At 43.2% G+C, this 140,367-nt stretch overlaps 7 protein-coding genes and 3 pseudogenes across 8 annotated transcripts; 3 read left to right on the plus strand and 7 right to left on the minus strand.

Moving 5' to 3' along the window:
* The first annotated feature begins 10,186 nt into the window (after positions 1-10,186).
* Positions 10,187-11,237, plus strand: LOC120064723 (annotated as a pseudogene).
* Positions 11,238-16,029: 4,792 nt separating this feature from the next.
* LOC120065729 (microfibrillar-associated protein 2-like) lies at positions 16,030-22,229 on the minus strand. The gene is made up of 9 exons (XM_039016818.1): positions 22,168-22,229; positions 20,326-20,386; positions 20,087-20,137; positions 17,956-17,982; positions 17,729-17,812; positions 17,551-17,586; positions 17,315-17,402; positions 17,145-17,218; positions 16,030-16,974 (listed from the first exon to the last, which is right to left on the minus strand). The coding sequence occupies exons 2-9, from the start codon at positions 20,354-20,356 to the stop codon at positions 16,871-16,873; spliced, it is 495 nt and encodes a 164-aa protein (XP_038872746.1). The 5' UTR covers positions 20,357-20,386; positions 22,168-22,229; the 3' UTR covers positions 16,030-16,870.
* Positions 22,230-24,561: 2,332 nt separating this feature from the next.
* On the minus strand, positions 24,562-35,377 carry LOC120065159 (succinate dehydrogenase [ubiquinone] iron-sulfur subunit, mitochondrial-like). The gene is made up of 8 exons (XM_039015934.1): positions 35,262-35,377; positions 27,675-27,808; positions 26,413-26,498; positions 25,896-26,032; positions 25,671-25,787; positions 25,436-25,537; positions 25,171-25,293; positions 24,562-25,055 (listed from the first exon to the last, which is right to left on the minus strand). The coding sequence occupies exons 1-8, from the start codon at positions 35,331-35,333 to the stop codon at positions 24,975-24,977; spliced, it is 852 nt and encodes a 283-aa protein (XP_038871862.1). The 5' UTR covers positions 35,334-35,377; the 3' UTR covers positions 24,562-24,974.
* A 2,817-nt stretch (positions 35,378-38,194) lies between these two features.
* On the plus strand, positions 38,195-44,367 carry LOC120065160 (annotated as a pseudogene).
* LOC120064724 (transmembrane protein 240-like) lies at positions 44,051-59,398 on the minus strand. Its single transcript, XM_039015345.1, has 4 exons — positions 59,389-59,398; positions 58,542-58,668; positions 45,761-45,969; positions 44,051-44,908 (listed from the first exon to the last, which is right to left on the minus strand). Exons 1-4 carry the CDS (start codon positions 59,396-59,398, stop codon positions 44,763-44,765), a joined length of 492 nt encoding a protein of 163 aa, XP_038871273.1. The 3' UTR covers positions 44,051-44,762.
* Positions 59,399-60,923: 1,525 nt separating this feature from the next.
* On the minus strand, positions 60,924-65,657 carry LOC120065162 (RNA polymerase II subunit A C-terminal domain phosphatase SSU72). Of its 2 annotated transcripts, none has more exons than XM_039015935.1 (5): positions 65,369-65,657; positions 64,194-64,337; positions 62,460-62,599; positions 62,177-62,295; positions 60,924-61,834 (listed from the first exon to the last, which is right to left on the minus strand). In XM_039015935.1, the coding sequence occupies exons 1-5, from the start codon at positions 65,446-65,448 to the stop codon at positions 61,733-61,735; spliced, it is 585 nt and encodes a 194-aa protein (XP_038871863.1). In that variant the 5' UTR covers positions 65,449-65,657; the 3' UTR covers positions 60,924-61,732. The 2 variants fall into 2 exon arrangements, with proteins under 2 accessions (XP_038871863.1, XP_038871864.1); XM_039015936.1 differs by lacking the exon at positions 65,369-65,657 and adding an exon at positions 64,866-65,355.
* A 1,995-nt stretch (positions 65,658-67,652) lies between these two features.
* fndc10 (fibronectin type III domain containing 10) lies at positions 67,653-68,561 on the minus strand. Its single transcript, XM_039015346.1, has 2 exons — positions 68,245-68,561; positions 67,653-68,091 (listed from the first exon to the last, which is right to left on the minus strand). The coding sequence occupies exons 1-2, from the start codon at positions 68,559-68,561 to the stop codon at positions 67,653-67,655; spliced, it is 756 nt and encodes a 251-aa protein (XP_038871274.1).
* Positions 68,562-72,716: 4,155 nt separating this feature from the next.
* Positions 72,717-73,723, plus strand: LOC120064726 (annotated as a pseudogene).
* A 1,305-nt stretch (positions 73,724-75,028) lies between these two features.
* LOC120064727 (olfactory receptor class A-like protein 4) lies at positions 75,029-76,711 on the minus strand. Its single transcript, XM_039015347.1, has 4 exons — positions 76,436-76,711; positions 75,808-76,071; positions 75,384-75,638; positions 75,029-75,241 (listed from the first exon to the last, which is right to left on the minus strand). The coding sequence occupies exons 1-4, from the start codon at positions 76,709-76,711 to the stop codon at positions 75,029-75,031; spliced, it is 1,008 nt and encodes a 335-aa protein (XP_038871275.1).
* Positions 76,712-102,200: 25,489 nt separating this feature from the next.
* On the minus strand, positions 102,201-104,563 carry LOC120065730 (olfactory receptor class A-like protein 4). Its single transcript, XM_039016819.1, has 4 exons — positions 104,333-104,563; positions 103,703-103,966; positions 102,722-102,976; positions 102,201-102,413 (listed from the first exon to the last, which is right to left on the minus strand). Exons 1-4 carry the CDS (start codon positions 104,561-104,563, stop codon positions 102,201-102,203), a joined length of 963 nt encoding a protein of 320 aa, XP_038872747.1.
* Between the last annotated feature and the right edge of the window lie 35,804 nt (positions 104,564-140,367).

Genomic DNA, 140,367 nt, shown 5'->3' on the forward strand with positions numbered 1-140,367 from the left:
CACAATACCCAATAATCATTTTTGCAAATGTATTAAAAATAGAAAACTGAAATATCACATTTACTTAAGTATTCAGACCCTTGAATCTGTACTTTGTTGAAGCACCTTTGGCAGCGATTACAGCCTTGAGTCTTCTTGGGTATGATGCTACAAGGTTGGCATAGGACACAATAGACTGGGGCGAAGGTTCACCTTCCGACAGGACACGACCCTAAGCACACAAACAAGACAACGCAGGATTGGCTTCGGGACAAGTCTCTGAATGTCCTTGAGTGGCCCAGCCAGAGCCCGGACTTGAACCCGATTGAACATCTTTGGAGAGACCTGAAAACAGCAGCAACGCTACGCATCCAACCAAAGGCACTGTACGTACAGTACCAGTCAAAAGTTTGGACACACCTACTCATTCAAGGATATTTCTTTATTATTACTATTTCTACATGAGAATAATAGTGAACACATAAAACTATGAAATAACACATATGGAATCATGTAGTAACCAAAAAAGTGTTAAGCAAATCAAAATATACTTTATATTTGAGAATTCTTCAAAGTAGTAACCCTTTGCCTTGATGACAGCTTTGCACACTCTTGGCATTCTCTCAACCAGCTTCACCTGGAATGCTTTTCCAACAGTCTTGAAGGAGTTCCCACATATGCTGAGCACTTGTTGGCTTTTCTTTCACTCTGTGGTCCAACTCGTCCCAAACCACTCGGGCTAAAACAGCGATGGAGGTCGCTTTTGACGAGAAATGGACATTCAATTCTCTGTCAACAGCACTGTGGACATTCATGCAGTCAGTTCGACATTTGCACGCTCCCTCAAAACTTGGTCTCCTCTCTATTTATCCAATTTGAGAAATGTACTTTTATAGGACTGCATAAGTTGCTATATCTTTATACTGACTGTCCAAGATCCTTTTCCTTAAGGTTTATCAATATTTACTGAAACTCTATAGTGCTGTGTTGAATCGTAAGAACGTATAAGTATGATGGTCTAAGAGCAATCATGTCTTCTGTGTGTTAAAACCAAACCATTCCCCTGATCCCTATTCATGTACAGTATGTTACACCAAAACCATCCCTCCAATCTGAATTCATGTCCCTGTGGGTTACATCCAAACCCTCTCTCCTTCTCACCTGTTTCAAATGTAATCAATCACATTTTTTATAAAGACCTTTTTACATCAGTAGATGACAAAGTGCTGTACAGAAACCCAGCCTAAGAGCAAGTAATGTAGATGTCTTTTATGAGGATGGCAGGATGGTTGACAATTTGACCCCCCATGGCTCTTCTTCGTGGCGTAGCGTCTTGATAAACAGTTTGAGGGCTGTCTTAGAGGCTCCATACGCTGCTAGGCAGGGGAAGACATGTAGATAAGATGTGAGATAACTACACTAACTACTTCCCACACCAACTGATTGCCTTTTTGAAAATTATTATGTACATGGTTCTGTTTATGATTATCCTGATAGGGTTGGGCCGATGTATGATAACTAGACAGCAACCAAGATATTGTTTCAACATATATCGTCCACCAATAACCGATATTCAATAAATAGGATGAAAATGGGGAAACTATGCTGATCTGACCACGTGCGGTCATTCTCACGACTGGGGGCGGGGTCACATTGATATTTAAATTCTTATGGGGCCCCTGATTAGTTTATCAATACCGTTCAATACCGTTCTTCCAATCACATGCTTGCTTTTCTAATGGTATGAGTCTATAAAAGCATTGGATGAACAGTTGAATCAGTTTGGGAGAAGACTGTGTGGTTGGTACCTTTACAGTAATTTTTACATTGAAGTAGCTAATGCTAACACTTTTTTTATTCAACAATGGGCATAAAATGCAAATGGTGTAGCTAATGGTGTAATTACCTTGACATGCTTTTCAGATAGTGACTAGACAGAGCCACTGAGTCTTCTTTATTCTAAATGGAAAAGTAAATAAATACAAACTAACCAAACTAATTTATAAGGTAAAAACCGGTTGCTAGCCAGTCCGCAGAACACACTGTTGCTTCAGCATAGGCAGCTATCTATTGCTACTTTTTGTTTCAGCACCTTTCCCGATCTGTCTCCCCTTTTCCCGGGAACAGCTAGCACGCATATGTTAGTCGTAGCAACAGTAACTATGGGGTGGAGAGTTGTGTAAGAAAAGCATCGAATAAGCATCCAAAACGTTTGTTTGTGAAGCAGATCTGCGCGACATTCGGTAGGCAGTCAGATCTGGCACTAACACCAACAGACAGACAGACAGACAGACAGACACGGAGAGGGATAGAGGGAGGTAGCGTTAGGTATCTCTGCCCAACAATACATCTAATTGATTGATTGTTGTTATTTAGAAGTCTTAAAAGCAGGGGCACAACTATCACTGAGGACAGACATGTCCGCCACATTCTAAAATTGCCTTTTTTGTCCCCACCAGTTTTATAATGTGGAATGTGACACAAAACAAGGAAAGGTGTGCTTTAGGACCATACTGACGCCTCCGAGTAATCGGGTAGGCAGTCGCGTCCCACATTTAAAACCAAAGTTTCGCCCCAGCTTAAAAGTATGCCTACTAGCCTGAGAATGATTATTTGGAGCGATAGAGATAGATAGATGGCTGGCTGGCTGCTACTGCTTGAGCAGAGGTGAGACGATGATTTAGACTCATAAAATAAAATAAATGTATATACACACTGAAATATTTTATTCAGTAAAGTAATCTGAATAAAGGATGGTTTATTAATAAGTGATATGCAGTAATGGGCAGTCACTACCATCATTGGGGTTTTATTAATGAAATAATAGTCATTATCATATATATGATACTAAAAACAAATATGTAATATACACAACCAAAATATAAAGTCATGTGAATAAATTAAGGTTAGAGCCTATAAGTGCTAGTAATAAAAATAGTAATTATTACTAGCACTGGGCAATCACTAACATCAATTTTTGTTTCTTCTTGATGTTACATCATTAACCCACATAATACATTTACTGTAAAAAATAATAATAATCAAAATCGAAACTGAAAACTGTGATTTTTTTTTTAAACGAACCAAAACCGACCTCAAATGGCACCCTACCAGCCAGCATCGCCATGACATCGCCTGCAAGCGTGATTGGGGATTTCTATTGGAGAAGCAGTCTGCCTATCTTCATACTGTACTGTCCTTGATGTCACTTTTAATTGACTAATAGGTAGATTGATTGATTAATACACCTTGCCTTCCCCACACATGGGTATATCAACCTACCACAACCATGGGCATGTGATATGTGTGATCGGTTGATGTATTGATGGAGTGATTGACATACAGTCATACTTTCCCTTCTCCCATTTAGCTGTAGACTGACGGGTTGTCGTGGAGAGTTCCCATAGCAACAGCCCATCTCCTTGACGATGGACAAGGGGGCATCTTCGCTGTCGTATTGGTTATGCAGCCTATAATATTTTTCTAAGAGTCGGGAGCTGAGCCAGAGAGAGAGGACACATTCCTGGACTAATACAGCCACACTCTGGGTGTCTTCACCAGGAGACAAACTAGATCCTCAACTGCTCTCTAGCATCAGTTTACCCTCCGCAAATCCTAATCTCAACCATCAGAGGGAAAAATGTCTAACTGGCCATAGATCAGTGTGTAGGAAAATTCATCCTACTCTGTCATCCTTTTCCTTACGATCTACAAGGACATTTACATCTAGGTCATATTATTGACATACAGTACTCTCTTATCCAGAGCAACTTATAACATGTACACTACAAGAAGGAAGGAATATTGTTCATTGTAACAATTACAGCTTTAGAATAAAGAGTACGATTTAAAACACTACCCTCTCCTCTCCCCTTTCCCCCCACACTTCACCCCAGCCATCTCAGCTGTCCTGCAATGTGATGCTGCTTGTCATTGAGGAAAGTGGAACACTGTTGGCAATAACCAGACCACACACACACATGCACACAAACACACACACTTAACATATTTTACTGGGATATTCAAAGTGAAGAGGTCTGTTTTGACAACAGTGACAATGCCTGTCAAAATGTCCAACCAGGATATGATGAATACTCAGACTACTCATCAGTCAAACAGAGCTGTGACTGAGTCTCAGGGCTTGTGTGCTGAATTCCAAAGATAAACTAATATAGAACAACTGCAGAACAGAAGTAAATATTTTGGACCCCCTGGTGACTGTACCTCACTGTTCCCCTTCACTTCTAAATGCAGAGAGGGGACTTTTCCCCAACCTGGGGGGGTTGGGGGAGTATACGGCTGGCACACACAAGTTCTCAGGTTCTGCTGAAAATGAGGTGGGGAGGTGTGTGAGTGTGTATGTGTAGGACAGATTTGGGGAGGGGGGGGGGGGTTATGAGTGACTCTAACACACTGCTGCCCCCCTCTTACTGAGACCCACACAGGCATCTTTGTACTCCTTCCACCATCAGTGACCATCCATCACTGGCTAACCTGACAGCCCCCCCCCCCCAACACACACACAAGCCTGCACTCAACTGTAGTAAAATGACCCTCTACCCTGTCCCAGACCACTACCCAAACTAACCCTGTCCAAGACCACCACTACCCAACCTAGCCCTGTCCCAGACCACTACCCAAACTAACCCTGTCCAAGACCACCACTACCCAACCTAGCCCTGCCCAGATCACTACCAACCTAGCCCTGTCCCAGATCACTACCCAACCTAGGCCTGTCCAACCACTACACAACCTAGCCCTGCCCCAGACCATTACCCAACCTAGCCCTGCCCCAGACCATTACCCAAACGATCCCTGTCCAAGACCACCATTACCCAACCTAGCCCTGTCCCAGACCACTACCCAACTAGCCCTGCCCAAGACCATACCCAACCTAGCCCTGCCCCAGACCATTACCCATCCTAGCCTGTCCCAGACCATTACCCAACCTAGCCCTGTCCCAGACCACTACCCACACCTAGCCTGCCCCAGACCATTACCCAACCTAGCCCTGCCCCAGACCATTACCCAAACGATCCCTGTCCAAGACCACCATTACCCAACCTAGCCTTGTCCAGACCACTACCCAACCTAGCCCTTCCCCAGACCATTACCCAACCTAGCCCTGCCCCAGACCATTACCCAAATGTCGCTGTCCAAGACCACCATTACCCAACCTAGCCTGTCCCAGACCACTACCCAGCCTAGCCCTGTCCCAGACCACTACCCAGCCTAGCCCTGCCCCAGACCACTACCCAGCCTAGCCCTGTCCCAGACCACTACCCAGACTAGCCCTGCCCCAGACCACTACCCAAATGATCGCTGTCCAAGACCACCACTACCCAGCCTAGCCCTGCCCAGACCACAACCCAGCCTAGCCCTGCTTAGACCACTACCCAGCCTAGTCCTGCCCAGACCACTACCAACCTAGCCCGTCCCAGACCACTACCCAACTATCCCTGCTCCAGACCACTACCCAACCTAGCCCTGCCCCAGACCATTACCCAACCTAGCCCGCCCCAGACATACCCAACCTAGCCCTGTCCCAGACCACTACCCAACCTAGCGCTGTCCCAGACCACTACCCAACCTAGCCCTGCCCCAGACCATTACCCAACCTAGCCCTGCCCCAGACCATTACCCAAACGATCCCTGTCCAAGACCACCATTACCCAACCTAGCCCTGTCCCAGACCACTACCCAACCTAGCCCTGCCCCAGAACATTACCCAACCTAGCCCTGCCCCAAGCCATTACCCAACCTAGCCCTGTCCAAGACCACTACCCAACCTAGCCCTGCCCCAGACCATTACCAACAGCCCTGCCCAGACCATTACCCAACCTAGCCCTGCCCCAGACCATTACCCAACCTAGCCTTGTCCCAGACCACTACCCAACCTAGCCCTGCCCCAGACCTCACCCAACCTAGCCCTGCCCCAGACCTTTACCCAACCTAGCCCTGCCCCAGACCATTACCCAACCAGCCTTGCCCCAGACCATTACCCAAACGATCCCTGTCCAAGACCACCATTACCCAACCTAGCCCTGTCCCAGACCATACCCAAACTAGCCCTGTCCCAGACCTCTACCAACCTAGCCCTGCCCCAGACCATTACCCAACCTAGCCCTGCCCCAGACCATTACCCAACCTAGCCCTGCCCCAGACCATTACCCAACCTAGCCCTGTCCCAGACCTCTACCCAACCTAGCCTGCCCAAGACCACTACCCAACCTAGCCCTGCCCCAGACCATTACCCAACCTAGCCCTGCCCCAGACCATTACCCAACCTAGCCCTGCCCCAGACCATTACCAACTAGCCCTGTTCCGGACCACTACCCAACCTAGCCCTGTCCCAGACCACTACCCAACATAGTCCTGTCCCAGACCATTACCCAACCCAGCCCTGTCCCAGACCATTACCCAACCTAGCCCTGCCAGACCATTACCCAAACCTAGCCCTGCCCCAGACCATTACCCAACCTAGCGCTGTCCCAGACCACTACCCAACCTAGCCCTGCCCCAGACCATTACCAACCTAGCCCTGCCCCAGACCATTACCAAACGATCCCTGTCCCAGACCACCATTACCCAACCTAGCCCTGTCCAGACCACTACCCAACCTAGCCCTGTCCCAGACCTCTACCCAACCTAGCCCTGCCCCAGACCATCCCAACCTAGCCCTGCCCAGACCATTACCCAACCTAGCCCTGCCCCGACCATTACCCAACCTAGCCCTGTTCCGGACCACTACCCAACCCAGCCCTGTCCCAGACCACTACCCAACCTAGCCCTGTCCCAGACCACTACCCAACATAGTCCTGTCCCAGACCATTACCCAACCCAGCCCTGTCCCAGACCATTACCCAACCTAGCCCTGCCCCAGACCATTACCCAACCTAGCCCTGCCCCAGACCATTACCCAACCTAGCCCTGCCCCAGACCATTACCCAACTAGCCTGCCCCAGACCATTACCCAACCTAGCCCTGTCCCAGCCTCTAGCCAACCTAGCCCTGTCCCAGACCTCTAGCCAACCTAGCCCTGCCCCAGACCATTACCCAACCTAGCCCTGTCCCAGACCTCTAGCCAACCTAGCCCTGTCCCAGACCTCTAGCCAACCTAGCCCTGCCCAGACCATTACCCCCACCTAGCCCTGTCCCAGACCCCTAGCCAACCTAGCCCTGCCCAGACCTTAGCAACCTAGCCCTGCCCCAGACCATTACCCAACATAGTCCTGTCCAGACCATACCCAACCCAGCCTGTCCCAGACCATTACCAACCTAGCCCTGTCCCAGACCTCTAGCCAACCTAGCCCTGTCCCAGACTCTCAACCTAGCCCTGTCCCAGACCTCTACCCAACCTAGCCCTGTCCCAGACCTCTACCAACCTAGCCTGTCCCGACTCTGCCAACCTAGCCCTGTCCCAGACCTCTAGCCAACCTAGCCCTAGTGAACCCTACGCTGAACTATAGCACTACCAACCTTGACCACTACCCCACACAACTCTGCCTCACCCAACAACACATTCTGCAGGCATCGGAACAAATTTTACAGCATGTCAGTGATCTATGAAAAAATTGGATAGGTGCCTAATTCCATGAGAGACAGACACTACAGGGTCTTAAGACCTGTCTGTGGTCAATGAGAGGACAGACAGAGAAACAGACAGGGCTATGATAGGGACAGACAGGGCTATGAGAGGGACAGACAGAGAAACAGACAGGGCTATGAGAGAGACAGACAGGGCTATGATAGGGACAGACAGGGCTATGAGAGACAGACAGGTCTACGAGAAGGACAGACAGAGAGACAGACAGGACTATGAGAGAGACAGACAGGACTATGAGAGAGACAGACAGGACTATGAGAGAGACAGACAGGACTATGAGAGAGACAGACAGGACTATGAGAGAGACAGACAGAGAGACAGACAGGACTATGAGAGAGACAGACAGGAAACAGACAGATCTATGAGAGAGACAGAAGGGATATGAGAGAGACAGACAGGGCTATGAGAGAGACAGACAGAGAAACAGACAGGGCTATGAGAGAGACAGACAGAGAAACAGACAGGGCTATGATAGGGACAGACAGGGCTATGAGAGAGACAGACAGAGAAACAGACAGGGCTATGAGAGAGACAGACAAAGAAACAGACAGATCTATGAGAGAGACAGACAGGGATATGAGAGAGACAAGACAGGGCTATGAGAGGGACAGACAGAGAGACAGACAGGACTAGGAGCGAGACAGACAGGACTAGGAGAGAGACAGACAGGACAGTGACAGACAGAGAGACAGACAGGACTATGAGAGAGACAGACAGGACTATGAGAGAGACAGACAGGACTATGAGAGAGACAGACAGGACTATGAGAAGGACAGACAGAGAGACAGACAGGACTATGAGAGAGACAGACAGGACTATGAGAGAGACAGACAGGGCTATGAGAGAGACAGACAGGACTATGAGAAGGACAGACAGGCCTATGCGAGGACAGACAGAGAAACAGACAGGGCTATGAGAGGGACAGACAGAGAAACAGACAGGGCTATTAGAGAGACAGACAGGGAATGAGAGAGACAGACAGGGCTATGATAGGGACAGACAGGGCTATGAGAGGGACAGACAGGGCTAGAGAGGGACAGACAGAGAAACAGACAGGGCTATGAGAGAGACAGACATGGCTATGATAGGGACAGACAGGGCTATGAGAGAGACAGACAGAGAAACAGACAGGGCTATGAGAGAGACAGACAGGGATATGAAGAGACAGACAGGGCTATGAGAGAGACAGACAGAGAAACAGACAGGGCTATGAGAGAGACAGACAGGGATATGAGAGAGACAGACAGGGCTATGAGAGGGACAGACAGAGAAACAGACGGCATGAGAGAGACAGACATGGCTATGATAGGGAGGACAGGGCTATGAGAGAGACAAACAGGGCTATGAGGGAATAGACAGGACTGTGACAGAAAGGTTTAATGGCCACCTAAAAGTATTGGAAGTGTCCCCATGCCAGGTTGCCTGGACAACCACTGCAGTGTCAGGACCAGTAGATAAGCTGTGTAGTTGATGGTGATCCGAACGGAAGGAAGCCTGTCAGAATTAGCCTGTGAGCTATGAGGTGAGACGAGTCTTGAGGGATTAGCGACAGGCAGCTAGGCTAACACTCTGTCCAGGGTCAGGACAACCAAGGCCATCACAAATATCTTACCTGATGTGACTCTCACTGTTAAGACAACATACCAGGCAATGTACAGACTGTACAGACTATACCAGACAGTGGAGAATAGGCCCACAGTCACTTAGGGGTGTCCAGTATGTTGTCTCCATCCATTCTCTTGGCGTTAAAGCCAAATAATAAGGACACTCTCTTGGATGTGGAAAACATGTGGAGATTTAACTCCATGTCCCCATGAACTTCATGAGATAAAACATCAGTCAAACATATCCATACTGAAAATCTTATACCTTATTTTCAGAATTAATCAAAATAACTTTCTTTCAATTAATAACTTCAAAAGCTGCTGTGATACTTTCTGTCATCAAGTATGGGGATTTGAGAGTGGAGGTGACAGCTGTGTGTAGACTGTATGGTAGGGGACTTCAGGTATGATGTCGTGGAGGGGGACGTGAGGCAGGGATTAGCTCACTAAGGCAGCCATCTTTGATCCCATGGTCAGATCTGAGGTAATTAGACCAATTTCCATGGCAACCAGATACATTCCATTATTATACTACGCCATTGGCCGACGCTATACCTTGCACACATGCACACACCACACACACACACACACGCGAGTGAGCACATAGACATAGCTTCCTATGCACACATATACACACAAACACACGTACATACACACATACAGACGGTCCTGAAGCCCTGGAGAGCAGGGCCAACAGAGATGTGAAGTTTAGATGTGCAGCAACAGCTAAACGCCGTGTCAGGTTTCTCTGGGCTCGTGCTAAATTTAACCCTCTGATCCTGCAGCAGTCAGAGGGTTTAAATGCCAACCTGCAGTTGCTGCTCCACACCAGTTGTTCTCCACACATCTTCCTCTCTCCACTAACCCAGGCCAGAAGTTGGAGAGGCTCACTCACACACTCCCTCCAACAACTCAGACCCAACACCCCTATAGAACACACACAGTAGAGCCCAGAGGAACCAAACCAGAGTCTTAGTCCCTCAACTTCAGCGTCGCCAGTATGGAGCTTTTCGAGACCAACCCCTACTTCTTCCCCGACCAACGTTCTACGAAGGGGGGGACAACTTCTACCAGTCCCGGCTGCCGGGTGGGTATGACCAGGGGGGCTACCAGGAGCGCGGGGGTTCCATGATGGGGCTTTGTGGGGGTCTATCCGGGGGGGTTGGGGTAGGGTTGGGTGGAGGTATGGAGGACAAGGCAACCCCCTCTGGTCTCTCCCCCCACCCGGAGCCCCACTGCCCCGGCCAGTGCCTACCTGGGCCTGCAAGCTGTGCAAACGCAAGACTGTGACCATGGACCGACGAGAAGACGGCCACCATGCGGGAGAAGAGGAGGCTGAAGAAGGTGAATGAGGCGTTCGAGGCCCTGAAGAGGAGCACCCTGATGAACCCCAACCAGAGGCTGCCCAAGGTGGAGATCCTGAGGAGGGCCATCTAGTACATTGAGAGGCTGCAGGCACTTGTCTCCTCCCTCAACCAGCAGGACAACGACCAGGGAACACAGGGCTTACACTACCACACCGGATCAGCCCAACCCAGGGTGAGTAGGAGACAGGAATGGGGGAGGAAGAGATGGACGGGTGAGAGGGATGAAAGAACACACAAACACTACAGTAGAGGACTGGGAGAAAGAGCAAGGTAGAAGGGAAGGAGAGGAGGGAGGAGGGAGGTTAACAGAGATAAATGAGGATGGGAGTGGTTGAGGTAGAAGAGAAAGAATATGAGGAAAAGGCTAAATGAGAGAAAAGTGTGAATAAAGTGAGAGAGGGAATGACAGTAGAAGAGAGAGGCGTCAAAGAGGGAGAGGCAGACTGGAGAGGGATGAAGGGAAGGAGGAGTGAAGAAAGAGGGACCAGAGAGACTTGGAAACGGATGCAAATGACATGGATGGGGATAATCGCCCCCAACATTTAGGAAATAATGTTATTTAGTACATGTAGGCCTACAGGTATTAACAGTGTTTTAGGTAAGGCAGGTGTGGCGGTTGGGTGTGTTGGTGTAAAGCTTTTATATGTCTGTGGTTGCTAGTGTGAGTTGGTAGGAGGGTAGGCTCATGTCTGTGTGTGCTATCTGGTAGGAGGGTAGGTCTATGTCTGGTGAGTAAACTCTGATATATGGTGTTCGCCTCTGTAGAATACAAGGTTTCAACAGAACAGTTCAGAACAGAGCTTTACATTCATTGACAGTTGTCATAGACAAGTACCGCGGACAGAGCCCTCATCAAACCATCCACTAACAACACAGACAGAACAGCACTTAGAGGTATATTGAAACATTTCACCCTGACGTGCGTGAATTCCTTGGGAGTGCTGCTAGCGCTATTGTTTTAAGAGACATGCTACATACATTATTTTTATCCCTCATAAGTACTTCAACACACAGCGTCACCTAATCTTGATTTAGTTTCATCTTAACTACAGCTTTCAGAAACAGTTGAAATGGAATGTGTTATGACACAGTAGTACAATCAATTATTTATAAAGTAATTGATGAAGTGTGTGTGTAGTGAGTGGAGTTGTGGGTAGCGTAGTGTGTTTGTTCACTTGGTAGAGCATGGCGCTTGCAATTGCCAGGGTTGTGGGTTCGATTCCCACGGGGGACCAGTACGAAAGAATATGAAAATGTATGCCTCCACATACTGTAGGTCTGCTTATAGACGTCTGTAACACTGGGCCTTTACTAGTCCTGTATTAGTGGACCTATATAGACGTCTGTAACACTGGGCCTTTACTAGTCCTGTATTAGTGGACCTGTATAGATGTCTGTAACACTGGGCCTTTACTAGTCCCTTATTAGTGGACCTATATAAACGTCTGTAACACTTGGCCTTTACTAGTCTTGTATTAGTGGACCTATATAGGCGTCTGTAACACTGGGCCTTTACTAGTCCTTTATTAGTGGACCTAGATAGATGTCTGTAACACTGGACCTTTACTAGACCTGTATTAGTGGACCTATATAGACGTCTGTAACACTGGGCCTTTTCTAGTCCTGTATTAGTGGACATATGTAGACGTCTGTAACACTGGGCCTTTACTAGTCCTGTATTAGTGGACCTAGATAGACGTCTGTAACACTGGACCTTTACTAGTCCTGTATTAGTGGACCTATATAGACGTCTGTAACACTGGACCTTTACCTGTCCTGTATTAACGGACCTATATAGACATCTGTAACACTGGGCCTTTACTAGTCCTGTATTAAAAGACCTATATAGACATCTGTAACACTGGGCCTTTACTAGTCCTGTATTACCGGACCTATATAGACGTCTGTAACACTGGGCCTTTACTAGTCCTGTATTAGAAGATCCAATATAGATGTCTGTAACACTGGACCTTTACAAGTCCTGTATTAACGGACCTATATAGACGTCTGTAACACTGGATCTTTACCTGTCCTGTATTAACGGACCTATATAGACGTCTGTAACACTGGGCCTTTACTAGTCCTGTATTAGTGGACCTATATAGACATATGTTACACTGGGCCTTTACTATTCCTGTATTAAAAGGCCTATTTAGACATCTGTAACACTGGGCCTTTACTAGTCCTGTATTACCGGACCTAGATAGACGTCTGTAACACTGGGCCTTTACTAGTCCTGTATTAGTGGACATATATAGACGTCTGTAACACTGGGCCTTTACTAGTCCTGTATTAGTGGACCTATATAGACGTCTGTAACACTGGGCCTTTACTAGTCCTGTATTAGTGGACCTATATAGACGTCTGTAACACTGGGCCTTTACTCGTCCTGTATTAGTGGACCTGTATAGATGTCTGTAACACTGGGCCTTTACTAGTCCTGTATTAGTGGACCTATATAGACGTCTGTAACACTGGGCCTTTACTAGTCCTGTATTAGCTGACCTATATAGACGTCTGTAACACTGGGTCTTTACTAGTCCTGTATTAGTGGACCTATATAGACGTCTGTAACACAGGGCCTTTACTAGTCCTGTATTAGGGGACCTATATAGATGTCTGTTACACTGGGCCTTTACTAGTCCTGTATTAGCGGACGTATATAGACGTCTGTAACACTTGGGCCTTTACTAGTCCTGTATTAGCGAACCTATATAGACGTCTGTAACACTTGGGCCTTTACTAGTCTTGTATTAGTGAACCTATATAGACGTCTGTAACACTGGGCCTTTACTAGTCCTGTATTAGTGGACCTATTTAGACGTCTGTAACACTGGGCCTTTACTAGTCCTGTATTAGTGGACCTATATCGACGTCTGTAACACTGGGCCTTTACTAGTCCTGTATTAGTGGACCTATATAGACGTCTGTAACACTGGGCCTTTACTAGTCCTGTATTAGCTGAGCTATATAGACGTCTGTAACACTGGGCCTTTACTAGTCCTGTATTAGTGGACCTATATAGACGTCCGTAACACAGGGCCTTTACTAGTCCTGTATTAACGGACCTATATAGATGTCCGTTACACTGGGCCTTTGCTAGTCCTGTATTAGCGGACCTATATAGACGTCTGTAACACTTGGGCCTTTACTAGTCCTGTATTAGTGAACCTATATAGACGTCTGTAACACTTGGGCCTTTAGTAGTCCTGTATTAGTGAACCTATATAGACGTCTGTAACACTGGGCCTTTACTAGTCCTGTATTAGTGGACCTATATAGACGTCTGTAACACTGGGCCTTTACTAGTCCTGTATTAGTGGACCTATATAGACGTCTGTAACACTGGGCCTTTACTAGTCCTGTATTAGTGGACCTATATAGACGTCTGTAACACTGGGCCTTTACTGGTCCGATAGACAGCTACTAGTCAACGATAGACACCTACCTCTGATTGAGATCCACACCCGGCCAAACACACAGAAATAGAAAACATAGAACACAAAACATAGAATGCCCACCCCAACCCACGCCCTGACCAAACCAAAATAGAGACATAAAAGGATCTCTAAGGTCAGGGCGTGACACTGACTTGGTGTTTCTGTGGCTCAGTGATTAACACTCCTCTCTATCTGTGTCTATGTCTCTCTCTGTATCCAGGCCCAGCTGGCTGAGATGGAGCAGTCCCACAGTGAGAGTGAGAGCTCTGTCCTCCAGCGTGACGAGGTGCTGCGTGAGGCGGAGAAGCTGAGGGTCGCCCAGAGGGAGTCAGAAAGGATTCTGGCTGCCCGGGACAGAGCCCACCGCCACCGGGTCAAAGGCCTGGAGGAGCAGGTATGTACAGCCTCAAGGTCAGAGGTTAAAGGGCTGTGTCTGTGTGTCCGTCCCTGACCCTCTCTGTCCGTCCCACAGGTGTCCACTCTGAAGGAGCAGCTACAGCAGGAGATGAGTCGTAGACAGCCCTCTCTACCCACCCTCATATCTGGGGGGAACTGAGCACGGAGCAGCGCTCCCTGTGTCCCTCCATGGGTACTACAGCCCACTTACAGCTCCGGAACCAGCATCACATCATCCGCTCCTCTGTGTTGACACACGCCTCTCCTCCTACTCAGGGAGAAAGTCAGCGACACCACGGGAGGAGACTGTGGGGGATAGAAGTGTCATCCAGTACAACAGGAATGAGATCTTAATCTCTGCCAGTATATACAGTTGACCAGGGTTCCCTTCCACACACACACCAGCATACAAAGGGAGAACAGTCTGAGTCACTGTTTGAGCACTAGGCAACAAATTGATCAGTCTTATGAAGAAACTACTGTGCCGTCCATCTTGCTACTATTTGGTTGAGATTGACCCAACTAGTTTGCCTGGACCAATAGATGGACACTATTATATGTAGAGCACATGATGGGACCACATGAGATGAAGTATTTATGCACTATATGTGTGTACTGTTTGTGATTTTAGATGTGTGTGTACTGAACAAAAATATTCATGCAACAATTTCAAAGATTTTATTGGGTAACAGTTCATAGAAGGAAATCAGTCAATTGTACTAAATTCATTGGGTCTTAATCTATGGATTTCACATGACTGGGCAGGTGCACAGGCCAAGCCCAGCCAATCAGAATGAGTTTTCCCCACAAAAAAGCTTTATTACAGACAGAAATAATCCTCAGCACCCCCCATCCCCCTCCTCAGACAATCCCGCAGGTGAAGAAGCTAGATGTGGAGGTCCTGGGTTGCACGTGGTCTGCAGTTGTGAGGCCAGTTGGATGTACTGCCAAATTCTCTAAAAGAATGTTGGAGGCAGATTATGGTATAGAAATTAACATTGAATTATTTGGCAACAGCTCTGTTTTTTTCAGTCAGCATGCCAATTGCACACTCCCTCAGAACTTGAGACATCTGTGGCATTGTGTTGTGTGATAAACTCTACATTTTAGTGGCCTTTTATTGTCCCCAGCACAAGGTGCACCTGTGTAATGATCATGCTGTTTAATCAGATCCTTGATATGCCACAACTGTCAGGTGGATGGATTATCTTGGCAAAGGGGAAATGCTCAGTAACAGGGATGTAAACAAATGTGTGCCCAATTTTAGAGAAATAAGCTTTTTGTGCGTATGGAACATTTCTGGGATCTTTTATTTCAGCTCATGGGACCAACACTTTACATGTTGTGTTTTATTTTTGTTCAGTATACTTGTAACAAACTAGAAATAGCACATATCGAAGTGCATTATTGATAACTATTAGGATTATGTATAGGGTTGAATGCACATGCATCAATCATGTGGATTTGAAAATGAGGGAACAGTTGTGTATCTGGAAGAAATGAATGTTGATAAAGGATCTTTGACGACAATGCCTGTTTGTTTGAGTCCATGACAACCAGCTCAACAGGGCAGATTGATCCGTATAAAGTGCCAACAAACAAACTCATCACAATAAAATCACTCCAAGCTGAAGTTGTAGTAAAAAAAACATTTATTTTCTTCTCCATTATAGTGAAAGGGTTTTACAAAGCAGTAGTACAGTAACAATTTATGAGCCGCCACTTCTTGCCACTGATATGTGAAACTATGCACTCACTGCAAGGTCACCAGCCACCGTAGCTCTAGTCACATGGCCGACCGTGTTACACAAAAACACTTTCAGGAGAGATCAGGCGTCAGGTCAGAATCCGTCTCTTCAAGTCTGATTGTGGATGTTCGCCACCCAGGAAGTGCAGAGGCAGTGGGATGATGATTGAGTGCTGATAATGCCTCTGTTGTTGAGGTCAGTGCACAGTGGCTGCCACTCTTGCTGTTCCCTCACTACTATGACTGATTTCAACAAAGGTACAGTAAACAACAACAAACACCACACAATGATGTAGAATATAGGATACAGTAAGGCAAAAAAACAAGATCAAGATTGTTTTATGTGCATCTCTTGAGTGCTGATTTCAATTCCTTAGCACCATTATGTTAGTGATTTTATAGCACCAGTTATGTTACGTTATACAGTCATCAATGTTCTGTTGAATATGAAATAATATGTTTAGACATACACACGTTCTACTGATCCCACTTTGCATTCTGTATAATTCTGAAAGAGAGATGAAAAAAGGGAATGACAGGGAAAGTCACTAGAGAAGTAGAGAAAATAAACAAATAGGAGTTTTTTGGAACCAAAGATTATGTGGAATACAGTTGAAGATTAAACAGGAAAAGAGATGGGACAGAGGAAGAGAAGGGTGTAGGGGGTGGGATGTGGACCCTAGAGATGTGGCAGTATTTGGGCTGGGGTTCTCTCTGATGTGTCCATGTTCTCAACAGCCTCCACAGCTCTTCCCACAGCTGCTCCCCAGTGACCCACACTGGCCACTCACCGCCGCTACACCACAACGAGAGAACTGGTCACGGCACATGTCAGCTACAGAGAGAGAGAGAGAAGGGTTACAAGTTTGCTCCTGTACTGTCCGCGTCCACGTCTGAGTGTGTCCGTCTGCGTGTGGGTGTATGTGTGTGTGCTTTTGTTTATTAGGGACAGTGGGTTGTGCACCATGAACCAGACAATGAGGCACAAGTGTAGGCTGACCTCACCTCTTAGCAGCTCTTCATGCGCACACACGGTTCTGACACACACCTCCTTGTTGATCACATACACCCGTCGCAAGCTGAGGAGAGAGGAACGGGGTTACAGTGTGATATTGAACACTATATAAATCCACTGTCAATACCCTCATGGTAAAAACTAAGGTGCAGTAGCATACCTGTAGAAACAGAGGCTATTCAGACACTGTTTGCATGGCTTGTGAATAGAGTAGAGTCTGGTGCAGGGGTACTGCTCCTCTCGGCAATCTACACAACACAAAACAAGTGAGCCATGCAAGAAAATACATACAACCCTATAGATATCACAATAATACTTCAACACAAAGCCAATCATTCATCAATCACTTTACACACGGGCCCTCCCTTCCCCTCTCTCTTTCCTTATGTTTCTTACCTAGGGGGCCAGGTTCTGTAGGCTCTGTCTCTGGCTCTGGAAAACAAAACAGAAACTCAACTCCCATTGAAATGGAATACTTCTGTTAATGTGACAAAAGAACATGACGGTGGGTGTAGATGTTGAACTGTAGATAATACATGTTGAAGAGTAGATAATGAGAGGTGGGCGTACGTACCAGATGGACCAGGGCGTTCTGGCTCAGGGAATGGTCGAGGACCATGTAACAAGACCTGCTGCTGGACATCCGTGTCAGGATTCTCTGACAGGGAGAGAAAGAGAGTTTTCACTACATCATCAAAGGGCAGAGAAGCTTTCTACATCAGTTTATCAAAACTACGTTTTTATCAAAACTGATGATACTACCAGAGTAATATAGGTAACAAGCTCACACAAGTATCTTACCAGGAAAATAATCAGGGCCATAGTCCTCTGTGAAGCAAAATGAACAACAGTACAGTATGAGATATGCTTTTGTTACATTGACTGGTAACATATTGTGAAAAACTTAGACAGACAGACAGACAGACAGACAGACAGACAGACAGACAGACAGACAGACAGACAGACAGACAGACAGACAGACAGACAGACAGACAGACAGACAGACAGACAGACAGACAGACAAACAGACAGACCTTCATGACAGATGACTAACAGAGATCTACTCAAGCACAGTGGGGATTTCACATAAAACGTTGCAAGTGTTGTGAGCGTATAACATTGACCACCTGCTTTCAAAATTGAGAGGAAATGTATAGGAGATTGTCTTTATGCATTACTTCATATTCAAGATGTTAGCAAATGATGAAATAGTAAGCGGTATTTACAAAAGGCTAGTGACATTATTTACACTACATGACCATTATTTACACTACATTTACACTACATGGCCTGCTTGTCGAACATCTCATTCCAAAATCATGGGCATTAATATAGAGTTGGTCCCCCCTTTGATGCTATAACAGCCTCCACTCTTCTGGGAAGGCTTTCCACTAGATGTTGGAACATTGCTGCGGGGACTTGCCTCCATTCAGCTACAAGAGCATTAGCGAGGTCGGGCACTGATGCTGGCTCGCAGTCGGCGTTCCAATTCATCCCAAAGGCTTTCGATGGGGTTGAGGTCAGAGCTCTGTGCAGGCCAGTCAAGTTCTTCCATACCGGTCTCGACAAACCATTTCTGTATGGACCTCGCTTTGTGCACGGGGGCATTGACATGCTGAAACATGAAAGAGCCTTCCCCAAACTGTTGCCACAAAGTTGGAAGCACAGAATCGTCTACAATGTCAATGTATGCTGTAGCGTTAAGATTTCCCTTCAATGGAACTAAGGGGCCTAGCCTGAACCATTATTCCTTCTCCACCAAACTTTACAGTTGGCACTATGCATTGGTGCAGGTAGCGTTCTACTGGCATCCACAAAACCCAGATTTATCCGTCGGACTGTCAGATGGTGAAGCGTGATTCATCACTCCAGAGAACGCGTTTCCACTGCTCCAGAGTCCAATGGCGGCGAGCTTTACACCGCTCTAGCCGATGCTTAGCATTGCGCATAGTGATCTTAGGCTTGTGTGCGGCTGCTTGGCCATGAAAACCCATTTCATGAAGCTCCTGATGAACTGTTCTTGTGCTGACGTTGCTTCCAGAGGCAGTTTGGAACTCGGTAGTGAGTGTTGCAACCAAGGACAGACCATTTTCACGAGCTATACACTTCATCAGTCGTTGGCCCTGTTCTGTGAGCTTGTGTGGCCTACCACTTTGCGACTGAGCCTAGACGTTTCCACTACACAAAAACAGCACTTACAGTTCACCAGGGCAGCTCTAGCGGGGCAGAAATTTTACAAACTGACTTGTTGGAAAGGTGGCATCCGATGACGCTGCAACATTGAAAGTCACTGAGCTCTTCAGTAAGGCCATTCTACTGCCAATGTTTGTCTATGGAGATTGCATGGCTGTATGCTCAAATGTATACACCTGTTAGCAACAGGTGTTGCTGAACCCACTAATTTGAATGGGTTTCCAAATACTTTTGTATATATAGTGTATTTATTTGTATTTGACTTATTTTATCCTCATTTTACCAGGTAAGTTGACTGAGAACACATTCTCATTTACAGCAACAACCTGGGTAATAGTTACAGAGGAGAGATGGGGGATGAATGAGCCAATTGGAAATGTATAAGGTTTTCTCTCTCCTCCTCACTGTCAGTCTACCTCCACACAGAACCCGTAGGCCATCATTGTAAATAAGAATTTGTTCTTAACTGACTTGCCTAATTAAATAAAGGTTACATTTTAAAATGTAATTTAAAATAGGGAGCAAACATGAGAGTCTTCCTACTGCTCTCCATACCACACACAGGACATGAAATGTTTCAATCTACCTGGTCAAATTGAACATTTGACATGGTATACCCTCAGGGCAGGTAGACAGAAGATGTGGGGGCAAAAATGACCAAATGTGGTGAGACAGTACTGAGTCACGGTGTGTTTGTACATATGGACAGATAGTGTAATAATGACATGGATGAACTCACCCAGGAAAGGAAAGGGTTCTTGGTAGAGTGGGGGCTGGGCTAGCAGAAGGACTGTTGAGGCAAAGTTAGCTAAATGTTTAGGCAAAGGTGCTGGACAAGTGTTTTGTGGTGGTGCTAAGCACAATGTGAAAAACAGTATTGTATAGAATGAGTATTAGGTTGGTCTATTGTTGTGTGTACACTACAGTAGAGTTGTGTATGTTGTGTATATTATGTAGTGTGCAGTGTGCTAGACTCACCTGGCATGGAGAGCAGTAGGAAGAGTCTCATGGTCGCTTTCTGTGTGGAGGTAGACTGACACTGAGGAAGAGAGAGAAGACCTTATACATTGTCAAATGAGTTACTGATTCCAAGTGATATAGAGAGATCTGTCACATAGTGTTTACGTGTCATAGATGTATTTCTATGTCACTTTTCAGAATCTTTACCCATGGGCCTCTTGTCTTTTCCCTTCCATCTCTCCTGTCTTGCATTCTAGCCTCACCTCTTCCCTTTCCCTGGACTCATCTCTCCTCCACCTCCTCCACTCTCTCCTTCATTCTGCCCTCCCCTGGCCCCATAAAGTCAGGGGGAAAAAGGAAAACTTGGACAGAAAGAATGTGGCACGTCTGTCTTTCTTAACAATCCCTCTGTTTTTCTCCTTTTCTCTGTTCCACTGCGAAATGCTCTAAAGCAGACAGACCAGTGGCTAAATTCCAGGAAAATAACCACTGAGCCCCTCCACCCCACCCTCCCCCATCTTCCATATCCCTCTCTCCACGTCTCTCATTTTCCCTCTGTCACCCTCTGTCATTTCCCTTAACTACTCCCCCCCACCTCTCTCTCTCTCTCTCTTTCTCAAGCAGAGAGCACTTTTCTTGTAGAATGAGCAAATACTCCTCTGCTTCTGCTTAACTGTACTGCACACAATCAGACAGTCCAGCTTATGTGGGTTTTGTGCACTTATCGTGTGATCATCAGTGTGTGTATGTGTGAGTGTCATCACATATAATGTTTCATATTATGAGGTGTGGAGGTGTGTGGCATACATGTGCATATGATTGGCTGTAATGTGTGAGTGTATATGTATGTATGAAGGTATATGTCACCAAAAGTGTGTGTGTGTTCAGACATTCCTCTTGTGCATCACAGTGGCTATTGGAAACCATATGCTTTCACAGCACACATCTGGGAGCTATTACACCCCCCTCCTCAACCCCATTTCATTTCTCTCCCCCCCCCCCCCCCCAGCCCTCCCTGACCCCCTCCCCCAAAGCATAAGGACTTGGGAACAATGCCACCATGAAAGGGGAGAGCCCTGTCTCTCCGTATCCTTCCTCTCATTCCTACTAAACACAGTTTGTTTGTTTTGAAGCGCTATGTAAAAAGAAAAGTGCATATAATTTCCCTCCATCTTTCCCCCTGGCTCTAATCCCCTCCCCTCTCCCTCTAATACTCTTTAATAGCCCTCATTCATTTTCTCCTTTTCCTCTGTTTTATTTATGTTGGCCAGCCCCTCTCCATTGTATTGTCATGGCCCCCAGCAATAACCCCACCCCTGGAGTGTAGATAGCCCCATCCAGTATAAACAGACGACCAATAAACAACCTCAAGTCAGTTTAGAACAATCTTCAAATAAAGTACTATTCTGAATAAATTAAATTATTAAAATACTTGTCAAATAACTACATTCCATTAGACCCAACCATGTCGTGAATTGCAAGGAAAATACCAGTTTATAGAGTTGACAGGTCACCACTGCTTGAATTGACCATACTATTGTTGAACTTGGAGAGTTTGCGTGATTTGATAAAAGTTGTAGAGGTAGGCTATAACTTCCAGTACTGATGATGGATACATACTGTATATGCATATTTCAAATAATTGATAAGTGATTCATATCGCACACCACAATGACAAATGGTTAAAAACTCCACAACTCTGTAGCCTACCTACTACTCCCTTGACCTTTGAAGTCAAATATTAAAATTAATACAAAAATAAGCACACATGATTACAAATACATTTATGCTATGTTTTTGCAATTATTTAATATTTGGACATATTCATTTTAACAACTTGTATCAACGTGTAGCTCTTACCTCTCGTTATTTCTCTTTTCTCCGGCGATCCGCAAGTCTCATGCGTCCGTCTTCAGCACTGTCTGACCGAGCGCCACATTGTAACGCCCCGCCTTCAAGCCCCCTCTCCCCGCCTCTGTCTGTCCCATCGCCCACTCCCGCCAATCACAGTCAGGAGACCATGGCACTGACTGACTGCACATAAACCCCCTAACCTTCAGGATGGATAAATAGGTTTGAAAGCAGTAGACATGATTGATTCTAGTGGCCCATTTTGTTCTCCCTTTTCACTACGAGTGTGCATGTCGCTCTACTCCAGGATTAGTCTGTGAAAGGCTGACACCTAGAGGACATGGATTGAAATTCCACATACGTGTATGACACAGTGCACAAGCCTAGTTGTTCAATTTCTGCAACAACTAAAAGCGATGAAGCACGAGTGCTCCACTGTTTTGGTTCCCTGGTTACCACGCTGTATACAGCGTAAATCGAACCCGTGCACATGTGCAGTACTGTGTGACAGCAAAGTGTTGCATCTCGCTCATCTCAATATCTCTGGTGCTGCCCATGGCAACGTAATTTTGCAGAGATCACCTTTAAAAAGCTAAATACAAACTGCAGGACTGACAACCAGATCATGCAAAGTTTAATAAGCAAAGCAGGGCTTTATTGTTGTGTTGAGCTGATCTTAAAACCCATCAACATTTTAATGCTATACATGATTCTTCAGCACTCCACAATTAATGTGATGTTAAAAATTACTTTTAACAAAATAGTATAGGACAGACAGCACGTTTGATCACAAGCAGGCATAATAACCAGGGATACAACGACAGGCATTAAAGCATTATATTTATTACACATTAAAACAAAGACTCCCGTTATGTATATATACACACAGTTGAAGTCGGAAGTTTATATACACTTAGGTTGGAGTCAATTAAACTCGTTTTTCAACCACTCCACAAATGTCTTGTTAACAAACTATAGTTAAAGCAAGTCAGTTCGGACATCTACTTTGTGCATGACAAGTAATTTTTCCAACAATTGTTTACAGATTATTTCACTTAAATCACAATTCTAGTGGGTCAGTCATACACTAAATTGACACTAAGTTGACTGTGCCTTTAAACAGCTTGGAAAATTATGTCATGGCTTTAGAAGCTTCTGATTGGCTAATTGACATCATTTGAGTCAATTGGAGGTGTACCTGTGGATGTATTTCAAGGCCTACCTTCAAACTCAGTGGCTCTTTGCTTGACATCATGGGAAAATCAAAAGAAACGAGCCAAGAATTTTTTATTTATTTATTGTAGACCTCCACAAGTCTGGAACATCCTTGGGAGCAATTTCCAAATGCCTGAAGTCACCACGTTCATCTGTACAAACAGTAGTACGGAAGTATAAACACCATGGGACCACGCAGCCGTCATACCGCTCAGGAAGGAGACGTGTTCTGTTTCCTAGAGATGAACGTACTTTGGTTCGAAAAGTGCAAATCAATCCCAGAACAACAGCAAATGACCTTGTGAAGATGCTGGAGGAAACAGGTACAAAAGTATCTATATCCACAGTAACACGTCCTATATCGACATAACCTCAAAGGCCGCACAGCAAGGAAGAAGCCACTGCTCCAAAACCGCCATAAAAAAAAGCCAGACTACGGTTTGCAACTGCACATGGGAACAAAGATCGTACTTTTTGGACAAATGTCCTCAGGTCTGATGAAACAAAAATAGAACTGTTTGGCCATAATGACCATCGTTATGTTTGGAGGAAAAAGGGGGAGGCTTGCAAGCCGGAGAACACCATCCCAAACGTGAAGCACGGGGGTGGCAGCATCATGTTGTGGGGGTGCTTTGCTGCAGGAGGGACTGGTGCACTTCACAAAATAGATGGCATCATGAGGTAGGAAAGTTGTGTGGATATATTTAAGCAACATCTCAAGACATCAGTCAAGAAGTTAAAGCTTGGTCGCAAATGGGTCTTCCAAATGGACAATGACCCCAAGCATACTTCCAAAGTTGTGGTAAAATGGCTTAAGGACAACAAAGTCAAGGTATTGTAGTGGCCATCACAAAGCCCTGACCTCAATCCTATAGAAAATTTGTGGGCAGAACTGAAAAAGTGTGTGCGAGCAAGGCCTACAAACCTGACTCAGTTACACCAGCTCTGTCAGGAGGAATGGGCCAAAATTCACCCAATGTATTGTGGGAAGCTTGATGAAGGCTACCTGAAATGTTTGACCCAAATTAAACAATTTAAAGGCAATGCTACCAAATACTAATTGAGTGTATGTAAACTTCTGACCCACTGGGAATGTGATGAAAGACATAAAAGCTGAAATAAATCACTACTATTATTCTAACATTTCACATTCTTAAAATAAAGTGGTGATCCTAACTGACCTAAGACAGGGAATTTTTACTAGGATTAAATGTCAGGAATTGTGAAAAACTGAGTTTAAATGTATTTGACTAAGGTGTATGTTAACTTCCGACTTCAACTGTATATAGTTATGATGGACGAGCAAGGGATCACATACATATTTCTTGTGTGTGAATCCATCACCCTCTGAACTCAAACCCACCCACACCAGACCAAACAATGGGAATGAACCAAGGAAAGCACCATCATTCTAGTGAAGTTAGCAGGTCATGTCTCACATCTCTCCCTCCCAACCGTTCCCTTGGAGTCCAATGTAGTGCTGGAGTGTGGAGTTGGTGTAGTTCACAGGTGTGCAAGCCCAGAAGACCTCACTGGTAGGGCATCTTAATTGTAGATTAATTTAAGGGGGGGGGGGGGGTCAAAGGTCATGACCCCAGAGTTCAAGCAACAGCTGATTTCTTCTCCTTGTAAGTGGCCATCATCTTCTTAATCTCTGCAATCGCCTTCCCTGGGTTCAGGCCCTGTAAGAGTAGGAGGTGATGAATTTGACAACAATGAGAAAGTAGAAGTGAGTGCTAGTGAGCAGTGAAGTTTACCCTTAGAAGGGAGGAGTAATGTTTATTAGACCGAGGTTACCTTGGGGCAGGTCTTAGTGCAGTTCATGATGGTGTGACAGCGGTAGAGAGAAAAAGGATCCTGCAGCTTGGAGAGACGCTCCTCTGTGAACTCGTCTCTCGAGTCGATCATCCAACGGTAGGCCTGGAGAAGGACAGACATGTGAGCTCACAAACAGTCCAAGGTGCATACGCACATTCACTCATCAGTGTCCCGTTGATCAAAATATAACAACTCTGAATCAAACTAGTCAGACGAGTCTAAACTCATACACAAAAGCACAGGCCTGCATAAGGACAGCAGGTCCCAGGTACTTGTCTCCATTCCACCAGTAGCTGGGGCAGCTGGTGCTGCAGCACGCACACAGGATACATTCATACAGCCCGTCCTGACAGGGAGAGACAGGACAGTAAGAAAGAGAGCACAGAAGACATTTTGACAAAATGGACACAGTTGCAGCACTCTGTTCAACCATCTAAATTCTGCTCATTGTCAATGAATCAGAAGTAATTTGGGAGTACCAGTTTTTGTCTGTCCTCCACAGTCTGATGGTACTGTTCCTTTCCCTCATTTGTCTCATCCTTCTTCTTCAGGTAGGGCTCGATCGACTTGTACTGAGCATAGAAATTACTCATGTCCTGCAACCAAAAGAACGCCATCAAACTCACTCAAATTTTAATGTGGGATTGACAATTAAAATAATACAGCCAGTGTGTGACAAGCTTGTATGGAATGATGATACTCACAGGGACCAGATCTTTGACCACATACATGTGTGGCAGAGGGTAGATCTTGGTAGCCTTGCTGGTGTTGGTGTCAATCTTGTTCAGACAGGCCAGTGTGTTGCCTCCATTGATGTTCATTGCACAGGATCCACAGATACCTGCACCATAGCAAACGCATACAAACACTGCCTTACTCACATTATATGAAGTTGCAAAAGGAACGGATCCGTGTTATTTTTCCTTGACTGGGGCATATCCATTGGAGGATAGTGAGTCACTAGAATAAACCTAGCTGATCTGGTATCACCCCTGGACAACCTGTTCTAAGATAATTCCATCCTGGACACACTTTCCAACCTTGACGACATCTAAATCCCTAACGTAACAAAAACACAGTAAACCAACATTTAAGAACACTAATCCCAGCTCTTCTCTCACTCCCCAAAGAACATTAGTGATTCACCACTAGAATCATCTCAACCATTTCCTCTATTCATCACTATCCCCAAAATAACCCTACTTCCCTCCACACACTGACCCTCTCTGCAGGAGCGACGGAAGGTCAGAGTGCCGTCCATCTCATTCTTTATCTTGATGAGGGCGTCCAATACCATGGGGCCACAGCTGTGGAAAGGAGGGAAGCAGACAGTCCAATTATTGTTAAGAACCACATCTGTACACTGAAGATGTATGAGAACAGGATTGACACCTATATACTGAACAAAAATAGACCCACCCACTTGGGAGCAAGCCCCAGCCAACCAGAATTTGTTTTTCCCCACAAAAGGCCTTTATTACAGACAGAAATACAGCTAAGCACCCCCTCAGACGATCCCACAGGTGAAGAAGTCGGAAGTGGAGGTCGTGGTTATACGTCGTCTGCGGTTGTGAGGCCGTTTGGACGTACTGCCAAATTCTCTAAAACGACGTTGGAGGTGGCTTATGGTATAGACATGAAGATTCAATTATCTGGTAACAGCTCTTGTGGAAATCCCTCCAGATGGCATGCCAATTGCACACTCACTCAAAACTTGAGATATCTGTGGTATTGTGTTGTGTGACAAAACTGCACATTTTAGAGTGGCCTTTTATTGTCCCCAGCACAAGGTGCACCTGTGTAATGATCATGCTGTTTAATCAGCTTCTTGATATGCCACACCTGATTATCTTGGCAAATGCTCACTATCAGGGATGTAAACAAATTAGTGCAAAAACATTTAGAGAAATAAGCTTTTTGTGCATATGGACAATTTCTTGGATCTTTTATTTCAGCTTATGAAACATGGGACAAAGACTTAACATGTTGCGTTTATATTTTTTGTTCAGTATACTATACAAATCCATACTATGATCGTACTCCAGGGTATTTTTGTCACAATCCCTCATTGCCAGAACTGAGCCAACAGGATTGGACAGATGGAGAAAGAACAGGAAGGGAACCTGGGAACCTGTCCAAAGTATCAGGGTTATCCTCCTTAATTCCATATGAAGGGTGCTCATGATTACCTCTCGAACAAATCCAATTTTATTTGTCACATGCGCCGAATACAACAGGTGTATACTTTACTTTGAAATGCTTACTTACAAGCCCTTCCCCAATCACACTGAGTAAAAAAAAATGTATAAAAGGAAATAGCACAGTAAAATAACAATAACGAGTCTATATACAAGGAGTACTCCATCACCACCAAACACAAGGGGAGGTCTGTACTAACAAGATCTGAAACTGTGATAAATTACAAAGTGCCTGTTCCAATAACCAAATGGAAGTGTTCAACTGATAAGGCGGGCTGTACTCACGTGTTGAGATCAATCTCAAAGGTCTGCATGCGGGGCTTGTCCCCCACCGTGTCTGGGTCCCAGCGGTACACTTGGAACTTCTTGACTCTGGGCTGGGGTGCTGTGGCCGCCGCTGTCTGGGCGTACCGAACCGCCTGAAGTAACAGAGGAGAGAGAATGTGGACAGCTTAGCCTGTCTGTCATGAACCACATTACAAGCTGTGGGATAGAACAACTTCTTCATGAATGACGACTCAATGCTCCTCGTAGAAGAATGTGTATTGGCAGTGTCGAGTGTATACACAACATTAAGAACACCTGCTCGACCAGGAGAAAGCTATGATCCTTTATTGATGTCACTTGTTAAATCCACTTCAATCACTGTAGATGAAGGGGAGGAAACAGGTTCAAGAAGGATTTTTAAGCCTTGAGACATGTGTATATGTGCCATTCAGAGGATGAATGGGCAAGACAAAAAAGTTAAATGCCTTTGAACAGGGTATGGTAGTAGGCGCCAGGCGCACCAGTTTGTGTCAAGAACTGCAACCTGCTGGGCTTTTAATGCTCAACAAATCCTTCTTTAACCTCTCTCCTCCCCTTCATCTACACTGATTGAAGTGGCTCTAACAGATTATCCCTTATTGATGTCACAACTTTCACCTGGTCTGTCTGTCATGGAAAGAGCAGGTGTTCTTAATGTTTTCTATACTCTGATCATATACAAATGTAAACAGGGTTTGAAATTATTATGTTTAGTTAAATATATCTGTTTGGGCTTTTTGCAGTCTACAAATTATTTGTAATTATGTTCCGTCCCCCTGATTATATGCTAAAGAAAAGATCTTCAGCCCATGGCTAAATCTAGTTGATGAGCCCTGGTATATAACCTATACTGGGGTATTTTGAAATACCCATGGTTTGTTTCTCAATACCGTTTATATATATTTTTTAATTGCTTCATGACGATCCACTCGAGCAGCACAAGAGGTGATCAAGTTACACTTGAAGTTCACTACTGTTTGCCAGCTAAATATCTTATCACTATAAATGTCACTCTGTGGTGACCCATCATTCAGGGCATTTTTAGTGGGGGGCTTGCCTGTTTTGCATGTTATTTTAGCATTAATACATGTCACATAACAGTTTGCAAACAATGTAATTATAGCTAAAACATAGCGGTGCTCATCGGCCACAAACATTACACAACAAGTTGGAAATCGCAAATTCAATAATGAGTGGTTTGGAAGGAATCAGTGACAGTGGCTAACTGCAAGCGTTGCAAAGCAATCACTAGCCTGCTATTCAGTGGAGTGGTTGTGTGGTCCCAAATCTGGGATTAAGGGGCTCTTTTCCAAATTTAAAATTATAAACATTCAACATTGGCCATGCTGTTAATGAAGCATGATTTGTGCCGCGCTCAAAACAACTTAACTCGGAACTGCAAAAACTTGACTTCAGTGAGTTAAAGACAACTGGGAAGTCAGGAATAAACGAGCTCCAACTGGGAAAATACGTTTTGAACTGTCATCCAACGCGGAATTGTAAATCCATCCTCTTTCTAGAGCAACGATCTGAAGATCAATGACGTCATCATGATTCAACCTTGTTTTTTCGTCCCGAGTTCCCAGTTGTTTTGAAAGCACCATAAATCCAGAGAATGCCAAACTTTCATGACAAAATTTGCCCACGAAGGACCACCGCGCCCCTTTCCTGTTCAAGTGAGCACAGGACAACAAAGGTGAGTCCAAAAATGTATTGCATGCTGCAGCACAAATGATGTAATATGCTATGGAAATATTTATACTGTAGGTAAGAAATAATATTAAGTGTATAAGATGTAGTAAGATGTTAGTAGCCCATGTGCCTCACCCTAATAATTTGGTCTATTAACCCCTCTTAATTTCGCCTACTGTACTGACTTGGTGGTGCACATGTAGCCTACAGTATAACCTGTTTTAGAGAAATGTAATAATCGAATATTGTGAGAGCTTTCATTGTCTGCTTATATGCCCCCTTTAATTTATCCTACGGTTCTAACTTGATGTACAGGGAGAACACTAAGAACGGCCTATGTTCTGAATTCTGTCGCTGTTCATTTCAAAAGTGCTAAACAAATAGTTATATTGACTACATCCGTCCTAGCTCGCTCGTCTTAATCGAAATTACAGATGGCCTCTTATTTGCTCGTCGTCCCCTTATGCCATAGTTTGTACATCTCAATTGTCATTAGAAACCACATTTGTTTAAGCAAGTCAGCCAGTAAAGGCAGTAATTGAGGCTGAATGAACTGTTTCGCTGCCAGACAAGGCTCCGCTGATAGCCAGGTGTAGCAGTGGTAAGGTGTTGGGACTGTTGTTGGGACAGCTTTATGTAGGCCCTAACAGTTTGTGGGCACCGTTTGTCACCGTTATAGGGAAATTAATGTATTGTGTTTTGTAGTGGCTTTGCTGGCATGCATCCCACTTTTTATTTTTTTTGCCCCACCAAGATTTAAATGCTAAAATCACCACTAGTTTCACTAAGGTCAAATAATTTCGCTCAAGCACAGGGCTCCAGCTATGCATTTGGTTTGCTAACTTGCTCACTAAGTGTCTAGCTTGCAAGATCAAGCTTCTTGGTTACAGCAGAAACAATCAATCCCCTCCCGAGTCATAGATCAAGATCCCTGCTCTCTAATACTTGTTTTGTGCGTGCAGCAAACTGCGACCTCTGCCAAGTGAGGCGTTGTTTGATAAACGGAGAAGGAGCAACCCTGTCATAGCACGGGACATTTTTTTCATTTTGGCAGGGGAAACAGAGTGAATTTTTAAAATAAAATCTATAGATTCCAACTCTATAACAAATCAGGACAAGCACAGGTACACAGTAAGCGTTAAATAATTGACATTTATAGAAGTATCTAGTGGTAGTGCATGTTTGAAGTCACTAATTTCATACACCATTGGAAAACAGTGGATTACGTTGCGCAATTTGGCAGAGGTCACATAGAATTAAATTTTTATAAAAAACGACAGATTGCAGCACCAAAAGAAAACACCTTTACAGAGGACAAACATAGGTACAATGTGGTGCACATTAAAGAAGGGATATTTTTTGAAGTATCGACTACCACTGACTCGATATAGTCGGAGGCACAATACTCCGCCAAACCTCATCACCACTGAAGGTGGTGGAGTTGAGAATTCCCAGCTAGACAGGGGAAGGATAAGCTGATCCTAGATCAGAAGAAATATACCTGGTGGAGCAAGGTCTGTAACCCCATTCAGACCTACATTACATGACCAAAAGTATGTGGAAAAACTTCAAATTTGTCTATTTGGCCATTTCAACCAAACCCATTGCTGAGAGGTGTATAAAAATTGATAGCACATAACCATGCAATCTCCATAGACAAACATTGGCAGTAGAATGGGCTGTACTGAAGAGCTCAATGACTTTCAACATTGCACCTTTCCAACAAGTCAGTTCGTAACATGTCTGCCCTGCTAGAGCTGCCCTGGTCAACTAAGTGTGGTTATTGTGTAGTGGAAACCTCTAGGAGCAACAACGGCTCAGCCGCGACGTTGTAGGCCACACAAGCTCACAAAACAGACCAGCGAGTGCTGAAGCGCATAAAAACTATTTAAATTAAAACGCCTGTCCTCGGTTGCAACACTCACTACCAAGCTCCAAACTTCCTCCGGAAGCAACATCAGCACAAGAACTGTTCATCTGGAACTTCATGAAATTAGTTTCCATGGCCAAGCAGCCACACACAAGCCTAAGATCACCATGTGCAATGCTAAGCGTAGTGTAAAGCTCACCACCATTGGACTCTGGAGCAGTGTAAACACGTTCTCTGGAGTGATGAATCCCACTTCAACATCTGGCAGTCTGACGGATTAATCTGGGTTTGGCGGATGCCAGGAGAACACTACCTGCCTGAATGCATAGTGCCAACTGTAACGTTTGGTGGAGGAGGAATAATGGTCTGGGGCTGTTTTTCATGTTTCGTGCTAGGCCCCTTAGTTCCATACAGTAATGGTTTGTCAAGATCGGTGTGGAAGAACTTGACTGGCCTACACAGGGCCCTGACCTCAAACCCATCGAACACCTTTGCGATGAATTAGAACACAGACTGCGAGCCAGGACTAATCGCCCAACATCAGTACCCAACCTCACTAATGCTCTTGTTGCTGAATGGAAGCAAGTCCTCGCAGGAATGTTCCAACATCTAGTGGAAAGCCATCCCAGAAGACTGGAGGCTAGACGTTTCCACTTCAAAATAACAGCACTTACAGTTGACCAGGGCAGCTCTAACAGGGCAGAAATTAGTTGGAAAGGTGGCATAGTGTATTTTGTGGCATTGCCATGCCATGGCCATTTCAACCAAACCCGTTGCTGAGAGCTGTATAAAAATTGATAGCACATAACCATGCAATCTCCATAGACAAACATTGGCAGTAGAATGGGCTGTACTGAAGAGCTCAAAGGTCACATTACCTTACACTACTTATCCAGCCCATATTTACTTAATTTTAAACTTGTGAACAAAACCTCCATATGAAGTATTGACAAGCAGATTAATCAAGATCAAACAACATTCTAACACATTACACTGAAACTGTCCAGTGTGTGTGACAATAAGTATTTGTATTTTTTACTCTATTGTTTACTTTACTAGCTAGGTAATGTAATATAAGCTAACAACTACTAAGTAATGTGCCTAGATACACTGATGAAAGGTAGCTAATTAAATACTCAAATGACAGCACTGACAACGAACATTAGTACCTAGGGAGGACAGGTGTAGCTTTTAGTGTTCCTGAGTTTACGGTGGCAGTGACAAAAAGAGCAATGGATAATTTATATGTTTACACAATGGAGTTACTGGCCATACTTTTGGCTGCAGAGTGGGTGGAGGATTTGAGGATAAACAGGGTAGTCATCTTCTCTGAATCCAGTGCAGCACTGATGAGCTTAAATTAATTTGTGTCTCGGAGCAGACTGTATCATATGAGGTTTTGTCGTGCTTGACTAGGGTGAGAAAGATGGAGTTACTTGTGATGTTCCTCTGGGTACCAGCTCATGTGGGAGTAGAGGGGAAAGAGGAGGTGGATGTGTGGCTCAGTTGGTAGAGCATGGCGCTTGCAACGCCAGGGTTGTGGGTTCGATTCCCACGGGGGGCCAGTACAAAAAAAAAAAAAAATGACTTAAATGTAAATGTAAAAACACCAAGCAGGCTCTTAAACATCATAATGTTGAGATGGAATTGTCAATCAGTAAAGCAGAACTCAAGGAGTTGATAAAAAAAGTGGTTAAAGACAAATGGAAAGATTTGTGGAACAGGGAGTGAAAGGGAAGACACCAGCATAAGATGCAGGGAGGTCCTCAGGTCGAGGTGAGAAGGGAGGAAAGGGTAATCACAAGGCTCAAAAGTACATTGAAATTGGTAGGAAAACATCTGACTGGGAAGTGTGATCATTGTCAGGAAGAGATGTAGACAGTGGAACACATATTTCAGTGCCAGCAATATGGGAGGGAAAGAGATTGTTATTCGATTTAAGGAGTAATGGGGTTGAAGAGCCAATATTAAGTTAAATGCTGGGGTTCATCTTCAGGGGATGTAGTATTTAATTATGCATTTTATTTCCTTAGACCTAGAGAATAATGGGTAGGATTCAGACCTTCCCTCAGTTCCGTCTCTGGTTCACACTCCAGTCCAGTTGGAGGCGGTAATGCACCTTAAAGTTGGTTGCCAACCGCCATATAAATTCCACAGAAGAAGCCAAAACAGCCAAATACTCAATTTAAATGTGAATCGATTCTCATTTGCTGTAATATTACAGTTCTAGAAACATAAATCCCTCTACTTTAATATCACAAATAAGTTAACAAATTGAAAATATACAAGTACTGTACACTAACAGTTGCAACCATAGTATTTTTCAGTGACAACACGATTATGGCGTACCTTCCATTTACACATAAGTGTTAGGAGACACAAATAGCTAACGTAAACTCGTACATCGCCTTGGTCCGTACAATTGCCCTTATTTTAGCGCCCCAAAAACGTAATACTTCCAGATCAACTGTAATGTCAATACCACTGTAAAGCACAATTTCTCCCCTTTCCAACAGAATCAATTTACATGACAAAAACGCTGCCCGTTTCTGCATAATTCAAGCAGGCAATGAGCCCCGTCAGGTCTTTTTAAAAATGGCGGATGGGGAAGCGAAACTAATGAGTGATAGTGAGAAGGAGAGATGTGTGGGGAAAATTGCTTTTTTTCACTCAATCTGTCCAACTTATCGCCTCTAAAATGTAAATAAAACACTATAAAGAGTTTATATAATGTGTCATTACATACCTATTTGAAGGTTTGTGTCGAATTTGAATCGAGTTTTTAGGGCGGTGCTAAAGTGATCTTAGAAGTAAACAGCTGCTTTGAGAATGATGATCGCATGCAATGATGATGCAAAAAAATGACTAGGTATCCCCCCCTTAGCCCGTCACTGTCCATTTCTTGTTTTTAAACGATGAGAGAAGTGCTACACCCGTGGAGAGAGATTGTAAGGTAGAAATAGTTGCTTTATGCTTGCTGTACTTACGACATGACAAGTCACGATGTAACGGAGGGTCCGTTTTTTCAACTTTTCTCCAATACTATAGAGGCATTACCATGTCGATCAACGCTTGAATAGAAACCTAGTTCACACCCCCGATTTTGAAGTCAACACAGTCCCATTAGTTTTCTTTGTAGCCTCGTCTGAATGTTGCGGTTGCGCACATTTGTACGGAATGGGGTGAGTTTATGTTAATTAACACAGGTAGTCCGTCTTCCGTCTGTTTTCCGTAAACAAGCGCTGTAACATGGAAATATGGCCTTGTGGGAACCCTAACCCTATAAAAAGGTGTGCAGTAATTGAAAAAAAAAAATCCCTCGCCGATATGAAAGATACATTCCTTATAATTCCAAAAACATACGGAAAGCGATGGATGTTCATGTTTAGAGTAAGCGTCAGGGCTCTTAACAAAATATCCAAGATCAGAAGATATTATCGTCAAAAGAGACACAGATGTGCCAGATATTTTACCGGATGTATACATGTAAAGCATCCGGTTGGCGTTCACACTCACTACCAATATGGTGATGAGGGGAAATTAAATGGGATAAATGGAGTGAGATGGATTTTGGCCAACATTCTGCTGATCTACACACTTTTCTGCTTCCAAAACTGTAATCTGTAACAAACAGTGTTCTGCATTTTGTAGACTAACCTTTGCCAAAGTTTCACAAAATTGCGTTGTTTAGAAGGAGTGCAAGGGCGAATTGAGTTATTGCACACGGGCACATCATTCCCTAAATGAAATATGCTTGAACGCGCCAATAGGATTTCACTAGTTCGTGCTTGGCTCTGCACATCCCCTTGATTGTTCTGCCCACTATGATTAATTTGCTCCCATTGGAAACAACAGGCTCTGGTCGATCTTGGGTTAGTTATACAAATCTTTGCTAAAGCAATTAGTGTCTATGGGTATGCTAGCTGACAACCAAGCGCACGTCGTTCGAAACGATCAACCCGCATTTATTTATTAGGCAATCGTTCAAATGGACACAGCCTTACCACCATTCCACTGGAAGAACGGAATGCCACATTGCTACAGCGACCCAAAGACGATAGACAATGGACCGACATCTTTCGCAATCTGTGTTTCTCTGACCTCTCTGGTATCTGCTATCCCTGAATGCACTGCGGTATTTCCTTTAATAAAAACTGATCTGTGATCAGTGTTAAACGTCTGGTTTTACCAAACTATGCAGATTTGCACATACTATGCAGATGATATTCCACATGTACAGTTTATGCAAAACAGTTGTTAGTAAACTAACAGAGTTTTACTTGATGTTTTGCTCAATTAAATGTGGGACCACTACGCGCGTGCGTAGTCAATGACGTTTTCGGCAGATACTCTTTGAGAGCAACATTACAGCAGTCGTCTCCTGTCCTATATTGTTAAAATAATATAATCCAGTGAGGTTGGCAAAGGAAAAAAGGACAGGATTGTAGCAAAAATCGTTAAAGGTGGTGTTTTTGACTTTATCTTGTTGTATCCGCAATCGTGGGCCTGATAGATATTAGAATGTTCAAGAAGTTCTCAGTAATGCACGGGTAAATTAGCACTGTAGCCATTTAGCTAGCTATTCTATTTAATTGACATTACATTATTTACTTTGTATGCAACATTTACTCACCGTAGTGACAGTTTCACACTACAGGTAACTCATCAATTAATGTTATAGTTAGTTATGAAGCTTGACTACAAGAAGCCCAAACAGATATAATATTTTACTAAAACATAATTTCAAATCTAGTTTACATTTGTATATGATCACATATACACTAGTATGTGGACACCTGGTCATTAAAGATCTCATTTCAAAATCATGGGCATTCATATGGAGTTGGTCCCCCCTTTGCTGCTATGAAAACCTCCACTCTTCTGGGAAGGCTTTCCACTAGATGTTGGAAGATTGCTGCTGGGACTTGCTTCCTTTCAGCCACGAGCATTAGTGAGGTCAGGCACAGATGTTGGGCGATTAGGCCTGGCTCGCAGTCTGTGAGCTTGTGTGGCCTACTACTTGCTCCTAGACGTTTCCACTTCTCAATAACAGCACGAAAGGTGACATCCTAAGACGGTGCGACGTTGAAAGTTACTGAGCTCTTTAGTGCGGGCCATTCTACTGTCAATGTTTGTCTATGGAGATTGAATGGCTGTGTGCTTGATTTAATACACCTATCAGCAATGGGTGTGGCTGAAATAGCAGAATCCATTAATTTGAAGGGGTGGCCACATACTTTTGTCCAGTTAGTGCATCTCATGTATAGTTGTGCACGCATGGGAATACTTTGGAACAGATTTCAAAAATGTAAATCACTTGGAGCTGATTTGCTGGTGTTTTTACAGTCTTTCATGTCCAACTAAAACATTTAATAAAAGTTGGGGGACCAAATAAAATCTCCCACAGGCCACCAGTTGGAGAACCCTGGCCTACAATATGTCTTAACCTATTTACCACACTATCTCTCGGTTCCAGCTTGTGATATTTCAGTACAGCTCTGTAAGGCATTTTTGTTCCCAAGGTTTGATTTACAATGTTGCTCCAGCTCACAACCACATGTAATCAGAGCACAGAAGACACTTATCGTAGAACAGAAAAACCTTAGCTGGAGGGGATTCACTGAAAATTGTAAATATTATTAACAAATATGGATGAATGGTACAAAGTGAATGTTTATAAACGATTGTATATACTGAACTGTAAAAACCCTCTCATCCCATTCCTTAGTCCTTACTGTTGTTACTCAGATCCTCTCTCGCCCTTTCCTAGGTTCTCCTGAGATTTGTGTCCATCCCTCCACTTCTCTCCTCTTACAGAGTAGTGTTCTGAGCGACCTTGCCATCACCGAGCCTAAGTCATTCCTGTCTCTTGCAAAGCTGGTCAGGGCGAGGCAACAGGAGGGATTCTGTACAACGTTAGGCGATAGCAAAGAGCCTCCTGGTGTCGTCTCAAGCATCGTCACACTACAGTGATCTAGCCACCTCCTCCATAGGCAATTGCAATTGACTCCATACCACCTATTTGCTGATCTCAGCAAGGGCCCACACATCCAATAACCCAGTTTCCTTACTGGCAATACGACCAACACAGTGCTGCCCTGCCACTATTCTAGTCCCTTTCTGAATCATGGCTGCTGGAGAGATGCTGACGTAATCACTCAATATGATAGTATTCATAGGAGAGGTTTGACTGACGGGGGGGAATACTTGCCCTTCATTTGTAATGCCTTGTGTCTATGTACATATGTGTGATTGTGTGTTTGCCTGTAAAAAATGTGGAAAATCGTCTAGTAAATAAAACATTTGGCTACTTATTCAGTGTTCTGATGTTGTTGCTAATATTACAAATATTACCAAATAAATGATGCACTTTCTCCCCGAGAGATGACTCAATTTAGGGTTTTCAAGACGGACTACTAAAGGACTTCACCTAAGCAAGATCATTTTAAGTTACTGTCCCAAGTAATTGTGGTAATGTTACATAGACTGTTAATAAGTATTTAGTTCCTGTCAATGAATTTGTTCAAGGAGAACGTTTTGAAAAGATTCAGGTTTCCCTGAAATGCTACTGCAATGTATTACTTAAATCTAAACAGCTCTCAATGTAAGCTTATGAAAAATGCAATGAATTTAAAATGCGTTCTGTTGACCGAAGTACAAAAAAAACTCCGCAAATGATGCAACTATCACATTCATTGTCTCAAATGGCCTTCCAGTGTGGTTATTCAGGGTTATTATAAGACTTACGTTTTGGACCACTGCGGCTACCATAGCCTCTTATGGGTGGGCAATATGTTTGATCTCAAAAGGACAACCAATCAGAGGAGTAGTATTTTCCCAAACCAATCAGCATGGGCGAATTTTTTATTTTTATTGCGCTTGTTCAAAGACGGCAGCATGACACGCGTGTGGAGGAAGTGTGGTGATAGACTGCCAAGCTTGATCACTTCCACCTGCCTGGGCCAGCAGTTTATTTTCTGTTTTACTGGCTGTTCGTCCTGAATAAGGGACATCCAGAGGCGCCCTCGGAATTCCCAGTTCCACCGCCATCCCCTCCACGGGTTGGCAGCTCGGGTGGTGGTGGCGATAAACCCAAGGACAAATGGAGCAATTTCGACCCAACCGGGCTTGAGCGAGCGGCCCAGGCGGTAAAGGAGCTCGACAAGTCTCGTAAGTGTCTTGCATGATAACTAGATTATATAGGACTGCGTAACTAGCTAGAGACATATTGGTAATCATTAAAGAAAGAGCGATGCACCCGCAGCATGCTTTACAACCTCAGCAGTGATGCTGATGCAACACCGGCCGGTGTCTTTACATACCCGTGGAAACTAGCTAGGAGATTACGCTATCTAGTTAATTAGTCTTCATGGCAGCTATCAGTAGGACAACACTATAGTAAACGAGAATGACATGTATCACATTGAACGTTGTGCTGCACATTTTCATTCATGTTGGAAGTTGATCGAGAGTATTCCTTCATACAGTTCAATTTGCCAGATGGCTCTAGTTACATTACATTTAGTATAACTTAATTCAGCCAGGTTTTAAACCTTGTTTTACATTATTTTCCAGAACATTAAGTTGATTTTTCTGGTACTTCTAATTCGTTTGAATATAGTCTACTGTCATTAAATTAAATGTATGTCTCTTGAAGATGAATGTCCCTTTCCCTTGACGTTATTTCAGGTCATGCCAAAGAGGCCCTGGATCTGGCTCGCATGCAGGAGCAGTCTGTTCAGATGGAACACCAGACCAAAATCAAGGTACTGTTGCACTAAACAAGGCACATGCAGAGTAATGTGTAGGACACCAAATACATTATACGATTAATCCAATATCTGATCATGCTATTCGTGTTCCCTCTGTGTGTGATGGTGGCAGGAGTATGAGGCAGCAGTGGCGCAGCTGAAGGGGAATCAGCTGCGTATTCAAGGGGAGGAGAGAAGGAAAACTGTCTGCGAGGAGACCAAGCAGCATCAAACGGTGAGAGAGCTGGTACTGAGAGGGTTTAGTGATACTGCAGAAGGGGTGATTGTGCAGTAGTATTCATTGTACTGCAGAGTATGGGGTCAATGATGGGCTCATAGCATGGATCATAATGCAGAGGTATGGGTAAACTGTAGAAGCAAGCATTTGCTTTGTAGTTAGATGTCTTTGAGTTTGTAGAGTACAATTGTGTCGGTAAGTTTAGAGCTTGAAATTGTCTGCACAATTAGCTTTAATTCTGAAACAGGCTATAATGAGAGATGGAGAGGAGCTTACATATAGGGGTTACATATCTGTCCACCAGAGGGCGACTAACGTGTTACTATGGTTACAGTCTCCTCTTATCCCTTTAGAGAGCACAGTTCCAAGACAGACTTGCCAGACAGAGGTATGAGGATCAACTCAAGCAACAGGTAAGACCAACTGCCATTAGCTGCAATATCTACTCAGTCCTGTTTAGGCTAGAAAAAAGTTGAGTGAAAATGCTGTGTCCAGCTGACTGAGTGTCGACTCTCCTCTGTGTCCTCAACATTTGCAAACAGGAGGACTCTGTGCTTAAACAGGAGGCTATGAGGAAAGGTACTGACCCCGTATAATACAGTCACACAGCCTCCAGGAATATGGCAAGTAAATTAAGTTTGCTAAACACTTATGTCGAAGTGATGGTGAGGTGCATTTTCTTATTTTTCCTCTCTTATAGATTTCAAAGCGCCTGACAAGCAAACCTCAGGATGCCCTGGAGGGAGTAGTGCTCAGTGTGTACCAACACTCAGCACACACCTGAGCACCAGAGAGTCATACCTTATACAGTCTCAACACAACTATACCTGGGAGATATTATACCCAGCACATGTATTAAAGAGACATTAATAGAGAATGCTGTGTAGAGTGAATATATGTTTTTGCAGCCCTGCTTTGAATCAAAATGTTGCTCTCCCTGATATGAATTATTCCCTCCACTCACCACAGCCTAACTTAGAAGAGCGTGTACGTGACATCGCCATAGCAACTAGGAACACACGGCAGAACAATGGGCTCTACATGAACATCCTCATGTACGGCCCCCCAGGTACTGGAAAGACCCTCTTCGCAAAGGTAGGCCCCTTACAGAATCACCTTGACTTTGACAAGAGGTGTTATGTTGGTAACTGTATCTCTGTGGTTGGAGTAGAAGCTAGCCGTGCACTCTGGGATGGACTATGCCATCATGACGGGTGGAGATGTGGCGCCCCTGGGCCGTGAGGGCGTCACCGCCATGCACAAAGTCTTTGACTCTGCCAACACCAGTCGCCGTGGGTATGCTACCCTCACTTGCAGTACTATCATACTAATGATAGAACTTAATGTAAACATGATATAACCCTGTAACTTAAGTATCTACATAATATACATTTTAACTTGCCATAAATAGACATGCACTTGAAATGATATACAGAGAATGAATTAAGACCAGTGCAGCTCTGCTAATGCCACCTGTGTCCTGTCTGACACAGCCTGTTGCTGTTTGTTGATGAAGCCGATTGCATTCCTTCGCAAGAGATCTACTGTAAGTGTGTTGTGTACAACCTGGGATTAAATACATATGTATTTGAGTATCTGGTATTTTAAAATACCTTTTTCTGTGTGTTTGAGTATTTTATAATACACAGGCCAAAACAATAACTTTTATTAGAGTATTTGAATGCTTATTTGTAAAAAAAAAAAAAAAAAAAACACAATTTGGTAGAGTATTATATTTGAGTATTTTCAAATACTTTCCAGGTGTATTTCCAAATAAAGTAAAATATTCAACTACTTGCCTTTTCAAATATATAAGATATCTGAGTACTTACTTCGAATGTATGTGAAAGTAATTGAGATATTTCAAATACTATTTGAACCCAGGTATTTGTACCTTCCTGTATTGAAATGATAGCAAAAACAACTATCTTGTCGAAATATTGGAAAATAAAATTCAATGTTTGTCTTTTTGCAGGAGAAGATCAGTGAAGAGCTCAGAGCAACTTTGAACACATTCCTGTACCGCACTGGTGAGCAGAGCAACAAGTCAGTCCTCATTCACTCTAAATTCACCATATCTATGCCCAACACCCTGAATTCTGATGTACAAACTTCCTCAAATACCACAGCATTCTAACCCTAATAGCCCACTGGTGTGTTGTCTTCCTCCAGGTTCATGATGGTGCTGGCTAGTATCCAGCCGAAGCAGTTTGACTGGGCCATCAACGACCGCATTGATAGTCAACTTTGTCCTGATGAGAGGCTAGTGCGCCTGTACTTTGACAGGTACGTGCTTGAGCCTGCCACAGAGGGGAGACAGTGAGTCATACAGTGTTACGCCCGCACAGCAGCACAGGTTTAAATGGGGCACTCTCACAAGCACACACACACACACTGGGATGTATAATGGAACAAGTTCTAATGCCAAGTAATTAGCTACTCCCAGACATACTTGGAGTCATCTGCATTCCGTGACACACACACCTACCCACGCACACATGTGGACAGGAATTAACTCTTGAGTGCCTGGGTGGAGGGAGGCCCCTCTCTGTATTGTTCCATCAAAATAAGCTCTGGCTGTGGAGTGTGTCAGGGGCAGGTCTTTAAGAGCAGGTGTCCCAGCAGTAAGCAGCAGCCAGGCTGAGTCACTAATTACAGTGGGGCTTTGAGGGCCTGGAGCCTGAGGGGCAGGGGGTGATTTACACAGGGCACAGGAAGCTGGACCAGGCTCAACAACACTCAGACAACCGAGCCAGCTGGTGGAGGGAGCTTGGCCACTTAAGTAGTGGCTCCCCAGATAAGAGTCAGACAAGACCTCATAACGCAGACCTGTTTCCATTCTGCCGGACAGGATGTCATTCAGACCTGTGTCTGTCTGTAATCCCTCTGTCTCCATGTTCCTCTGTCTCTGTTTGTCCCTGCAGGAGAATGAAGCTGGCTCAATTTGCCTATGGTCAGAAGTGCTCGGACATCGCTCAGAGGGCATGTCGGGCAGAGAGATCTCTAAACTGGGTGTGGCCTGGCAGGTATGTGATGCGTTTCCCCTGTTGTGCATAGGTCAATGCTTTCTGCTGAGCTTTTTGAAAAGATAACAACCAGAATTATCCAATTATGCCAATTTGACAAATTATTTGTTGGATGGAGATCATGTGTAGAGGGTCATAGATGGATGGCCACAGAGGGGAGTTGGGGAGTTGCAGGGAAGGTGATTTGGTTACCAAGGAAGTCCAGACCCATTTATTCTCCAACTATTAATAGAAGCAGAGCTGGGAAGTGGATCACTATGTATGTCACTGTTCCTCCCTATCTGCTGTGTCATGTTCATCTCTCCTGTGAGACTCATTCTGTGGACAAGAACTGTAATGATATATTTTATTTAGATTAAATGTAATGTAATAATCCATGTATTCTATGTCCTCCTGTAGGTGGCAGCATACTCCTCAGAGGATGGTGTTCTAACGGAGGCCATGATTGATGCTCGGGTGGATGACGCTGTGCGGCAGCACCTCCAGAAGATGGACTGGCTGCACGGGGAGGCTGGGGCCAAGAGCACAGCCTCTCCCAGCACTGGACCAGTAGACAGCAGCAATATATGTTCTACTTCTATGGGAGCCACCACAGCCTCATGAGTACTCAACCCGGTCCTGGAGATGGACAGCAGACCGGAGACCCCTGTCAATTGGGAGGAGCTGAAATTGGAGGTGCCTCTACCTGCAGAATCAGCCCCACCTTCCTCAGACAGAACCACCCTGCCTGCGGAGGAGGGGACTTTCCCGGCCAAAGGGGAGAGTGTCAAAGCAGTGGTAACACCTCAGGGGGAGGGGTAGAGTGTGTAGCCCAAACTGATGCAGCCCCTAGCCGTGAGGGTGGGACAGAAACTCCTCCCAAGGATGGGACTCCAGTTTGACATTTGGGGGGGAAGGAAGGGGGCTGCTTTTTGGGATTAATGGGTTTACAGGAGGACGCCTCCTGTTCCTCCTGACTGTCTGTATACGTCTGTCTGACTGAAAGAGATGGGGGACGGGATGGAGGCACTAACAGATCATGAAGCAATCCTGGAGAGGTTGGAGAGCTGTGATAATATATTATTTGTATAAAAAGTGTACTTTATATGGAAACACTGTCTAATAATATTAATGTTGATGTGGACTGTAAGAGATGATACGCTATTATTCAGATGGTGTGGATGAAAATAATCCAGGTTTCTTACAATGGCTGCACTTATGATATGATTTGTAATGGGATGGTTTCATAGACTTAAACAATGTGACCAACAGATGGTGATTAACTATATCTTCAACCTGTGTAATGACACACCAGGACTCTGTCACTGTTAACCTCCAGTGGTCCGTTTTAATGAAACAAACATTTAATTTTTACAACACCGATGTCTGCACAGAGAGACGGGGGTGGTCTAGGGAAGATGGGGAGTTGAAGTGAAAGGGTGCTACATCCCACTCCCTAGAGACTAATTCATAAGGGAGGAACACTCAGGATCCCAATGGGTCACAGTCCTCATACAGTATCACTCTTCAATGCCATAACAAGAGCATTTTGCACCTGTATGAGTTAATACACCACAGGCAGTCCCTTTCACAGCTACTATTATGGAGGCACTCTACATCTGGCTGTTCAGTGTGAAGTATTTTGTCAACTATAAAGAGTTCCTGAGTTTAACCCTCTTTGGAATTTCATCTCCAGGTTTCCATGGTGATGACCCTCTGGACCAAATATCAAATAAAACCTTTAACCCCTTAACACACACATACAACATTGCCATAACTAATGGTTCTTTAATGTTGGCACACTGCATATACTGTACACACCACACAGTTAGATGAGCAGGCAGCATTTATGTTCTCGTTCCCACCCCAAATAATGTGTAATTATTGACATCAATAACCAAGAAAGAAATGACAACCACCCATGTAAAATACATTCCCTAGGCCCCTTTCAGTACAGCTTTCACATGCCAAGTTTTTAAAATAGACAAAGTACTACCAATACACAAATCCCTCTCAAAATTTGACCACCCTCAAGCAAAATAAATATTTTTATTTTATAACGGGCATATTCAGGCAAAATAAACAAACTGTTTTACAAACAGACAAACCCCAAGCAAAATATACACCCTATCCCCACTTCTAGCAAAATTGACATTCTAAACCAAATATATATATACTATTTTGAAAAACTGACACGCTTTTATCAAATTGCTTACCCCACTACTAACTGGACCCTACATTACCTACATCCTTTTACATGAAATCATTTCCAGTCAAGACAGATATGGACGGTGAGGAGTTTTGCACTGTGTGTGAAGGCCATTGGGCCAGTTAAAGTGCTCTATCCAGTGGCAATAAGAAACAGTATGGTTTGAAGGGTATATCTTGGATAGTCTTTGTTTAGCTGCCCTTGTGTCTGGTTGGTCAGTTGTCAGCAGGTCTCAATCTATGGTCTCAGCCAGTCTAATGCTCTCAGGTGGTGTGGGCTGGGGTGTCCGTTGTCCATGGCTTTCAGAGGTGGCGTGGGCTGGGGTGTCCGTTGTGGTACATCTTCTGCTTAATGTGCACCATGTTTCCACTTGAGTCCTCTAGCTTTCTCATGTGCACCCTTCTCCCCAGGTTACAGAAGCGGGGAACCCATGACCAGGAGAACGCATCTGGACACAGTAAAGAAAAAAAGATGGGGGTTGGTGAAGATGTACGACATTGATTTAAAGATTAAGAATGTGTCCTCCATTTAGTTTGTGTGCAAGTGGGGCATGCATTTTTTCACTTGCTGGCTCTGGGATTCAAGTTAGCCACCTTTCGGTTACTGGTGGGAGGGGGAGATTGAGAGAGGAGGAGACCACTCCACCAAACTACTAAAGCCCACAGACTTTTCACAGGATAGACAGAATTAAATAACATTAATTTAATTGGTGAGATGGGAGGGAGAGATAAATACTGAATTTTAAGCAAGGGAGAGGGATTACAAATCTGTACAGAGAGAGGAGAAAGAGAAATCACAAGACACTGAAACTTTGCAGTAATTCAACTCTGAACTCCCACTGTCATATATAAGCCTGAAAAACACTGATCCAAAATGAATTTTAGGAAATCAAAGAGAAACAGCAGCAAGCTGGGGAATATTGTGATAAAATGGGTCGATGGCTGAGTCACACTTATAAAAGTCATTGAACTGTAGACAGGTTTACACACTGTACTGTAGTCTCCGGAACGGAAGCTGCCCACGATACTGCAGTTTTCATCAAACAAGGCAAATTCAAAGTTGAGACATCACACCTCTGCACCTTTAGACATTTGTTCTCCTGTACATTCCCTCACTCATCCAAAGAACATCCTATTTTTACCCCCACCCCATGAGCAAAAAGCTGTATTCCTTACCAACTTTCTACTGCTGCTATTTTTAAAACTCAGAGCTGTATCAGGCTTTTGAGACCAGCTCCCCATACATTGTCTCTCTGCCTCTCAGAGCCTGCCTGTGGGGTTGTGGCCCCCTGCTGACTCACCATGGTGCTGTTTGGCCCTCCAACGTCTGAGGGTAGCGTGCAGCACCCCGTCCAGGCACAGCAGCAGCCAGCTGAGGAGGAAACCCAGCAGCAGCCCCAGCATCAGGTCCAGCTCCTGCTTGGTCACACTGTCACTCACAAAGTAGTTATCTGCAGAGTCCACCAGAGACTGGTCCCCATCATACGGGATCACATAGTGTACATGGTGCCTGAAGCCCAGAGGGAGGCGACAGATGGAGAGGGGGTGAGGTGAGGAGACAAGGAGAAGAGAGAAGGGAGCAGGACACGTGGAGCGGGGAGGGAGGAAAAGGGGAGGGAGTAGAGCGAGAGAAGAGAGGAGGACGGGGGGGGGGGGGGTAAAAAGTGCATTGAGGAAGATACAATGACATAAGGGAGTAATTAAATCTACCATACAAAGACTGTATATGGTTAGGCTATGTGTGGTTCTATATACTTTGCTGTAGCGCTGTGTGGGTGAGTGGGATGACTGGATGGATAGATGAGGTTGGGTGGGCGTGCTGCTGTCAGCCCCATCATTGAGCGGTGAACAGCTGCAGCTGGAGGGCAGCACAGTCGACGCATCACTAACAGCTGGCCTCGCTGCCCCATGGGAGGTGGTGCATGTGGACCACCCCCCTCTACCACTGGGCTGCAGGAATCACTCCCAGTAGAGAGAAACCATAGCAACAAGAAGAGTGTTGACGTGGGCAACCACTGGAGAAAAACCTGTTGGATCAATGTGGTTTCCACATAATTTCAACCACAACTACAATGTGATGACGTTGAATCAACGTGGAAAACTGATTGGATTTTCAAAAAGTAATCAACGTAAGGGAATTTAGTCTTTTTTTCACCCAACTTTTAACCTAAATCCAATGATGTGAATGTTGAATTCTCGTTATTTGACAACTCAACCAAAAACTAGACATTAAAACGGCGTCTGTCCCCAGTGGACAGAGAGTTGCAAGGGAGAAAGGTACTGTATGTGCCAACAAAAAAAGGAGGATGTGGAGAGCACAAACAAGTCAATCAATATAGTATAATATCAATTAATCAATCAATGTGCATGAGAAAGCAGAGACATTAAAACAAGCTATTCTTAAGTGACATGTCACACTGTGGGAATGTAGACCCAGTCATTTCCATCATGTACAAGAGCATAGTTCAACATAGTTCAACAGCTGTTTCATACATCGTTGATGTACAGACTGTAATGAGATGATAAAAGTGATAGGAGATGATGTAGGCTACATGCAGGTAATGCATTATTGCAGATGCTTTACATCACTAGTTCACCAGTGATCTCTGAGGTGAGTCGACCTAAACAGAACTGTCAACATTCTTTGTCTTATAAATAACAACAAAATATTGATGGACCATCCACCATAAACAGTGCACTATCACCTGCACACTGTAAAACCATGAAACGTGATAAGTTATTAACATAAAGGTCAGTGTTAAAAACTTAAGCATAAGTAATTTAGATTTTGTAATAAATACCATTTAAAATAACACAAGCATATTGCTATTACATTGTTATAACTAACTTCTTTCTAAGCAGGGTTTCTCACACACTTATAAACAGATACAGAGACAGACACACACACACCCAAGGACAGAGGGCTGACGTAAACCTTTCATAAACACTGATAAGGAAAGGCTTTGATCAAAAGAGTGCTTGGGTCCGCATTTCACGAAATAATGAGACACACACACATAACCAAGGACAGAGGGCTGACTACGCACACACAAAATCTCCTGCTTAGCTGAACATTTGATAACAAAGAACTTTTGCTATAAGACTCAGAAGGATGACGCCCAGCTCATCAGGACCAATCTGAGAAGACAACAACCTGTCCAGAACCAACCAAAGGACCAGAACTTCCAGACTCAACCTACTTTCTGTGTTGTATAAAATGTCTATGCATTTCTGTTATCTGGGCTTTTTCTGGAGGTTCTCTATGAGCCGAAGGAACGAGACCGTATACGCTTGTACCAGATATCTTCACTCTGAATAAAACTGTCACTTGTCATACAATTTACCACCTTGTCCGAATCGATCCTTGACCGGCTCACCCTTCTCAATATCCAATTATCAACAAAAACATGGTAAGCAGAGGATGGTTATCTAGATACCCGGTCCAGAGTGGTTGATGTGGATGTGAGGGGGCGAGTTGGTGGAAGGACGGTTCGCGGAGGACAGGTGAAATCTTTGGGGGGAGGTCAACAATTCTGCTCAGCTCGGGGAACTGATCTTCTGGTCGACCAATAAACAAGGTAAGCAAGACCTGTTAAATCAAACTTTGCATATTGTCGTATAGTCTATCCAAATTTTGATCAGTACTACCGAGTGTGAGTATGGATTCTTGAGTAAATTTACATATATAAATGACATGTGAACGACAGTGAAGTGAACATATGTGGGAATAATTTGTAAGTATTAAGATCTATTCATATAGTCCGGCTGTGACCGGTGAGGAATAGGCTTAATTTGTGTTAAAAGTGCTATTCATATAGTTCGGCTGTGACCGATGAGGAATAGGCTTAATTTGTGTTAAAAGTGCTATTCATATAGTTCGGCTGTGACCGATGAGGAATAGGCTTAATTTGTGTTAAAAGTGCTATTCATATAGTTCGGCTGTGACCGATGAGGAATAGGCTTAATTTGTGTTAAAAGTGCTATTCATATAGTTCGGCTGTGACCGATGAGGAATAGGCTTAATTTGTGTTAAAAGTGCTATTCATATAGTTCGGCTGTGACCGATGAGGAATAGGCTTAATTTGTGTTAAAAGTGCTATTCATATAGTTCGGCTGTGACCGATGAGGAATAGGCTTAATTTGTGATAAAAAGAACTATTCGTATAGTCCGGCTGTGTCCGGTGAGGAATATAGTAAGCACTATTCAATAGTCCGGCTATTCAGTCGGTGAAGGGTAGGCTTAAAATTGGGATAGGGATTATTCAATAGTCCGGCTATTCAGCCGGTGAAGGATAGGCTTGTTCCATCCCCATCCATATAGTCCGGCTGTGACCGGTGAGGAGTGGGGTAAAGTTTGTCAAGACCTATTCATATAGTCCGGCTGTGACCGGTGAGGAGTAGGCTAGACTTATTCAATAGTCCGGGCGATTGTCCGGTGAAGAATAGTCTATTTGTGTTTGTAGGCGCCAGGTTGAAAAATGTTCAATGTTTAAGTGTAATGTTTCCAATGTCTAAAGTCTAAGTGTTCAACGTCTAAAGGGTAATGTTCATAGTGGGAAAAATGTAAATGTTTAATGTATACATGTAAAAAATTATTGGTGTTGGTTTAAACTGAGAAAGAATATTATTAGGACTGAGAAATTTTGCACGTTCCACAACGCCTGATAAACAAACGATACATAGAAAAATTAAATTCCGAGTGTACGAGGGAGGAGCTCTGAGTTAAGGCAGAGTACTTGTCTCCAGGGATACATTGCTGGATTTTATCCAGTGACGGGCTAAGTACAGTCGGATAGTCAAACATATACACTGATATACGCACACACATTACCAAAACTATTCTGTAATAAATTCCACTGCATTAAAATAAAATATGACGACCCCAAATACTCCAAAGCTAAAATTTAACGATTTTCTAGATCAGAAAGTACAGGACAGGTCAGGGGGAAAAGAACAGTGGAAGTCGATAAGGAAGGTTTGGGAAGGGTTGAAGTTGAAGATAGACACAGGTAGGTTATCTAGGAGGGGGGCCGCCAAGCAGGGTCCAACTGAGTACGATGGAAGGCGGACTGAGAGAGGCAGTGCAGGAAGCTAGAGACAGGGAGGTAGAAAATAATAAAAGTCATTTGTTTAAGAAGAAAAGGACCACCAAGAGAGGGAGGTCATATGCCCGCTCTTGATGTACACCAGATAGGTATGACTGATTATGTAAGGAAACTGACGGAACTCTCTGTAGCACTCTCTACCCAGGTTCGCAAGGTCCGAGAGGGGAAGCTGCCAGGAGGCACGCCACCACGGAATGTAAAATGGTGACTGGGTGGGGTAAGAGTCCACAAGAGAAAGTGGCTGGAACCCAGGTGGACTGAACTGTACGAAGTGAAGGAGGTTACTTCACACTCAGTTCAGGTCAAAGGTAAATCAGGCGCACCTTGGCACCACCTCACACATTGCACTCTAGCTCCAATTCCTTACAGAAGTCAGAGCCGATTTGAGCGGCCTAAATTCGATTCCAAATTAAGACACTCCTGACTCAGGTGATGCGGCATCAAACTTCGCCTCCCCTGAAAAAGGAACCTCTCCCAGTTAGAGGGATATCTCCCTCCCTGGGCGAGATTAGGGATATCTGGCCCCTTATTTGTGATATTCCTCCACACACTCATAACTCTTAGAATAGTTGGGGGTGGAGAGCTGTACAGAGAATGGACAGAAGATGGCAGTATTGCAGCACTCAACGGTCTCCCAGCAAACGGGAGCCTGTTTGAGTGCTGGTGACAGAAAAAACTTAGAACCAATTCGGAGTAGAGAGAATACATTTAATAATTTATTTAGATTAAATTTACAGACTAATGATAGGGCATGGAAATAAAAGTGATAGAGAGCTTATTAGTAAAGAAAGGAATTTATATGGTTAGCATTTGTTTTGGCCATAAGAAGATAGAGATAGGTTTATTAAGGTTATGTAAGGACTTTAGAGATTGACACTATAAGACATGTTGTTAATTTTAAATCCATGATTTTAGATAAAGTCAAAACAGTGAGACACTTAGTTAATGTTTGGGACCAAGCTACAGACAGATAAGGGAAAGGGCAGACAGAGTGGCCCTCCCCGCACTGCTGAGACCTTGAAGGTTTGAGAGCAGAGAAGGGAGTTTTGGAAGGGGCGCCAGGACAGAGATAACAGAATGGGTAGATAACAGTTACTGAATGGAGACAAAAGGGAGAATTGGACATGTGGAAAATGAAAGGGGCGGTCTTACATAATAATGTAGAACATAAGAATATTTTACTAAGTCATTATTTAGAATAGGTAAGGTTGATACCTGGGCAGAGCCAGGTATCAAACGGGGGAGGGGTACATTGTGGTCTAGGATAGGATGGGGCCTATTGGATAATAAACTAATTTAAAAAAATTCTAGCTAAAAAATAGGCATAGAAGTTAAATATATAATCAGATAGAACAAATGACAAACTGTTTATTAACCAAACCTGTATGTCCAAGATTTTATGCATTACAGGTGAATTAAAGGAGAAGGTGATTCACCCGACCTGGGGGCATATCGCACTTGGAGGGTGAGACACACTGACACTGTCGAATGATCACAGAGTTAAGGAGAAGAACCGTTACTAATAGAGTTCGGGGATCAACTCCTTAATGAAGAATTCCCTGCCCCCGACCTTTCCTCACTGTGTTTGTTCATAGAAGTGAAAGTGTTGCTTGATCTCTGGCTGATGATGTGTTCTCTGGGAGAGGAGGGGGCTTTACAGGATTGCTTGTAGTCCTGAGTTGTCTGTTTAGGATACGATGGGGATGTTACCATCGCAGTGCTGCCAGAACCGCCACCAGTTCCGACAGACCAGGTTCAGCCGGCCTCCTCCACCACTTCAAGACCAAGTCCTACGCCATCACCTGAACTCTACAATCTGGTATAGGTAATAAATGTAAAAGACATCTCAGATAGTGACCAATTGGGGACTGAAACCGGTTATGAGAAAAGGGAGAATATGTGGTTGACCTACAAAACACTTAATAAAAAGGACTGTGTCGTATGTGGACATGCCAGACCTATTCTGGCTGCTCACCCATTTGCCCTAAGTAAGGGGGAAGGTTGGATGTGCATATTGGAAAGTTTAAGTCAAATTCAACCCTGTGTAAAACTCTGAGTCTTGTGTTCCCAGAAGTCCGTCCCCAGAAGACACCATGGGGGTTAAGGCATATGGGGGATATTACAGCTGTAACACTGGTACAGGTAGAGGTATGGACTATGGGAGGTTCCCTACTGCTGCCTGCATCACTAATGTCACTATTAACTAGAGGTGTTGCTGATGTATGGTGGATGTGTGGACCTGCCAGGCGGTTGACCCCATTTTGAAAGGAGATTATCAGGGAACATGTGTTTTGGCCAGTCTGATAAACACCATTGCCTATTATTGAGGTTACAGCTAACCAACTTTTGGGAGCTGCACATGACAGAGGCTTGGGACCAATCCAGGAGACGGCAGAATCGTGACGCTCCTTGGTCCGAGGGTACAGATAACATTCACACCAACCTGTTGGGGGTCCCAATAGGGGTCCCCCACGAATTCCAGACATTAAACAGGAAAGATGGCCTGTGGCATCTGATGCCCATCATTGGCCCAGCTATTGTTGATGCTAAACAAAATGCCTGGGTCAATTATATCTACTATAATTAATAATGATTTGTTAAATACACCCACACAGCACTTACAGGGATGGCTGAACAATTGGATGCTACCTCTCAAACCAGTAGACAAAATAGACTAGCACTGGACATGATTCTGGCCGACCAGGCAGGTGTATGTAACAATACTAGTCCGGATGGGAGCATTTCAAAAGCTCTGAGTGGGTTGGCAAGGTTATCAGTGGAGGTGGGGGGTCTTGCAGGTGTGGAGGAGAGTGGACTGGTCCCTTGGCTGGGTGGTTGGTTTGGTAAGTGCACTGCAGTGATGATTACTGGATTTCTGACACTAGTTGTTGTTTTTCATTTCTGTGCTGCCTGTATCATACCTTGTTTGAAGAAGTCTGTTACAGATGTGGCAAGGGCCTCTGGTATGATGCCGCTGCTTGATGCTCCAGTAGGAGAGGCTGATACGGAATCAAGCTTTCGCAGGAGAGTGGGCCTGACAGAGGAAGACCCTTGGTTCGCTGTAGTTGATGTTGTCGAATGAATAAAAAAGTGATGTTTGTCCTCCCTGTTGTGAAGGTTTGAAGTTCCCGGGTGGCGACGAGCCCACCTGGTACAGGTTGTATAGAGGGATGGACCTGAGGGTTTAACATATTCTCGTTTTTTGGTTACTAATGTGTGATTGGCCACTCCAGGTGTAGTTATTGGAGTGGTCTCCTTTTGGTCCTTGCTCATCCTTATTGGTGACTGAGGAGGCTGGAAAGGCCACCCACCAGAGCTGTGTGGTATGTATGGGGGCCCGTCCACTCCTTCGCATTGTACCGGCTACCCTACCTGACGTATGTCTTCTTCCTGTTATGAAACATGACAACCCAACTGCCAACTGCTCCGTAGGGGACAAGTTTTACCCTATTGTTAAAAGTACTAGAAAGGGCCCGATGTTTTCTTCTCGGGTTGCCAGGGCTAATTTTACTTGTATAAATATGTCCCTTGGCCCTCCAATGCTGGGAGCACTACCTTATGAATGGTGCAATAACACCTATAATCCTAATGCCCCTTTCCAACCTGTGTCTAGAGCTGATGTCTGGTGGTGGTGTGGAGGAAATCATCTATATGACCGCCTGCCAGGGAATGCCACTGGTCTTTGTGCTCTTGTCTCTCTGCTTCTTCCTGTTTCAGTGTATCCTATGGAAGTAAAGGACCTGATGGCCCGTGTAGAGAGGGACGGGGATTTATCCCGGTCCAAAAGATCAACAGGAGTGGATCCTGGAGACCCCACCTATATTGACGCCATAGGAGTCCCTAGGGGGGTGCCAGATAAGTATAAACTCGTAGACCAGGTTGCAGCGGGTTTTGAATCATCATTTTGCTGGTGGTGTACAGTTAATAAAAATGTGGACCGAATCAATTACATTAATTTTAATGTCCAGAAACTGGACAATTGGACTCAACAAGGCTTCGAGGCGGTCCATGGCCAATTGGAAGCTACTTCCCTGATGGCATTCCAAAATAGAATCGCGGTGGATATGTTGTTGGCTGAACGCGGAGGTGTTTGTGCCATGTTCGGAGAGCAATGTTGTACTTTCATTCCCAATAACACAGCAACTGATGGTAGTCTTACTGTTGCCTTAGAAGGTCTTCGTACACTTAATGAGAAGATGAAGCACCACTCCGGGGTTGACACCTCTATGTGGGACTCTTGGATGGATGCGTTTGGGAAATATAAGATGCTTGTTTCCTCCATACTGGTATCTATATCTGTCTTCACTGCGATACTGGTGCTTTGTGGATGCTGCTGCATTCCATGTATTCGAACGCTGACCACTAGGATCATAACTACTGCTATTGATCCCAACCAGGCAGAGAAGGGACAGATGTTTCCTATGCTTGCCCTGGAGGATGCTGAGCCAGGCTATTGGACTGATGACTAATTAAACGCCATTCATAGTTTATGTCACGTCTCTTTGGAGACGTGAAGAGAGGGAATTAAAACTTTCTCTCTGAGAAAGTTTCCCTGGTTGTTTACTTTTGCTTTTCTTACTCTTACCTAGTTTATGTCACGTCTCTTAGGAGACGTGAAGAGAGGGCATATGAAACTTTCTCTTCAAGAAAGTTTCTGCATATACTACTCCTGCTTGATCCCATGTTTATGTCACGTCTCTTAGGAGACGTGAAGAGAGGGAATCAAAACTTTTTCTTCTGGAAAAAGTTTCCCTTCTTGTGCCCGGATTCGTTTAAAGTTTATGTCACGTCTCTTGTGAGACGTGAAGAGAGGGAATCAAAACTTTATCTTCTGATAAAGTTTACTCTAATTTTGCCATTTATAGCTTTTGTCCTAGCTTTTGTCACGTCTCTTATGAGACGTGAAGAGGGGGATTTGTAATAAATACCATTTAAAATAACACAAGCATATTGCTATTACATTGTTATAACTAACTTCTTTCTAAGCAGGGTTTCTCACACACTTATAAACAGATACAGAGACAGACACACACACACCCAAGGACAGAGGGCTGACGTAAACCTTTCATAAACACTGATAAGGAAAGGCTTTGATCAAAAGAGTGCTTGGGTCCGCATTTCACGAAATAATGAGACACACACACATAACCAAGGACAGAGGGCTGACTACGCACACACAAAATCTCCTGCTTAGCTGAACATTTGATAACAAAGAACTTTTGCTATAAGACTCAGAAGGATGACGCCCAGCTCATCAGGACCAATCTGAGAAGACAACAACCTGTCCAGAACCAACCAAAGGACCAGAACTTCCAGACTCAACCTACTTTCTGTGTTGTATAAAATGTCTATGCATTTCTGTTATCTGGGCTTTTTCTGGAGGTTCTCTATGAGCCGAAGGAACGAGACCGTATACGCTTGTACCAGATATCTTCACTCTGAATAAAACTGTCACTTGTCATACAATTTACCACCTTGTCCGAATCGATCCTTGACCGGCTCACCCTTCTCAATATCCAATTATCAACAATTTGCCAATAAGTTTTCTCATCTAGAACATAGGTGTTAGAATGCAAGATTAAACGTGAGTCAGCTTTTTCCAGTTCGTTTCCAACCAGGAAAACACCTACAGTATATCTCCTAAGTGTTCAGATTTGAAACAGTAGTGATTACTTTCCCATTGTCCTGTTTAGAGTGCATTTAGTCATTAGAAATTGAAGTGACAGGACATTTGATTCAAGAAATCTTTACAATCGCGTGGTTTTTTGTTACTCAACTGGGTTGAGTTAATTTCTGTTTACTTTCTCAGATAGAAAAAAAGATGTGGGAGTGGCTTCATTATTATTATATTTCCCAGCATGCTTTGTTCCAGGTTGATTTTAAGAATAGTTTGTTTTAATATCTCTCTTTCCTCATGTACATTGATTGATTTTATACTATATTGATTGTATACTATACATACTATACACAGTGACTATAAGAACGTATCCAAACCAAAAACCATTGATTACAAGCAATATCCGCGCTGGGCTAAAGGCTAGGGACGGAAAACGGACACGGACGCATACAAGAAAACCTGCTACGACATCCGATGAGACCTCAAACATGAGAAAAAACAATATAGGAGGAAGGTGGAATCATATTACACCCGCTCAGACGCTCATCGTACGTGGCAGGGCTTGCAGACAATAACGGATTACAAAGGGAATCCCAGCCATGAGTTCCCCAGCGATGCAGGACTCCCAAACGAACTATATGGCTTTTGTTTTTCTGGGAAAAAAGTTCCTGTTTTTCCAGATGACTGTGTGACCTCGCTCTTCGTGGCTGATGTGAGCAAAATGTTTAAATGGTCTAACAATCACAAGGCCGCGGAGCCAGACGGAATACCAGGGCGTGTTCTCAAAGCATGCGCAGAACAGCTGGCAAGTGTCTTCACTGACATGTTCAATCTATCCTTGTCTGTAATCCCAACATGTTTCAAGCTGACCACCACTGTTCCCATGAGCTCCAATGTAACCTGCCTAAATGACTATCACCCTGTAGCACTCACATCTGTACTTATGAAGTGCTTTGAAAGGCTGGTCATGTCACACATCAATACCATCATCCCAGACACCCTAGACCCACTCCAATTTGTATACTGCCCCAACAGATCCAAAGATGACACAATCTCAATTGCACTTCACACCACCCTCTCCCACCTGGACAAGAGGGGAAATAACTATGTGAGAATGCTGTTCATAGACTACAGCTCAGCGTTGAACACCATAGTCCCCTCCAAGTTTATCACCAAGCTAGGGACCCTGGGACTGAACCCCTCCCTCTGCAACTGGATCCTGAACTTCCTGACGGGCCGGCCCCAGGTGATGAGGGTAGACAATAACACCCCCGCCACGCTGACCCTCAACACGGGGGCCCCTCAGGTGTGTGTGCTTAGTCCCCTCTTGTAATCCCTGTTCACCCATGACTGCGTGGCCACACACGACTCCAATACCATTAAGATTTTCTGACGAGACGATGGTGGTTGGCCTGATCACCGACGGCGATGAGTCAGCCTAAAGGGAGGAAGTCAGAGACTTAGCAGTGTGGTGCCAGGACAACAACCTGTCCCTCAACGTTAGTAAGACCAAGGAGCTGATTGTGGACTATAGGAGAAAGAGGGGACTGGGCTGTTGTGGAATGGGTCGAGAACTTCAAGTTCCTTGGCGTCCACATTACTAAGGACATAACATGGTCCACACACCCCCGCACAGTCATGAAGTCACAGCAGCGCCTCTTCCCCATCAAGAGGCTGAAAAGATTTGGCATAGGCCCTCAGATCCTCAAAAAGTTATACAGCAGCATATTGGCTGGCTGCATCACCACTTGGTATGGCAAATGCACCGCCATTGACCCCAAAGCGCTACAGAGGGTGGTGCGGATAGCCCAGTACATCACTGGGGCCGAGCTCCCTGCCATCTGGGACCTTTATATCAGGCGGTGTCAGAGGAAGGCCTGAGAAATTGCCAAAGACTCCAGCCATCCAAGCCATAGACTGTTCACTCTGCTACCGTCTGACAAACGGTACCGGAGCATCGGTACTCAGACCAACAGGCTCCGAGACAGCTTCTACCCCCAAGCCATAAGACTGCTAAATAGCCAGACTGCTAAATAGTTAGTGAATGGTACCCAAACTAGTTGTACTGATTCTATCTTGCACTGACCCTACGCACACTCACTAGACTATATACTGTATACAAACCATATACACACTCACTCACACACATTACATTGACACTCCCACACAAAACCCACACACATTCACATACACTGCAAACGCATACGCACACACACATAACACGCACATGCAGACCGACACAACACAAACACACATACATACACACACTTTTACACCCATAATTTGCTGCTGCTTCTCTGGTCTTTAGGTTACTCTTATTATTATCTATCACTTTACCTTGTCTTTATGTACATATCTACCTCAAATACCTCTGGTACTGATCCGGTACTGGTACTGCCTGTACATAGCTCCATTCCTGTGTATTTTATTTTATTCCTCTTGTGTTACTATTTTATTTGTTATCTTTAAACTCTGCATTGTTGGGAAGGGCTCCTAAGCAAGCATTTCACGATTAAGTCCAGATCAGTTGTATTCGGCACCTATGACAAAAAACGATTTGTTTTGAGATAAATAACTTACATTTTCTAAACTAATCCAATCTGTTACTTGGACTTATTGCACCCATTACTGAGATGGTTGTTCCAGTTTAGATATTTTAGGTAGTCGTGTTTGTTTAGTCCTTCACCATAGCAGTCATTCTGAGTGCAGGTTGTGTGTGATAAAATAGTACAATTCTTGGGTATCCTCCCTCTGGCTGGATTCCGATAGGAATTACTAATCACTTCACAAACCAGCATATTGTGACTTGCAGGTCTGATGTGGCCCATGAGCCAGGATTTTCAAACCACAATGTCAATAACTAGGTCATAACTAAAGGTCTAATGGGATTAAATGTATAATTTGTCTTCATAAAGGGTTTACTTTTCATTTTAACACATTCACATAGGCAGTCACTAGGTGAAGGCTTCAGGAATATAAGTTATTGAATGCAACAACCATGCCTCTGTCACTATCAAATACGGTTGGTTGTTGCATGGTTGTTGCATTGGTGGGTATCTCTCACATTCACTTGAAAGGCATGCTGGGAAGAATGCAAATATGACTTTACCCTACAGTGTTAAAATAACATCCCCAGTGTTTAGTGTTTAAAACCTAAACGCCCTGTGCTGAATAAACGTGTTCATGTGTTTAAAAGGGTTACAGTGAATGATGCGTTTAAAAAGTGTTACAGAAAAAGGGTTTAGTTATGTGCTCAGATCCTAAACACTTGGTTTTACAGTGTAGTTTTAAACAAACGGTTTCCGTATGCTCTTGTTTTGCATAACATTAAATCACATTATTTTGGAAAGTTTGTTTTACCTTCCACAGTTGCAATGGCAGACGTGGTCCTCCCCTCGTAAATGTGGTAAAATATAGTTGTGAAAGCGGTCCAGTAGCGCGTTCATGTCCGTTAGACACGCAACAGCCTGAAAAGAACCACTGAAGTCTACTGGGACAAAACAAGCCGCATTCCCATAACAGCATATGTTGCCCAACTTCTCAGGTAGATGACACACAAAAATGTAAATTCTAAAAATAATTAAGTGTCGTTACTCCAGATTTGTTTTTTCCCTTGGCAGTTTATTGATTGTTTCGCCTCATGTAGGCCACGTTGATGTCTAGGTCGTTTGAAATATCCATTTGACAGCTTTGAACAGATTAAATTGTTACACATAAGGGAGTGTGGGGAATGGGGATAACGGTGTTCTTCTTACCATCACAAATAAATCCCCCAAAATCATAAAGATCGTGGCGGTTGTGCACGTTTGAATCAAAACTTCCCAACAGCAGTTTTTTGCTCTCCCTCCAGAACTATCCTGTGATACCTGTGCCAAAAACAACACCCTGAAGTGAAGGCGCTCATGGATGCAGCATCAGTGTCCAACTACCCATCATTGCATCGTCTATCCGATGTCCCTTTCTCCGCGACATGAGGAGATGAAGACCAGTCTCATTTTCGCTCCCTTTTGAAAAGCACTCTGTGCACCAGCGACGATGGTTAATCGAGCTGCGTGCAACGGGGAGGCGTGGTGTGAAAGCTGTAGCGTATGTCAGAATTGTTAGGCTATTCCAGAGCACGGCAACACAGTTGATATCAGGACGAAGTCGCGATCCATGCGTTGTTGTGATGCCAGCCACTGCACAGTTCCTGGTGTAGCCTATTTACCTGGACGCATCCACTAGCATTAGGCAAGGAATCATCGATTCGTATTTTCTTCTCCAATCAGGTCGTTTTCCGTGTTAGCTCCCTCTAGCAGGTGTTTGTTCATTGTCAGGCTATCTATCATTTCTCATAGTCCGACAGGATAGGCTACTTTGGCGCAGCTGAAAGAGAATACGGAGCCTCCCACTGTGCATTCCAGTCGATAATAGCGGAGGCATTTTTAGACTCCTTCAGAGAAACAAATTATAGGCTGAATCAATTTCCACCCCAAATTTGCCCCCAAAAGCATAGTAGGCCCGCCTATTCATATGTCAAGGGTTTAGTGTATGAAAATGATGATAGCATGCTTCAACATAAATTAACAACGAATTAACATAACTGATATGCATACTCTCTCTCTCTCTCTCTCTCTCTCTCTCTCTCTCTCTCTCTCTCTCTCTCTCTCTCTCTCTCTATATCTCTCTCTCTCTCTCTCTGACAATCAGCAGTTCAAATATGTATTCTACACCATTCTGTTGGGCTGGGCTTCGTTTGTGACAACACATTCACTTTATTGCCGACGTCTATCAGGGAAAAGCAAACAAGCGGAAGATTAACTGGGCCAGAGTGGATTGGGGCCCCGGGAATAATAGATTAATAATGGTTAATAATAGAATGTCACATATTGAAAGGCTTTTTCTTAATGTTGTCCTGACTCTCTAACCTGCGTTGAACCAGTGTCTCCTTATAAGGTCGTACACATAAACAATGCAGCACCATGGACAGCGCCGCAAAGCGTGCCAGCTAACGATATAGCACCATGAACAGCACCATGACGAGCGTAGGTCTACACTAGTCACCTGAAATCTAAAATGTCACAGAATCAGGTTTTGCCTTATTATATTGCCATGACAAACCAAACCACCCTGGTCTTATAGGCCTATTGTAAGGCAAGGACAATGTCATTTATCCATTTATGTCACTAGAGATGACAGAGGGAGGTTAGGATATGGGAATGTCACTTCAACCCTAGTTCTGTCTCCGGTGATTTTCTTTTTGCATTACCCATAAATCAGTGACCTTGCAGCCCTCCCATCCTTTCCTCTTCTCTCCCAGTATGAACAAACTGCTGCATCAGTTAAATAATATTCTCTGACATTATTATAGTCCATGTGCAACTCAAGGTGAGCCAGGCTACTGTGTCCCTGCCACTCAATTGTTTCTGTGCACCGAATTTAACAACTGTATTGCTCATCATTAGTCAGTGAAATTGGAGTAAGCTCGTGACTGAACATTTTTATTGGGCATGCTGTTAACGCCATGGGTAACTGCATAAAAAGTCCTGGGATAAAACACATATTTGAAATGGTATACACAGTATCATGTTGCCATGGACATGAACATCAGAAGATGGAAGAGGACATTTTTTGCCATCTTTATGAATGCAGTCATTGGGCTATAGAACCTTTACAAGGTACATTTGTTGATTAAAATCTTCTATGCATGCAGAATACTGTATCCAGGATCTGTGCAATGTACTAAAAATAAGTCAATTCATCAAGTTTTTCTAGAGATGTTTATTCATTTAATGGATTCATATGTACATACAGAAATATTCAGGCACTCTGGACTGAACTCTCAGCTTGCAAATAATTACAATATTTTCATTCTTTTCAGTTTTCAAAAGAAAAAAAATATTACACCCTGAAAGGTAGCAGATCTTCTGAGTTTTTAAACATGAATCAAAACATAATGGAAACGAGGGCAAAAGAGAACCTCGTGGTCTCTATTTGGTTCATTATCCCCCTATTTTGATGAATTCCTAATTAACTACTGGTATACACTCACTCACACACTGAAACACATTCATGCCTAACCAGTCTCCACTCTATCCCATCCGTGTCAACAATACTACTCTCCACCATCAAGAGTAAATGTGACAAATCATACTTCATAAAAACAATATCTATTCATCATTCTTAAAAATGAATTAAATTAATTGTTGCTCAGCAATCAGCATCACTGTGCAAGACTTAGAAAAGCATCCTCCTTTAGAGGTAGAGGAGGACGTGTTTGACAAAAGGGGCATTTCTCTTTGTGGGAAGGCGGGTCAGTGGTTTCACTGTAGGATGGGGGAGGACCTTGGGCCCACCTTGGCCCTGAGGAGGAAAGGCAGAGCAGGAGGGATGAGCCTGCCTACTTGAGCGCAGAGAGCATTCATCCCTGTCCCCTCAGCCCTGACCAACAGCAGAGGGTGTGTGTGTGAAAGGTAATCAGTAAGTGTATATGGAAGTGTGCATGAGTTTGTGTATAAACGTGCATGTTTGGTCAGGGGGCGTATGATATTGCAGATTTGGTAGCATGGGCATCAGTAGAAGCAGACAGTGTGGAGGAAAGGTCTGTTGCTCTTGTCCTCAAACTCCTGCAGCAGCTCGTCCATCTCGTTTTCCATATCATCCGTGTGCTGGATCTGAGAGAGGGAAGGGAGGGTCAGACATACAACACCTGCTACATGGGTCAAGGCAAGACAGCCATACACTTTAGGGCTCAGAGTAATATAATTACAGTGACATACCACTTACTCATACAACATTACACATGTATTTATCGCCAATATAATTTGCACACCTACGTTCCAAATCATAATGGTCAGATACACCATGTATCTTGCAGAAACACATATCCCACTGTAGCAACAATGTGACACTATGTACCCATACTAGCATATATCCCTGATATTCATGCTATGACAATGTAACAGTTTAATCCTGTGATAATGGTTGCTGGTGGCCAGGCAGGCAGAGACACTCACACACTGACACAGCTCACAGATGAGGAAAGCCCCCAGTGTGGCCTCCTCGTGGTTGTCCTGGATGTCCACGTTGATGACATGAACCGGCGTGAAAGTCTCCTGCTCCCGAGAGCTCAGGTCTGAGTGAGAAATTGGGGAGAATAGTGATCGTTGATCAACATGAATCCAGTGACCTAGCCCGAGACTAACTTTATTTGAAGTGTATTCACAATTCCTAATTGATATTTCACAACTTGACATGAGAAGCCCACAACCCCCCCTTCTGTCCCAGGTCCCCTCTCACCCTCTAGCACTTGGTCGTAGACCCTCTCCTCACAGGTGATGACCAGGTCAAACTGGTCCTTACAGCTCTGGAAGCGTTCCGGTCGGGACTTGATCCGCTTGTTGCGGTCCAGCATGTGCAGGATTCCATTCTGTGTGTATCTGAGGTGCTCAGGGTCAAGGAACACAGCAAGACGAAGGACCAACACACAAGACCTCAAACATATGAAACTTAAGGTGTCAGTCAGTCACTGTGAATACTCAAGACACAATGCCCCCTAGAGGCCAAAACGCACTCAAAATGTATTTGATCTTTGGAAGCTTCTAATAAATGTAACTAATAACTCTTATTGTAACTGGCCTCAAATAACTTGAACTACCAGTGCAATATTCTAGGAAGTCACCTGCCTTATCTACTCAATTTAAATTAAAAAAAAATATATTTTTTAGAGCAAAGACCAAGATTAATAGTCAAGAAAATATTACAGAAATTATTTCCAATCCTTGTCTGCATTGTAAGGATAAGGTCCCACTCCTGTATACTCCCAAATAGGGACTTGGCCAGTGAAAGGAGTGCTATGGTGTTCCCACTAACATTTAATATTATACCCCTTCTTTTTACTAGCATGCAGATATCTCCTTGCACAAAAATAAACTTTTTTGTACATTTAAACATACCTCTTTAACCATACCCACCCCAAAACACTACTGAGCATGTCTTCCAACACTGAAATGTTTTAAATACGCTGAATCCTAAATGGATCGCTAGCTCCTACCCCACCATGTACTTCAGTAGATCTGAGAGGATTTAATAGGCATCTACAATATGGTAATAGCTCCACCTTTTCACCTTAGTGCTTAAACATATCACATTTTCTCAGATCTTAGGTGTAAAGGGAGTAGGAGTCCATTTAAGGTTGGTCCATGTGGGTTCCAGAGTTGTCGTATGAATGTATGCCTATTCAAAGAAGTTGGGTCCAACGGCTAATTTATTTTCTGAAGAGCATATGGTTGAGAGCCCTGTAATGGAGGGAGGGGCTCCAATTCTTTGAAAGCATATACTAACACAGCACATAAGGAAAGAATGTTCACATTCAAAAGTAGTGCCCTTGCCTAAACAATATGCAAGATTAAAAAACTACACTGACTACTAGTTGGGTCAAATACATATAGTGTTATACAAACCAGCCCTTCTCTTTTGTTTAAAGTCTACATCCAGGTCCTGATATGGAAAGACTGGGATATGTTCCCTAGAAGTGTTGGTTTCTTGGCACAGAATCAACCTACCTGGTTATAGAGGGTAAATGGCTACTTGTTTACATGTTGAAACCTGCTGAAAGTAAAATATTCCAAGCACACCACTATTGTTAAAAAAAAGCACTGTGACAGCATGTGAGAAATCTCAAAAATAGATGTAATGGACTAGCCTGAGTGGCAGTCTGTATGTGCTATCATGCCAGCTTCTCGTCATTCTGTCATGCCAATGTTTGGATTAACATGGGCAGCAATGGTGTTCGCAAGAGCACAAACAGATCTGAGATCAGGTTAGTGAAGGACATCCTTACCTACAAAATCACCCAACAATAAACACTATGAAATACTTCCCTGTTCAATCACCCTTAACAATTTCATACTTCTAACTCTGTATATTTTCCTGTGAAGATAAAGAGAATAACTCACTGGAGAAAATAAACATGAAGAGGTAGGGCTGTGTTTATGTTGTGTCTGTGTGTGAATGCAAGAGTGCAGGGGATACAGCTCCTTGTCCTTGCGGACCAGGTCGTTGTACATCTGTTCATAAGTGGTTTTGAAGTCATACACATTGGGCTTGTCCGGTGCGGGACCAGGTAGCTTCACATGGGACCCTGTCCCAAAAGAGCGAACGTCAAAGCCTCGCTTGCTGTATAAACAAAGAGAATGATGGGGGGGGAGAACGGTTACTTACAGACCAGCACATGCAAGACAAAAAGCATACAGACCACAGAAGGGGAAATTTGTGGATCAGTCATCATCAATAAAGTAATCTCATCTCAAGAGCCATATCACAGGCATCATTCCCCAATAGGCAGACTCTCCTTACCTTTCTCTCCACGCATGGAGATTTTCCAACTTTTATTTTTTATGCACTCAGTAGAATGACAAATTAGTCTAAGATACATTTGTTTAGTGTTAATGATAAATTAAACTAAACGCGAACAAGCATTGCTTCGCGTAGACGCGAGAAAAGACTGGTCGCGAACGACAACGCCGTCAAAAGCTTCATGCGTTACAAATTAGACAGCAAGTCTATTTCTCTCGCGTCTACGCAAAGCAACGCTCGATCGCGTTTGATTTGACCTTTACCCTACCTAAAAAGTTTCTAAATTTTGAATGTAGAGGCTGTTGAGTGACAACTACTTTATGACGCTTTCTTGGAATAATCCCGAACCTGAAAGTACGTTGTAGGTGATGCATGGCAGGTCTCCCTATTTAAAAAAAATATTTCACCATCTTTTTACAATTTCAGGTAGTTCACTGGTTGGTTGCCTAGTTCTAGCAAGAGTTTGATCTAGCTACCTCCAGTTAGTGACTGACGGAGGCTATGCGGATGGCCACTGCACTGAACAAAAAAATGCCCTACTTCCGGTAGTCGTAACACCGGCGAAGAAAAATAAATTAGCTTTATCTCCATGTGTGCCACTGGGAACTAGTTGAGCTTGATACAAAAATAAATAAGTATACGTCTCTGTCGTGTAAATATGGAAGTTAGCCATTGTGTATTGTAATAAAATGCGTCGTTTGCCGGAAACAGACTGCGGTCTACGTAGTGAGCCCATTGTTGTGTCGAGGAGGGTGAGCTCTCAGCCAGGTAAAAGACCCAGACCGATGAAAATCAAAGGTCCTTGCTTCTTGGCATGTCGTCGTTGTTTAGTTTTCTTCCAGTAATGTTACCTGAGGATGTTGTGCGCTTCCATGCTGCGGTTCTGGTTGCTCGAGCACACAACCGCCACGCGCAGCGGGTGGCTCGGCATTGCGAATGCTATTTTTCTGAAATAACTAGCAATCGAATGTTAAGTACAACACACAACTAGTTAAAATGTGGTAGAAATCTAACTATCACAAAAAGACTGCTGGGAAGGCCTTCGATCTAGCTAACTAAGCAAATACAACGGGGTATACACGTTTCAAGGCGATGTGACAATCTTCTTTCTGTGAGCCTGTTAAAATGGCGGCGGGGACTTTTAACCAAGGTTTTACAGTCGATGTCATAGGGGGCAGGGCTTCGTACCAAATCGATGTTTTCTCTCCTGTGCATGCATGACGTCATCCAAACAGAAACTTCTCAAGTGTCCTCAAGCCCTGATGATGCTGGAAAAGACTGCCACTTTTTATTTTACCTTTATTTAACTGGGCAAGTCAGTTAAGAACAAATACTTATTTACAATGACTGCCTACACCAGCCAAACCCAGACGACGCTGGGCCAATTGTGCACTGTACTAATGAACTCCCAATCATGGCTGGTTGTGATACAGCCTGGATTCGAACCAGGGTGTCTGTAGTGATGCCTCTAGCACTGAGATGCAGTGCCTTAGGTCACTGTGCCACTTGGGAGCCCCCACTGTGCCACATGTATCCTACATTAATTGTACAAAAAGCCTAGGCATAGCCATCTATATTTTATTTGTACGATGGATGGATAGATAGACAGATAGACACAAATAATATTTTTCTGTACCCATTTACACATACAAAAATCATATGCTCGCAGTGTTTTATTGATTCCACAGGGCCTCCTAAACTAGAGGTTGGGCACAGTATATTTGGCAGACTGCAGAGCAGACCAGCCTGTCGAAAGTCTACAACATATATTGAACAAAAATATAAACACAACATACAACAATTTCAAAGATTTTACTGAGTTACAGTTCATATAAGGAAATCAGTAAATTGAAATAAATTAATTAGGCCCTAATCTATGGATTTCACATGACTGGGCAGGGGCGCAGCCATGAGTGGACATGGAAGGACATAGGCCCACCCACTGGGGAGCCAGGCCCAGCCAATCAGAATTAGTTTTTCCTAACAAAGGGGTTTTATTACAGACAGAAATACTCCTCAGTTTCATCAGCTGTCTGGGTGGCTGGTCTCAGACAATCCCGCAGGTGAAGAAGTTGGATGAGGAGGTCCTGGGCTGGTGTGGTTACACGTGGTCTGTGGTTGTGAGGCCAGTTGGATGTTCTGGCAAATTCTCTAAAACAATGTTGGAGTTGGCTTATGGTAGAGAAATTAACATTCAATTCTCTGGCAACAACTCTGGTGGACATTTCTGCAGTCAGCATGTAAATTGCACGCTCCTTCAAAACTTGAGACATATGTGGCATTGTGTTGTGTGACAAAACTGCACATTTTAGAGTGGCCTTTTATTGCCCCCAGCACAAGGTGCACCTGTGTAATGATCATGCTGTTTAATCAGCTTCTTGATATGCCTCACCTGTCAGGTGGATGGATTAATGCTCACTAACAGGGATGTTCAGTATACATAGATCTCTACATCCAGGAGAAGGTAAGGCAAATAGGAATTATTCTTGGGTGCCTGAGGGTGCATTGTTGACAGTTATTAAATTAACCCTCTCTGAGGTGAAAAGTAAGAAATCATTAATTCAATTACCTACTGTGCTTGCACTTATTACTTACCACTGAACATATGTAATTACTGCAAATATAGAACTGGACTCCAAAAAAGAGGAATCGTGCTAAATACTGGTTCATAACATTGCTCAACTATAGAACATGTTTCACTCTTAGGTAGGCCTACTGACTAGCAGCTTACTATCTCTAATACAGAGCACTTTGATTACTAGCATAAAGGCTAGTAATGAGATAAATACACAAGAGGAAAATAAACACACAAATTAATGCTCACACAAAGAGGGAATTCTCTGAGCCCTATCATTTGAAAAGTATTTCATAGTATTTGAAAGTGTGGTGGTCTGTTGTGAGGCTTAGTTCATCATTCTTCCACAAGCTTACAGATCTAGTAGTGTGTAAGGTGCAATGCCCTGAATCCGAGTGAGATTTTTATTATGTGTGTGTGGGTGTTCAACCACAGTATGTTACATAATTGTGTTTTTAGTGTATTGATTTAGATGTGGGATTAAAATAAATGACTGCGATATTGCTGAATAAGGTTACGTGTGTGTGCACACACATGCGTGCATGTTTGTGTGAGTGACATTAGTGGTGGGAGTGGTATGTGGAGTGTGAGTGCTGTGTCGTGGGGCTCATGATGTTCTCAGTGATGTACGCCACCAGCAGGCAGATGATGACCAGCATCACACAGATGGTTCCTCCCACTGTTGTCATGGCAATCACAATGTCCTGCATGCCCAAGGGTGAGACAGTGAACTCCACACAGTCCCCCAGGTCCTCCCTCTGGCCTGCTCCTTCTGAGTGGAACGGTGGGGTCAGGGTGGAGGCAAGCGGATGCAGGCAGATGCGGTAAGGGACGCTCTCATGCAGCTCAGTCAGCAAGAAGTCCCTGCAACCAGAGCCAAGATGGGTGTTAGCGCACTCAAACTGGGTGTAGCTCCCGTTCCACCAGCAGCTTAGCCCAAACCCACCCCTTCTGACACGTCGTCCACCGAATACCCTCTTTGGTGGGGCAGTTACAAACCTGCTCTCTTCCCTAAGCCCTGTTCCAGGGGCCCCTTTCTGTCCCTCTACACTTGATCCTCTAGTCTCTGTCTCTTGTTTATCTAGGTCATGTCCAGCTGTGTTTCCTTTATTTGTCCTTTGAGCCTCTTCCCTCAGATCTTCATATGTCCACTGTAGTAGCACGCTGCCGTTGGTCAAAACGTTGGCCACCAGGGACCCTCCTGCAGATGGAACAGTCCGGCAGTCTCCACGATGACACCTGAACCCCAGCTGTGTGTGTCGAAAACACAGCCGCCCCCCGATTCCCTCCTCCATCACCCGGTAGGCACATATTGGTGCCACTCCTCCGTCCATGGCCCACCCTGTTCCACCTTGGACATGGTCTGGCCTGCCAAATATCATAGTGGTGCCTGTATTGCCTCTGCTGGTTTTGATGGAGGAAGTGCCATTCCTATGGCTGAAGTCCCCCTGCCGCCTTGGTGAGCCCATTGTTTCATTCTTACTGAAATAATCAACATTGTAGATATGTTGTTGGCCAGAGATTGGGGAGACACCCACGTCCTTCTCGCTTCCCTTGTCTGATGATGTGGATGATGTTTGCGCGTAGCGGCCGCCGCGCGTCCGGTTGGAGACGATTGTCGCGCGGCACAGACAGAACAGTACTGCCGAGAAGGCAACCAGCGATTTTCTTCTCATTTCTTCTCTTCTTACCAGTTCACTTTCACTGTATTTAGTGCAAATGCATAGTGGACAGCACCGTTACTGTCGGCGGAGATCCGAGGCGAGAAAGAGAGTTATGGGGGCAGGTGGCTTCCATAACACAGTCCTACACCACCATCAAAGCGCTGTATTCCCCCGATGGCCAGCACGAGAACAATCTGCGATAAAATCGGACAATAAAAATTATATACCATATTATATACCATGTCTGATTGATACAGACCACACTTTTAGAGAATGAGCCAGACTGATATCACTTACGAATGCTCTGTTTTAAGCCATACACCACATGTTGGTTACGCACGCAACTCAACAGACCAATAAATAGGTCACACCGCTTATTAGAATGGTTAATGTAAACGGCAATAAATGTAAGATGCAATTTGGCTATTGAGAAGAGAACTTACATTTCTAGGTTTTCGAGAACGAAGACGGCGGCAATTATCTTTTCGGGTACATTTGTCTCAGTCTTGTCCTGTCTGGCTGTCTGTGATGGTTGTCGCGAGGAAGAGTGTGTTTTTGTGTCTGTCAGAATGTTTGCAGCGTAGTCATCAGCAGTCAATTACATGAGTCATCATTTCAAGTCCCTACTCCAATCTTAATTTCCCTGCCACCCTTTCTGTTTTTTTGTGCCTTTCCATCCTTCCACCCAAGCGACCTTCCTCCAGTTAACTCCCACTCCTTACTCCCACATTGGGTGCTAGGCTGTAGTCTTCAATGCTGTTGTGTGTAGTCTTTTGTCCATACTATCAAGTCAGGCAGATTGTTGGAAATGCAATATAATGAGATTGTTTTGTGCCCCAAAAAATTGTTTCTTATTTTCAGGCATAATTGTCTTGTAATAGCCTAAGCATGATATATTCATACTTATTCAAAATTGTAGCAAAAACAACTCTGATAAGAGTTTATAACACATTCGTCATGCTATAGGTAGATGTTACCAATACTAACGAACATCTGGATATTGTCAGTAGTAGGCTATAATATAAAGCTGAAATCTAGGACTATAGTTTGTTTTGATGTGATGCGATTTCCAAACCTAGACTCTAAAAATCAGGGGTTCAACAAGGGTTCTTCGAAGACCCTTAGGGTTCTTGGTGTAACAGTATAACTTTAAACCGTCCCCTCGCCCCGATACGGGCGCGAACCAGGGACCTTCTGCACACATCAACAACGGTCGCCCACGAAGCATCGTTACTCATCGCTCCACAAAGGCCACGGCCCTTGCAGAGCAAGGGGCAACACTACTAATAGGTTTCAGAGCAAGTGACGTAACTGATTGAAACGCTACTAGCGCGTACCCGCTAACTAGCTAGCCATTTCACATCCGTTACACTGGCACTGAAAATTAATCAATGAACCTCCTTAGTTGGTGGGGGTTCTTGCAGGAACCTAACTGCCCAACTTGGATTTGAATTTGAAAGGACAGCAGGTGCAAGGGTTGTCCCTTGTATGATCTATATTCATATTGTTTTACGATTATACTCTCTATCTTTTCATATTTGTGGAAATCTTTCTAAAACAGAAAATGGACACAATTCGATGGATATCAATCAACAAAGAGTTAAGAATATTTAGGCTATAAGAATATGTTGAAGGCTAGCTGTATTGGGTGCAGATGACTGAACTGATCACCTATTACCTCATATTTAGATTTTTTATTCTGCATTGCCACTAAAATCATAATAAACACTGACAACTCAAATATTGTGTTATTGTTCTTGTTGTTATGCATATTATTATTATTATTAATAATAATAATAGTAGGGGAGTGGGGTAGTTAAAAAATTAACCCCAAAAGGTTATTCAAAGGGTTCTTCGAGGATCCATTAAAATGAGTTCTTTGAAGAACTTCTAGAGGTTCCCCCACAGTTTCAATTTGAAGAACCCCTAAAGGATACTCCAGGAACCTTTTCTTTTTAGAGTGTACAGTGACCTCAAGTGGTAATAATTGATAGTCGGTCTACAACATTCTACAACAAGCCTGGGTTTCTTTTGTACACATTCAAACACTTCTGAAGTTTTTGCTGAAACATTAATGTCTGGTTAGATAAACAACCTCCTGATAACTTCTTTAAAATAGTATTTCATCTTTGGAATAATTATGGAGAATTATAACAAGGATAATCAGCTGGATTACATCAATCTAAATACGTATTCATTGCTAATCATCATATAGGTAATACAACTCACAGTTTAACAACACCTACTGGCAGTTATAATGGTCACAAAAAGCTTCATATCTTTCTCTGACGATCTTTAATTTGAGAACATTTCATCTTTGATCAATTTTGACTCAGCAGTTCTATGTGGAGGTTATTGGAGGTAATGATTATATGTCCATTCCCAAAAGGAAAAAATTGGCAAGCCAGCAAGGTAGTAGTGCCAAGGGAGAGGACAGGAACAGTGTGCAGCATCAGTGGAGGGGATGATTTTAATAAGACCGCTGGGAAGCCCCCGGGGGATGCTGGGTAAATGAGTCTAATGATGACTCTCTACGATCCGCCCCTCTGAGCAATGGGAGATAACAATGTGCGGGATGATGACATAACACACAAACATCTAAACATACACGTATGGGCCAACAGATATCTGCCACAGTCACATACCCCTTTTAAAATGGGTCGATTTAGCCATGTTTTATTTGTTTGAATTGACAACTTACAGCCAGGTTTGTTAAAGGGCAACAAAGAAATACATGCCTGAACGCTCTCTCAAATGAGCTAAGATTGGCATGAAACCATTTGTATATCTTTATAGTATAGATGGTCTCAGGTGTTAGTCAGCCTCACATGTCTTGTTGATGTGACCTGTCTGTGTGGTATGAGTTGATACACTATATATACAAAAGTACGTGGACACCCCTGCAAATCAGTGGATTTAGCTATTAGCTGTATAGCTGTACTCGGTTCCAACACTCACTACCGAGTTTGACTGCCTCTGGAAGCAACTTCAGCACAATAACTATTCGTAGGAAGCTTCATGAAATGGGTTTCTATGGTCAAGCAGCCACATACAAGCCTAAGATCACCATGCGCCATGCCAAGCGTCGGCTGGAGTGGTGTAAAGCTCGCCGCCATTGGACTCCGGAATTTGGGTTTGGTAGATGCCAGGAGAACGCTACCTGCCACAATGCATAGTGCCAACTGTAACGTTTTGTGGAGGAGGAATAATGGTCTGGGGCTGTTTTTCATGGATTGGGCTAGGCCTCTTAGTTCCAGTGAAGGGAAATCTTAATCAATAAGGTTATAGATGATTCTGTGCTTCCAACTTTGTGGCAGCAGTTTGGGAATGGCCCTTTTCTGTTTCAGCATGACAATGCCCCCGTGCACAATGCGAGGACCATACAGAAATGATTTGTCGAGATCGGTGTGGAAAAACTTGACTGGCCTGCACAGAGCCCTGCCCTCAACCCCATCGAACACCTTTGGGATGAATTGGAACACCGACTGCGAGCCAGGTCTAATCGCCCAACATCAGTGCTCAACCACCCTAATGCTCTTGTGGCTGAATGGAAGCAAGTCTCCACAGCAATGTTCCAACATCTAGTGGAAAGCCTTCCCAGAAGAGTGGAGGCTGTTATAGCAGCAAAAGGGGAACCAGTGGTGTGTAAGTGGTGTGTGTTCGCTGCTGGCCAATGCAGTGACAAATCTGCATACCTAAGCAGCAGGGAAGGGCATGGAAGGCCTATCTAGGCGACAAATGATTGGAGTAAATTTACCCTGAGCCAGGTCAGCAACACTGAAGATGCTGAGTTTGTTTTTGGGATGGCTTTGTTTGTGCATGAGTGCGTGTAGATGTCTATATAAATAGTTCACAATTAACAGGATAGAGGCAGAGGTAGAATTGAGACCCTAGAATAGTAATAATACATGTAGGCAATGAATAACAAAGAAATTGTGGCGCCATGCTGAGGAGGATACGATGTCAAAGGTTCTCACTGTAGATGCTATTCTGTTTGGGTTGCTGGTCTTTTCTGGCATCCTGTGAAACATACTGATCATCCATGAGGTGAGGAGAAATAGAACCCTAACTGTCAATAGTCATGAAATATCTCCGCCTGAGATAACATCACATAATTAGTATAATAGTTCATTATACTCTTTCTCTCTCCCTCTCTCTCAGGTGTTCGTCGGCCATTAAAAGTCTGTCTTGTCGACTCCCTCCCTCTGACACAATCCTGGTGAACCTGTCGCTGGCCAACCTGCTGACGTCTCTGTTCCGCACGGTGCCCATCTTTGTGTCTGGAGTGTCCCTGGCCCTGGACTGGTGCCACCTCTTCTTGCTGCTGTGGGTGTGGTGGCGGGCCGTGGGCTGCTGAGTGACTCTGCAGCCCACGCCAGGAGCTGTGAGGTCCCTAGCACAGCAACGTGAAAGGAAGAGGGTGTCGGTGGGCCCGGAGCTGGTCTACAGGGTCAACCTGGCCTTCTCCCTGCTGGTGCTGGTCAACACCACCCAGGTACACGGCAACACCATGGTGGAGCTGATGGTCATTAGCTGCACCACTAGGCCCCTGCTGGGCTGTGTGTGGGATTTCCCCTCTGAGGAGCAGGGCTCAGCCTCCTCCTCCTCCTCCCTGGCCCTCAACAAGGTGACTCCACTGGTGCTGATGGTGGGCACCAACCTGGCTACACTGGCCAAGCACGATGGGCAAGGCAGGGGGAGGGATGCAGGGAGAGCTGGACAGTCATGTGGTCAGTGAACGCAAGGGTAGTCATGTGATCATGATGACGCTGTTTGTGGTGTGCTGGGCCCTGCAGGTTGCGATGGTGACGTACTACAACCATAACGGGGGGCACCATGCGGAGGGGCTGCTGACTGAGTCCCACTTCTCTACCTCTCTGTTGGTGGGCTTCAGCCCTATGGTGGTGGCTCTGGGAAATGACAAGCTGAGGAGGAGGATCACCGTGGATTATTGTTGGCTGTGCTGACAGGGTCAAATGTCAACAGGAGGAGATAGTGGAGGAATGCAAAGCTCCAGACACAATGGGAAAGAAGGTAAAATAAAAACTGTTTTCACTATTCAGTAGGAGAGAGGTAATCAAAGTACAGGAGAGAGTTGAAGCAAATATAAAATATATATTTTTTTTAAATGTGACTGAATAAATGAGTACGACTTTGTATGGAATAATTAAATTACCAGTGCTTGCCTTCCCCTCATTCTGTGTTTAAATGTCCACATATATATACAAACCCTGTTATAAGTAATAACCCATCCAATAAATACCTAAGAACATTTAAAGTAATGGAATGTTTAAGATCTGGAGTGTTGAAATATTGTGATAAGCTCTCACATTATGCAAAGACAGATCCTGTTGGACTGTTCACTCTCTCTCAATGAGCTTCATGTAGATGAGCCTCTGGCATCAACTGTCTCATAGGTTGAGAGATTGTCACGGCTCTTGTCGGAATGCATGGACCAAAACGTAGCGTGGTAAGTGTTCAGGATGTTTTATTAATCAAAAAACACTCAAACAAAATAACAAAGAGAAAAAAAAAAACCCAGTTCTGTCATGTGCAGGCACTAAACAGAAAATAACTACCCACAAAACCCAAACGAAAAAGGACAACTTATATATGATCCCCAATCAGAGACAACGATAGACAGCTGCCTCTGATTGGGAACCACACCAACATAGAAATAAAGAAACTAGAATGCCCACCCTAGTCACAACCCTGGCCCAACCAAAATAGAGAATAAAAACCTCTCTATGGCCAGGGCGTGACAGAGATGGTACAAATAAAGGCCTTTATTTTGACCCGTTTTTTAAAGAGCAAACAAGAACATGTAACAACAACTATCTATAGATAGGAGTGCCCTCTCACGTACAGTCTATACATCAAAAACATTCTGTCGCTCACAAAAGAGCAGGTTGACAGAAATAAATTGTGTTAACGTAGTCTCACTGACATGTACAGATGAACACATTTCATTCCAATGATGAACTCTACAACCTTTTCTATTAAACTCCTCTGAACAACTGACAGTGCTATTCCTCAGTACTGATGAATCAATAGAAATTGTGATAAAAAATAAATGAATGTCTCTCATAGGTGCCATGTTAAAACAGTCTGCCTCTGGAAGAGAATCAAATGGTTGCCAACGTATAGAGAGGAATGCCAACAACCATGTAATTCTAATGTATTGTTAGGCTATGTTAAGGCAAGTGTACTATTATTATTCCACTGACTACCCCATAATGTCAGTTGCAGTGTGATTCAGGGTGTGGGATCTGTCAGTGAGTAAGAAAAGACTTAATGACAGCACGCAGCCGCCGGTGACCCACTGCCAGCACGATGGGCGAAAAGGCGATGAAGATGGTGTTGGCAAAGCGAGCTATAACCAGGAGGAACCCGGCTGACAAACCTCGGTTGTAGTTGAAGTAGTTTATTGAAATTATGCTGGTTCCCCAAGACCCAATGAAGAGCACGATGAGGGCTAGAATCACCTGGAGAGAAAATTCCTAATTTTAACAACAATAACAATGTTACAGGTCCAAATCACGTGTTGTACTTCTTTCCATCCACAATAACCAGGCGGCAGGCCACACACAACAAGCCATCATTCTGAATCATTCCAGCCTCTCTCACCTTGGCAGCCCGTCTCTCAGCCGGTATCCTCTTGATGACGGGCGCGTCCTGGGTCATGTGTGCTGGGTTGTGGGTCCTGCCGTGGGTGTAGAGTGTGTAGAGGGAGCCCAGGTTGGTGATGGCCATCAGGATGATAGGCAGGATCTCATGGATCACCATGGAGGTGGTGGCGTATGCCAGGCCGTTGTAGCTGGAGGGGAAGTTCCACACACAGCCCAGCAGGGGGCGCGTGGTGCTGCTGACCAACATCAGGGTCTGGAAGGGAGGAGAGAGGAGGCGTGGAGGGAAGAGGAGACGAGGAGACGAGATGGGATGGGGAGGGAAGAGAAGGTAGAGAAGGGGTGTAAGACATTTTCCCACAATTCAAAGAGGAATACACATCACAATTGTCTATCTCTCTGTTTATATTGAATCAGGGTCCTACCTCTGTGCTGTTCTTATTCCCGTTGGTAGAGTAGATGTGTGCAGGTATAGCATAGATCAGGTTGAGGAACCAGATGAGGCCCAGGCTAATCAGGATGGTCTTGGGGGGCCTGCGGGGTCCGTGAACAGTCCCAGGGGGAGGGGCCACGCGCCTCAGTGTCTGGAAGTGGAAAGCACTGAGGAAGAGTGTTGACCACACGTTGACTGAGCGAAGCCACACCCACAACCCCATCAGGACGTGACACCCGTCTCTGGAAGAGTTCAGCTAGAGAGAGAGCTGAGTGTGAGGTTTTATGTGTGTGTACACTATAGTGCCGACCTGAACAGTGCTCTTATCAGTAAGTATGGCATGGTATATTGTCAGATTGCTTTCTTTTCACATGGCATATCTCTAGTTACAGCCACACCACCCTCCATAACCCTTGCATTTTAAACTACCATTACTCAAAGACTAACCCAAATCTCTCCCATATCTCAAGTATCACAACCATTTTACTTAGAGCCCAAACCACACACAATCAGCATACCTCTTTTCCCCTTGTCTCAAGCACCCACATACAGCCCTCATTCTTCATGGCATGCCCTACCACAGTGCCCGACTCCTGTCACATTCCCATCCAGCTCCTTACCTCCAGCCCCAGGTCAGAGATGACCAGCAGGATGTTCCTCAGCAGAGAAAGGAGAAGGTTGGAGAGGGCCATGTTCATCAGGATGATGTCTGAGTTACGTACTCCACTGGGGTCTTTGAACACGCTGTCCAAGATCACGCCAATCACCGTGGTGTTACCCACAATGCCCAGTAGGACCAAGATTATGTAGAATGCGGTCTGGGTGGGAGACGTGGTGACACGGAGCACCACACCCACTGGCTCCAACTCTCTCAACTCTGGCATTGGGCTCTCCATCTCAGCTACTGAGCTAGAGTCCTGGGTAGAATACTCTTCAGTTTCTCTGCATCTTAATCTGTTTTCCCAGTTTGTTATCAAAAGTTTCTTCTAAGAATAGCTATATTCCAGTAACTGTCTGTAGCCTCTAATCCACTGATATATGTTTTATTCCAAATATGAACACCCTGTTGGTCATAGATCATAAATACAAATGTGCAAAACACATATATTGATTGCTTCCCATCTATTATAGCTACACCTGTATAGACACTCCCTATTTCTGTAGCATTCAACACAAGCCCAACCTCCCACAGAACAACCAATGTAAAATCACCATGGACACCAGATAAATACAAAGTAGTTCCTGCCATACACATCCACCTAAAATCACAGCAAAGGGGTCTTTCCCTAGTTACACAACCAACCTGTGCTAGGTCAGGTGCACTGTACCCACCGGGCACAGACGTCAGTACATTGACAACAATGTTGTCAACTAACATGAACTCAACATGAAATCAACAGAAAATGTCACCATGTCATTGGATTTAGGTTAAACGTTTGGTGAAAAATGCCCTTATGTTGGTGACTTCTTGCAAATCCAATCAGTTTTTCAAGTTGATTTGACATCATCACATTGATTTTTGGGGTTGAAATTACATGGAAACAACATTGAATCAATCAGTTTTGCCCAGTGGGTATACCCATGGGAATGTCAGTGTTTCAACCTCAGAGTTTAGCTACCAAGCTGAGAGTGCATATAAATGGAACACAAGAGATTAATCAACTAGCCTAATTGAAACATGCTGCCTTAACAGCTATCTAGGTTCATTATAATGCCACACTAGCTCCCCCAGGGACGAATAGAGAGGTGTATTTGTTTGTGGTGCTCAATACGAAGTCCTCACTTGATGATTCCATTCATAAAACAAGACAAGACATCATCTAAAAAGCATTTCATATATTGTTTGAACAAAAATGTTGGACTATGATCTTTGGGGGGGAATTCAGACTTTTTTCTCTCCGCACGGATTTTAAGCATGGGGAAACGCATGTGCCAACCAGTTACGCTTTTGGGTTGGAGATCCCAATAACGGAGGTGTGGCAGAGGTGTGCAATATCATAGTGTTCTTAAATCTATGCATGGGTTCTGAAACGGACATGAATATGTATATGTTTTGATGGCTATCTTTCATTGATCTCCATATTCTGAAAGCATTCTCCATAGGCTATACTAGTGTTGTGCCAATCAAATTCTAATTAAAGGTACACAATATTTAAAGGGATTGCTTTAGATAAATTAACTGAAAAACGAACTGAATGAAAACTCCCTGATAGCCGGAAAAAGTGTCCCAACCAAATATGGTGGATAAATTAAACGTCCTACTCGGTCCATTTACGATTGAAATAAAATGTCACAGTTCCGGTTCTTCCATAGGCACCAATGAATTAGCAACTATGTCTGGTCTGATTTCTCGCTTCCTCTTCTGTCCCAACTGTCCCAAAAAAGGAGTGGAGTCAGAGACAGAAGAGGAAGCAAGACACTTTTTTTCTGGTTCAAAGAAAGTCAATGAACTAAGAAGACCAGGAGCAACATCTAGGAGCAACAACAGCTCAGCCACGAAGTGGTAGGCCACACGAGCTCACAGAACTAGACCGCAGAGTGCTGAAGCACGTGGCGCGTTAACATTGTCTGTCCTGAGTTGCAACACTCACTACCGAGTTCCTGCCTCTGGAAGCCACATGAGCACAAGAACTGTTCTTCTGGAGCTTCATTAGCAGCCACACACAAGTCTAAGATCCCCATGCGCAATGCCAAGCGTCAGCTGGAGTGGTGTAAAGTGATAAATCACACTTCACCATCTGGCAGTCCGATGGACGAACCTGGGTTTGGTGGAAAATCATGTTAGTTTATATCCTGAGTAAACTATCCATTTAAAGATGGTACAGTGTGTCTTTGAAACAAGAACACTTACCCTAAGATGGACAAAGAGGTTCAAAGTTGTTTTTGCTAAGCATGGCTATGAATTTGTCTGTAGTATTTTTAATATTTTACTATAATGAATTGCAGCTTTCGACCTTTTCAGTGGCATGTTGAAAGAGTCATACAGTAATTGAGCATTACAACTTATTAATACTTATCTGTACAAAATATATTTGGTTTAAAATTATTATCTACATCTGGGGCAATGGACATTCGGGAGAATGGGCATTTACAGAATGTTCAGCTAGAAATGTATTGTGTAGATCAAATATGATCTACTGTCAGATAGATTGGAATAGTATAGAAAATTGTGTGTGCATTCTTTTTGCAATTCCAGATACAGCCCTGCCATTAGTTGAAAGCAGCCAATCTAATAGTTTCTGAAAATAAGTAATCTCCTGAGATCTGTGTTCAAATGTATTTTTTTAAGTAGTTGCTTTTTCAGATCTGTTTTCAAATAGTTTTAAAAATGTAGTTACTTTCTGAGATCTGTATTAAAATAGTTAAAACAATTAGACATTTTTGGGGATCTGTATTGAAATAGTTGTAGTCAGCTCCAAAGTCACTATTTGTTGCCCCAAAAAATTGTTACTTTCGACAAAGCATATTTAAAGATGCACTGTGCAGAAATCGCTCCGCCATTTCCTGGTTGCTAAAATTCTAATAGTTCTCCTAATTTCAGTTCATATGACAAAACGTGCAAGTATAGTGTAGACAATCATTGTACAACCTAAACTGCTGTGAAATATATTTAATTAAACGACTATATTGTATTTTCAGCTGTTTGAAGCTGGTGTAGAAAACAAGAACAGGAAGCATAGAAACAGAGCACATAGAACAGATCTATTGCTTCTCAGACTTGTTTTCAATGACAATGACAGATCTGTAACTCACATTTCCATGTTTTTTATTTAACCTCTATTTAAACTAGGCATTTCAGTTAAGAACAAATTCTTATTTACAATGGCAGCCTAGGAACAGTGGGTTAACTGCCTTGTTCAGGGGTAGAAAGACAGATTATTTCCTTGTCAGCTCAGGATTTGATCTAACAACCTTTTGGTTACTGGCCCAATGCTCTAACAACTCTAACCACCTGCCGCCCCAGATGAATTTGGTAGGTCCAAAAAGTTACATATTGCAGCTAATTCTAGACTATATATTAAGATTCATATCTGATAGCCCACAACCATGTGCTAATGATCATACAGTGCCTAGTGAAAGTCTACACAACCCTTGCAGTCTTTTCAACTATTGTGGTGGCAGCATCATGTTTGGGTACATTTGTCATCAACAAACCCAAGTAAAAAGTGAGAAGAAAACATGCAGTAGTCTTCTGAAAATCTAACCCTGGGATAAGAGTTTTATTTTTCAGCGGGTCAATTACACAAATGTTTATCCCAAAGACACACCACAAATTCTTTCCAAGGGGTGGTGAGCAATGTTCCCTCTAAATTGCTGGCGTGCAGCTCCCCCCGGATTGCCACAGAAGAAATATCAGCGCTCACAGAGAAGCACGAGATTGAGTTTCTGTAACGGCGTTCCTCCTCCTCTTCATCCGAAGAGGAGGAGCAGGGATTAAACCAAAATGCAGCGTCTTGATATGACATGATTTATTTAAGTAAAGACGAAAACACGAACTTCACTTGAAACTAAACAAAACAACAAACGGAGTAGACGAACCTGAACATAAGAACTTACATAACACGAAGAACTCACGAACAGGAAAATGACTACACAAAACGACGAACGAAACAGTCCCATATGGTGCAAACAAACACAGGAGACAACCACCCACAACAAACAATGTGAAAACACCTACCTTAATATGACTCTCAATCAGAGGAAATGAAAACCACCTGCCTCTAATTGAGAGCCATATCAGGTCACCCTAAACAAACATAGAAACACATAACATAGACTACCCACCCAAACTCACGCCCTGACCGTCAAACACATACAAAATAACAGAAAACCGGTCAGGAACGTGACAGCTTCACTGAAATTTCTAGAGTTTTCCCCATTAGTTCCCCATTAGTTCACTATCAAAACACTCTATCAATGTTTCCCTCTACTGTGGGAATTGTGATCGAATCAACATTACATTAACCCATTTCGATGCAACATACCGAAACAAAACTAACTATAGGCTACAAGATATTTTATTGTAGGCAGAACGCATCCGAGTAGGATTGCATTGACAAACACGACTCGGGCACGCACTCTACACAGACCGACCCGTGCGGCATAATCTGTGCGGCTGCAGTAGGCCTATATGCAAATAGACCGTGGTGTAAAGTACTTAAGGAAAAATACTTTAAAGTACTACTTAAGTAGTTTTTCGTGGTACCTGTAGTTTACTTTCCTATTCATATTTTTGACTACTTTTACTTTTACTTCATACATTCCTAAAGAAAATAATGTACTTTTACTCCATACATTTTCCCTGACACTCAAAAGTACTCATTACATTTTGAATGTTTAGCAGGACAGGAAAATGGTCCAATTTACGCACTTATCGAGAAAACATCCCTGGTCATCCTACTGCCTCTGATCTGGCGGACTCACTAAACACACATGCTTAGTTTGTAAATTATGTCTGAGTGTTGGAGTGTGCCCCTGGCTATCCATACATTAAAATAACAAGAAAATGGTGCCGTCTGATTTGCTTAATATAAGGAATTTTAAATCATTTATACTTTTACTTTTGATACTTAACTATATTTTAGCAATAACATTTACTTTTGATACTTAAGTATATTTAAAACCAAATACTTTTAGACTTTTACTCAAGTAGTATTTTACTGGGTATCTTTCACTTTTACTTTAGTTATTTTTTATTAAGGTATCTTTACTTTTACTCAAGTATGACAATTGGGTACTTTTTCCACCACTGCAAATAGAACACTGCCATATATATATTCACTTTGAACTGGACTGTTTTTACAGAATGAGCTTGTCTTGAGATCAAAGCGAGAGCTACATGTAGCGCAGTGTACATATTCGTTCATATCCTTTGCTAGTGAGTTATTATCCCAGTTATAGATCATTTGTAGTCAGCAATGGGGGAGTGATTGCTTCCTACAAGAGCACAAAACGTGTGCATTTCTAGACGTCTTTGAAAAGCGAGTCAGTTAAAAATCTCTTAAGGATCGGATCCTTTCCCCCCCCATTTTCGCTTAAAATGTCATACCCAAATCTAACTAGGCGCAATTTAGATTTTGTCCACTATGAGAGAGAAAAACAGTAGTTGAACAGTTTTGAACATATTAATTTCTTCAAAAATGAAGGGGAAGCAAGAGAGAGCTAGCTACATTTAATTGACTTTAAAAATAAATATATATTTATCTGTTATTTTACCAGGTAAGTATCACGTTCCTGACCTTATTTCCCTTGTTTTGTCTTTATTTAGTATGGTCAGGGCGTGAGTTGGGGTGGGCAGTCTATGTTATTTGTTTCTATGTTTAGGTTTGTTCGTTTGGCCTAATATGGTTCTCAATCAGAGGCAGGTGTTTGTCATTGTCTCTGATTGGGAACCATATTAAGGTAGGCTGTTTTCACTGTTTGTTTGTGGGTGATTGTTGCCGTGTCTGTGTTTGTTCGCCACACGGTACTGTTTTCGTTCGTTTGTTCACGTCGTTTTGTATTTTGTCAAGTGTTTTTTCGTCTTCGTTGCTATAATTAAAATATGTATTCAAACCACGCTGCGCTTTGGTCCGATCCTTGCTCCTCCTCAGACGAGGAGAAAGACGAGCGTTACAGTAAGTTGACTGAGAACACATTCTCATTTACAGCAATGACCTGGGGAATATTTACAGGGGAGAGGAGGGGGATGAATGAGCCAATTGTAAACTGGGGATTATTAGGTGACTTTGAGGGCCAGATTGGGAATTTAGCCAGGACACTGGGGTTTCCACCCCTAGTCTCAGGATAAGTGCCATGGGATCTTCAATGACCTCAGAGTCAGGACACCTGTTTAACATCCCATCCGAAAGACAGCACCCTACACAGGGCAGTGTCCCCAATCACTGCCCTGTGACATTGGGATATTTTTTAGACCAGAGGAAAGAGTGCCTCCTACTGGCCCTCCACTTCCAGCAGCATCTGGTCTCCCATCCAGGGACTAACCAGGACCAACCATGCTTAGCTTCAGAAGCAAGCCAGCAGTGGTATGCAGGGTGGTATGCTGCTGGCTTGACTAAAGAGATGCCTTGTACACCTCTCACACTATGACGTACTACAATACTTTAAGTACTTGGAAAACACTTTATTTGTGTTAGCTTGGCTTCTGCTTATCCTCTTGACACATTCTCTACTCCTCTACACTGCAAACACGCTTATGACGAAGGAAAGCAAAGTGCTAACTGACGAATCTGAATCATCTATATCTATCGTCATTGATTTCACAGATAAGCCTTTTTGGAGGTCTAATAGATCTGCCAACTTTTGTTTTGGCTGAAGCAGGCTGAATGCAAACTACAGGCTCTGGTTTGTCAATGGATGCTTCTGAGTGGTCATTATCTTGGGCGGGCTCAGAGATGTGAAAGTTATTCACACTGTCCACAGAAGAGTGGGTAATGTCACTACTGGGGTCATCACTATCTTGGTAAATCACTACATCACTGAGGTGGCTTGCCATTTCTTCAACTGGATGAGGAGTATTCTCAACTGCATCAGTTAAGACATCAGGTAAGTCTTGTTCATCGCTTTCAGCGGTTTGCATGAGCCAGTTTACTGTCCGTGTATCACAGTCCTCTTCTTCATCAGGTATCTCAGGTACACTTCCACAGATGGCTTCATTGTCCTCAGTTTTCGTCAATTCCCCTGTCCAGTGGAAGGAACGTTACAGAGCGGAGGAGATTCCTGTGAGCAACTTTCTCTTTGGCTGTCTGTAGATCCTTGATCCTGTACACGTTGATGTCTGGTTTCACTGATGTCACTTCATATAGGGCTGTCCCATCTATCTGCAATCTTCCTTTTTCCTCTCTCACCCCTGTTGGCTAGTAGCACTCTGTCTCCTACCATCAATGTTGATTCCTTTTACCTTGCGGTTCTAGAGCTTTTCATGGCGTGTATGTTCATAAAGGCTGTGCTTCTGAGCTATTTGAGTTGCTTCATTCAGGTCTTTCTTCAAGTGTGATACAAACTCCAGATGGTTGATTACACTGTTGTCTGCGAGGACATTCTGAAACATAACATCAACAGGAAGTCGTGGGATCCTCCCAAACATGAGATAAATGGTGCGAAGCCAGTTGTCTCGTGCTCTGTACAGTTGTAGCAGAAGGTCAACATCTGTAGCATTTGGGGCCACTTGGCTTTAGACTTTGGAGGCAGAGCTCTGATCATACCACCAAGGGTTCTATTGAAGCGTTCTGTAATCCCATTCCCCATAGGATGGTAGGGAGTAGTGTGTGATTCCTCCACACCAGCTAACTCCAACACTTCTTTTATCAGCCTGCTTTCTAAATTGCCTCCCTGGTCAGAGTGAATACACCTCGGAAATCCATATATGCAGAAGAAGTCATTCCACAGGCGACGAGCTAATTGCTTTGCAGACTGTTTCTTGCATGGGAATGCATGGGCGGTTTTTGTGAAGTGGTCAGTTACAACTATTGTCTTGCAAGAGATAGTGTTCGAGAGCGCCCTTGGTGACCCGCTGTATCATGAAGGCCATGGAGAACTTGCTGCTTCAGTGAATCAGGTACAACATATTGGAAGAGCTTTTTGTTCATGTGATGGGGTATCTTCTCCTTGTACAGTATACCATTGTGAATGGTGAGCTTGTTCAGGTGCTTCAGTAGTTTGATCACGCTGCAGGGTTCAGATGCACGCTCACGCCTGTTGGGTCTTTGATGTCTCTGAACGTAGTATAGGACTCTACTCACAGTACCGTCTTGCTCCTGTAGGCTTAAGAGCTTACTCTGAGGGAGAGCAGCGGTGTGGTCTTTCTGTTGTAGCAGAGGAATGGCTGCCCCTTTTCCCAGTACTTGACTCAGGCTACCAGTGCAGTGAGCATCCAAGATAGCTGAGATTTCTTGAGCGATAATGGAACCATGTGTTGAAGGTGAAGGGACTTTATCAGTGTTCCCTTCAGGTGAGTCTCCGTCTGGTGGGCTCACCACTGCTTGGCAGTTGTTGATTGCTCTGAAGGTGTCTTGTACAGTCCTATTGGTCACTCCATTGACTCGATCTAGGAGAGACAGATATGGCTCTATCACAAGGCGGTGGCTCATACATGACTGGACGAATGGTTCTTTGCTCAAAGTGTCGGCTATTATGTTCTTAATTCCAGGAACATATTTCAGGTCAAAGCTGTACGACGCAAGCTTAGACACCCAACCTTGCTCACATGCGTTGAGTCTGGGTTTTGTCAGTATGTATGTTAGCGGGTTGGTGTCAGTCCAGGCTGTGAAGTGTCGTCCCTTTAGCCAGTAGCGAAACTAGTCACAGACTGCCCACTAGTTCATCTGAGAACGGGAGAGTGTTCTACTGGCAAAAGCCACGGGTTTGGCTATCTTTTCACCCTTGGGTGTTTGAGAAAGCACTCCTCCAATTCCATCAAATTAAGCATCAACAGCAAGAATGAACGGCTCATTGAAGTCTGGGTGAGCTTAGGTCACACTAGTCACCAGGTCAAGTTTCAAGGTCTCGAACACTTCTTGGCACTCTGTAGTCCAGTCAGAAGGTGAGAGCATGACATATGCTGTTTTCTGTTTAGGTTTTCATCCTCTTCTCGCTGTGTTATGTTTGGTTGGCTTGGCTTTGAGTTTGAAAAGCATCTTGGCCTTGGCTGAACAGGTCTCTATGAAGTGTCCATAGTAGAGAACCATTCCTAGGAACGAGCGGATCTTCTTTTGACACGGTGTTATTCCATCAGAGTCCATTAGTTCAGCTTTCTGGACGTTTTTGATGGCCTCAACTTTCTCTGGGTCTGTTTGCACACCATTTTCACAGATGATGTGACCAAGAAATCTGACAGATCTTCTTAAGAAGTGGCACTTCTTGGGAGACAGTTTCAGTTTGTGTTTTGACAGACGAGAAACACCATCTGGAGGCATTCAATTGCTAGCTGCTCAGTAGGTGCAAAGACCATTACGTCATCAAGATAGCACAGTAGGCTTGTGAAGTTCTCATCACCAAATATAAACATCATCATGCGCATGAACGTTGCTGGACTGTTTGATAGGCCCTGCGGTAACCTATTGTATTCATGGAGTCCAAACGAGAATGAAAACGCAGTATGCTTCTTGTCCTCTTTTTGTTTATTTATTTTCTTTCTTTTTATTTGTGGGTGGATCAGCTTTAATATTGCGGATAGATTGTTGCTTCCATCATTGTAATTGTCTGCATCATTTCAAATCCCCAAATGTTTTTTTGGTAAATATATTTATCCATATACATACATACACATACCCACATACATATATATATATATATATATATATATATGTATATGTATATGTAAGTTGAAGTCGGAAGTTCACAAACACTTAGGTTGGAGTCAATTAAACTCGTTTTTCAACCACTCCACAAATTTCTTGATAACAAACTATAGTTTTGGCAAGTCGGTTAGGACATCTACTTTGTGCATGACAAGTCATTTTTCCAACAATTGTTTACAGACAGATTCTTTTTTGGCTCTGAACGTGAAGGCTAGTTCTTTGCTTGGGCAGTTCCTGATGAACATGCGTGTGATGTCCGTGCTAAGATCCTCATTTGCCTTACCCTGTTCCTTCAGGCCTTCTGTAGCAGTGTCTGCTGCACTGTTCAGTCTTAGCCAGTTTTAATTTGGGTCCTCCTGTTCTTTGGGTAGAGTCATGTAGAAATCTTGGAGTGAGATATTTAAGTATTGACTGCAGCTGGAATGCTTCCTGAGGAGGTTATAGATGGCATCTGGGTTAGCTAGAATGTCAATGTCACTATTCCTGATTCTGATTTTGACTACATCTTTTGCTCTTCCCTTGAGATGGATGAGAATCTCTTCGGCCTGTTCCTCTATTTTCATGTGTCCCTTTTTAATAAAGTTTCTCCTGGCCTCTTCCCATTTATCAAAGGTAGTTGTGTCTGATCTCTCCCCGCTAAAGGAAGCTGGTTCTTTGACTTTTCTTTGGGTGACTACTTGGACTTGGGAGAAGTATAGAACTTGGCTAACTGGAGGGTCAGGTCTGTGTCTTGGTTCACTTTGGCTAGTGGCTGTAGCTCCTGTTGGACTACTAGAGCTGAAGTGCATGGTAATGCTATCAGCTAGCTGCTGTCCTATCTGTTGGACCTATGGTACCCATCTGGCCTATTAGCATTGCATCTTCATTGTGTTAGGAGTGGAGGTGCTAACAACCTGGGGCCTAGGTGAGTTGACTGCATGATGACCATGAGATGCTGCATTGTCCCCATGACTAAAGGAACTTCCCCTGCAATTTCCACTACCATTGACATCACCACACATGCTAGGACTACCAGTTGGGAAAGGAATAGGTAACCCCAACACACCCCTTCCCCTACCAACATTGACAGGTGTAAGCAGATCTGAACAACCAATACGGTTGAAACTCATTGTAGTAGCTCAAAATGAAAGTAAAAAAACAACGTATAGAATGACAGAAATAACTGAGACAGAGGACAGTGTTGCATCAACATTACAGCTTGTTACGTTTCTTCTCGTTGCCTGTAGACTCTGAGAAGATAGGACAGCTCCCAGTTTGATGAGGAACACCAATCTTGATTGATCCGGGTCATGGCACCAATGTGACCTTCCTGGTCCCGTCCCTCAAGTTAGTGAGTCAACACAGGAAGGAGCAATGGATGGAGAGTTAATTTATTTCCAAAGCTGCAATGATGGACACACACAGTATGGATGAATGGTCAGTAGTCGACGGGATATAAATAGCACTCCCACAGCAATTCTCCATAAATCTGCTATATATTATACTAACAAAAAAAACAATCAAAATGTCTATCAAAGTCATTGTGATCGTATAGTGGATTTAACTAATTTACTATAATAAAAATAAAAACATAGTTTCCATGTGTATTATATTTGGAAGGGGGTGGAGCACCACAAGTTTAAGACCATGCTTAGCCATTGTTCTCCCTCTTTATGTCTGGTCTTAACAAGAGAATGGTCACCGTTGTTAGATACTGTTTTCCTTGGTTTATTTGGCGTGGGCTACGGCCAAACAGTAGCCTGTGTTGAGTTAGGTTTATAAACCGGGAATTCGTGAACGCAATCCTCTGTCTGGACATTTGTGTGTATTAGCCAATGTAGACCCACTAATCTACCAGGAGGTGGCATAATAACCATTTTATGCAGGAATTTAACAATTTAATTACACCGTTACACTGAGAAGAGCGCGTAGATGCAAGAAGCAATTATACAACGATCCAGTGGTGGGCCGTCAGGGCCAGCAAGGCCTTCTCTGCTGGCCTAAACATCATCAGAATATAATTTTTTTTTAAATATATTTTCCCACAAATATGTATTAAATTATTCCCCAGAGTAAGAGTTATACTCTTCATTTCATAGCTTTCCTCTTGGTTGCACTGCTTCCAGCCCCAGGTTGAGATTTGGAGGGCTGGTCTTTATGTTAGATCTTTTATCCAATCATATTCAGCCATCATGTGTTGCCAGGGGTCTAAAATCTGCCCTCAGGCCTTCAGAATCAACAGTGCGGGCGCTTGTAGCTTATAGTGAATGGAAATGAAAATTTAGTGTCAACCAATCAGCTTTAGAGTTGGCTATTGTACGCCTGCTGGCTGGCTCCAGTGTTACACAGGAGCCAGCTAGCAGGCGTAGTGCGTGCACGTCTTTTGATTGGATTACCAATATTGAGAGGCAGGTCCTATGGGCAGGTCTATGCAGAACTTCAGAACTAGGAAACTGAATTTGATAAATGAATTAATTCGCGTACTACTAAGCTGTTTTTTCAACCCACAATGGCGGAAGGAGGAGAAGATATCGATTTGGTCGAGGATATAATTATAACGCCATTCTCAAGACGAACTTTTCAAGAAAAGTTAGACATTGTAAGGAGAGGTCGCCCGACGCCGACGCTACAAAGCCTGTCACAGGCGGGAAAGGGGTTCGTCCGCCACTTTCAAAGTTCCAACTACGAGCGCTATCAATGGCTCACAGGCTCCGAGAAGCACTGCAAACTGTACTGCTGGGAATGCCTATTATTTGCAAGTGATCGATTTGGTGTTTGGAGCCACACTGGCTTTGCAAACTTGAGTTGTCTAACCAATGCAGCAACGAGACATCCGAGTGGATCTACAGCTCAACGAACAAGCGCGCAGGGCAACGGAGCTGCACAATGAAAAGGTGAAGAAAAATAGGGAAATATTGAAAACTCATTGATTGTGTCATGTTTTTGGGTAAACACTGTTTACCCAAAAATGTCAATTTTTGTCAATTTCAAGGTGACGCAACGCCTGGTTATACTGCGTTTCTGTCTAAATGTATAGTGTCTAAAGCCATGGCATCATAATGATGGTAATAAGAGGTGGATTAATTCGGGTGGGACTGTGTAGGACCTCACTGAAGGCCCAGGCCCCAGGCCCACGGCACGCCACTGCAACGATCTAGCTGCTATGAAAATAAACTGTTCGCGTGTGGTTAGGCGTGTATTAATTCTGCCCATTCTGTTGAAAAACCTTTCTTAAACGGAAGCAAACTCAACGAAACTGGGATAAACATACCTGCGTTTGTGTAATAGAAACTCTCGTTTTCAACTGTTGGACTAATGATTGCACCCTCGATCAGCTAGATGCAGGCAAGATTGTGAAAGGTGGTATTGAATGGGTCATTGTCTGTCACCTTGATTACTCAAATTACTCTTGGCCTGTGCACCTACGTTGTAAACTTTCATTAATAGACTAGGTTGTAGCAACCTCATGATGGGTACAGGGGAAATTGGTGTATCGTGAAGTAGTCTAAACCTATCGATGTTACATTGAGCTGGGTGAATGGAATATGAATGACAGTCATCCAATATGCCGTAATAGAAATATGGCCATGCTAATACTGTTTTTTACGTCCTCTCTCATAAACGGCACCGACCGCCAAATAGGTCACCACTTATTGGAATCGTTCATCGTTAACAGCAATCAATGTAAGATCCATTTTGGCTATTGAGAAGACAATTTATGTGTCTGGGTGGTTATCTTTCCAATCACATTTGACCCAGTCTTGGCCTGCTGTCTGGCTGTATGGTTGTAGTGAGAAAGTGTTTGCGCTTGTGTGTTTGCTCTTTGTGTGTTTATGTGTCTGTCAGAATATCTGTATATTGTCAGTGGTGGGCTATAATTAAAAGCTGTAACCTAGGGCTATGTGATGCTATTTCCATACCTACAGCGACCTCAAGTGGTAATAATTGATAATAGTTCTACAACATTATACAACATTCGGGTAGTTCAACAATAGAGAACTTGAACAGATCTTAGGTTTCTTTTGCACACACTCAAACATTTCTGAAACATTCATTTCTGGTTAGTTATACAATCTATTTAGAAACTCTTTAATCCTTTAACCCTATTCTCAACCGGCTGGTAGAGCATGAGTTGACAGTGGATATGAACATAATCTTCACTTAACTTCATTGGTTAACTACCCCAGCCCTCCTGCATCAGTTTGGAAACCCTGGCCTATAAAATAATGTCTATAATAGTAATACAAAAACGGAACTTTGTCATTTATTTAAATGTAGTCTGAACATGTGGGAAAGATTGGAAGAACCTGGATCATTTGAAATGTAAGAACATTTGGAGTGATATTGCACTATACACCACCTGAAAACACATTAATTTCAATGTAATAGAATACAAATCTTTGGACATACAAAATTACCATAATTTGTTATAATTTTACATCAGTCCTTATTTAACAATGCTTACCTACCTATACCAGCCTTTGAATTATACCTGAAGTAATTTTTTAAATTGTTGAAATTAGTAGAAATGCTATGTAAATTGCCATTCTAATATGGCATTGCTGGTATGACCTTCTATTGACTTCTCAGCCACCTGGTAGAGGTCTGTTATTTCCTAAATAAACATCAAGTTGAGTTGTTAGTATTAGGAATTTAAGGTAAAATATTTTTTTCAACATGTTTTACAAGAAGAAATCATTAAAGGGTTCAAATAGTATCATCTTTGGAATGATCATGGAGAAATATAACTGGAGAACAATCTAAATACACTGTTTGCTTTAGTGATAAATAGCATGATTATCATATAGATAATAAAATTCACAGTGTAAAACCTAACACAACACATACTGGCAGTTGGTCACGACAAGCTATATATCTGTGAAGATATTTAATTTGATTATATGTCCATTCCCAAAAGTAAAAAAAAAATAGGCAAGCCAGTAAGCTTGAAATGCCAAGGGAGAGGACATGAACAGTGTGATTAATGAATACAGTTTTTTGCAATCACTTTGACAAATTCTTCACAACTCTTAAAACAAAAGTCAAAACTGATTGAGCATACATTGGAGTTGGAGTTGAACACATTGAACACATTGGAGTTGAACACATCTTTCGCTCATGGTCATTCATGGAAAATCTAAGTTTTTCGTGAACATTTTTCAAATCTGATCTTTTTGAAGCACTGAATAGAAGGAATAATTGTCACGACTTCCGCCGAGGTCGGTCCCTCTCCCTGTACGGGCGGCGTTCGGCGATCGACGTCACCGGTCTTCTAGCCATCGCTGATCCATCTTTCATTTTCCATTGGTTTTGTCTTTATTTTCTACACACCTGGTTTTCATTATCCAATTACATGTTCATGTATTTAACCCTCTGTTTCCCCCATGTTTGTTGTGCGTGATTATTTCTCTGTTCAGTTCGGTTCATGATGGCTAGTTTTTTGACGGGTGCTGTGTTCACCCGTGCGTTATATTTACCGTTGGTATTTTGGTCAAGTGTATTTGTTTACCTTGTGCCTTTATTTTGAGTAAAGTACGTTGCTCACTCATTTTGCTCTCCTGTGCCTGACATGCACCAGCTACACTCACCTTCTGACAATAATAGAGGGTAAAAACCATTTCCAATACAATATTTATCAGTATACCAGTATGTACAATCTTTAAAGTTTACTGCAAACCAATTTCTATAATCATTTGTTAGTGTCCAATGTAAAGTTTGGAGCATGTCGAGAAAATGTCATGCACAGTTACAGTATCCTTATACAGTACATATATAGAAGAAATCATCAGAAATAGGTTTTATTATGGCATGTATTGTAAAGCAGAAGCCTATATTAAAAAGGTATTGGTGTAGCCGGGTATATAAATCAATTTCTGTCCCATGCAACAAGATCAATATTTCTATATAGTGTATATAGAGTATCATCAGCTAAAATCCTCAGTTTACAGTGTATCAATGAAATTCAGATAATGTGTGGAATATACTGTAATTTAAAACCAAAATATTATAGCAGTGGATTGCACACTACACCATAATTTCAAATGGTAGCAAATGACTCTTTCCACTTTGCCATGGTGTATTGAAGAACATCGGCTGATTGAGAATGTGGTGTAAAGTACTTAAGTAGTAGTTTAAAGTATTTTTACTTAAGTAGTGTTTTGGGGTATCTGTACTTTACTACTTTTACTTTTCTACATTCTTAAAGAAAATGATGTACTTTTTACTCCACCCAAAGTACTCGTTACATTTTGAATGCTTAATAGGACAGGAAAATGGTCCAATTCTCACACTAATAAAGAGGACATCTCTGGTCATCCCTACTGCCTCTGATCTGGCAGACTCATTAAACACAAATGCTTTGTTTGTAAATTATGTTGGAGTGTGCCTCTGGCTATCGTAAATAAAAAATATATATAAGTAATTTGAAATTATTTATACTTTTACTTTTGATACTTAAGTACAGTACCAGACAAGTTTAATGAGTTTGAGCTAATCAGTTGTGTTGTGACAAGGTAGGGTTGGTATACAGAAAATAGCCCTATTTGGTAAAAGTCCAAGTCCATATTATGACAAGAACAGCTCAAATAGGCAAACAGAAAAGACAGACCATTACTTTAAGGTGAAGGTCAGTCAATTCCCGAAAAGTGTCAAGTGCAGTCGCAAAAACCATCAAGCGCTATGATGCCACAGGAAAGGAAGACAGTCACCTCTGCTGCAGAAGTTAAGTTCATTAGAGTTACCAGCCTCAGAAATTGCAACCCAAATAAATGGGGACTGCGTGAATCAGGCCTTCATGGTTGAATTGCTGCAAAGAAATCACTACTAAAGGCAACCAATAATAAGAGACTTGCTTGGGCCAAGAAACATAAGCAATGGACATTAGACCATTTTAGATTTTTCCAACCGCTGTGTCTTTGTGAGACGCAGAGTAGATGAACTGATAATCTCTGTATGTGTGGTTCCAACATGGAGGACATGTGATGGTGCTTTGCTGGTGACACTGTCTGTGATTTATTTAGAATTCAAGGCACACTTAACCAGCATGGCTACCACAGCATTCTGCACCGATACACCATCCCATCTGGTTTGTGCTTAGTGGGACATCATTTGTTTTTCAACAGGACAATGACCCAACACACCTCCAAGCTGTGTAAGGGCTATGTGACCAAGAAGGAGAGTGATGGAGTGCTGCATCAGATGACCTGGCCTCCACAATCACCCGACCTCAACCCAATTGAGATGGTTTGGGATGAGTTGGACCGCAGAGTGAAGGAAAAGCAGCCAACAAGTGCTCAGTATATGTGGGTACTCCTTCAAGACTGTTGGAAAAGCATTCCTCGTGAAGCTGGTTGAGCGAATGCAAAGCTGTCATCAAGGCAAAGGGTGGCTACTGTCGTGTCTTTGGCTATGCCAGATTAATTTCTATGACATACTATTCTATAAAATATTTTCTCCGTAATTAATATTACCTGATTGAACTAATCATGTAAAAGTAATTAACTAGAGAGGGACACCACGAAATAATATTTATAGAGCTGTTATCTTCCGAATAAACTCTTAAAGATTTAGTAATATTTTACATCCATAGCAGTCAACCTTAATCGTCATCTTATTCAGTCTCATCTGAAAGTTGTAAATCCTTGGTTATCTGCAAGAATCCTGGCTAACAAGTTGAATCAGCAATACAAAATTGGGTTTATTTATTTATTTACTAAATACCTAACTAATCACACAGAATCACACATACACAATTAAATCATAACTTGATTACAAATTGCCGTCATAAAGGAAAACGTCCCTAGCGGGCGGAATAGATATGACAGCTTGTTACACAAAGGAAAGGGGGCTGTGTTTTAGTGAAAGAGCGGGAGACTGGAACAGAGGCGAAGCTGTGCTATCGTAAATACAGTATCTTATGCATTCTAAATTACCGCCCATTTGGAAAAGGAAAATGCAATAAATATTTACTCTGAGCTGCGCTTCAGTAGGTTGGTGGTAGATGGAAGACCGGGTTGCCAAACCGAGTCCTCTTCCTTTGAAGAATGTCTCTGGTGGTCACTGTCGTAGTAACGTCATTGTGTAGTAGACGGGATACTCTGACTGTCCTTCCTAACCTGCGTTTGTAGCAGCTGTTGCTAACTCAACGGCTAGGAAGTATCACTTCTGTAGTGAATACGAGTTCAAAGTTCATACCATTCACAACCAAAGTTCATGCTGATGTTGGCTTCGTTCTGTAGTTATTATCTGAACCATTCTGACATCGGATCGTCATCCTAATGTACCCGGAACAGAAAGTTATATTTTTGTCAATGGCTTTATATAGTGGAGGGAGAGGGGTGTGTCTGAAAAGTTTATTACCCATGTCTCTTCACAGGGGCGGGCCACTGGTTGAGCAGAGGCCCAAACTTATGAAAACCCAAATCTCTCATTTGGAAGCTAAAATTACATTTCATCTCTTCACAAATAATTTCATATTCAAGCATTTCAATTAAACAACAATTCCATGTGAATCAGATACCTCTGATGTTTAGACTTTCCACAGTAGAGTTTGTCATTCTATCATTGATGAGAATGTTTCAGAGGGCAACCGAACTGACATAATATACCTTAAGTACCACCGCATATGTTCAGTTGGTCGGATTACCAGAATATAGTTCATTTCCCCCCAACTTCTGATGTTCCCAGAATCTCTATGTTAACCAAAGGGGCTTTCTTTTTTAAATTATTATTATTATTTTTTTTATATAAATTTTCTCCCCAATTTTCGTGGTATCCAATCGCTAGTAATTACTATCTTGTCTCATCGCTACAACTCCCGTACGGGCTCGGGAGAGACGAAGGTCGAAAGCCATGCGTCCTCCGAAGCACAACCCAACCAAGCCGCACTGCTTCTTAACACAGCGCGCCTCCAACCCGGAAGCCAGCCGCACCAATGTGTCGGAGGAAACACCGTGTACCTGGCCCCCTTGGTTAGCGCGCACTGCGCCCGGCCCGCCACAGGAGTCGCTGGAGCGCGATGAGACAAGGATATCCCTACCGGCCAAACCCTCCCTAACCCGGATGACGCTATGCCAATTGTGCGTCGCCCCACGGACCTCCCGGTCGCGGCCGGCTGCGACAGAGCCTGGGCGCGAACCCAGAGACTCTGGTGGCGCAGTTAGCACTGCGATGCAGTGCCCTAGACCACTGCAAAGGGGCTTTCTAATGTCACATCAGTAGGGAAGAGGAACGGGGGAGGGGGGAAAGAGGTATTTATGACTGTCATAAACCTACCCCCAGGCCAACGTCATGACACTACTTTGAAGAATCTAAAATCTAAAATATATTTTGATTTGTTTAACACTTTTCTGGTTACTACATGATTCCATATGCGTTATTTCATATTTTTCAATGTAGAAAATAGTAAAAATTAAGAAAAACCCTTGAATGAGTAGGTGTGTCCAAACTTTTGACTGGTACTGTATATTTTAACAGTTACATTTACTTTTTATACTTAAGTATATTTTAAACCAAATACTTTTAGACAAGTAGTATTTTACTGGATGACTGTTACTTTTAAGTTTCTATTAAGGTAACTTTACTTTTACTCAAGTGAGGATGATGTAGTATTTACAGCCACATCCATAGATGTATGTGATTTGGTTTACTTCCAACCTTAATAAATGTCAATTGACAAATTGCTACCATCCTCCTCTGGGTACATTGACTTCGATTGGAAAAACCTAGGAGGCTCATGGTTCTCACCCCCTTTCCATAGACTTACACAGTAATTATGACAACTTCCTCCAACCTATCAAAGCTCTTGTAACATGAACTGACATGTTGTCCACCCAATCAAAGGATCAGAGAATGAATCTGAAAGCATAATCTACAGCTAGCTAGCACTGCAGTGCATACAATGTGGTGAGTAGTTGACTCAAAGAGAAAGACAATAGCTGAATAGTTTTGAACAAATTAATTTCTTAAAAAATGAAGGAAAAGCAAGAGAGAGAGATTTCAGTTTCACTTACTTAGCTAGCAAATGCAGCTACCCAGTTTAGCCTACTAAGACAACCTGCTCAAACAGAGGGATGCTATGTTAGCTAGGCAGCTTTGAATATCCAACACAACACTGGAACTCTTCCAAGTCAAGGTAAGCTTTTGGTTTTACAAATTCATTACCACCGGAGGCTGCCGGTGTAAGTGCTAAATTGCTTACTGACTGTACACTGTAACGTTGCTGCCTGAGCACAGCCGAGAGCTGCCCAGTGGCACGAGCCTACAAGATGAGCTAAACTACTTCTATGCTCACTTCGAGGCAAATAACACTGAAACATGCATGAGAGCACCAGCTGTTCCAGACGACTGTATGATCACGCTCTCCGCGGTCAATGTGAGTAAGACCTTTAAACAGGTCAACATTCACAAGGCCACAGGGCCAGACAGATTACCAGGACGTGTACCTCGAGCATGCGCTGACCAACTGGCAAGTGTCTTCACTGACATTTTTTACCTCTTCCTGTCCGAGTCTGTAATACCAACATGTTTTAAGCAGACCACCATAGTGCCTGTGCCCAAGAACACTAACGTAACCTGCCTAAATGACTGCCGACCTGTAGCACTCACGTCTGTAGCCATGAAGTGCTTTGAAAGTCTGGTCATGGCTCACATCAACACCATCATCCCAGAAACCCTAGACCCACTCCAATTTGCATACCGCCCCAACAGATCCACAGATGATGCAATCTCTATTGCACTCCACACTGCCCTTTCCCACCTGGACAAAAGGAACACTTATGTGAGAATGCTATTCATTGACTACAGCTCAGCATTCAACACCATAGTGCCCTCAAAGCTCATCAGTAAGCTAAGGACCCTGGGACTAAACACCTCCCTCTGCAACTGGATCCTGGGCTTCCTGGCGGGCTGCCCCCAGGTGGTAATGGTAGGTAACAACACATCCGTCACGCTGATCCTCAACACAGGGCCCCTCAGTTGTGCATGCTCAGTCCCCTCTTGTACTCCCTGTTCAATCATGACTGCACAGCCAGGCACGACTCCAACACCATCATAACATTTGCCGATGACACAACAGTCACCGACAACGACGAGACAGCCTATAGGGAGAGGTCAGAGACCTGGCCGTGTGGTGTCAGGACAACAACCTCTCCCTCAACATGATGAAGACAAAGTAGATGATTGTGGACTACAGGAAAAAAAGAACCGAGCACGCCCCCATTCTCATCGACGGGGCTGTAGTGGAGCAGGTTGAGAGCTTCAAGTTCCTTGGTGTCCACATCACCAACAAACTAGAATGGTCCAAGCACACCAAGACAGTTGTGAAGAGGGCACGACAAAACCTATTCCCCCTCAGGAGACTGAAAAGATTTGGCATGGGTCCTGAGATCCTAAAAAGGTTTTACAGCTGCACCATCAAGAGAATCCTTGGGACGGCAGGTAGCCTAGTGGTTAGAGCATTGGGCCAGTAACCGAAAGGTTGTTATATCGAATCCCCGAGCTGACAAGGTAAAAATCAGTTGTTCTGCTCCTGAACAAGGCAGTTAACCCACTGTTCCTAGGCCATCATTGTAAAGAAGAATTTGTTCTTAACTGACTTGCCTAGTTAAATAAATATAAAAATACGACAACTGCTCGGCCTCTGACCGCAAGACACTACAGAAGGTAGTGCGAACGACCCACTACATCACTGGGGCCAAGCTTCCTGCCATCTAGGACCTCTATACCAGGCGGTGTCAGAGGAAGGCCCTAAAAATTGTCAAAGACCCCAGCCACCCTAGTCATAGACTGTTCTCTCTACTACCACACGGCAAGCGGTACCGGAGCACCAAGTCTAGGTCCAAGAGGCTTCTAAACAGCTTCTACCCCCAAGCCATAAGACTCCTGAACATCTAGTCAAATGGCTACCCAGACTATTTGCATTGCCCCCCTCTTTACACCACTGCTACTCTCTGTTGTCATCTATGTATAGTCACTTTAATAACTCTACATACATGTACATACTACCTCAATCTGCTGCTCTTTAGTTACTTGTTACTTTTATGTCCTTATTCTTATCCATTACTTTTTGAAACTGCATTGTTGGTTAGGAGCTTGTAAGTAAGCATTTCACTGTAAGGTCTACACCTGTTGTATTCGGCGCATGTGACTAATACAATTTGATTTGATTGTAGCAGGTTTACTAACGCATTAGTTAGAACGTTTAGCTATGCTGACTATGACATTACTTTAGCTAATATGGTGACAACGATGTAGGCTGTGTGTAGCGGTTATGATATGGTTTGGCTTGGAAAGGTTTTTTTGCCTGGTCACATACAGCTGATGAGTTGTGCATTGAAGTCCACAATCAAAGGTAATAGGAGGAGAGCGCATAGATGTGAGAAGGAATACAATATGGCTGTTATGAAAGTGAACTGCGTTTATGGGTGATCAGGGGTGTATTCATTCGGCCAATTCTGTTGAAACTTTACATAAACAGAAGCAAACGGAACGAAACGGGGATAAACATACCTGAATCTGTCCAATGGAAACTCTTGTTTGCAACTGTTGGACTAATGATTACACCATAGATCAGCTGGATGCAGGCAAGACAGTATATTGAATGTGTCAATGTCTTTCCGTGTGTCACTGTCTGTCGCCTAAATGTATATCGACCTGTGTGCACCTACGTTGTAGTAACCTCATGATGGATATGGAGAAAATAGTAGTATCATGTAGCCTTAACCTATTGCTGTTACATTGAACTGGGTGAATGGAATATGAATGACAGTCATCCAATATGCCGTAATTGAAATAAGGCCATGCTCATTAAAAAAAATCTTTATTAGGCAAACTATTCGAATTTTAGCAACCAGGAAATGGCGGTAGTACATGCATAGTGCATCTTTAAACTACATTTCCAAAGTGATAAAAAATTAAAATAATACTGCAGCATCAGTCAATAGTGTGCAACAGCAGTTTGAAATTCTGGGCGTTACAGCATGTGGGCATTCCTGCATCTCTTTGACCAATAGAAGTATAAAGAGGGGTTCCTGCAGATACAGGAATGGCCACATGAAGGAACGCCCCAAATTGCGCCGCGAAATTGCACCCTTCTCACATCAATGGATGGGATAGTTTTAATAAGAGCCCTTGGAAGCCCCTGGGGGATGCTGGGTAAATTAGTCTAATGATGGTCCTCTATGATTTGCCCCTCTGAACAACGGGAGCTAACAATGAGCGGGGAGAGAGACGTTGGACAGGGGAAAAACAGGTGGATCATAACATAACCAGGGGGACAACCTGAAAATAACGGAAACCACCCCTGAAAATAAATACACTACCGTTCAAAAGTTTGGGGTCACTTAGAAATGTCCTTGTTTTTGAAAGAAAAGCACATTGTTTGTCCATTAAAATAACATCAAATTGATCAGAATGTCACGACTTCCGCCGAAGCCGGTCCCTCTCCTTGTTCGGGCGGTGTTCGGCGATCGACGTCACCGACCTTCTAGCCATCACTGATCCATTTTTCATTTTCCATTGGTTTTGTCTTGTCTTCCTTCACACCTGGTTCCAATCCCATCAATTAGATGTTGTGAATTTAACCCTCTGTTTCCCCTCATGTCCTTGTCGGAGATTGTTTTATTGTATGTTATGTGCAAGTCGTGTCGGTGTGCGACGGGTTTTGTACCCAATTATATCATTTTTTTTGTATATTTTGGTTTTTGGGGTTTTATGAGCACTTATTAAACGACTCCGTTTACACCAAGTTCGTTTTCATGCGCCTGACTTCCCTGCCACCGACACGCACCCTTTACACAGAAATACAGTGTAGACATTTTTAATGTTGTAAATGACTATTATAGCTGGAAAAGGCAGATTTTTTTATGGAATATCTACATAGGTGTACAGAGGCCCATTATCAGCAACCATCACTCCTGTGTTCCAATGGCACTTTGTGTTAGCTAATCCAAGTTGATCATTTTAAAAGGCCAATTGATCATTAGAAAACCCTTTTGCAATTGTGTTTGCACAGCTGAAAACTGCTCTGATTAAAGAAGCAATAAAACTGGTCACCTTTAGACTAGTAGAGTATCTGGAGCATCAGCATTTGTGGGTTCGATTACAGGCTCAAAATGGCCAGAAACAAAGAACTTTCTTCTGAAACTCATCAGTCTATTTTTGTTCTGAGAAATTAAGGCTATTCTATGTGAGAAATTTCCAAGAAACTGAAGATCTCGTATAACGCTGTGTACTATTCCCTTCACAGAACAGCGCAAACTGTCTCTAACCAGAATAGAAAGAGGAGTGGGAGGCCCCGGTGCACAACTGAACAAGAGGACAAGTACATTAGAGTGTCTAGTTTGAGAAACAGACTCCTCACAAGTCCTCAACTGGCAGCTTCATTAAATAGTACCCGTGAAACACCAGTCTCAACGTCAACAGTAAAGAGGCGACTCCGCGATTCTGGCCTTCTAGGAAAGAAGGCAAAATAAACTGTTTTCACTATTCAGTAGTAGAGAGGTAATCAAAGTCGAGGAGAGAGTTTCAGCAAATATTTAAAAAATATGTAACTGAATGAATAAATGAGTACGACTTTGTATGGAATAATTAAATAACCAGTGCTTGCCTTCCCCTCATTCTGTGTTTAAATGTCCACATATATATATATATACAAACCCTGTTATAAGTAATAACCCATCCAATAAATACCTAAGAACATTTAAAGTAATGGAATGTTTAAGATCTGGAGTGTTGAAATATTGTGATAAGCTCTCACATTATGCAAAGACAGATCCTGTTGGACTGTTCACTCTCTCTCAATGAGCTTCATGTAGATGAGCCTCTGGCATCAACTGTCTCGGAGATTGAGAGATGGTACAAATAAAGGCCTTTAATTTGACTGTTTTTTAAAGAGCAAACAAGACTTACTTACTTACTTACTTACTTACTTTATTGTCCCCATGGGGAAATTTTGTTGCAGTGTCATGTACACATTTAAAGTGGCGTTAAATACAAAACAAGATTGACAATACAACTTTCAATAACAGTCACGCACCAATAAAAAAAAAATTATAGTAAGAAATAAGAAATTTAAAAAATAAAACATTTAAAACATTTAAAACATTTAAAACAAAGACTAGCCTGCTGGCCTTAAAGGTCAATGGGAACATTTGCCCAAGCTATTTAAGAGGGATATCACACCTGGCACAAATGATTGTCTCGTTCTATTTTTCCTGCTGAGGGGTGCCCTATACCTGCGCCCAGAGGGGAGTAATTCAAAGTCCAGGTACAGGGGGTGACTTGGGTCTAAAATGATTTTGTGAGCCTTACGGAGGGCCCTGACCTTAAAGATCTCATCCAGGCCTGTCTGTTTGACTCCAAGTACCTTACTTGCTGTGGTAATAATCCTTCTCAGCATGTTTCTCTGACTGACAGTGGCATTGCCAAACCAACAAACAATACAAAAAAAAAGAACATGTACATGTAACAACTATCTATAGATAGGAGTGCCCTCTCACGTACAGTCTATACATCAAAAACATTCTGTCGCTCACAAAAGGGCAGGTTGCCAGAAATAAATTGTGTTCATGTAAGCTCACTGACAAACAAACAGTGGTCTTCCTCTGATCAATACATTCTTAGAAATTGTGATAAATAATAAATGAATGGGTTTGACTCTCATAGTGCCATGTTAAAACAGTCTGCCCAAGAGGATCAAAATGGTTGCCAATGGTTAAACTGATGATGACCTGAGGCCGAAACGTTTGTGTTTTGTTTTCACTTTCATTTATGCACTTTCTTGCACTCTGATTTTTTTGGGCACCATGATATTTTAATAAACATTCAAGCCTCGGTTTTGGATGTTTAGTTTTTTTTCGACAGTGTGCGATCCTCCATCTCTTCCAGTATTCTTATTTTGACTCCTACACACCTGGAAAATATACTGCTCAGTAAGTAGTAAGTACCTTAAAAGAGCACAGATGGCCTCATCATTTTTGCCAATGGTTAGAGGAATGTCAACAAACATGTACGTCTACTTTATTATTAGGCTATGTGAAGGGAAGTATAATATTTTTCCACTGGCTTCCCCATAATGTCAGTTGCAGTGTGTGTCGGGGTGTGGGACCTGTCAGTGAGTAAGAAAGGACTTAACGACAGCACGCAGCCGCCGGTGACCCACTGCCAGCACGATGGGCGAAATGGCGATGAAGATGCTGTTGGCAAAGCGAGCTATTACCGGGAGAAACCTGTCTGAAGATCCTTTATTGTAGTTTAAGTAGTTGATAGAGATGATGCTAGTTCCCCAAGACACAATGAAGAGGATGGTGAGGGCTAGAATCACCTGGCGAGAGAGGGAAGGAAAGAAAATACTGTGAAACTATTTACCTGTTTTCGTCCTCTCTTAGCACGACGGTCATAAAAGATACACACACATTCTCTATAAAAACACTGTTTATTGAAAACACCAGGATCATAAACACCTTAGTAATCCAAAAGCTTTTTTTTTTTTTTTTCACATTCCTCATTTTTTATGACAATAACAATGTTACAGGTTCAAATCACGTGTTGTACTTATTTCCGTCCACAATAAGCAGGCGGCAGGCCACACACAACAAGCCATCATTCTGAATCCCCTCCAGTCTCTCTTACCTTGGCAGCCCGTCTCTCAGCCGGTATCCTCTTGATGATGGGCGCGTCCTGGGCCATGTGTGCTGGGTTGCGGGTCCTGCCGTGGGTGTAGAGTGTGTAGAGTGAGCCCAGGTTGGTGATGGCCATCAGGATGATAGGCAGGATCTCATGGATCACCATGGAGGTGGTGGCGTATGCCAGGGTATCGTAGCTGGAGGGGAAGTTCCACACACAGCCCAGCAGGGGGCGTGTGGTGCTGCTGACCAAAATCAGGGTCTGGAGGGGAAGAGAGAAGAGGGTAGAGGAGACAGAGGACAGCAGAGAGGAGAGGAAATGAGGGGAGATGGGGATGGAGATAACTACCTGGCATGATGACTCCTTGCTGTCCTCAGTCCACCTGGCCGTGCTGCTGCTCCAGTTTCAACTGTTCTGCCTGCGGCTATGGAACCCTGACCTGTTCACCGGACGTGCTACCTGTCCCAGACCTGCTGTTTTCAACTCTCTAGAGACTGCAGGAGCGGTAGAGATACTCTTGATGATCGGCTATGAAAAGCCAACTGACATTTACTCCTGAGGTGCTGACTTGCTGCACCCTAGACAACTACTGTGATTATTATTATTTGACCATGCTGGTAATTTATGAACATTTGAACATCTTGGCCATGTTCTCTTATAATCTCCACCTGGCACAGCCAGAAGAAGACTGGCCACCCCTCATAGCCTGGTTCCTTTCTAGGTTTCTTCCTAGGTTTTGGCCTTTCTAGGGAGTTTTTCCTAGCCACCGTGCTTCTACACCTGCATTGCTTGCTGTTTGGGGTTTTAGGCTGAGTTTCTGTACAGCACTTTGAGATATCAGCTGATGTAAGAAGAGCTATATAAATACATTTGATGTGATTTGATTTGAGATAAGACGGAGAAGGTTTTTTAGATAGTTTCCCACAACTTAGAAAATACACATCACCTATTGTCTACCTCTGTGCTTCTATTATATCAGGGTCCTACCTCTGTGCTGTTCTTGTTCCCCTTGGTAGAGTAGATGTGTGCAGGTATAGCGTAGATCAGGTTGAGATACCAGATGAGGCCCAGGCTAATCAGAAGGGTCTTGGAGGGTCTGCGGGGCCCGTGAACAGTCCGTGAGGGAGGGGCCACGCGCCTCAGTGTCTGGAAGTGGAAAGCACTGAGGAAAAGTGTTGACCACACGTTGACTGAGCGAAGCCACACCCACACCCCCATCAGGACGTGACACCCGTCTCTGGAAGAGTTCAGCTAGAGAGAGAGCTGAGTGTGAGGTTTTATGTGTGTGTACACTATAGTGCCGACCTGAACAATGCTCTTATTATAAGTATGGCATGGTATATTGTCTGATTGCTTTCTTTTCACATGGCATATCTCTAGTTAAAGCCACACCACCCTCCATAACCCTTGCATTTTAAACTACCATTCCTCAAAGACCAGCTCAAATCCCTCCAATATCTCAAATTCCAAATTACAACCCTGTTACTTTGAGCCCAAACCACACACTTTCCATACTTGCCTCCCCATCGTCTCAAGCACCCACATACAGCCCTCATTCTTCATGGCACCCCCTACCACAGTGCCCGACTCCTGTCACATTCCCATCCAGCTCCTTACCTCCAGCCCCAGGTCAGAGATGACCAGCAGGATGTTCCTCAGCAGAGAAAGGAGAAGGTTGGAGAGGGCCATGTTTATCAGGATGATGTCTGAGTTACGTCCTCCACTGGGGTCTCTGAATACGCTCTCACTAATTACGCCAACCACCGTGGCGTTACCCACAATACCCAGCAGGACCAAGATTATGTAGAGGGCGTTCTGGAAGGGATACCCGTTGACACCGAGACCCATCCCCACTGGCTCCTCATCTCTCAACTCCGGCATTGGGGTCTCCATCTCAGATACTGAATTAGAGTTAGAGTTCTGGGTAGAATACTCTTCAGTCTCTTTGCATCCTAATCCAGGGCCCAGTTTTCCCAGTTTCTTCTAAGAGTAGTTATATTTCAGTAAATGTCTGCAGCCTCTAATCCACTGCTAGATGTTTTATTCCAAATATGAACAACTCTTGTTCATAGATACAAATGCACAGCAAAATAGATATTGATTGCTGCCCATCTATTATAGGTACACTTTCATAAACACTCACTCTTTCTGTAGCATTGAACACAAGCCCAACCTCCCACAGAACTACCAATGTAAAATCACCATGGACACCAGACAAATACAAAGTAGTTCCTACCATACCCATCCACCTAAAATCACAGCAAAGGGCATTTCCCTAGTTACCCAACCAATCAATGCTAGACCAGGGGTACACTACACCCATGGGAATGTGGGTGTTTCAGAGTTTAGCTACCAGGAGCTGAGAGTGCATATACACGGAACAGGAGAGATTAATCAGCTAGTCTAATTGAAACATGCCACCTTAGCAGCTAGGTTAATTAGGATGCCACACTAGCTTCCCCAGGGAGGAGGGGGGAGGTGTGTTTGGTTGTGGTGCTGAATAGGAAGTAATCACTTGATGCCATTCATAAAACAAGGCAAGGTCATCCAAAAGCATTTTATTTCAAAAATATTGTTCAGACAATGATCTTAGAGCATAGTTTCCCAAATTATAATGTAATACAAGCAATGTACAAAATTGAAAACATTGGAAAGTAAGAATCTGGCTTGTATTTGGTTCATGATGTGCTGTTTTATAGGCCATTTACAGTAACTCTCATAGCTCTTCCTTGACAACAGCTATATTCAATGTGAGTATTCATCTCTCCTTCCTCTTACCCGCTCGTTCTCCCTCTCAAGGTCACTCCGACGCTCCCTCTCTTTTTCCCTTTCTTTCTCTCCCTCTATCCCTGCAACTTATTTTCTGGTGGTGGGTGAGAGAGATGGAGTATGAAGGAGAAGAGACACTGCGACTTCGTCTGCAACCAAGAGAGAAGTTAGTCTCAGAGCTGAGACTCAAAAATGTAGCCCGTATGGAACAGAGTACGACAGTGCTTCTTCCCTATCTTCTTCTGTCAGGAGAAATGGACTGAGTCACTCTCCTCATCACTACGACTCCCTCTTTTCTTCCTGAAAGAGGAAAAAAAGAGCAAAGGGAAAGAGTATATGTCATGAGGGAAAGCAGCTCCATACAATCAACAAACACACTCAGTACAGATATACCCATACTCCAGTAGAGGAAGAATCTCCATTAGTTTCCGGCAAGCATTTTTTAGGGCGACTTGATTCAGGGGAGACTCCCTGTTGGGCTGTGGTACAGCAGGCGACGCTAGGACAAAGAGAGATGAGCACAAGACACTTTGTTGGAGGAAATGGTTCCAAAGTCAGAGGACGCTAAAGAAAATGATGAGCACATGAGAAACATAATTTGAGAAGACAGAACAATAGAAAACAAATGAGATGCCAGGATGCCAAAATAAAGGACAGAAATAAAAAAAGCATGGGATAAGAGATTAGAATATCACATTACAGGGTTAACCTATGGATGAGTGGTCCCGCTTTAAATGAAGTGCAGCTTATAAAGGCTTCATAAGCACTAAATAAATGTGTCACAAATCACCTATGTATGTCATGCTCTATAAAGGGTTCATAAATGTGGCATAAGGAAGGTAGCCTAGTGTTTAGAGCGTTGGACTAGTAACCAAAAGGTTGCAAGATCGAATCCCCAAGCAGACATGGTAAAAATCTGTCGTTCTGCCCCTGAACAAGGCAGTTAACCCAGTGTTCCTAGGCCGTCATTGAAAATAAGAATTTGTTCTTAACCTCTTGACGCTAGCGGTCAGATTTTATTTTTATTTTTTTTAATAACGTTCCCAAGGTAAACAGACTATTTCACAGGTCCAGATCGTAGAATATGCATATAATTTACAGATTAGGATAGAAAACACTCCAAAGTTTCCAAAACTGTCAAAATATTGTCTGTGAGTATAACAAAACTGATTCTGCAGGCGAAAACCTGAGAAAATCTAACCCGGAAGTGATTTATTTTTTTATCTGTGTTTCCTGGCCCGTCTTTCTTCCATTTAAAGGGGTATCAACCAGATTCCTTTTCCAATGGCTTCCTCAGGCTGTGACCAGGCTTTAGACATAGTTTCAGGCTTTTATTTTGAAAAATTAGCGAGATTTTTCAAAAGTAGTCAGGTGTCCTCTGATTAGTTCCTGCGTGCGAGAGGGTAGCTCTCCATTTTCTTTTTCTCTCTTATTGAATAGGTTACGGTCCGGTTGAAATATTATCGATTATGTTTGTTAAAAACAACCTGAGGATTGATTATAAAAAACATTTGACATGTTTCTACGACCATTACGGATACTTTTTGGAATTTTCGTCGAACGGAACGAGGCTTTGGTTTTCTGAACATAACGCGCAACCCAAATGGCGTTTTTTTGTTATAAAAGTAATATTTATCGAACAAAAAGAACATTTGTTGTGTAACTGGGAGTCTCGTGAGTGCAAACATCCGAAGATTATCAAAGGTAAGCGATTCATTTTATTGCTTTTCTGACTTTCGTGACCAAGCTAACCAAGCTAATATAAGGCTAACTGTTCTAGCATTGATTGATACACTCACAAAAGCTTAGATTGCTTTCGTTGCAAAGCATATTTTCAAAATCTGACACGATAGGTGGATTAACAACAAGCTAAGCTGTGTTTTGGTATATTTCACTTGTGATTGCATGATTATAAATATTTTTAGTAATATTTTTGAATCTGATACGTTTGGGAATTTCTTCTGCCTTTCAGGACCGGAACGAGGCTATAGTTTTCTGAACATAACGCGCAACCCAAATGGCGTTTTTTTGTTATAAAAGTAATATTTATCGAACAAAAAGAACATTTATTGTGTAACTGGGAGACTCGTGAGTGCAAACATCCGAAGATTATCAAAGGTAAGCAATTCATTTGATTGCTTTTCTGAATTTCGTGACCATGCTAATTTGGGGCTAGCTGTTCTAGCATTGATTGATACACTCACAAAAGCTTGGATTTCTTTCTCTGTAAAGCATATTTTAAAAATCGGACACGATAGGTGGATTAACAACAAGCTAAGCTGTGTTTTGGTATATTTCACTTGTGATTGCATGATTATAAATATTTTTTGTAATATTTTGCGCACTGCAATTCAGCGGTTGTTTAGGAAAATTATCCCGTAAAAGGGATCCGTAGCGTAGAGAAGTTAACTGACTTGCCTAGTTAAATAAAGGTAAAATAAATAAAACATTTTAAAAAATAACTGTGACAAAACTACCAATGTCAAATGTGACATAACCCACTGTGTAAAATATGACACTTATACTTTATAAAGGGTGACATAAACACCACTTAATTAAGGCTTTATGAATCATATTGAATTGAGACTTCACAAAGCATCTAGTGGATAGTGGGTTCAATTCCTAGGACCACCCATACGTAAACATGCATGTGTAAACGTATTGCTCCTTCTCCTTGCTCGAACCTGGGCTCGAACCATGGAATCTCTGAACACAGTCACCCATGTAGCATCGTTACCTCTCTTTCCAGAAAAGCCACAGCCCTTACAACACAAGGGGAACCACTACTTCTGACTCAGAGCAAGTGACGTCGCCGGTTGATGGCCAACCTCTTTGCCTCGTGTACATAGCCAATACGGAACCTGATGTCACGCCCTGACCATAGAGAGCCCTTGGTTCTCTATGGTGTAGTAGGTCAGGGCGTGACTAGGGGGTGATCTAGTATATCTATTTCTATGTTGGTGCTAATATGGTTCCCAATTAGAGGCAGCTGTTTATCGTTGTCTCTGATTGGGGATCATATTTAGGTAGCTATTTCCCCACCTGTGTTTTGTGGGATATTGATTGTTAGTGTATTTGGGCACTACGTCCTCACGGTCTTTGTAAGTTTAGTTATTTTGTTTTGTTAGTTTCACTTAAATAAATATGTGGAATTATACTCACGCTGCGCCTTGGTCCGCTCATTTCCAAGATCGTGACAGAATATCCCACCAAACAAGGACCAAGCAGCGTGCAACGATGGGAAAAATAAGTTGGACCTGGGAAGAAATCATGGAAGGACAGGAGACCCTTCCTTGGCAGGAGTCGCAGAGGACGCAAGAAGGACGGCGACGACGCCGGGGACCGCGGCCACAGAAACCGCAAGAATTTTTTTTGGGGGGGGGGGGCACATGGAGCTGGCGGCTGAGCAGAGGGAAGAGCCAGAGACTATCTGGGAGGAGATAGAGAGGTGGTCGGTCGACCCAAGGAGAGTACCAGAGCCCGCCTGGGAGTCGATGGAACAGTGTGAGGAGGGATACCGGAGAATGGAGTTGGCTAGGAGTATGCGGCAACGCAGGCATTTGGAGGAGCGTGTCATCGGTCTGGTGAAACCTGGGCCGGCTCCACGCATCTGGACTCCAGTGCGCCTCCCCAGCCCGGTACGTCCTGTGCCTGCTTCCTGCACTCGCTTTGAAGTGCCAGAGACTGTCAGGGAGGCATTGGAGAAGTTAGGAGAGAGAGAGATGAGAGAGATATTGTGCAAGTGTGTTCTGCTCAACATCCGACCAGAGGATCCGGTTAGCAGTCTGGTGCAACCTGGGCTGGCTCCACGGCTGGCTCCCCTGCGACGGTCTGCGGTCCGGAGCATCCTGCGACGGTCTGCTGTCCGGAGCCTCCTGCGACGGTCTGCGGTCCGGAGCCTCCTAGGACGGTCTGCGGTCCGGAGCCTCCAGCGACGGTCTGCGGTCCGGAGCCTCCAGCGACGGTCTGCGGTCCGGAGCCTCCAGCGACGGTCTGCGGTCCGGAGCCTCCAGCGACGGTCTGCGGTCCGGAGCCTCCAGCGACGGTCTGCGGTCCGGAGCCTCCAGCGACGGTCTGCGGTCCGGAGCCTCCAGCGACGGTCTGTGGTCCAGAGCCTCCAGCGGGGGTTCCCAGTCCGGAGCCTCCTGCGAGGGTTCCCAGTCCGGAGCCTCCGGCGACAATCTACAGTCCGGAGTCCCCGGCAACAATCTACGGTCCGGTTCCTCTGGCAACGATCTACGGTCCGGTTCCTCCGGCAACGATCTACGGTCCGGTTCCTCCGGCGACGATCCACGGTCCGGAGCATCCGGCGATGATTCACGGTCCGGTTCCTCTGGCGACGACCCACGGTCCGGTTCTTCCGGCGATGAGCCACGGTCCGATTCCTCCGATGACGTGTCCACGAGCGGAATGGGTACTTCGCACCGGAGCCGCCCCCGACGTTAGATCCCCACCCGGACCCTCCCCTATTGAGTCAGGTTTTGCGGCCGGAGTCCGCACCTTTGCGGGGGGGGGGGGGGGGGTACTGTCACGCCCTGACCATAGAGAGCTTTTATTCTCTATGTCGGTTAGGTCGGGGTGTGATTTAGGGTGGGTCATCTAGGCGTTTTATATGTCGATTTTGGCCTGTTATGATCCCAATCATAGGCAGCAGTTTATCGTTGTCTCTGATTGGGGATCATATTTAGGCAGCCATTTCCCCTTTTTGCTTTGTGGGATCTTGTGTTTGTGTAGCTGCCTGTGAGTAAGTCCAAGACATCACGTTTCGTTTGTGCTTGTTTGTTTTGTTTGGTGAGTTTCTATTTCTTAAAATATGTGGAACTCTACGCACGCTGCACCTTGGTCCATTCCTTATGACGAACGTGACAGAGTAATAAGCTTTTTGTGCATATGGAACATTTCTGGAATCTTATATTTCAGCTCATTAACATGGGACCAACACGTTACATGTTGCGTTTATATTTTAGGTCAGTATAAATAGCACAATGGAGAAAGTGGGAGCTGTGGAGTTCATAGCGTTCTATATCTATCTAGTCTCTGTTGTGTGGCGCACATGAGGTGATGAAGTTACACTTGTATGCAATTCACTACTAAATGTTTGCCATCAGATATCTTATAATGGCCTTCTGCCAGAAGTCAAATAGCTCTGGATGAGTTATCTGTACAGTTGCCATTTTTTCCCTGTGCTTCCTACTAGCGGTTTTTTCTCCTCCGTTCTTCTCCCCTCTGCTCCATGTACACCATTGGAGGCTCCTCAGAGGGGGAAGGGGAGGATCATCCTCCTCAGTTATCATTTTTAGATAAAACTAGACAAAATATATTCAAGTAACAAATAATTGAATAAAACACTTTTTTGCAAGGAAGGTCTACAGTAGCCTCAACAGCACTCTGTAGGGTAGCACAGTGGTGTAGCCAGACGACAGCTAGCTTCCGTCCTCCTCTGGGTACATTGACTTCAATACAAAACCTAGGAGGCTTATGGTTCTCACCCCCTTCCTTCCATGGCTTAGAAAGTAATTATGACAACATCTGGAGGACGTCCTCCAACCTATCAGAGCTCTTGCAGCATGAACTGACATGTTGTCCACCCAGTCAAAGGATCAGAGAATGAATCTGAAAGCATAAGCTACAGCTAGCTAGCACTGCAATGCATACAATGTGGTGAGTAGTTGACTCAAAGAGAGAGAAAGACAATAGCTGAACAGTTTTGAACAAATTAATTTCTTCCAAAATGAAGGAGAAGCAAGAGAGAGATAGATAGAGAGAGAGATTTTGTCATTTTTCCCCTTTCAGTTTCACTTACTTAGCTAGCAAATGCAGCTACCCAGTTTAGCCTACTCAAACACTATGGAATGCTATGTTAGCTAGCTGGCTATGAATATCCAACACAACACTGGAACTCTTCCAAGTCAAAGTAAGCTTTTGGTTTACAAATTCATTACCACTGGGGCCTGCTGGTGTAAGTGCTAAATTGCTTACTGACTGTAGACTGTAACGTTGCTGCATGATTGTAGCAGGTTTACTAACGCATTAGTTAGAATTATTAGCTATCTTGACTATGATGTTACCTTAGCTAATATGGTGACAACGATGTAGGCTGTGTGTAGCGGTTATGATATGGTTTGGCTTGGAAAGGTTTTTTCGCCTGGTCACATACAGCTGATATGTTGTGCATTGAAGTCCAAATTCAAAGGGAAAAGGTGAGAGGTGGAGAGCGCATAGATGTGAGAAGGAATACAATTTGGGTGTTATGAAAGTGAACTGTGTTTACGGGTGATCAGAGATGTTTTGATTCCACCAATTCTGTTGAAAAACGTTTCTTAAACGGAACGAAACGGGGATAAACATACCTGAATTTGTCCAATGGAAACTCTTGTTTGCAACTGTTGGACTAATGATTACACCATAGATCAGTTGGATGCAGGCACGAGTTTGCAAGGCGGTATTGAACATTTTTGTATCATGTAGTAGCCTAAACCTATCACTGTTATTGTCAGACCCTGATCTGATTCACCAGTCTTTGTGATTGTCTCCACCCCCCTCCAGGTGTCGCCCATCTTCCCCATGATCCCCTGTGTATTTATACCTGTGTTCTCTGTTTGTCTGTTGCCAGTTCGTCTTGTTTGTCAAGTCAACCAGCGTTTTTTTGTTTCCCCCAGTCTCTCTTTTTCTCGCCCTCCTGGTTTTGACCCTTGCCTTGACCTGTCGTTTGCCTGCCTTGTTGCTGTAATAAACATTGTTACTCCGACACAGTCTGCATCTGGGTCTTACCTTCAAACCTGATAGTTATATTGAACTGGGTGAATGGAATATGAATGACAGTCATCCAATATGCTGTAATAGAAATAAGGACATACTCATGAAAAAATAAAATCGTCCTCCCTCATCTTAAATGTCAGCGACCACTACTGATGTACACATGCTGGTTTTCCTTCAGAAAAGCATGCATCACAACTTTGTTCATTTGCGAAATTTCTCTTGTTAATTTTCGCTTATAAATGTCCACTCCTGTATATGCTTGTACTACTTTTTAAGCTGGATTTGCCTGTCTTTGAAATTCGCTTGTTCATTTTCACATGTTAGCATTTAGCTAACAGCGTCTATGTGATTTCGCTATTAGTTTATGCAAATTTTGTTAGCATTCTGTTAATAAAATCTAAATTAAATTTATCTTTAAAGCCCTTCTTACATCAGCTGATATCTCAAAGTGCTGTACAGAAACTCAGCCTAAAATCCCAAAGAGCAAGCAATGCAGGTGTAGAAGCACGGTGGCTAGGAAAAACTCCCTAGAAAGTCCAGAACCTAGGAAAAAACCTAGAGAGGAACCAGTCTATGAGGGGTGGCCAGTCCTCTTCTGGCTGTGCCGGGTAGAGATCATAACAGAACAAGGCCAAGATGTTCAAATGTTCATAGATGACCAGCAGGGTCAAATAATAATAATCACAGTGGTTGTCGAGGGTGGAGCAGGTCAGCACCTCAAGAGTAAATGTCAGTTGGCTTTTCATAGCCGATCATTCAGAGTGTCTCTACCGCTCCTGCTGTCTCTAGGGAGTTGAAAACAGCAGGTCTGGGACAGGTAACACGTCCGGTGAACAGGTCAGGGTTTCATAGCCGCAGGCATAACAGTTGAACAGCTTTTCTTGTGTTTTTAGTGCCCCATTGTGTGCTATGCCAGTAATACCGTAAATCCCGGGATGAGAGAAGGATGGTATGACAGTATGAAAATCTGGATACCACCCAAGCCTACTCACTATGTCACCACCCATCAATTTCTTTCAGGCTACGGGTTGTGTCTGGACAGGACCTGGGTATCACGGCTACTCACTCACTCAGGCATTGTCTAAAAATTGACTAGCTGCCAAATCCATGCATTCCCTGTCCCTGTTTACTTTACACCTCACCTCCCTCCCAAAGCACATTGGAGGGGAGTATTGAAAGTTCCTTGCCCTGGGGCCTCCTCCTCCGATGTGCTTTGAAAGAGAGGCGAGGATTGGAGGAAACACGGACGAAGGAAGCAAGGATTTGACATCTAGTCGGTGGGTGATTAAAACGCAATATAACCATAAAGAAAGCATAGTGATACTAAAGTATTCATTAAATGGGCCTTTTTCTATAATGATAACTCAATCAGGTGACCCCTCCTCAGTGCTGAACAGTGCGGAATTTGCTAATTACATAGACAAGGGGGACCTGATCAGTAATTCTAGATCAGCAATGCTACTATGATACAGGCCTAGATATGTCAAAAACAATTGGTGTGGGAGTGAGTACGTGGCAGGCAGGGGAAGGGGTTTTAAGGAGAGGAGTGTACTGTAGGTGTGTTTGTGTAATTACTTATTTGCATTTTACATAACAGAACCAAATATAATACCATAGGGACCTATAACGTTACTGTTATACCAAAACATCTAATTTCTAATGAGATTTTAGGATGGTTAGCTGAAGCTGAAGCTGAAAAAATTATCATGCTCCAAAACTCAACAGAGCGAGCCACTAAGCAGGATATATGCTTTGATTAAAACAAAATATAAGAAAGGCTAAATGTTTGTTAACACCATCTGCTGTAATTTGCTCATGAAACAGTAATTCAAGAAGATGCATAAAATGCATATTCCCGTGAAACTGATTGAGATCAATCAATGACTTGCAGTTTGGGGTTTCACAGGTAAAATGTGAAGAATTATCATGGCCTATTTGGGCCTATTTTGATGGCCTATTTTGATGGCCTATTTTGAAATTAGGTAGCTTATGCCTAACTTGGTGTTTGAGGGTATTAAAAATAGAACATTTTCTAGAGACATAATGGCTGCATTTACACAAGAAGCCAAATTCTGATATTTTTTCCACTAATTGGTCTTTTGACCAATCACATCAGATATTTTTCAAAGCTGATCTGATTGGTCAAAAGACCAATTAGTGAAAAAACAGATCAGAGTTGGGCTGCCTGTGTAAACGCATGTGTGGGCATAGGCAGACGTTGCAATTGGAGGATGCATGATATGCATATTCTATAATGATATGCTATTTAATTGGGTGCATCTGTCAGTAAAAACTTTGATTGAGAAAATGATGACGTCATTTAAAAAAAATAGCTTTCCCTGCATTTTTTGCATTATATTCACACTTAGGGGTGTACTGTGCATACAGTGCAGCAGAGAAAAAATTCTAAAAAGTTTAACATAGGCCTGATTGTCACAACCTGTGGTAAAATATGTGTCCCACTAGATGGTGCTCTTCAGAAGCAAGTTCACAAGAGCTAGGCTCACATGTTGATTGCATTATGGGAGAAATCTAAAACTGAAAAATGTGTGAGAAAGTACATTTTCACCTTTTATTCATGAAGTGTATATGCTGTATCTTTTTTCTTCTTCCAGAAATGCCTATGTGACATGGATGATGGGAGATAAAAAATATGCTGTTGTCTTCTTTTTCACCTCCATCCACCCCTCCTTTTCACCCTTATTCATCTCTCCCTGTCAGTGGCTATCCTTCTAATTGGAATCAGAGAAATGGAATCCATCCATTTGGATCACATCACCTATATGGTGAAGCTACAACTTTATCTTGACCCAGCTGACCCAGAACGTGTCTTCTTTATGACATGACGGCATAATCTTCTGTCGTGGTAATTCTTACACAGAGACACTCAAAGTCAATCTTAAATTAATCATTGTTTATTATCAGTGAGCTGGAGATGTTCCAACAAACGTAATGCACCATAGTGAACATCTGTCAGAAGCTCTGGTGAGTCCCAACAGTTGTCTTATATACGGCAATACACAGACAAGTTATATTTGCCTCATTTAGCATAATTCATTACAGTACATTCTGAAATTATTCAGACCCCTTGACTTTTTCCACATTTTGTTACATTACAACCTTATTATAAAATGTATTAAATAATTTTTCCACCTCATCAATCTACACACAATATCCATAATGACAAAGCAAAACAGGGTTTTAGAAATGTTTGCTAATGCATAAAAAAAGTGAAATATCAAATTAAACTTTATTTGTCACATGCGCCGAATACAACAAGTGTAGACCTTACCGTGAAATGCTTATTTACAAGCCCTTAACCAACAGTGCAGTTCAAGAAGAGTTAAGAAAATATTTACCAAATAAACTAAAGTTTAAAAAAAAAACGAAATAAAATAACAATAACGAGGCTGTATACAGGGGTTACCGGTACCGAGTATAGGCCTGATTGGTGGAGTGCTGCAGAGATGGTTGTCCTTCTGGAGCTTGGTCAGAGTGACCATCGGGTTCTTGGTCACCCTGACCAAGGCCCTTCTCCCCTGATTGCTCAGTTTGGCCAAGCGGCCAGCTCTAGGAAGAGTCTTGGTGGTTCCAAACTTCTTCAATTTAAGAATAATGGAGGCCACTGTGTTCTTTGGGACCTTCAATGCTGCAGAAATGTTTTAGTGCCCTTCCCAGATCTGTGCCTCGACACAATCCTGTCTTGGAGCTCTACGGACAATTCCTTAGACCTCATGGCTTGGATATTGCTTTGACAAGCACTGTCAACTGTGGGACCTTATATAGACAGGTGTGTGTCTTTCCAAATCATGTCCAATCCATGGAATTTACCACAGGTGGACTCCAATCAAGTTGTTGAAACATCTCAAGGATGATCAATGGAAACAGGACACACCTGTGCTCAATTTTGAGTCTCATAGCAAAGGGTCTGAATACTTACAGTACCAGTCAAAAGTTTGGACACATCTACTCATTCCAGGGTTTTTCTTTGTTTTTTACTATTTTCTACATTGTAAAATGGTAGTGAAGACATCAAAACTACGAAATAACACATATTGAATCATGTAGTAACCAAAAAAGTGTTAAACAAATCAAAATGTTACATTTGAGATTCTTCAAAGTAGCCACCCTTTGCCTTGATGACAGCTTTGCACACTCTTTAGATTTAATGACACTCTCATGTTCTATGACAGTGGAATGTCTTTGAATAGCACTGAGTTAAATTCTACTTCCTGTCACTCAAATTCAATTTCTACATCCTGTGGAGTGTGGCCAATTTAATTGAAATGTAACTCATGAGTTGAATGGGAATCAATTCCAAAATTCTGAATTGAGCCCAACCCTGGTATGTGTGTGCGCAGTATCAGACCTGTTTGTGTGCGTGCGGTGCAGCAGAGCCCCTCTCCCCGGGCCATGCGGTAGACAGGGGACACACATACTCGGCTGCTGGGGGCCAGTTGTGTGAGCAGCGTGGACAGGGAGCCAGGGGGCAGGTATAGGCAGGAGAATGCAGGGCGGGAGGGGCTCTGGGTCTCACCCCTCTCCCAGTTGAGCCAGTACCCCCTCAACCCCTCATCGTGGCCCCACCACCGGACCTGCACCGCATCACGCCCCACTGGGGTCAGCTGGAGGTCAGCCAGGGCAGGCAGCACTGAGACACACAGATAGAGGACAGGCTAGTGTGTGTGTTCTGTTCTAAAAGCCATAAATCACAGAATGAAAAACGAGAGGGGCAAAGCCTAAGGGTAAACTTGGGAGGCATGGACTCCTTATAAATGACTGTAGGATAAATGTACAGTATGTCAGGATAAGTAAAGGGTTTCATGACATTTAAATGTCAATACCATTTAACAAGCATTCATTAACACAGTGTTTCCCAACCAGGGGTACTGGGACCCCTGGGGGTACTTGGCCTATCAAAAGGGGATACTTGAGAAGACTCATGAGACCATAGACTTACTGGTAAAATGCACATGAGGGGGGTACTTATGGGGAAATCCGGGCAGAGCAAAATGTACTTGGTGGTACAGTTACCGAAAAAGGTTGGGAACCATTGAGCACAAATACAATATTGTTGCTGAGAGGGAAACATTTTATATTAAGGAAAGACAGCAGAAGTATAAGGGACAGTTAGAAATGTCCAGAAATGTCCAAATTTTCCACCAACAGGTTTCTGTGCCAATGCATCACACACAACCAATAAGCAACGCGTAACTGCATACCAATTACTGACTTCGAGCACTTATCATCATGGTTTGTATTTTCAACACCACAATCAATTAGAGTATGACAATCTTGAAAAACAGAAAATACATCCCTCCTTACTCAGTACCCCTACTCAGTACCCCTACTCAGTACCCCTACTCAGTACCTCTACTCAGTACCCCTACTCAGTACCTCTACTCAGTACCCCTACTCAGTACCCCTACTCAGTACCTCTACTCAGTATCCCTACTCAGTACCCCTACTCAGTACCCCTACTCAGTACCCCTACTCAGTACCCCTACTCAGTACCTCTACTCAGTACCCCTACTCAGTACCCCTACTCAGTATCACTACTCAGTACCTCTACTCAGTATCCCTACTCAGAACCCCTACTCAGTACCCCTACTCAGTATCACTACTCAGTACCCCTACTCAGTACCCCTACTCAGTACCTCTACTCAGTACCCCTACTCGGTATCACTACTCGGTACCCCTACTCGGTACCCCTACTCGGTACCCCTACTCGGTATCCCTACTCAGTACCCCTACTCAGTATCCCTACTCAGTATCCCTACTCAGTACCCCTACTCAGTATCCCTACTCAGTATCGAAGGCTTGGTTTGAATGTAATTTTGTTGTTTTGTAACAGTTGTCACTTTCCATGAATCGAATGGCCATTGCGCAGTTTGGATGGTGGAATTATATTAGAGTGGAGTGGATGAACGTGCGCAGGTAGCCTAATCAGATGAAAACATTGTGAGTAGTTGTGTTAATGCCACACATAAAAAAGGTAATACATTTTACATATTAAATGACAAATATTTAGGCAATATTGAAGTGTCAGGTTCTAGGTCAAGGAATAGCCACTTGGATCGGAAAGGAGCCAGAATATGTTAAGCTTTCCTGAATAACTGGGCCTGCTGGGCGCATATAGGCCTATGTGGACGACATGGGAGAATGAGAGAATGATGATCGGCAACAGACAGCGCATCAGTATCACAAGTAAAAATACAACCAGACTGGCATGCTCCTGTGCCTATCTAGAATCTGTCCAGAGTAGACCCACAGCTGATCTTGATAGAATGAATGGAATGACTTTTGCACCATTATTCAAATGACATTTTCACTGCAGTTTACAGCCTGGAGTAGAATTGCACTCAATTGTTCATTGGATTATGGTGTTGAAGGCTAGTCTAGGTAGGATAATTGTATTGTCCCTTAACAAGATCAATGGGGGAGCTTTTTGAGCTGCATGTTTTCACTGTTCTTTCATGTGCAATGATGCACCTGGCCTCTCTGCTGCCAATCAGTTATTCCTCTATATCTTGTGGATTTATTTAGAAAATGTGTGCATATTTGAATGATTTTATGTGTGGTATGATTGCTAGTTAACCTATTGCAGATCTGGATAAATGATCCAACTACCACTATTGTCAGTATGAATAGAGGGCAGGATAGATAGTTGACTGGTAGACTACAGTATATTGATCTGTGGTATAGTAATCACATGGATAAGTGGAGTGCATAAGGGAAGTACCAAAGCACCTTGATAGGGAAGAAGCAAGTAAGCAGATGAGGGCATTTGGCTATATGGAATACATATCGTAAAACCTGCATAGTGGAAATTGTAAATCAGGGAAAAAACGCACTACCCTCCCCTGTTCCCAATAAAGAAAACACACTCCCCAGAGCAATGAAAAAAATCTAGACAACCCTCCCCTATTTTGGAACAGCCCCCCTAACCCAGTAAATGTCGAATTGTCCCTAAATCAATAGAAACACACCAACACACATCTTACCCTCCTGAGTGCAGGCCTTGACAGACATGGCCTTCTCTTTGCCTGTGGAGTACAGGGCGCTGACAGTAACTAGGTACTGTGTGTCTGGCTCTAAACCAGTGAGCAGAGTGGAGTTCTGATGTCCATGTAGCCTAACCGTGTGGACCTGCCCACTGGGTAGAGCTCCATACTCTATCTGGTACCGCTGGACATGCTCAGTTTGCAAAGGACCCCAGCTCACTCGCACTCTGTCAGGACCTGAGTCTGCCACTGTGACCACCGCTGGGCTCAACACCTCTAGGTTGGAGGATAGGAGAGGGAGAGGATGGGATGACACAAAAGAGAATATTATTATCCACAAAAATGTATTTAATAATGTAAAAATATATTCTGGTTGTGTTGATTTTCTATTATACTATCTGCTCATTTCATATATCTACCACATCACTGAACTCTCATCCCCCTCTCCCTCCCTCCTTCCCCGTCTCCTTCCCTCCCCCCTCTGACCGGGTTGTGTAGTGAAGGTGACACTGAGAGTGTTGAGGTAATCATGGTTGGACTGGGAGTTAGGGGTGAGGGTGGCAGTGTAGATGGTGTCTGGCTGCAGGCCCCTCAGCTCCACCCAGCTGGCGTCCCCGGGGAGGGTCCGTCTGTGGTACTGCCCCCCACTGCTGGCCCCGCCGTTAGGCTGACCCTCCCCACCACCTGGCAGAACAGAGCTGTAGCGGAAAATACTGTAGAAATCTGTGTTGGATCCGAGTACAGGACGCCACTGCAGCACGGCACTGTGGGAGGACACCTGTACCACCCTCAGGCGCTCAACACGGATCAGCTCTGAGAGAGAGAGAGAGGGGGAAGGGGATACAACTCAGTGGGGTAGAGTTTGCATTTACACTACAGAGGATTTCATCTGCAATCACAGTCCTGTCTATAAATACTTGAGTCTGGCAACTCAATTATAGTCAAGCAGCACAGTCCCACCTCTGCTGTGATGTTCAAAGTGAAAAATGTATGCTCTGAACTGTTTTATACAAGTCTGTGCAGTTTGAAGGGCAAAAAATGACATTTCATATACTGTCATCTATGTCCTCTGTCTTTGTGAGTCACTACCCCCCTCCCTCACCCCTGTCCCACACACCAATGATGGCCTCCCTCAGGTCCTCTGTGATGATACTGATGTCATCGATGTCCACAAAGTACAGGTGGGACTCGATGGGCGGGGTCACCACCCTCTGCAGCACCTGGTAGTTCCCGTGTCCCGTAGAGACAGCCAACAGAGACACACCTGCCTTTCTCAGCTCTGCCATTGGTCCATCCACCATGCCCAGCTGTACCCCATCCGTTAGCCACACCAGCACTTTGGGGAGCTCCAACTCATCCCCAGCTCTGGCTAGCAGCCCCTGGGCCAGTCTGAGGGCAGCCTCTGTGTTGGTGTCCCCCTGGAGCTGCATCGTCCTCTGCAGTGCCCCCTGCAGGCCAGGCTGGGTGCTGTGGGCGTCCAGACCAAACTCCAGGTGTGGCTCAGTGCCCACCTGCAGCAGCCCCGCCCTCACCTGGCCTCGCCCCAGAGAGAAGGGGAGGAGCAGCTCGGACAGGAAGTGCAGCAGGCGAGTGAACTCGTAGGATGACACACTTCCTGAAGAATCCAACAGGAGCAGGATGTCCCCCTCACAACAGTTCAGAGCTGAGAGAGAGAGAGAGAGAGAGAGAGAGAGAGAGAGAGAGAGAGAGAGAGAGAGAGAGAGAGAGAGAGAGAGAGAGAGAGAGAGAGAGAGAGAGAGAGAGAGAGAGAGAGAGAGAGAGAGAGAGAGAGAGAGAGAGAGAGAGAGAGAGAGAGAGAGAGAGAGAGAGAGAGAGAGAGAGAGAGAGAGCGCCTTATATATAGAGTAAATATATATATATATATTTTATGTTCCACAAGGCAGCATAAAAACACATGCGATGAAAAGCTCTTTGTTAGCCTTTGTTTTACTTCCTGTCATGGTTGTTCTTTACTTTGCTAATCTTCCTATGTCTAAATCGAAATATTTGCTGTTCTTTGTGTGATCATTAAAATTAACCTTGATCGTCTAAGCCATTTTATTCAAACATAATGGGATCCAAGCCATAGAACACAGGACAAGAGAGAGGAGAGGAAAGAAGAATGAAGAGACAAGAGTGCTAAAAGATGAATAAAGGTATGGGTTGAAAGATGGCTGTCAATGGAGTGAGAGATATTAACTTTTTATGGCTGCAGGGGCAGTATTGAGTAGCTCTGTTTAAGGTGCCCATTTCAAATGGCCTCGTACTCAATTCTTGCTCGTACAATATGCATATTATTGTTATTATTGGATAGAAAACACTCTCTAGTTTCTATAGCCGTTTGAATTATGTCTCTGAGTGGAACAGAACTCATTCTACAGCACTTTTCCTGATATGGAGTGAGATTTCAGAAATCTTGGACTCTGGTCCCAGGTCAGTTTTAAAGTCCCTGTAAATGCTATGAGGATACAAACACTGCCCACGCCTTCCTCTAGATGTCAGTAAGAGGTGACAATTTGAATGGAGTCGATTGCGCAATCAGGGCCTGTATAAAAGGCCAAAGACCAGATGTACCGTTCTTTTCCTGCTGCGCCTGACGCACGATGGACGTTGGACCTGCTCTCTTTCCAAGCTTGGGTTTAGCCAGTAATATATCGCCGGTCATGTTTTTACTCGTTATAGGTGTTAAAAACATCATAAGGTAGTTAATTTAAACCGTTTTATAGCAATTTATATCCGTTTAGTGCGATTTTGAGGCATTGCTTTGTGTTGCACTTTGAAGCGCCGGGCACGTTTCGGGGTCCCGGTCGAACGTTAGTGGGCATTTCGACGGACAAGAGGACATCTTTCGACCAAAAGAAGATTAGACCCAAGAAAGGATACATTGCCCAAGATTCTGATGGAAGATCACCTCATAGTAAGAAATATTTAAGATGATAAATCGTTGTTCTGTCGAAAAATGTTAAACGCATATTCCGCCATTTTGTTTGGTATAGCTTCGCTTGGCGAACCCTGTATTGCACAGTAAGGATAATTTTAGAAATGTAATTCAGCGATTGCATTAAGAACTAATTTGTCTTTCGATAGCTGTCCAACTTATATTTTTTTAGTCAAGTTTATGAATAGTTATGCATGAGACAAGATCACTGTTAACCTCTAACGAGCCTCAACCCCGGATCCGGGATCACCCCCCACCCCCCCCCCACACTGATTAGCATCGCTAGCATAGCGTCACAATTAAATAGTAGCATCTAAATATCATTAAATCACAAGTCCAAGACACCTAATGAAAGATACAGATCTTGTGAATAAAGCCACCATTTCAGATTTTTAAAATGTTTTACAGGGAAGACACAATATGTAAATCTATTAGCTAAACACGTTAGCAAAAATCACCATTTTTCTTTGTCCACCATTTTCTCTCAACACCAGTAGCTATCACCAATTCGGCTAAACTAAGATATTGATAGCCACTAACCAAGAAAAAACCTCACCAGATGACAGTCTGATAACATATTTATGGTATAGGATAGGTTTTGTTAGAAAAATGTGCATATTTCAGGTATAAATCATAGTTTGCCATTGCAGCCAGCATCACAAATCTCACCAAAGCTCCTAGAATTACTACAGACAGCAACGTGTATTACCAATTTACTCATCATAAAACATTTCTTAAAAATACACAGCACATAGCAATGGAAAGACACAGATCTTGTGAATTCAGACAACATTTCAGATTTTCTAAGTGTTTTACGGCGAAAACACAATAAATCGTTATATTAGCATACCACATACGCAAACGTTACCCGAGCACTGATTCTAGCCAAAGAGAGCGATATCGTATCATCGCCAAAATATATTAATTTTTTCACTAACCTTCTCAGAATTCTTCAGATGACACTCCTGTAACATCATATTACAACATACATATACAGTTTGTTCGAAAATGTGCATATTTAGCCATAAAAAACCGTGGTTATACAATGAAAATAGTAGCAAAACAAGCCTGGAAATGTCGGTCGCCATCTTTGAGTGATCTAGTTTAATCAAAAGCTAATCATATACTTGACTAAAAAATACAGGGTTGACAGGAATCGAAAGACAAACTAGTTCTTAATGCAATCGCTGATTTACATTTTTTAAATTATCCTTACTTTTCAATACAGGTTGCGCCGAGCGAAGCTATACAAAACAAAATGGCGGCGTAAGCGTGTAACATTTTTCGACAGAAACACGATTTATCATCATAAATTGTTCTTACTGTGAGCTGTTCTTCCATCAGAATCTTGGGCAAAGAATCCTTTCTTGGGTCTAATCTTCTTTTGGTCGAAAGATGTCCACTTGTCCGTCGAAATGCCCACTAACGTACGACCGGGACCCCCAAACGTGCCCAGCGCTTCAAAGTGCACAACAAAGCAATGCCTCAAAATCGCACTAAAAGGATATAAATTGCTATACAACGGTTCAAATTAACTACCTTATGATGTTTTTAACTCCTATAACGAGTAGAAACATGACCGGAGAAATATTACTGCCTACACTAATGCTTGGAAAAAGTGCAGGTCGGTGTCCACCGCGCGCCCGGTGCATCTGGAAAAGAGTTCCTACCTACAGGTTTTTTCCATTTATAGTGGCTGTGATTGCGCAATCGATACCGTTCAAAGCGTCATCACGTAAAGGCATCCAGGGGAAGACGTAAGCAGTGTCCGTATCCTCATAGCAATAACAGTGGCCTTTAAACTGACTCCAGATCAGGGGCCAAAATGTGTGAAATCTGACTCCATGTCAGGGAAATTGCTGTAGAATGAGTTCTGTTCCACTCAGAGACAAAATTCCAACGCCTATAGAAACTAGAGACTGTTTTCTATCCAATAATAGTAATAATATGCATATTGTACGATCAAGAATTGAGTAGGAAGCCGTTTCATCTGTAGAGACAATTATGCTAATTTGAAACAGCACCCCCTATAGTCGCAAGAAGTTTTAAAGATGGCGCCCGACATTTTCAGGCTAGTTTTGCTAGTATTGTCATTGTATAACCACGTTTTTTTGTGGCTAAATATGCACATTTTCGAACAAACTCTATATGTATGTTGTAATATGATGTTACAGGAGTGTCATCGGAAGAATTCTGAGAAGGTTAGTGAAAAAATTAATATATTTTGGCGATGATTACGTTATCGCTCTCTTTGGCTTGAATCAATGCTCGGGTAACGTTTGCACATGTGGTATGCTAATATAACGATTTATTGTGTTTTCGCTGTAAAACACTTAGAACATCTGAAATATTGTCTGAATTCACAAGATCTGTGTCTTCCCATTGCTGTGAGCTGTGTATTTTTAAGAAATGTTTTATGATTAGTAATTAGGTAATTCTCGTTGCTCTCTGTATTTATTCTAGTCGAGTTGTGATGGTGGGTGCAATTGTAAACTATGATTTATACCTGAAATATACACATTTTTCTAACAAAACCTATCCTATACAATAAATATGTTATCAGACTGTCATCTGATGAGGTTTTTTCTTGGTTAGTGGCTATCAATATCTTTATTTGGTCGAATTTGTGATAGCACCTGATGGAGTAAGAAACTGATGGAGTTAGAAAAGTGGTGTCTTTTGCTAACGTGGTTAGCTAATAGATTTACATATTTTGTCTTCCCTGTAAAACATTTTAAAAATCTGAAATGGTGGCTTTATTCACAAGATCTGTATCTTTCATTTGGTGTCTTGGACTTGTTAATGTGTGAAAGTTAAATATTTTAAAAATATATTTTTTTGAATTTCGCGCCCTGCACTTTGAGCTGGATGTTGTCATAGGTGTACCGACCTCGGGCTTGCAGCCATAAGAGGTTTAAACATATAAAAACAAAGGATGGGGAAGAAAAATTATGTAAAATATAGAGAGGAACCAAATTACAGAGAGAGCAAAAAATAAAGAGAGAGACAGAAAGAGACCAAACAACAGAGAGAGTGAGAGAGAGAGACCAAACAACAGAGAAAGAGAGAGTGAGAGATAGAAACAGAGAGAGAGAGTGAGAGAGAGAGAAACAGAGAGAGAGAGAGTGTGAGAGAGAGAGAGACCAAACAACAGAGAGAGAGTGAGAGAGAGAGAGAGAAACAGAGAGAGAGAGAGACCAAACAACAGAGTGAAAGATAAAGAGAGAGACAGAGATAGAGAAACCAAACAACAGAGAAAGAGAGTGAAAGATAAAGAGAGAGAGAGACCAAACAACAGAGAGAGAGTGAAAGATACACAGAGAGAGAGACAACATTATATGCAGAGAATAGCCACAGTCTGGGTAGATGCTCTTTGATGAGCACATTATAATGGTCACTGGACCTTATCATCTCTTTATTTTCAGGAACAATTTACAGCACTTTTCTTTCTCAACCATCTACATAGGGGAGAGTGGGGTAAGTCAAGACAGTTTTTACATTCAGCATTCAGCATTCAGCAAGAGAAATAAAGTATTATCTCAACAACAAAAAGATGATATCTTAAAGTGTGTAAATACTGTAGAGGGAGAAATTGAAAGGCAGAGTGTGTAAGTACTGGGGGGAAAAGAGAAGGACAAGGAGAGAGAAGAGAGAAAGGGGATTTGCGCTGGCACTTAAGAGGAGGAGAGGAAGAGGAATGCAGCTCTCTTCCCTCTCTGAGATCCACAGTGAGAGGTGTTTGTGGGTGAGAGAGTGTATGTGAGAGAGATACATTCCTCTTCATCTCTATTTATGTCATTAAAACGTAGCCACAAAACTAAATTAAGCTTTGTTCCCACCTTTATGACCTGTAGAGAAATGTATCCAAAGCCTTTGCTTGATCTTTTTAAAAGACACCTGAGTCATAGATCCAAGTGTTTACTTTTAAGTAGTTTGGCACTACCATTATTATTACAGCTTGTTACTGTCATTTGGAAAACAAAATGTTCCGGATTTCCAGAGACATTCTGGCCAAGGTCAGCAGGGCAAAGGTTTTTCTTGAAGATAGCAACTAATATCAATAGAAGACAGAACTTCTGTTGTCTCCCTTTCAACTGTAATCCCAAGAGCTGGAACTCTCTTCCTCTCTCAAACAAACATACTGAAAAAATATGAATCATATAGACAACTCTGTCAATAATACAATGATGAGGACAAAAGAAACGACAGTGTAAATAAGTTACTACTTGTGGATGTAGCTATACTTCACTAATAGATCAGATACATATTACTGCACATAGTTTAACATCCCAAGAAGTTCATTGTTAGAGAACTAAAACAAATGATTATCTAATGATGTGACTGAGGATCCCGACTTTACCAGCTTCAACTCTGCAGAATGGAACGTTGTTAAAAGTATTTGTGAAATATGCACACAGCCATCTCTCTAACCGTGACACACCTGTATAAGGTAGACTAAACTTACCTGTGTCAGGTACAACGTTTTGTGTGCTGCTCGGCCACAGTAACACACCGAGCAGCAAACAGGAAAATCCAAGCCACTCCATCATAAATTGGATCAATACGTTATGATGAAATAGAGCAAACAAGTGCACCCTGAATGGGATCTTCCCAAGTCACTGTCCATAGCTTTGTTGTACTGTATTACAGTTCCTTCCCTCTCACACTTCCTCGAGATTCTCATGCGCCAAGGGATAAGTCCGTTTTTTGTTGTACAGCCTGCTTCCTTAGAAAGGCTGAAAAGTCATCACAAACTGGTAACCACACAAGGGCGCTCTGGTATACACACACACAAACAGCGTAGACGACTTTATCCACACTACCTCATTCAAAACGTATACAAAAATGTTTGCTCAATTTAATTTCTTTCCACTTTTAGTCCAATTTCATAACTTTTATCACTGGCACAAGTCTCCCACTTTCACAGAATGCATTACCCCCCTCTCCACAAGATCAACTGATAAAGTGCTTCTTCTATTTAATTTCCTCCTCACCCTCCAATATCTTTAAGTCCTCTCCTCCCCCTTATCTTTCTGTTTTCCTTTCTCAAGCCTTCTCCCCTCAACAGTCAAGAGGGTTTTGGCGTCACTTTTGTTGGATTTCGGCCCAGTTTCGGACATTATCCAGGTTGCGTCTGTAGCCTACGTCACATTGTCAACAAACACATTATCACAAATAGATTAACACTTTATTGACACCACTGGTATTCAGCACTCTACCCTCATACTTGGACCCCTCTTCAGTGAACCAACCTGGTCTCAGAGCATTTCGTATTATTGAGTGAATAGGTTTGTGTTCTACTCGGGGATGGGCGGAACAGTGTGCTGGCACATCTTGAGAGAATGCAGGCTAACAGGGTGGAGTGGCAGCAAACTACTCATTGCAATAATTATAGTAGGGGCTGTAACAATGAATATGCAACTTTTCGTATCGTCTGAGATCCCTAAAGATTGGAAAGCTGCCGCGGTCATCCCCCTCTTCAAAGGGGGAGACACTCTAGACCCGAACAGTTACAGACCTATATCTATCCTGCCTTTCTAAAGTCTTCGAAAGCCAAGTTAACAAACAGATCACCGACCATTTCGAATCCCACCGCACCTTCTCCGCTATGCAATCTAGATTCCGAGCTGGTCATGGGTGCACCTCAGCCACTCTCAAGGTCCTAAATGATATCATAACCGCCATCGATAAGAGACAATACTGTGCAACCGTCTTCATCGACCTGGCCAAGGCTTTCGACTCTGTCAATCACCACATTCTTATTGGCAGACTCAACAGCCTTGGTATCTCAAATGACTGCCTCGCCTGGTTCACCAACTACTTCTCAGATAGAGTTCAGTGTGTCAAATCGGAGGGCCTGTTGTCCGGACCTCTGGCAGTCTCTATGGGGGTGCCACAGGGTTCAATTCTCAGGCCGACCCTTTCTCTGTATACATCAATGATGTCGCTCTTGCTGCTGGTGATTCTCTGATCCACCTCTACGCAGACGACACCATTCTGTATACTTCTGGCCCTTCTTTGGACACTGAGTTTCAATACCATACAACACTCCTTCCGTGGCCTCCAACTGCTCTTAAATGCAAGTAAAACTAAATGCATGCTCTTCAACCGATCGCTGCCCGCACCAGCCCGGTTCAGACTTAGAATATGTGGACATGTACAAATACCTAGGTGTCTGGTTAGAGTGTAAACTCTCCTTCCAGACTCACATTAAGCAACTCCAATCCAAAATTAAATCTAGAATCGGCTTCCTATTTCGCAACAAAGCCTCCTTCACTCATGCTGCCAAACATACCCTTGTAAAACTGACTATCCTACCGATCCTTGACTTTAGCGATGTCATTTACAAAATAGCCTCCAGCACTCTACTCAGCAAATTGGATGCAGTCTATCACAGTGCCATCCGTTTTGTCACCAAAGCCCAATATACTACCCACCACTGTGACCTGTATGCTCTCGTTGGCTGGCCCTCGCTTCATATTCATCGGCAAACCCACTGGCTCCAGGTCATCTATATGTCCTTGCTAGGTAAAGCCCCGCCTTATCTCAGCTCACTGGTTACCATAGCAGCACCCACCCGTAGCACGCGCTCCAGCAGGTATATTTCACTGGTCATCTTTACAGTTCTCTGCTGCCAATGACTGGAACGATTTGCAAAAATCCCTGAAGCTGGAGTCTTATATCTCCCTCACTAACTTTAAGCATCAGCTGTCAGAGCAGCTTACCGATCATTGCACCTGTACATAGCCCATCTGTAAATAGCCGACCCAACTATCTAATCCCCATATTGTTTTTTGTTTTTTTGCTCCTTTGCACCCCAGTATCTCTACTTGCACATTCATCTTCTGCACATCCATCACTCCAGTGTTTAATTGTTAAATTGTAATTTTTTTCCCCACTATGGCCTATTTATTGCCTTACCTCCCTAATCAGACTACATTTGCACACACTGTATATAGATTTTTCTATTGTGTTATTGACTGTACATTTGTTTATCCCATGTGTAACTCTGTGTTGTTTGTGTCGCACTGCTTTGCTTTATCTTGGCCAGGTCGCAGTTGTAAATGAGAACTTGTTCTCAACTGGCCTACCTGGTTAAATAAAGGTTTAAATTTTAATTATTATTAATATTTTTAAAATGAATTGGATTTTGGATGTTACATCCAGTATAGCATTCGGCTCAGAGTTACATCTAGCATCCGGCTCAGAGTTACATTCAGCATCTGGCTCAGAGTTACATCCAGCATACAGCATCCGGCAGAGTTACATCCATTATTCTGCATCCAGCTCAAAGTAACGTCCAGCATCTTGCACAGTTTCATCCAGCATCTGGCTCAGAGTTACATCCAGCATCCGGCTCAGTTACATCCAGCATCCAGCTCAGTTACATCCAGCAACTCTGAACTGGATAACATACTTCAAAATAAGAGTCCCCCAATATGTCATGCCAAAATGAAAGTCTTGCATTACTGTTTTCAAAATAAGAGTCCTTCGATTTGGCCTGCCAAAATAAAAGTCCTGCGATTTCCCGATTTCAAAATAAGAGTCTCTCGCTTTGTCATGATAAAATAAAAGTCCTGCATTTCCAATTACAAAATAAGAGTCCCTTGCTTTGTCATGCCAAAATAATAGTCATGCGATTTCTGAAATCAAAATAAGAGTCCTTTAATTTGTCATTCAAATAAAAGTAATATGAGTTCCAATTTCAAAATAATTGTACCTTGATTTATTATAGCAAAATAAAATTCTGTCATTTTACGATTTCAAAATAAGAGTGTTGATTTGTCATTCCAAAATAAGTCCCGCATTTCCAATTTCAAAATAATGTCCACAATTTGTCATGTATGTTTTTCATGTATATTATATTTAATTTCAATAGTTATGAAGGGGGGAATGTCATAAAAAAAATATTTTCAAGAAACAGATATACATTAAACATTATGTCATACTGTTAACCCACCACTTTGTTTGTGTTAGCCCAACTCATGTTATGTGGCCTCTGATTACCAGAACAGACGTCTACGAATGCATTTAGGTCATATCACTGACTCTACCTTTAAAAGTGACATTCCGGTGGCATGCATTGAAACACTTGGCCTTATCGTGGCTTTCGTTTGCAAAAATACTATGAAATTTGCAGATCCACAGATGATGCAATCTCAATTGCACTCCACACTGCCCTTTCTCACCTGGACTAAAGGAACACTTATGTGAGAATGCGATTCATTGACTACAGCTCAGCGTTCAACACCATAGTACCCTCAAAGCTCATTGCTAAGCTAAGGATCCTGGGACTAAACACCTCCCTCTGCAACTGGATCCTGGACTTCCTGACGGGCCGCACCCAGGTGATGAGGGTAGGAAGCAATACATCTGCCACGCTGATCCTCAACACTGGAGCTCCCCAGGGGTGCGTGCTCAGTCCCCTCCTGTACTCCCTGTTCACCCACGACTGCATGGCCAGGCACGACTCCAACACCATCATTAAGTTTGCAGACGACACAACAATCCTGATCACCAACAATGACGAAACTGCCTATAGGGAGGAGGTCAGAGACCTGGCTGGGTGGTGCCAGAATAACAACCTACCCCTCAACGTAACCAAGACTAAGGAGATGATTGTGGACTACAGGAAAAGGAGGACCGAGCACGCCCCCATTCTCATCGACGGGGCTGTAGTGGAGCAGGTTGAGAGCTTCAAGTTCCTTGGTGTCCACATCAACAACAAACTATCATGGGCCAAACACACCAAGACAGTCGTGAAGAGGGCACGGCAAAGCCTATTCCCCCTCAGGAAACTAATAAGATTTGGCATGGGTCCTGAGATCCTCAAAAGGCAACATCGAGAGCATCCTGACTGGTTGCATCACTGCCTGGTACGGCAAGTGCTCGGCCTCCGACCGCAAGGCACTACAGAGGGTAGTGCATACGGCCCAGTACATCACTGGGGCCAAGCTGCCTGCCATCCAGGACCTCTACACCAGGCGGTGTCAGAGGAAGGCCCAAAAAATTGTCAAAGACCCCAGCCACTCCAGTCATAGACTGTTCTCTCTACTACCGCATGGCAAGCGATACCGGAGTGCCAAGTCTAGGACCAAAAGGCTTCTCAACAGTTTTTACCCCCAAGCCATAAGACTCCAGAACAGATAATCAAATGGCTACCCGGACTATTTGCATTGTGTGCGCCCCCCAACCCCTCTTTTTACGCTGCTGCTACTCTCTGTTTATCATATATGCATAGTCACTTTAACTATACATTCATGTACATACTACCTCAATTGGGCCGACCAACCAGTGCTCCCGCACATTGGCTAACCGGGCTATCTGCATTGTGTCCCACCCACCACCCGCCAACCCCTCTTTTACGCTACTGCTACTCTCTGTTCATCATATATGCATAGTCACTTTAACCATATCTACATGCACATACTACCTCAATCAGCCTGACTAGCCGGTGTCTGTATGTAGCCTCGCTACTTTTATAGCCTCGCTACTTTATATAGCCTGTCTTTTTACCGTTGTTTTATTTCTTTACCTACCTATTGTTCACCTAATACCTTTTTTGCACTATTGGTTAGAGCCTGTAAGTAAGCATTTCACTGTAAGGTCTACACCTGTTGTATTCGGCACACGCGACAAATAAACTTTGATTTGATTTGGAATTAATGGACTTGTTTTCTAAAAGTATCAATAGTAAACACCTTATTTAGGGACGTTCATTGACAAGAGAAAATGGGTCTATTTCGCTCCAGCAGATAGCATAATCTGTCTATTCACAATTCACCATGGCAACATGGCAGCACCAGACAACAGAAAGAGCTGACAGCAACTAATTGAGAGATTGTTCATAAGGGATTGCCCTTGACTTGCAATTCAAACCGGTAAATTAATCACTCGCATTGCTCACTTATGAAGTGGATGCCTATTCAACTAAAGTGGAAAGTCTGGAGAAGGCGGCCAAATCCGACAGAAGTGTGACTCCATGACCTGGAAACAGCCCCAGCTAAATTAGAAGGGGCGATCAATATCCTAAAATAGAAAATGGAATTCCTTGAAAATCATTCCCATGAATTAAATATGCAGGTCATAGGACTTGAAACTGACATGGAAGCTGGAAACCCAACTTCTTTCATAAGAAATCTTTTGTTTTAACTGTTTGGGTAGGACAAGTCAGGTCTCATGCCGCTAATTAACATTATGCACCGTCCAGGTCCTATCCGGAATGGCTCTCACTTCATGATTGTACGAATCCACAGATTTTAAGTCAACTTGCTACTGCTAAAGAGAGATGGCCAGTCCCATATGGGCTACTACACAGTTGTTTTTTAAAATCTTCCTGTTGATTACTGTCCCCCTTCATTTAGGGCATGCTATTGAATTTATCTCCTATGGAGGACTTGCCCCACAGGCCATGATGAACGAGTGTGAAGATCTAGATTATCAACTGCATTTCTTGCACATACCGTCTTATTTCTTTGTACATGGTATGGATCACTTAAATGCTTTAGCTACAGAATCCTATTTGACTCTTAAAGCTTGCATATCTGCTGTTATATACACTTTTTTCTTTATTTTTACTTTATCCAACTTAACTCATGAAGTCTGCTAACTAAATTGTAAAGGTCTGAAAACAGTTTCCCATGTGTATCATGAATGGGCCACCACCCAAACAACATTCAGCCAACTTGACACAACTGAGGGAAGTATTGGAGTCAGTATGTGCCAGCATCCCTGGGGAACGCTTTTGATACCTTGTAGTCCATGCCCCGACCAATTAAGGCTGTCCTGAGGGCATGAAAGGAGGCAACTAAATAGTAGGAAGCTGTTCCGAATGTTTTGTCCACTCAGTGTATATCATTAATATAACATTCCTTTCTGAAAAGAATGGCAACACTACCTATTCTCTCCTGGAATTTGAAAGGCCGAAATTATCCTATCAAATGTTCCAGTTTTCTTAATATCCTAACAAGAAACCATATCGATACAGCAATGCTTTATAAGGACACACACAGAATGCTGAACCGTTTGTAAAAACTTGCTAATTTTTCATCAGCCCCAAATAAAACTAAAGACATAATCATAATGCTACAGTGCATTCGGAAGTATTCAGACCTTTTCTCTTTTTCCACATTTTGTTACGTTACAGCCTTATTCTAAAATGGATTACATGAAAAATGTTCCTCATCAATCTACACACAATACCCCATAATGACAAAGCGAAAAGAGGTTTTAAAGACTTGAGCAAATATATAAAAGAAAGAAGAAATATCACATTTACATAAGTGTTCAGATGATCTATGCATGTGTGGTTCCCACCGTGAAGCAAGGAGGAGGAGGTGTGATGGTGTGGGGGTGTTTTGCTAGTGACAATGTCTGTGATTAATTTAGAATTCAAGGCACACTTAACCAGCATGGCTACCACAGCATTCTGCAGCGATATGCCATCCCATCTGGTTTGCGATTAGAGGGATTATTATTTGTTTTTCAACAGGACAATGACCCAAAAACACACCTCCAGGCTGTGTAAGGGCTATTTGGCCAAGAAGGAGAGTGATGGAGTGCTGCATCAGATAACCTGGCCTCCACAATTACCCGACCTCAACCCAATTGAGATGGTTGGGGTTGAGTTGGACCGCAGAGTGAAGCAGCCAACAAGTGCTCAGCATATGTGGGAACTCCTTCAAGACTGTTGGAAAAGCATTCCTCATGAAGCTGGTTGAGAGAATGCCAAGAGTGTGCAAAGCTGTCATCAAGACAAACGGTGGCTACTTTGAAAAATCTCAAATCTCAAATATTTTCTGATTTGTTGAACACTTTTTTGGTTCCTACATGATTCAATATGTGTTATTTCATGGTTTGATGTCTTCTATTATTCTACAATGTAGAAAATAGCAAAAATAAAGAAAAACTCTTGAATGAATAGGTGTGTCCAAACTTTGACTCGTACTGTATGTAAATGTGATATTTCATTTTTTGTAAATTTGTAAAAATGTATTAAAACCTGTTTTTGCTATGTCGTTTTGGGGTATTGTGTGTAGATTGATGAGGATTTTTTTTTAAATCAATTTTAGAATAAGGCTTTAACGTAACAAAATGTGAAGAAAGTCAAGGCGCCTGAATACTTTCCGAATGCACTGTAAGTTTTTCTTTATTGTTCACACAATTTCTATTTGGCGCAAATTTGAAAAACAATGTAACTTGGAATCAAAATGACCTTTTGCATCCCCCAATGGTCCAAATGTGGAATCTGTACCCTTGTCGAAGTCATGGACACTAATAGTTTGAGAACATTCCAAGATTTGAAAGACAAATACACATTATCAGGCAACTCCTTTTGTTCTATATTTACAGTGCATTTGGAAAGTATTCAGACCACTTGACTTTTTCCACATTTTATTACGTTACAGCCTTATTCTAAAATTGATTAAAAATATATTTTTCTTCATCAATCTACACACAATACCCTAAATTGACAAAGTGAAAACAGGTTTTTGGAAAATTTTAAATAAAAAACAGATTTACGTAAGTATTCAGGCCATTTGCTATGAGACTCAAAATTTAGCTCAGGTGCATCCAGATTCCATTGGTCATCCTTGAGATGTTTCTACAACTTGATTGGAGTCCACCTGGGGTCAATTCAATTGATTGGACATGATTTGGAAAGGCACACACCTTTCTATATAAGGCCCCACAGTCGACAGTACAAAACCAAGCCATGAGGTCGAAGGAATTGTCCGGAGATTTCTGATACAGGATTGTGTCGAGTCACAGATCTGGGGAAGGCACAATTTCTGCAGCATTAAATATCCCCAAGAACACAGTGGCATCCATCATTCTTAAACAGAAGAAGTTTGCAACCACCAAGACTCTTCCTAGAGCTGGCCGCCCAGCCAAACTGAGCAATCGGGGGAGAAGGGCCTTGGTCAAGGAGGTGAGCATGTCACGTTCTGACCATAGTTCTTGTGTGTTTGACTTGTTTTAGTGTTGGTCAGGACGTGAGCTGGGTGGGCATTCTATGTTGTGTGTCTAGTTTGTCTCTTTCTATGTTTGGCCTAATATGGTTCTCAATCAGAGGCAGGTGTTTTGTGTTGTCTCTGATTGGGAATCATATTTAGGTGGCTTGTTTTGTGTTGGGATTTTGTGGGTGGTTGTTTCCTGTCTTTGTGTTTCTCTGCACCAGCTAGGACTGTATCGGTTTGCCACATTTTGTTATTTTGTATTTGTTAAGTGTTCACGTTTATCGTCTGTATTAAATATGTTGAGCACAAACTACGCTGCGTCTTGGTCCGATCCCTGCTACACCTCCTCTTCAGACGAAGAGGAGGAAGGCTGCCGTTACAGAGCAAGAACCCGATGGTCCCTCTGACAGAGCTCCAGAGTACCACTGTGGAGATGGTAGAACCTTCCAGAAAGACAACCATCTCTGCAATACTCCACCAATCAGGCCTTTATGGTAGAGAGGCCAGACGGAAGCCACTCCTCTGTAAAAGGCACATGACAGCCCATTTAGAGTTTGCCAGAAGACAGCTAAAGACTCTCAGATCATGAGAAACAAGATTCTCTGGTCTGATAAAACCAGGATTGAAATCTTTGGCCTGAATGCCAAGCATCATGTCTGGAGGAAAGCTGGTGCCATCCCTACGGTGAAGCATGGTGTTGGCCGCATCATGCTGTGGGGATGTTATTCAGCGGCTGGAACTGGGAGACTAGTCAAGATTGAGGGACAGATGAACAGAGCAAAGAACAGAGAGATCCTTGATGAAAACCTGCTCCAGAGTGCTCAGGACCTCAGACTGGGGCGAAGGTTCATATCCCAACAGGACAACAACCCTAAGCACACAACCAAGACAATGCAGGAGTGGCTTCGGGACAAGTCTCTGAATGTCCTTGAGTGGCCCAGCCAGAGCCCGGACTTGAACCCGATCTAACATCTCTGAAGAGACCTGAAAATAGCTGTGCAGCAAAGCTCCCCATCTAACCTGACAGAGCTTGAGAGGATCTGCAGAGAAGAATGGGAGAAACTCCCCAAATACAGGTGTGCCAAGCTTATAGCTCATACCCAAGAAGACTCGATGCTGTAAATGCTGCCAAGGGTGCTTCAACAAAGTATTGAGTAAAGGGTCTGCATATTTATGTAAATGTCATATTTCAGTTGTTAATTTGTAATACATTTACAAAATTTCAAAAAAACTGTTTTTCCTTTGTCATTATGGGTTATTGTGTGTGGATTGATGAGGGGAAAACATTATTTAATTCATTTTTGAATAAGGCTGTAACGTAACAAAATGTGGAAAAGGTATGAATAGTTTCCGAGTGCACTGTACATTTTAGGTCAGCTAGGCTGGCCTATGGAGTCCCTTGGGAAACCCAACTACCAAACCATCCAATGATGGGATTTATAAATAAATGATCTGGGCTCCCAAGAGGACTGCTATTTAATATATTAACAACCTTTGGAAAAGCTCATATTCTAAGCTAGCCATGAAAAAAGTATGGTCAACAGATCTAAGTGAATCTGAACAACCTTGGAACTGGAACAGAATATGGAACAATTGGACCTTGGCATTCTGTAATCTGAATCATCAACTTATACATTTAAGTTTGTTCACAGACTGTATTTAACACTAAGGAAAAGTTTTATGAATACATTTTCCAAACTGTTCACTGTGTCCCCTAAATCAGGAAGGCACATTCCTTCATATGATGTGGAAGTGCAATGCAGTTAAATGCTTCTGGGACAAAGTTACAAAATGTATATCGAAGTGCATGAATGTAAATACTCTATGTGTTGCATCTACTATGTTACTTAACAATGAAAGCTCCTTGAATATCTCAATCAGTCAGAGACTATTACTGCTGGCAGGAAGCACTTGCGCATAAAAGCTGTTGGCAAACACCCCACTCTCTCCCAATCCACCAGTGGATACAGTTACTATTAGAAGTTATAACATTAGAATTATCAACAGAGAGAAAGAATGGTGCCAGTCAAGAAACAATTGAGGCCTGGACAAATATACTTCACTCTGTAAAGAATTATCTCAGCTAAAGCCCAACACACACAAATAAACAATCTATAAAGCACAACACACACAGTACATAGAAAATATACCATATACATATGTACATTGAGTGCACAAAACATTTCTCTTTCCATGACATAGACTAAACCGGTGAATCCATTTGAAAGCTATGATCCCTTAACGATGTCCCATGTTAAATACACTTCAATCAGAGACAGGTTATAGAAGGATTTTTAAGCCAATTGAGACAAGGTTTGTGTATGTGTGCCATTCAGAGGGTGAATAGGCAAGACAAAAGATTTGAGTGCCTTTAAACGTGGTATGGTAGTAGCTGCCAGGTGCACCGGTTGGTGCGTGCATGCGAGTGTTTGTGTGGCGTCAGTATGCATGTGTACAAGTTATGTTTGTGGGCTTATGTCTGTCTGTCTGTGTGTGTGTGTGTTGGGGTGTCAGTGTAAGTATGTGTGGGTAGAGTCCAGTGTGTGTGTATAGAGTCAGTGCATGAAAGTTGGTGCAAAAAAAGGTAAATGCAGGTCGTCCAGGTAGCCATTCAATTAGCTATTTAGCAGTCTTGTTTAGAAGTCTTATGGCATGTGGGTAGAAGCTGTTCAGGGTCCTGTTGTTTCCAGACTTGGTGCATTGGTACCACTTTCTGTGTGATAGCAGAAAGAACAGTCTGTGGCTTGTGTTACAAAGGGAAAATGTAAAGTTTCCATCAACCTCGCTCGCACTGCACACAATGTAGATATCACATAATACCGCAGTTCATGGGCAGAGTAGTGGGTGAAACCATTCACTTCAGAGAAATGTGTGATATAAATAAAGTTTCCTTTCATTATGTGTTGTCAAATTCATAAAAATATTTGCTGCCATTGTAGTACGGTTGGCAATACGAGAGGTCTTCAGACATTCCATCTGTGTATTATTTTCTTTGAAAGAACTAGTAGGTTTTGAGTGCTTCTCCCCTATTTGGAAAGTTGGACTGCCTGCTCTTCAGCCTGTAAGAGATATTCTGAGAGCAGGTTCGTGTCTCCTTCCTCTGTGCATAAAAAAACGGTTTAAAACTGTATAACACAACAGTGTCTTTGGAAAACTGGTTAATATATCCCAAAGTCAATAGCGAATGTGACTATGTATATATTTATGTTGCCGTTAATGTATTTAAAGTTAACTACGTTTTTGCTGGCTTAGCTAGCCATGTTAATGACGAAACAGCACCACCAGTCAGTGAACTGTAATGTCATGCTAGCTATTGCTAGCAGGTGATTTATTGAAATATTAATAAATCACTTGTTAAGGGAATTAAGTTCCCAAGATTCATAAACTGAACTTCAATGAAATAGTCTGTCTGTAGCCCAGAGTTTGTAAGGTTCTGGTTGAAATGAAACAGACAGAGGCCAGTCACAATAGTCAGAATGTTTATTCCCGAGAGCTCTGCCAATCATACCATGCACATAGGTATATATACCACACATTACGTCATAAATGTCCCTCCTCTCTGACAATGACAATGCTGTTTACAAGTTTATTCCAACACATATATTGCTTATCTTATGCTGCAACATGTTACACAATCTACTGCAAGCCCAACGGTTTCTCACCTCCCCATGAGGCATGAACTCTGCTTTGTTTTTGCGCAGGCTGTGCACACTTTGTCAGTCTCTCATTCACAATTTGAGAAGCACTTGATAATGCCTCGATTTTCCCGGCAGCATTCCCTTTTTATGGCCATAATGCATCCTAAAAAAATCCATACCTTTTGCAAACCTTCTCCCTAAATGCTGCCACTCCGAAGCACCTCTGATCTCACTCACACCGCTCTCCATCACATGATTGGGTCTTTATCACAGGCTACAAGTGAAGTCAGACACATTGGGGACACAACTACGCCCGTCCTTATCCAATTCCAAGGTGTATATTGAAGATATTGGAACAACTTTCCATATTTACTTTTCGTCAGCCAACAAGATGAGTAGGCCTAACGAACAGCAAAAGCACTAGCCTATGTCAATCTACTATCCCCATAGTACAAAAGTTGTCCTATTCTGTGCAGACATAAATAATCCAAACATAGTCTGGGACCATTGTGGGATGCAATAGATCCCAAATTAGTACAACCACTTGCATCCCAAAAACCTTTTTACGCAATGAAGCTGACACAATAGATCAGAACGTTTACCTTAAAATGTTAATAAACTATTAGGCTATTTCTTCACATAATAAGCGCAGCAATGTGCACACGGCAGTAGGCTTGAAGCACAAATGTTCCATTAGTGGGAAAACACCATTATCAAAGTGACCACAAATATGATTATGCATGTAATGCTTTTATTATAAAGGTGCATTTTTATGGTGAAAATTATCTTCCCCAAGCTTGAAACTCACGTGCTGCATACATCATTTTAAAGCCACTATTTTGCCACTTTAGTGATACAGACCTTATCAAAACATATAGGCCTACGGGCTAGGCTACATGAGGTGTGTGACTATGATTAGAAAAAGTCACACAAAAAAGGCATTGTTTCTTGCCTTAAGCTGGGGATCATTCACAAGTGGTAATATATAATTCACAAGTGCTAGGCTAATATTGTCACCCATCAGACTATTCTTGATTGAATCTTGTCTTTACATATACTAAATAATGTATGTGTGAAATTCGTTTTGATTTAAAATTAACCATTATCATGCACCTGTCTTGAAACAGGGGCAGCGGGGGAAAAAACACGTAATCTATGCACTTAAATAGCGAATGGAGGACACTTTCCTGTGGTCCATTTTCATGCCAGCCAGGTAGGCTATACTCCTGTAGTAAAGATAAGCAATGTGCTTAATATTAGGAAAGTAGAGAAATAAATATAGTAGGCCTAGCCTATAGAAAGCTGATGGGATCATCTTATAAATAGAGGCCATCACTCTGTTTTCTCACGCAATTGCATAGCCTATAGAAATGTTGCGCAACATGGGCTCATGAGCTCTCATGAAGTGTTTGATTAGATTTTCATTCACATTTGCATTGATATCAGAGTGATTAGAGGGACAATAGAGTGCTGAGTACCAGGCAGTTAGCAAGCTTGGTAGGCTACTAATGACCATCAGCAGCATCAGAGCTGGGAAAAGCCTAATCACCGTGACTAACCGGTCATGGCGGTAATACAGTCATCG

The sequence above is a fragment of the Salvelinus namaycush genome, chromosome 20 (assembly GCF_016432855.1).
Source record: "Salvelinus namaycush isolate Seneca chromosome 20, SaNama_1.0, whole genome shotgun sequence".
Classification (NCBI taxonomy): Eukaryota; Metazoa; Chordata; class Actinopteri; order Salmoniformes; family Salmonidae; genus Salvelinus; species Salvelinus namaycush.

Bases quoted from the DNA above. Each gene is read 5' to 3' on its own strand.
- LOC120065729 (XM_039016818.1), bottom strand. From the start codon at position 20,356: ATGAGACTCTTCCTACTGCTCTCCATGCCAG. The intron at 17,813-17,955 runs GTAAGATACTTG...TCTCCCTGTCAG, and splicing joins TGGCCCTGATTATTTTCCTG to AGAATCCTGACACGGATGTC. The intron at 17,219-17,314 runs GTATGCTACTGC...CTCTCTCCTCAG, and splicing joins AATAGCCTCTGTTTCTACAG to CTTGCGACGGGTGTATGTGA.
- LOC120065159 (XM_039015934.1), bottom strand. From the start codon at position 35,333: ATGTCGGTCCATTGTCTATCGTCTTTGGGTCGCTGTAGCAATGTGGCA. The intron at 25,538-25,670 runs GTACTCCCAAAT...TCTCCCTGTCAG, and splicing joins TGGAGGACAGACAAAAACTG to GACGGGCTGTATGAATGTAT. The intron at 25,056-25,170 runs GTAACCTCGGTC...CTACTCTTACAG, and splicing joins GCACTAAGACCTGCCCCAAG to GGCCTGAACCCAGGGAAGGC.
- LOC120064724 (XM_039015345.1), bottom strand. The intron at 45,970-58,541 runs GTAAAACAAACT...TCTGGGCTTCAG, and splicing joins TGCCATTGCAACTGTGGAAG to GCACCATGTACACTATGTGA. The intron at 44,909-45,760 runs GTGAGTCAGCAG...TACTGTGTCCAG, and splicing joins GAGGGCCAAACAGCACCATG to ATGCGTTCTCCTGGTCATGG.
- LOC120065162 (XM_039015935.1), bottom strand. From the start codon at position 65,448: ATGCCGAGCCACCCGCTGCGCGTGGCGGTTGTGTGCTCGAGCAACCAG. The intron at 62,600-64,193 runs GTATCCCCTGCA...TGAGCACCTCAG, and splicing joins GTCCGCAAGGACAAGGAGCT to ATACACACAGAATGGAATCC. The intron at 62,296-62,459 runs GTGAGAGGGGAC...TTTCTCACTCAG, and splicing joins CTACGACCAAGTGCTAGAGG to ACCTGAGCTCTCGGGAGCAG.
- fndc10 (XM_039015346.1), bottom strand. From the start codon at position 68,561: ATGGGCTCACCAAGGCGGCAGGGGGACTTCAGCCATAGGAATGGCACT. The intron at 68,092-68,244 runs GTGGACATATGA...GGAAGAGAGCAG, and splicing joins AACGGCAGCGTGCTACTACA to GTTTGTAACTGCCCCACCAA.
- LOC120064727 (XM_039015347.1), bottom strand. From the start codon at position 76,711: ATGGAGAGCCCAATGCCAGAGTTGAGAGAGTTGGAGCCAGTGGGTGTG. The intron at 76,072-76,435 runs GTAAGGAGCTGG...CTCTCTCTCTAG, and splicing joins TCTCTGACCTGGGGCTGGAG to CTGAACTCTTCCAGAGACGG. The intron at 75,639-75,807 runs GTAGGACCCTGA...CCTCCCTTCCAG, and splicing joins GGAATAAGAACAGCACAGAG to ACCCTGATGTTGGTCAGCAG.
- LOC120065730 (XM_039016819.1), bottom strand. From the start codon at position 104,563: ATGGGTCTCGGTGTCAACGGGTATCCCTTCCAGAACGCCCTCTACATA. The intron at 103,967-104,332 runs GTAAGGAGCTGG...CTCTCTCTCTAG, and splicing joins TCTCTGACCTGGGGCTGGAG to CTGAACTCTTCCAGAGACGG. The intron at 102,977-103,702 runs GTAGGACCCTGA...CTTCCCCTCCAG, and splicing joins GGAACAAGAACAGCACAGAG to ACCCTGATTTTGGTCAGCAG.